At 56.5% G+C, this 138,478-nt stretch overlaps 4 protein-coding genes across 7 annotated transcripts in view; 3 read left to right on the top strand and 1 right to left on the bottom strand.

Moving 5' to 3' along the window:
* Positions 1-9,240: 9,240 nt before the first annotated feature.
* On the top strand, positions 9,241-9,669 carry LOC101531210 (small ribosomal subunit protein uS9-like). The gene has a single exon (XM_036495525.2). The coding sequence runs from the start codon at positions 9,256-9,258 to the stop codon at positions 9,667-9,669; it is 414 nt and encodes a 137-aa protein (XP_036351418.2). The 5' UTR covers positions 9,241-9,255.
* A 27,551-nt stretch (positions 9,670-37,220) lies between these two features.
* LOC101531464 (cholesterol side-chain cleavage enzyme, mitochondrial) lies at positions 37,221-47,204 on the top strand. 2 transcript variants are annotated; one of them, XM_004594704.3, is made up of 9 exons: positions 37,221-37,465; positions 41,122-41,277; positions 42,012-42,211; positions 42,711-42,914; positions 43,422-43,582; positions 45,776-45,942; positions 46,143-46,221; positions 46,426-46,623; positions 46,999-47,204. In XM_004594704.3, exons 1-9 carry the CDS (start codon positions 37,221-37,223, stop codon positions 47,128-47,130), a joined length of 1,542 nt encoding a protein of 513 aa, XP_004594761.2. In that variant the 3' UTR covers positions 47,131-47,204. The 2 variants fall into 2 exon arrangements, 1 of the variants encoding a protein (XP_004594761.2); XR_009245533.1 differs by lacking the exon at positions 46,999-47,204 and adding an exon at positions 46,706-46,835 and having other exon boundaries at positions 45,776-46,623.
* Positions 47,205-48,018: 814 nt separating this feature from the next.
* On the bottom strand, positions 48,019-114,204 carry CCDC33 (coiled-coil domain containing 33). Its single transcript, XM_058665461.1, has 20 exons — positions 113,950-114,204; positions 111,529-111,692; positions 98,144-98,277; positions 93,021-93,130; positions 91,747-91,863; positions 90,363-90,454; positions 89,132-89,252; positions 85,913-86,042; positions 85,440-85,573; positions 85,094-85,165; positions 75,205-75,405; positions 57,181-57,349; positions 56,968-57,056; positions 56,700-56,837; positions 56,503-56,584; positions 55,875-56,041; positions 55,534-55,632; positions 55,027-55,113; positions 48,679-48,792; positions 48,019-48,132 (listed from the first exon to the last, which is right to left on the bottom strand). The coding sequence occupies exons 1-20, from the start codon at positions 113,971-113,973 to the stop codon at positions 48,019-48,021; spliced, it is 2,358 nt and encodes a 785-aa protein (XP_058521444.1). The 5' UTR covers positions 113,974-114,204.
* Positions 114,205-132,116: 17,912 nt separating this feature from the next.
* Positions 132,117-138,478, top strand: part of STRA6 (signaling receptor and transporter of retinol STRA6) — a 12,187-nt gene continuing 5,825 nt past the window's right edge. For 2 of the 3 annotated variants that reach the window (XM_004594635.2, XM_058665305.1), the window contains exons 1-8: positions 132,129-132,217; positions 132,809-132,954; positions 135,432-135,498; positions 135,730-135,815; positions 136,558-136,697; positions 136,943-136,966; positions 137,158-137,324; positions 137,915-138,037. In XM_004594635.2, the coding sequence (XP_004594692.2) occupies positions 132,839-132,954; positions 135,432-135,498; positions 135,730-135,815; positions 136,558-136,697; positions 136,943-136,966; positions 137,158-137,324; positions 137,915-138,037 (723 nt within the window). In that variant the 5' untranslated portion in view covers positions 132,129-132,217; positions 132,809-132,838. Of the gene's footprint in view, positions 132,218-132,753; positions 132,955-135,431; positions 135,499-135,729; positions 135,816-136,557; positions 136,698-136,942; positions 136,967-137,157; positions 137,325-137,914; positions 138,038-138,478 lie in introns of all 3 variants that reach the window. The other variant, XM_058665306.1, reaches the window with a different exon arrangement.

Here is a 138,478-nt window from a genome sequence, read left to right as displayed (position 1 = left end):
CCTTTCTAGGTCAGGCAAAAAGTGAACCCGTGCAATGTGACCCAGCCGGTGCCCATAGCAGACATCACTAATCAATTGTGGCATTTCCATCTCCCAGTTCCGATGTGCAATGTCCTCTAGTACTGCCTTCCCTGCGGGGCTCCTCTGCCCTGGAAATGCAGCCTGTGTGAATGGAGGCGTGCTGGCAGGATAAAAGACACGTTGGATTTCAAAAGCGTAGTGGGATGGGGGTGCTGGCGGGGGAAGAAAGGGCTTTATCTCATGTTGTTATATTGACTGCACATTGAAATAGCATTTGGGATATATATATATATATATATATATATATATATATATATAAAACGCACTCTAAAAACGGATTTCACCTACTTCTTTAAACTTCTGCTCCATGTGACATCTGGAAAATTTAGTTGCATGCGTGACACGTGTTGTAGTTCCCACAGACAGATCTGTGGCAGAACGCACGCTCTAGGAGGCTTGGGGATTTGGGCTTGTTCTTTCTTTCTTCCTTTTTTTTTTTTAAGGTTTATTTGAAAGGCAGAGTGCCAGTAAGACAGACTGGAAGAGACACAGAAGGGGAGAGAGAGAAAGAGAGAGAAGCCACCCTCTCATTCACTCCTCAAATAGCTGCAATGGCCAGAGCTGGGGCAGGTTGAAGCCAGAGGACAGGAGCTCTGTCTGGGTCTCTCATGAGGGTGGCAGGGGCTCGGGCACTTGGGCTGTTTTCTGCTGCTTTCTCAGGCAGCTGGATTGGAAGTGGATTGGGGCAGCCAGGATGTGCATTGAGGTGGGTTACGGATGTCCCAAGCAGTACCATCCCAGCGCTGGCCCAGGATGCTGGCTGTGTGCTTCACAGCTGAGGCTCTGGTCCCTGAACTTGAGGCTCTAGCAGCTGCTCCGGGTGCTGTTTGCTGGCTGGATGAGTGGTTCCCCACCAACACCGCTCTCAGGGACCAGGGTTGACTGTCCGCAGTGGACACGTTCACTCCCCAACCCTGGCAGTCATCCCTGCGTGCTAACAGCCCCTCTACGCCTTTGTATCTGGCTTGGGACTCGCCTGAGATCCAGCAGGGGCAGCTCCCTGTGGATGCGGTCACTGTACCACTTTATTGAGCATCCCCCAAAGAGGGATTCTCACTTCCTCCGGAACGGGAAGCAGATGACATGGGTGTTTGCATATCTGGGTGCCTTCAATCCACTCCCAGCTCAGAGCTCTAGTCCCTAGGGACCAGTGAGGACACTCTGGACACCCACAACTCCGGGGAGCAGGAAGCAGGGGCTGCCTCCATGTTTTTCCCAGACTGACAAGGGCTTATAGCTCTGAGCGTCCTTGCCTCTCGGATCGAACAAGAACTAAAAATAACCTGCACTCCAGTCTCCCCCATGGCCGCCCAGCAGTCCCTGCCAAGCAGGCCTGCGCTCTCCAGCTCAGCGGATGCCTCAGTCTGCCCTGGCTACTGACCTCCTGTCTCCCTGGCCTGGGGACACCCACCCCTGGGTAAAATACACTCCTCTGGGTCCCTTGCTACCCTGCCTTCCACAGCACACTGGGTGTTGAGCCCCTGGACTTCCAACCCAAGCTCTGTCCAGCTGCCAATCTCAAGGGGATGCTGCCAGACACAGTGGTGGGGGAGGATGTGCTGGACAGACAACAAAGCTGCATTACATCGATGAAGCCAAGTGGTGCGAGAGATCATGGCCTGGCCTGGTGGGAAGTGGGAGCCCTGGATGGATACAGGGAGGTGGCATGGTGTGTTAGGGAGACCTGGCAGTACAGTCTAGTGTTGGGGGGCATGTGTCTTGGGCTGCAGTGGGCTCTCCTGGCGGCACAAATGACTGAGCAGGTGACAGGTGCTGGTGATGGCGTCAGCCCGGGACAGTTTCCGCACCCTGAGCTGAGCTGCAGGAAGTGGGGGCAGTGGGAGTCACAGTTGCCTTCCTCCCACCCCCACCACCCCCACCCTCCGGGGAAGTGACTCGGGGATGTCATGGGAAGGAAAGTCTGAATGAACTCACGGGGAGGACTGTTCATGGCAGCTGCCGGGAAACCTCAGTCAAAACCCCGCTTGATCCTTGACAATGCCTCCTCCTCCTTCATGGTGTGGATGCCATGAGAGGGGCTTGGGTGAAGCCACCATTAGACAGGCAGGGGAGGGGGACAGAGGGCCAGGGAGAGCTGCCTGGGTCCTTTGGAATCTGGCCCAGAACCCAGGACCCCACTTCTCCCCACCCACAGCAAAACCTTCCCCCTGGGGAGCAGTTTCAGGCCTGAGGTTTTTCTCACCTCCACCCCTAGACTCAGTTCCCAGCACATGTGGGCTCTCGCTAGTCTACATCAGCCACCTGTGAGACCTCAGTTTACAGGATGCCTACCGTGGTCTCTGGGGTCGGCAGGGCAACCGCTTCACCTCTTTCTCCCCCTCCTTTGCCTCTCTGAGCTGCTGCAAAAGCCCAGAGCCCCCCTGGAGCTCCCTTGTACCCTGTAGGGCCCTTGGGTCCTCCTATTCAGTTTAAAGAAGATTGCCAAGGCCTGGCAAGGTAGCCTAGTGGCTAAAGTCCTCTCCTTGCACCCCTGGGATCCCATATAGATGCCAGTTCTACTCTTGGCCGTCAAGCTTCCCATCTAGCTCCCTGCATGTGGCCTGGGAAAGCAGTCGAGAATGGCCCAAAGCCTTGGAGCCCTGCACCTGTTTGGGAGACCTGGAAGAGGCTCCTGACTCCTGGCTTCGGATCGGCACAGCGTCAGCCGTTGCAGCAGCTTAACAAGTGAATCAGTGGATGGAAGATCTTCCTCTCTGTATATCTGACTTTATGAAACAAATAAAAAATAGGAGAATCAAGATGACGGAATAGGGTAAGGACACGTTTAAACAGAAGGAGAAACATTAAACCAGGATGAACCAGAGAGGACACATTCCAGGAAATAGGAGAGGACAGAACAACAGCAGAGGGGTTCCTGGAGACTGACAGACACACAAAAGCAGCAGACACAACGGTGTGGCGTTGCAATGACTGATATGCCAGCAACATTTAGCTAACGGCGATCTGAACTGCACCAGCAGCCAGAACTCCCAGCAACTAGGTGGGAAGGGAGCTCAGGCGGTAACCCAGACAAAGAACTGTCCGTCTTGCTGGTCCGTTTGATTTGAGCAGGAGCAAAGACAGAGTGGCAGATCCCAGATGGGCAGTGCGAGAACAGGGTGGATTTCACAGCCCAGTCAGCCCCCTAGAGCCTAATAGGATGCCATTTTGCATAAGGAGGCAAAGGCAAGGGAATGGACTGAGCATACACTGAGCTGGGGGTGAATTCATTTCTGACTCAGTGAACTGCATCAATGTGGCATTCTACAGGTTCTACCCAAGACAGGTCTGGGTAGCCCTCAGACCTGATGGCCAGCAGATCAAGAACTCTAGTAGTGGTACATCAGGCACCATTTTGTACACTGTGGCAAAAGCTTTAGGACTACAGGGGACAACAGTGAACTGCGATTGTGCTGAGCTCGTGAGAAATCACTGAGCTCCATGGATTGCACTGGTCCTGCAGAAAAATAATACCAAATGTGGCTTCGTACGGGTCAAAATAGGTCCGTGTATCACCCAGACCTAACGTCCAACAGGTTCCGGCAAGATCAGCACCACCAACAACCTAGCTATATAGGACACCTGGTGTCTCTCTAATCCTGGGACCTGCTCCAACCAGAAGTGGGAGAAAGGTTGCAGAGACAGCGGTGCAGCCTCAGCATGGTATCACAGGCGAGAGAGAGTGGTGAGCCAGGAGTTGGGGCTACAGAGTTGTTTGTGGAAATCTAACCTAAGAACCCAGACCTGGAACTCGCTGGAGGGAGTGGCACAATTGGCTTCAAGCCAAGAGTTGTGTACCAACTGCAATAAGTAAAATCGAACTGTAGACCTGCGGGTGGCACAGCTTAGAAACCTGCCCCAAGGAGAAGACTCTGCTAACCAGAAGTACAATGACCAAGAGCAAACGAAGAGACAAAGGCACAATGAATATTACTGAAGACTCCCCTGCAAAGGAGCAAAACCCTATGCCAACCTCAGAGTTAACTGAGGAAGACATCAAGAAAATGGGGGACACAGAATTCAGAAAACTCATTTTAAGGCTTCTGATCAACAATGAGAAGCACATACAAGAGTTCAAAGAATTTAAGGAATATTTTACACAAGCAATAGCAGTAATAAAGCAAATCAACGCTGATATATCAGAAATTAAGAACACGGTAGAGCAAATTAAAAGTACAGTGGAGAGTCTCCAAAATAGAATGAAGCAAGCAGAAGAAAGAATCTCGGAATTGGAAGGTATTTCCTGTCATCAGGGGGAAGCAAACAAAAAGCTGGAAGCAGAGTTGGATCAGGCCAAAAAAAGTATTCAAGAATTGAAAGACACTATTAAGAGGCCTAATAGAAGAGTTATGGGAGTCCTAGAAGGTGCAGAAAGAGAAACTGGTTTTACAAATATCTTTAATGAAATAATAAAGGAAAATTTCCCTATTCTAGAGAAAGAATTGGGAAACAAGATCCAGGAGGGGCACAGAACTCCCAACACGCCTGATCAAAAGCAATCTTCACCAAGACACATGATTGTCAAGCTCTCTTCAATTGAACATAAGTAAAAGGTTCTTAAATGTGCACGTAAAAAAAAATCAATTGACAGGGCCCGGCGGCGTGGCCTAGTGGCTAAAGTCCTCGCCTAGAAGGCCCCGGGATCCCATATGGGCGCCGGTTCTAATCCCGGCAGCTCCACTTCCCATCCAGCTCCCTGCTTGTGGCCTGGGAAAGCAGTCGAGGACAGCCCAAGGCCTTGGGACCCTGCACCCGCGTGGGAGACCTGGAAGAGGTTCCAGGTTCCCGGCTTCGGATTGGCGCGCATCGGCCCGTTGAGGCTCACTTGGGGAGTGAATCATCGGACAGAAGATCTTCCTCTCTGTCTCTCCTCCTCTATGTATATCTGGCTGTAATAAAATGAATAAATCTTTAAAAAAAATCAATTGACATATAAAGGAATGCCAATTAAACTCACAGGAGATTTCTCACAGGAAACTCTACAGGCAAGAAGAGAATGGAGTGACATATTCCAGATCCTAAAAGAAAAAAATTCTCAGCCTAGGATAACATATCCAGCAAAGCTTTCTTTTGTCTTTGAAAATGAAATAAAATTCTTCCACAGTAAAGAAAACTTAAAAGAATTTGCTCTTCCAAATCTGCCCTACAAATGATACTTCAAGATGTTCTCTTGACAGAGAAGAGGAATAGCACCAAACAAAACCAAAGGCAAACGGGAAGAACATCTCAGTAAAATGACAACAGAGGACTAAATCAATGAACAACCCATTCCTAAAATGACAGGACCAAATTACCACCTGTACATATTAACCTTGAATGTAAATGGCTTAAGCTCAATCAAATGTCATAGATTAGTAGACCGGATTAAAAAACAAAACCCATCTATTTGTTGTCAAGAAGAGACACACTTCACCAACAAAAATCAGCGGAAACTATATCTCATGGGTTTTGATGTTTTCTGTTAGTTTCATCTCTTCAAAACACTTTCTTCTGATTAAATTCTTCAATGACTCATAGATGATACAGTAGCATCATTTTCTGCAAGAAGGTTCTTGATTTTCATTTCTTCAGCTACACATTAGTCATTTAGTAGCATGTTATTTAACTTCATGGTGTTGTTAATTTCTTTTTTCTTCCTGATGTTGATTTTGTTTTGTGGTTTTTCATATAAGGGGATGTATAGTAGCTGTGTAACGGAGACTGTCATAACTAGTAACATGTTATTTAACATTGTAAATTTCTATTTTCTTTCTATTATTGATTTTGTATTATGACTTTTCATTTGGGGGATGTACAGTAGCTTTGAAATGGAGACTAACATATCCAGATCTGAGGATACAATGTAGTATGCATTTCTACTTTCAGACAAAGATGGACTTACAATGAAACTGTTTACTGTATCTTGACAATAGGAGGCTAGACTCTGCACCTGCGTCGGAGACCCAGAAGAAGCGCCTGGCTCTTGGCTTCGGATTGGCTCAGCTCCAGCTGTTGCAGCGCTTGGGGAGTGAACCATCAGACAGATCTTCCTCTCTGTCTCTTCTCCTCTCTGTATATCTGCCTTTCCAATAAAAATAAATAAGTCTTTAAAAATAAATAAATGAAAAATAAATAAATCTTAAAAAAAAAGAAAAGAAACCTGCCAGCTCTGGTGGGATGAGGAGGACCCTGAGGTTGAGGAAGACCTGGGCCTTCAGCATCCCCTCCTGAACCCCACCTCCACTGAGGCTGCTCCCCCATGTATCACAGGGACAGACACAGACAGAGCCAAGGCAGATGGGCCTCAGTCCCCATCTCTCACCTATTGCTGCCTCCTCTCTGTTCTGTCACTCTGTGTCCCTCCTAACTCTCTTTCTGGTTCAAAGTCTTGTGTTCACATGTGTGAAACTATCCTGTGTCTATATCACATGCACTGCCCACGTGTGGACATGCATGTCTCTGGACATGCATGTCTTTGCACACATGTGTGCAACCCTGGATTTTCCTGCCTTGGGCTCTGAGAAGGGGCCATGTTAAAGCTGTGTTCTAAGCCACCTGCATGCCCCCTGGAGTGCCCGGGGTTCAATTCCCAGCTCCGCTCCTGCTAACACATACTCTGGGTGGTTGGGTCCCTACCATACATGTAGGAAAGCCTGGCTTCATGTGGCCCAGCTACCTGGGATGGGCATTTGGGGAGTAAACTCATGGAGGAAAGAGTTCTCTCTGTCTCTCTGCTTTTCAACTATAAAAGGAAAGAAATCAATGAAATATGTAGAAGAAATATATAGGAGAATGCAGTTGGAAGACATGGACCTTATAGCATTTCCATGACCCGAAGACCCCGAGGGATACCGCAGCTGCCTGACTGTGTATATGTGTGTGTCCCCAGGGACAGGTGGGGGCTGGACAGCCTGGTGACCAAGGCCTCTGTCCCTTTGTCCTCCAGACAAAGCACCGGATGAGGCCAGGTACTGGACTTTCCTGGGCGGACTGTGGTGGCTTTCCTGAAATGCTTAGCATTTTCTGTGTCCCAAGGTTGTAGGCTCCCACGGGAAGCAGGGGTGGGGTGGGACAGGAAATTGTTCGAGTCACCAAGGACTTGACTTGTGGCCTGCCCTGGCAGCTAGGCTCAAGTCTCCCCGCCAACTCCCCCATCCGGAACCTGTATCCCCACCGGCCTGAGCACAGGGACCTGCCCCATTCCAAGAATCTACCGTATCAGGCTTTGCTGGCTACAAGCAGGAGGTGGTGTGGAGACGGGGCATCAAAAGCAAAAGCCCCCACAGACATGGTCCAGCGGGGGCCCATGAGCTTTCTGTTGCCATCTTTTGGGTCACAGAGAAGGATGCTGACCCTGCCATGGACAGCATCGGGATTGGGGGGCGGGGGGCTTCAACAACATCACTACAAAACGCATATGGGGGAAGCTCTCACACAGGTCTCAGAACTGTTCCCGCCAATACAAGCTGCATTTTCCGGGAACCTTTAAAAGGACCCCAAGCCGGTGGTGACACACGCACACAGTGTCACTTACAGATCACACCGCTGCTGGGTGGAAATTATTCTGGAAGTCCCACATGAGTCACCTGGGTTTTCCTCTCCAGCCCCCTGAGATTCATTGTGTTCATGTATTTTTCAAAGATGATTTGCCTGGGAATCAGAGGGGCAAGAGGCAGAAAGCGAAATTCCGTTCACCGGCTCACTTCCTTGGCTGGGCCAGGCTGAAGCTGGCAGCTGGGAACTCCTGTCTCCCATGGTGGTGGCAATTACCCAGCTACTTGAGCCCTCCCTGCTGCCTCCCAGCGTTCCTTAGCAGGACACTGGGATTCAAGCAGAGCTGGAGGTCTCATGGGATGTGAGTGTCCCAAGGGGCCTCTGACCTGCCCGCCTGGGGTCTATGGTGCAACTGTGTCACAGTTTCTAACTAAAACCTTATAAGCCAAAAGACAGTTGACCTTTGACTCAGCCATTTTAGGCATCTCTGCTCTCACTTTTGAAGTTATTCACAGGGCTCCTCCACCTGCAGGCTGTGGTTTGCACAGGGGCGGTGGGCGGGGAGAAGGCGCACACCAGAGGGGAGCAGACATGAGGGTCCCTGGGTCAGGCTTTGGTGAGGAGGCAGCCCTGGCCGACCAGAGCTGCTCCTGGGGAGCCCACTAGGACCTGAAGCCCGGACACCCCAGGGAGGTGATTGGGACACCTCTTCCAAGTCCCCCAGCTCAGGGTCATGAGGTTGCCTGCCATCTGCCACCTGCGGAAACAGAGGTGGGCTGGCCAGGGGAGGGGGAGGGAGTGAGCCTTCTGCTTTCACTGGTTTCCCCCCTGCCAGATGCGTCTGGGGTGGAGGAGCGGCTGCTGTGGGGGCTGAAGGGAAGCCACATCCCCCCAAAGGAGGCCTGAAGCTGAGTCAGGCTGAGTCAGGCCCACTCCATGGGTACCTCTGCCCGCTGCTGAGATCCTGTGGTTAGACCAAAGGAAGGACTGCCCGCGCTCTGCACTTTGCCCTCAGAAATGCCTGTGAGACCTCTGCCACAGGGAAAGTGCAGAAGAGAGAGAAGCCTGTGTGAGAGCCACAGCTGCTGCCGACTGGCCTTGCCATGGGGACAGGAGGGAGGGCCCCCACCCACTGCAGGCCCTCCTCCCTCTCCCACAGGCCTAGTTTGTGGTGTGGGGGTGAGGGGGCAGGGCACAGCAAGGGGGCTGCTGGGCAGAGGGAGAAAAACACAACAGCCAGGTTTGCCTTCCCAGCATATCCCCCCCACCCCAGGGTGGAAGACCCGGCTGTTGAACTCTTATTTAGTGGGAAGAAATTCGTATAACATAACACTAGCCATATTCCCCCCTCTGAAAATGCATTTAAAAATCTGTAAACTGAAGCACAGAGGGAGAGAAAGGGAGAGACAAAGCCACATGTTCCCAATCCAATGGTTCACCTACCAAACGGCCACGCCAGTCAGGGCTGGGCTGGGCCAAAGGAACCTGCACCCACGTGGGTGACCCCGGGACCCAATGCCGTGTGATCCTTCCCTTTACTGTTCTCATTCCAGAACATTCTACCACCCATTTGCCTATTAGCAGTCCCTTCTCTCCCTTCCGCCAGTAACCTAGTTTGGCTTTTGTCTCTTTAGAATCTATCCCATACTTTTCCGGTAGTGGCGCCTCATGGTCCGGATCTCCTGCTCACGGTCCGCAGCCATGCCGTCCAAGGGGCTGCTCCAGTTTGAGCAGGTCTTGGGACGCAAGAAGACGGTCACGGCTGTGCCTCACTGCAAACAGGGCAAAGGGCTCATCAAGGTGAACGGGTGGCCACTGGAGATGATTGAGCGGCACATGCTGCCGTACAAGCTGCTGGAGCCCGTCCTGCTTCTGGGCAAGGAGAGGTTTGCCGGCGTGGACATCCATGTCCGCGAGAAGGGTGGTGGTCACGTGGCACAGGTCCATGCCATCCGCCAGTCCATCTCCAAAGCGCCGGTGGCCTATTACCAGAAATATGTGGATGAGGCTTCCAAGAGGGAGATCAAAGACACCCTCATCCAGTATGACTGTACCCTGCTGGTTGCTGATCTCTGCCGCTGCGAGTCCAAGAAGTTTGGAGGTCCTGGCACCTGAAATCCTACCGATAGGCCTGCACCAGGATCGGGGGTTGGGATTTTAAGGTTGAAAAAAAAAAAAACAAAAACAACAAAAAGAACCTATCGCATAAATGGATACACATGACTCGTGCATGACCTGGTCTCAGCGTGCCTCGCTTGTCAGCGGCCACTCATTCTGGCTGTTTCCTGTTTGTCTACTCTGAATCCTGGCTTAGGCATAATCTCACATTCCCACCTCCCATCCTCTGTCCTTTTCCCATTTTACTGGGCACCTGTTTGATGCCAGGTCTGTGCTGGGTATGGTGTTGGGGATGAAGGGCCCAGGGCTGCTCCTTCATAGCAAATGGGAAGGAAAAATTGTGGTGCCCGGTGCCCAGGGAGTGCTAATGAAAAGACTCCCTGGGTCAGCTGCGTGGGAGAAGCTGGGCAGCTTCAGAGAGGTTGTGTGTGTGTGTGCGTGCGTGCATGCAGGGGAAAGAACTTGACTGGCACTGCCCCAGGGGCACTGCCCCTGTTCCCAGCTCCCACGTTCTTTGTGGGGGCGGGAGGGCAGTGGACAAGGTGTCAGTGCCTTGGAACTGGTTTCAAACCTCCCGAAGCCTGTGGCACGAGGCCTTGCCTCCTGACAGCATACCAGCAGCCTTGAGCCAGGATGGGAGGAATTTTCAGGGTAATCACAACACCATGTGACCTCCCCAGCTACCATTTTATTCTAGAACATTCTAGAAAGCTCATATCTCTTCACATTCCTTGCCCCCCATCCCTACCAATCTCTAGCATGGAGATCATTTTTAACTTTGATATTGAGAGAGGCTGGGCAGGGCAGGGCAGGTGGCAGCGCCCAGGAGGACCTGGGGGCAGGGGGTGGTGGAGGTGGGAGGGAAAACAAGCCTTGGGACATGCTCTCAGACTGCAGCAAGAGTCTCTGGTCAAGTGTGGGTTGAGGACAGAGGCCCCAGGCCAGCTGAACCAGTTTTTCCCTGTTTAATTTCAGGTTGGCTCAGTTTGTCCCCTGAGCCTCAGCTCAGAGGTGGGGTGGGTGGGAGTGGGGCCAACTCTCACCCCAGCTCATCTTGGTCCCTATGGAGGAGTCCCAACTCCAGCCACCTCCCTTGGGTTCTCTCCTCCGGCAAGCAAGTGGGAGGTGGAGTCCTACCTGGCCCTCAGTGTGGATAACCTGCCTCACACGGCTTTGGGACTGCTTGCCGGTTGAGGTCATGTTTGTAGGACGGAGTTCAAGCATGCTCACCTTCTTACACGCCCCACTGACTCATGGTCGGTCTCATGGGGAGTGAAGGCTGTAGCAGGTACTGTGGGCGTGTGGGACTGCACACGCTGCAGCCAGCTCCTCCCTGCTCCCACATCTACAACAGAGAGGTCTTCCACTGGCAAGTTAACTCTCCAGATGGTCCCAAAGGAGCCAGGGGCTTCTTTCAGGTTTCCCATGTGAATATCAGCAACCCAAGACCTTGGAACATTTTCCACTCTTTCCTAGGTACATTCGCAGGGAGCTGGATTGAGAGTGGAGAAGCAGGGCCTGGCACTGTAGCCTAGTGGTTAAAGTCCTCTCCTTGCATGTGCCAGGATCCCATATGGATGCCAGTTCTAATACTGGTAGTCCCACTTCTCACCCAGCTCCCTGCTTTTCGCCTGAGAAAGCAGTTAAGGACGGCCCTGCACCCATGTGGGAGACCCAGAAGCAGCTCCTGGCTCCTGGCTTCAGATTGGCTCAGTTCCGGGCATTGTGGCCACTTGGGGAATGAATCAATGAATGAAAGATCTTCTTCTCTGTCTCTCCTCCTCTCTGTATATTTGACTTGCTGATAAAAATAAAATAAATCTTAAAAAAAGAGAATAAGTGGAGCAGCCAAGGCTGCAGCACCCACTGGTGTGTACAAAAGTCAAACAGGATGCAGGACAGATCAGACCAGTCTGCTACACATACCAGCATGCGTTAGAACCATGGCTGGGGGCAGGCCTGGTGGGGGCTACTGGGAGTTTCTCTAACTGGGCCGCAGTTCCCACTAGTGTATGTGAGGGCCAAGTGCGTGGTGGGCAAGACTGGGCTGGGCCGCAAGCATCCATTGGTTTGTGTAGGAGATGGGGCTGGAGACAGAACTGACCAGGCCCTGCAACCACGAGTGTGTGTGTAGTTTGATGCGGGTGGCGGACTGAGCTGGACCCTATTCTGGCTTGTACACACGGGAGACAGGTTTAGGGTCACTTCTGGTGAGGTTTCTGTGGAGACCCCCCGAACTGGTCTCCTGGACTCAAAACTCCAATCATGGGGAAAACCATAGGATGTGTGGTCTTGACCATGGAGTGCATGTGTCAGAATGGGGCCTCCTCCGTTGCTGAAGCTGGTGAGGTACACTGCATGCCCAGCTGCACCCGGGAGATACGATAGTTCATTGGGGCCTGCAGAGGGCATCTAGTAGCATGGCAGAGGATGGAGGCCAGGATAAGCTGGACAACTCTCCCAGCCAAGCTTTGACAGCAAGTGCTTTGTGCAAATGGAACCTCTAACATGGATTGTATCAGCCAAGGGACCTTGCAAGGATTTCCTCATCCTTAGAGCAAAAAAATCAACAGCAGGTCAGAACTATCAAAATCACACGAACGGTACCCTCAGAGCATGTTCCACATCAGGGACTCTGGGATGACACTGGGTGGTCGCCCCCCATCCCAGGGTTAGGATGCTGCGTGCGGCTTCTCCGCTTCTCTCCCCCTTCCCTGAGAAACAAGAAGAAAAAGAAAATTGGAAACAATGGCCCCATCCAGTTTCGGCTACTCCTCAACCTTTCCCACTCTTCTCAATCATGTAAACATCATCAAAAATAAAATAAATAACAGAAAATGGATCAGTCAAGGATGGCTTGAACTTGCATCCATATGGGACAACAGCAGAGGCTTAGCCTACAATGTCACAAGCTAATCCCAAAGGGGGTGATGATGGGATGGGGGAAGGGGACACCCTGGCTTGGGTGCCCCAAGGGTTCCTGGAGGCCCCCCTGCACTGGCTGCACTCCAGGAATCACTGGGGCACAGGCGTGGGGCACAGGCATGGGGCAGAGTATTGGGTGGCCACAGGCTGCCCCCTGCATCCACCAGAGAAAGCTGCATTAGAAGGACACCCCTGAGGTTGGCAGATGCATCTGAGGCTCTGGAGTCAGAGAAGGGGGTAAGGGGAGGTTCCACACCTGTGGTCCCTGGGGTTTCTGGGCACTGATTGGGAGAGCCCAGCTGCCAAAGTGGGGACCCCTTTCCCACCTTCTCAGGATGCCCTGCCAATAGCAGCTCTCAGGTCTTTGGGTACCGCCTGACCCCCTGCCCCCATGGCCGGCTCCTCCTTTCCCGCTCAGGCCCAGGTCACCATCTGAGTTGGCCGATCCCTGCACAGTGGAGCAGTAACACGGGCGGCAGGGGAAGTCCTGAGGGGGTTGCCCTTGCCGCCTGGCCTCTGCCCCCTGGCCCTGGGAAGGCCTCACTTCCCCATCACTCAGCTCTGCCTGAAGCCTGTGAGGGCAATTTGTGGGTCTTTAACAGAGGGCCCCCTAGGGGCCTGGCTTTTCCTAGGGGCTGCCCAAGTTGGTGGGACGGGCTGTACCATGGGGATTCTGATAACTCCAGAACTCGTCATGGCTAAAACCCCCAATTCCCTGATGGCTCAGAGGTCCCAGGTGCCTGGTCTGTGGTTGTGAGCACAGAGTGAGGTCCATGCCTTTGGGAGGAACTCTGTGTGTGTGTACAGGGGGGTGGCCCAGGGCTCTGACAGTGATCTCAGATGGGGACTTTGGAAAACTCCGGAAAGGTTTTTTTTTTTTTCAGATTTATTTATTTTTATTGGAAAGGCAGATAAACAAAAAGAAGAGAGAAAGAGGAAGATCTTCCGCTCACTGGTTCACTCCCCAAGTGGTTACAACGGCTGGAGCTGAGCCAATTTGAAGCAAGGAGCCAGGAGCTTCTTCAGGGTCTCCCACGCGGGTGCAGGGTCCCAAGGCTTTGGGCCGTCCTTGACTGCTTTCCCAGGTCACAAGTAGGGAGCTGGATGGGAAGTGGGACTGCTGGGATTAGAACTGGTGTCCATATGGGATCCCGGCAGTTGCAAGGTTAAGCGCTAGGTTACTGCGCCAGGCCCTAGAAAGGCTTTTTTTCTTTAAGATTTATTTATTTTTATTGGGAAGACAGATATACAGAGAGGAGGAGAGACAGACAGGAAGATCTTCTGTCTGATGATTCACTCCTCAAGCGGCTGCAACTGTTGGAGCTGAGCCAATCCGAAGCCAGGAGCCTCTTCCGCGTCTCCGATGCGGGTGCAGGGTTCCAAAGCTTTGGGTCATCATTGACTGTTTTCCCAGGCCACAGGCAGGGACCTGGATGAGAAGTGGGGCCGTCGGGATTAGAACCGGTGCCCTTATGGGATCCCGGTGTGTTCAAGGTGAGGACTTAACCACTACGCTATTGCGCCGGGCCCTGAAAATAAATTTTAAAAAGGAAGTTTGAAGCCAGTGAGGTGTCATGCTAGTGCCTAGCAAGCCGACCAGGCTGGGCAAGGTGTCTTGTGTGTGTTGTCTCTGAGAAGAATTGGACTGGTTGGGCACAGACAGGGAGCCCAGGAAAATCACAGGATCAAAGGCATGGGGGGGGTCAGGACCAGGGTAGAGGGGGGTCAGGACCTCGCTGGAGTCCAGAAGAGATTGCTGGGGATGGGGTAAGTTCACTCCCAGAACCTGCACCCCAAGCCCTGGCATGCCTCTGCAGAGGTGCCTCGGGCCTTGAGCTCGCCTCTAGGGCTTCCTGTGTCCTGAGGCAGAGGTCTGGCTTGGCTCAGCCCAGCGGGAGGTCCATGATATGGCCTGGGGCTGGCTCTCCCACCAGGTGTCTTTCTCCTTGCCTTCCTGGTGGCCCTGGTGACTTTGTCAGCAGGGGAATGGCCTTAGGATCTGCTCACTGGAGCCTGTGAATGCCCCAGCCCTGTCTTGCTCTGTCTCTGAGGGGCAGCAGTTAGGAGAGAAGGGACTCAGCTGTGGGGAACCCTGGTGGGATGCCACACTCCCTAACCTGTGGAGAGGAGCTGGGCGGCTTTCCCTCCGCTGCCAAGTGCAGGACCTCCCAGCCGGGCTGCCAGTGCCCCACCGAGCCTTGAGTACACTGACTCTGACTGATGCAGAGAGAATAAGCCTCAGAGAGCCTCCCTGAACTTGGCTGTGTTGTCCAATGTGGGCCCCCCGCGGGGTCCAGGGGTCAGGGTGGGGCTGGGGCAGTTCTCGCCACCTGTGGATGTTTGTGCTGGGGATCCAGCACCCACATGACCCGCGTCCACAGGGCTCACAGCCTGTGGAGAGATGAGTGGGTGGGCCAGCTGTAGGGGCCAGGGTCAGACCAAGGTTGGGGTAGCCAGCAAGCCAGCAGACAGAGGCCAGAGGGCACGGGGTCCCACAGGAGGCTGCTGGACCCAGAGTGGCGAGATGTCTGTGGGGTCCAGGGGAACTTCTGAGTTCTGAGCAAAGAGGAAAGAGAAGGGGTGGAGAAGGAGGAGGCGGCTGCAGGAGTCATGGGAGGGGCAGCGTGGTCAGAGGCAGGAGGGAGGGCTGAGTAGGCGTGGGTGTCTCCCCCAGATAACTAACTGTGGCTGCAGGCTGGGCAAGGTCACCGTGTGGAGAAGGCAGCTAACTGGGGTGGGGTGGCCTTGGAAAGGGCAGGAGGCATGTGAGTGGAATGTGGGGGTGAGGGGCTAGTCTGCAGATTGCCTGACCAGAGATGACCCCATAGCACCCTTGGTGGCTTCCTGCTGGGCCCTGGGGTTCCCACTGGGGACACATGCTTTGGGGCTTGTTGGGAATCCAGTGACATCCAGCTTTCACAGCTTGCGTCTGGCCGCCCTTCCCTCCGTTGGAATACCTGAATTGCACCTGCTAGCTGGCCAGTCCGCTGGACCAGCAGAGCTGGACATTTGCCTGGAGTGGGAAGTTGCCTAAGTATTATCTATTTCCTGTTTCTTGAAAAATCGGAACAACATGAGGGACTTCTGAGAAAAGGAAGTGGCCTTTTGCGGGCCACCCCTCCACTCACAGAGGGTCAGGTCGTTCCTCACCTAGGGTGGCCCAGGCGCTTATAGGTCCTCCCTTCCTACCCCAATTTGTCAAAAAGGGAAGCTGAGGCTGTGGGAAGGGTGGGCTCTGGAGGTGGGACTCCACCACTATGGCCACAGAATCCTGACCTGCCTCTGGGGCTGTCTGGGGTCCCCGCTTACCTCAGAGCCAATGAGACACCCCCACCCCCCTGTCCTTCCCTGGGCACGGGCACCTGTACAGAGCCCTGTGACACTTCCCTGTAGCCTACGCAGGGGACCGGGAGCTCCTGAAATGCCAGCCTGTGGCCCAGAGCCGGTGCCTGGAGTTCTTTCCTGCTTCCTGATGCCCAAGGCTGATGCTCGGGTTGTTCCCACAGGCTGAGCAGCCCCAGGAGAGGCAAGGACACCTCTGACACACCTGGCTCACTTATACCTGCTATCCTGGGTGCCAGGAGGCCCTTGTCACACCCTTGTCCTGGAGGACACACAGCTGGGATATGGAGGACATGAGCTCACCTGAGGGCCGGGCACCACCCCAAACCTGGGAACCTGGCACCTGTTGCCAGCCTTTCTTTCTAGAATGTTCTTCCTCCAAATGCCACACTACTCATTCCTTTAGGTCTTCAACCATTCTTGAAATATACATTCATTTATTTTATTTATTTGAAAGACAGAGATAGAGGACAGTAGAGTTTTGCTGATTCACTCCCTAAATATCCAGTCAGGGATGAGTCAGAGCAGGTTCACCGGCCAGGAGCCAGGAACTCCATTCGGGTCCCCCAGGTGGGTGACAGGCCCAGGGGCTTGGGCTATCCCTGTTCTCTCCCAGAATCAGTATCAGCAAGGAGTATAGCCAGGACTCGAACCCAGGCATGCTGACAGGGGATGGGGGCATTCGAAGTCCTAACTGCCAGGACAAATGCCAGCCATGGGTCTAAAAGGCTTTGCCGACGGGCCACATTCTCAGAGACACCCCTGGGAGCAGCTGCCCCTTTAGCCATGGTCCATTGTTCTGGCCACTGTCCATCCTCCCTCCAGCGCCCCTCCAGCCCCTCGCAGGCCTCTGTAGATGCTGGCTCTGGGAGTGGGAGCCAGGGTACAAGTATTACACAGGGTAGGACTTGCGCCTGGGGTTCAGGGTTTCCAGTGGCGCTCGGGGTGTCAGAGGAGGGATCCGTGGGGGCGGGGAGAGGAATGCTTTGTGGGCATGTAATCCCTCCGGCATTCCAGGCGGGAACCTGGTATGTATTTTATCTAATAACACTAACGACTTCCCACGGTAGATTTTATTATTTTCATCTCATAAATGAAGTACAGAAACCTAGAGGCATCTGGGGGAGGGAGGGAGGGATTCCATCTCGTGGCAGTGGGAGGCAGGGGGTAGGGGTGGTCTCTCAGGGCTGAGGCTAGTGGGGGGACCAGTGGGAGGCTTGTACGCCCCCTCTTGAGCTCAGCCTGTGACGGGGGCGGGGGAGGAGCCTCAACTTCCCTTCACAGACAAGGGGGCTGGGCGCAGCCTTGGGCTGTGGCCCAAGGTCCTCCACTGGACAACTGGGGGGTTTCCAGGCAGGCTGGAACCTCCCTCGGAGGAAGGGTGGAAAGGAGGAGGGGGAAGGGGCAGGGCCCTCCTAGGCACAAGGTGGAGAGGGGTGAGGCTTGGCCACAAGATGGAGCCCGAACCAGGGACCCGAACACCCTGCCTGGGATATGGAGGGACTGGCCTGGCAGGGCCACCCAGGCTGTGTGCCCCTGGGCCACAGGCTTAACCTCTCTGTGGTTCCCCAGATCCTGCAGCAGTTGCTCACTTAAGGTGTCCTTGTCCTTACACTTAGGGACACAGTCCCGGGACTGCGCTAACATACCCCTCCTCTTCTGCCCTGCTCAGCCATGCTTCAGCCGTGCCCTCAGTTTATAGCAGGGATCTCCTGGTCCCTCCACCAAGGACCAGTCTAAGGAGTGAGGTGAGGGGAGCAGGGCTTGTCCTCTGGCGGCCCCTTGATGCTTGCTTGGCCCATGTGCAGTAAAAGTGACAGCGCTGGCATCGCATATAGGTGCTGGCTTGAGTCCTCATTGCTCCACTTCTGATCCAGCTCCCTGCTGATGCACCTGGGAAGCAGTGGAGAGAGTGACCCGTGTCTGAGCCCCTGTGCCCACATGGGAGGCCCTGAAGAAGCTCCTGGTTCCCGAGTCCAGCCTGGTCCAACCCTGGCCGTTATGTCCATCTAGGCAGATCTTTCTAACTGAAGGAAGGAAGCAAAGGAAAGCAGGAGGCCCACACGTCATACGCCTGGAAAGTTCAGTCACAAGCAAGCGCTTCCCCCTGGAAGGCAGTGGAGTGTGAATCAGCTGCCCATCACTCGTATGGGAGAGTCAGACTGAGTCCTGGGCTCCCGGCTTCAGCCTGGCCTAGTCTCGGCTACCAGGTCCTGCACCAGCAGAGGGAAGATTTCTGTGTCTAGGTTTCCTCCTCCCCATACCTCAGGTGTGCCTTTCTGCATCCTGGGAGGCTGCGCTGGGCTCCAGGATTGCAGCTGTGTGGTCAGAACTGGGCCTGGCCCCCATCTTGGGCATAACATGTGCCCCCGCCTCAGGTGATTGCCCCCACTGCTCCCCAGCTGCCCCACTGCCAGTCCTGCTCCTCCGGTGCCTGTAGGCATAGCCCCAGATCAGTTCTCTGCTCAGGAAGGTGGAGTGGGGCTTGTGGGACCTGGGGGGAGGGAGCTTAGGCAGTCCTGTATTTAGAGGAAGGGTGGCTGTGAGCCTTGGGTGGGCACAGCTTGCTGCTGGACTCACAGGGTGGCCTTCGGGGAGGGTGAGAACAGAGGCGGACAGGATGGCCTTGTTTGGGGCTGGGCCTGAGGCCGCCCTGAGGACGCCCACAGCACCTGGCTGCAGAATGAGCGTCTACCCCACATCATCCCAAACCCCACTGGCCCATGTGATCAGGTGCCTGGCTGGGTGCTGCTTTCCCTGCCCCTCCCTGGGGAGCACAGGAGAGTGAAGGGGCTGCTGTCACCTGTGCCCCGCCTGCCCACCACGCCCTCCCCCTTCCCGGGCCTCTCTCTGGAACCCAGCTGGGTCTGGTTTGAGGAGCCTCCCCCTACCCGCCCCCCTGCATCCTGCCCACCCGCCTGCCCGCCTCCGTTGGCTTGGGGCCCTGTGGGCAGTGAGCAGCCCTCCGCAGCTTCTGCCCAAAAGTGGAGCACTGCGTCCACTCCTGCCAGGGTTTCTCACTCACTCAGCAGAAAAGCCACACAAGCCTCCCGCAGACAGCCCCTTCCCTGATGCAGGGTGACAGGCCTTTGTCACTGAACAGTCACAGCAGCCACACCTGCCTTGCTGTCCCCTCCCCATGATCGGTGCCCCTATCTTGGGCTCGATGCAGCTCTCTCCATAAGCTCTCTCCGTGCCCTCCCAGCCTGTAGGCATGCAAGGGGCGAGGGTGGGAGAGGCTGCTGTCAGGGTTGAAAGGCGACTCAGGCAGGAGGCGTCCCCTGGGAAGTAATGGGGACTTGGGGGAGAAAATGGTGTGTGTGTGTGCATAGGGCCTTTGCCAACCCCACACTCGGTGGATGTGAGCCCTCAGTCAGGGTCAGGCTGTACATCTGCCTGTCCACGGTGTCCGAGCGAGCCATGCCTGTGAACACAGACCCCTCCTATCTTTGTTCACAGTGGCCTCCTGCTTGCTGTGTCAGCAGCATCACTGCTGTCCCCTGCCAGGCAGGGCTGCAGCCCAGCAGCCAGTGTGGCTGCCCTGGGAGGGCACTGCTGGGGTGCACAGGGGCCAGGGTGGGGACCCAGTGACAGGGCGTCAGGGGAGGCAGCCCTGCCCCTGGGACAGGCCTGGCTGGGGAGGGCTCTCCATCCCACCTCCCACTCTTACCTTTTGTCTCCCTCTTTGCTGGCTCACCTGGGGCCAGGGCTCACACTGTGAGTCCAGCAAGACATGACAAGGACAGGGGACCCAAAAGTAATGGGGACTTGTATTGCAACTACACCTCGTCCCCTCCCCCATTGCTTGTTAGGGTTCAGCACAGGCTTTCCTGGGAGAGGCAAGGGGTTTGTGGTTCCCACACCACCCTGGCCCAGGTTTCTGGTGCCAGTCTGTAAAGCAAAGGTCCAATCATGTCCCTGCAGCACTGAGTAACGGGACAGCCCAGCTGTATGCCAGTTAGGAAGTGACACTCCTTTGGGAAGGGCTCAGGAAGTAATTCAAGGTCTGACCTTGACTCTGACCTCATGTTTGCGTCCATATGGCCTAGACTGGTGCCAGATGTCCCCAGGAGCTTCTGTGAGGGACAGTGGGCAGGGGACAGGCAGGATGAGGGCTGGGGACCTGGCCCCTAAACCCTGCTATGGCAACCCTGGTTCACCCAGCCGGATTTCCTGTTGACCATTCTGGATGTAGGCCTTGGGACTGCCGGACAGGGTCAGGAGAGTGCAGGAACGGAGTTGCAGCCAGGCCTGGAACAGGACACGTTCAGCTCAGTGGGCAGGAGTGGGCAAGCATGGGGGGCCTGGGAGGGCGGAACCAGCACAGGGCAGGCTGAGGACAAAGATGAGAGGCTCAGCTGGCCAGCTGAATGGGGTCACCAGGCTTGGGACTGTCCACTTCCTGTTTGGACTACACCTCACTGATGAGATCAGCACCTGCTCCCACCTGCTCCGCTGCTGTTGCTGCTGCGGGCGGGCGGGTGGATGGCAGGAGCAAACGAGGTGAGGAAGAGATTCTCAAAAGCATAAAGGTGGTATTATTATTAGCAGGAGTCACATTTGACTTGCTAATTAGCTTCCTAAAAATAGTTGCGTCTGTTACAGGAGAACCCTGAGTGGGAGCTGGCGTCCTGGATTCTCCGTGAGACTCTATGCTGGCTCTGCCATGCTGTGTGACCTTGGGCAGCACCCTGGCCCTCTCTGGGCCTCTATTTTTTTTTTTTCCTAGGAAGAGGCAAAATTGGGGAGGGGCCACTTCCCACCCGGGGCTTTCTCTCAGTCAAGGTCAGAGTGGCTGATGTCCCCGGCACCGTTCCAGAATCTGCTGGGGAATTTGTAGGAGTCCTTCACCATGGCAATGATCTTGGGGGTAGAGTGGACCAGCACTAGCTCCTAGGGACACACAACACATCTGCTCTGGTGGGGGTGTTGGGAGAATTGCATGGGGCCAGGAGTACTTGCAGGATGTACGGCAGACAGGGAAGGCTCCCTGGAGGAGGTGGGGTGGGTTGAAGGATGAAGGGATGAGTAGATGCTGATTTGGCCAAGGCGGGAGGGGAGGGAATTTTTCAGGCCTAAGGAAGAGCCGGAAACAGAGGTGGTGTTTGCAGGAGGTGGCAGGCTAGTGTCCCTTCCCACCTCCCATCACTCAAACGGGAAGGCTTTTGTCTTGCCGCTGCTGTCTCCGAGGGGCCAGAGCTGACGGACCAGGCAGGGTGTGTTCTACCTGTATCCAGGCTGTAAAAGTGGCTGGGCTGGAGGCCATGATTCACTGAAGTGCCATTGCCTTCCCTGTCTGGTTTCTTGTCTGTGAGTCACCTCCAGGCAATGCAAGCTCTGAAACCTGTGTCCCCTCACCTGGTGCCCCCAGCTCCATCCTCCAGCCCCTCATCCCCTGGGGTGCCTGCCCACCCTGTGTACTGTCTGTGGGGTCTTCCAGGAAGCAGGGACTGGGGTTGAAGCTGGGACTCCAGCCCAGGCAGATGCCCTCGGGTAGGCCATGTGGGCATCCCAAGCAGTGTTTTAATTGCTTTGTTGAAACGCCTGTCCCATCTGGGAATTGTAAATCTGGAAGAGGCTGGGCTGGGATCTTTTCTGGCCTTGGGGATCCCCAATACCCCCGATGTCCTGCAGCTGTATGGCCGGGTAGCTTCCCTTCAACACCCCATCCAAGCCTTTAGGATCCCCAGGCCTGAATCTGCCCTGAGACCTTCAGATATCCACCGCCCCCCCATGGCTGAGAGTTGGGATTACCACTCTTGGGGCAGCACTGCCCCCTGCTGACCACCACCCTCTCCAACTGTCAGGTTCGGGAACTGGCGATTTCATTGAGTCCTTGTTATAGACCAGCCCAGGGTTGGCTGCCGGGCCTTGAGGGTCTAGTTCTTGGTGGTCCCCAAGGCCAGGGGGGGTGCATGCCAGTTTCCGTTCCTGCCTGGAGCTCAATTTCCTGGTCTGTACAGTGGGCAGTGCAGTTCCACAGGGTCCTCTGGGAGCTCTGGTTTGGCACGCCATCCCCAGGCCAGCCTCAGTATACCCCGGTCTTGCCCCTGTGGGCCCAGTGGCCCCCTCCCTGCCTGCCTCCTGCCCTTGGCAGAGCTGGGGTGAAGCCGAGCTGATGAGGTGTGGCATGGCCGGCGGGGCCACGGGAAGCCCCTAATTCTCCTTTGGCTCAAGTTTTGGCATCCTCTGTGGTTGTTGCTCTGGGCACTAATGGAAATGGCTTGACTCAGTCTACCCCATTGTGCAATGGGTTAATAACACCTGACTCCAGCACTGTTATGAGGATTAAACAAACTAATGAAGCATTTGCAAGAGTGCCTCTGGGTGGCAGGTGTGTGTCAGGGGGACTTTCCCCCTGTCACATGGGTCTTAGAAGCCCCTGGGACTGCTCCCTGCTAGACCTCTGCCCTGGGAGGCCATGCTAGGCCCAGCAGTGCTGAAGCCTGGGGTTGAAATTCAGGGGCGCCTTGAGGGAGCCCAGGGCTGGGCTATCTTGGAAAGAGAGATCTGGGGTTCAGGCATGGAGAGGGGTGAGCTGTGGCCAGTAGGCTGTGGTCCGGAAAATCCATCACAGCTTGGCAGCTCTTGCCTCGTCCAATAAGTCCTCAGGCCTCTGCTGGCCACTGTCAGGGACCTGACTGTGGTGTGCCTGGCAGCCCCTGCATAGGAGTGGAAACCATCAGAACAGTGGCACACAGCAAGGTGGGCAGGTAGCTGGAGGCCACACACAAGGGAGTGGGTACGCAGGGAATGGGGTCTGCTGGGGTGTGTCCTCTGACCTCTGTGCCTCCTGCTGGAAGTGGGGGCAGACTCAAGCAGGGTGTGGGGGCTCAGGTAGGGGCATGAGGCTGCTGGGCTGGAGTTTGCCTTGATGTGGGTGTGGAACCCGGGGGGAATTGCCCTGCTGAGTGGCTTTAGCCTGGGAGTGGCCTAGGCCAGTTGGGGGCAGGGGACATGGGCCGCTGGGGGCTTTCCTGCCAGTACTGAGTTGGAAGGGCCCTGGGAGGGGTGGGAAGCCCCTCAGGCCCTTGGAGAGGCAGAGAGTAGTGGCTGCTGAGGGAGTTGCAAACAGCCTCTCTGGGGGCTGTGACTCAGGCATCCTGTGGATACGAGGAGTGTCCGGGAGAGAACTACTCCCGCTCCCCAGCCTTCAAGCCCTTCTTTTTGGGTGGGTTGAGCCAGGGAGTGAAAAGGGAGGGGGCATGGGTGTGGGGAGTGGGCTGCTGAGGGCAGAGAGGGGCTGTGGAGAGGCTGGCCCTGGCCAGGCAGGGGTGGGGGTGGGCCTCCTGGGACAGTTCCCTGAGAGGTGGAAGTGGGATTGCCGGCTTGGTAATTAGGAGAGTGTTCAGAGTGTTCCAGAAACGACAGTAATTATCGCTCATCTCTGCAGCCAAACTAGAGTTTCAGGGATGGGGGAGGGGAGGAGGCAACGCTTGGGTGACTTCCCCTACCCCAGAGAAGCCTTCACACCAGCAGACCGGAGACCATCTGGGTCCAAGCTCCAATCTGACCAAAGTCTTTGGGACACGGCTTCCTCCGGACAGCCTGTCCTGACACCCTGGGCAGGGTCTACATCTCTCTACCGTGGTGTCCTTTAGGCCTCCACTTCTCACCTTGCCCTCGGGGCCCTAGCTCAGTGCCCCGAGGCCAAGCCGGAGTCCCCTTGTTGGGTAAATGTGATTATTCCACATGGCCATGTGCACCTCCTTAAGGGCATAAACTTACGTGAAACACATTTTGTTCATAAAGAGGATGTCTCTGAGTGTTTTTCTTGGATTCCTGTTCCGTGTGCCTCTTCAGGAGGGGACACAGAGCAGGGGTGAAGTGGGGGGGGGGCAGGGGCTGGCTTTCTACCCCGGTAGGGAACACAAGGCCAGGTCATGGCCACGGGCACACACGGGGTGGGGGTGAGGGGCACTTTCCCAGGAAGTCAGGCAGGTGTGGGCGGCCTTGGCAGGACTCAGAGGGGCCGGGCACCCCTGGGGGGAGATCTTGTCTCTTCTTCTCCCCAACGGTCCATGGCAAGGTGCCACCTTCCGGCACCCTCCCCCACCCACCACCCAGGAAAAAGGCTAATGCTGGGGGGCTCCGCCTGGCAGGAAGCAGGGGAGCACAGCCAGGTGGCTGCTGCGGCCTCAGCTACCAAAGTGACTGGAGACAGGGGGTGATGAGTAGCTCACTCAACCCCTGGCCAAACCCTCTCCCAGGGACCCATGCCATCCACCTGGGGTCCAAAGCTCTGTCATGGTTACCCCAGACAGGGCCCCAACAACCCCTCCATGGTGGTCACTGCTGCTCACCAGGCACTTCTTAGAGCCAGACTGATGGTGGAAACATCTAAGCCGCAGGGGCTGCCAGAGTGGCCCCTGGATGTGTGAAGTCTGGGGTGGGTTGCAGGTGGAGGACAGGTTGGGTGGGGCCCAGCCATGTTCCTGGGTTGCAGAAGGGGAACAGCCCCTGCCCGATGCTGCAGTTCTTAGCGCATCAGAAGCCCTTGTCTGCTGTTGGTTTCCAGATCTGATCGGGTAGAGCCCACTGGGTTATGTCTGGAGATGGACCCTCACCCACCCCCTCTGCCCTCTGTTCCCTCTTCCCTCTGCAGGGTCCGTCCCAGGACTCAGATCCCAAATCTACTCCTCCTTGCAGGCTGTGCATCCTTGGGCAGGTTGCTGCACCTTTCTGCGCTGCAATGCCCTTCCACGTAGCCCTGGGTGGACATAGCAATGTTCCCAGTTGGTGGAGAACTAACGGTGTAATTCCCCAGGAACTGCGGCCCGCTGTGCTCTCATCTGCGTCTCTCTGCTACCCTCTGGTGGACTCTGGGAGGACGCAGCGCAGCAACAAGGAGGTGGATTACTCCTTTCTCTCTCTCTCTCTCTCTCTCTCTCGCTCGCTCTCTCTCGCTCTCTCTCGCTCTCTCTCGCTCTCTCTTGCTCTCTCGCTCTCTCAAAGCCACCTTGGGGCTGCGTCACCTCATTTATCTCTCCCCCACCCAAAGCAGACCACATCTACCTGTAGGATGGCTCTGTTTTCAGCAGCGCTCTGCTCTGAGGGAAAGTTAGCCAGGGCACTTTTTTTTTTCTTGTTGACGTGAAGCATGGCCCATCCATTGGATCGGTCCCTAAAAGTCTGTCTAGGCAGCACCCGGCCGCTGGGAACTCCATTCAGGACTCCCACAACGGTGGCAGGGAACCCATCATCTGGTGCAGAGCTGGACGGGACGCAAGGCAGCGAGGACTGGAACTGGCGGGTCCGTATGGGATGGGGTGTGCCAAGTACCCTGCCGGAATCCACCCGCTTCGCTGACTCTAAAAACGCCCACGGCGTTATAGCTCGGGGGTTGAGACACCATTTGGGACACTCAGATCCCCCATGTTGAAATGTCTGGGTGAGTCCCATCTTTGTTTCTGATTCGACTTCCTGCACACGCACAGGTACAGGCTGCCAGAAGGTGTACATCTGGTGCCTCCAGGGGTAGGTGGAGGTGGAGGGGGTGCTGCCCCCAAGGCCCAATCCCTCCCCAGGAGGCCGGCTCAGCTAGGCAGCCCAGCCTCCTGCATCTCCTAAGCCTTCTCCACGCACTTCCACTCCTGGGTCTGGGCACGTCTCGGCCCCACCCCCTTACCGCTTGCCAATCCGAGAACCCCAGCAACCTTCGGGTTCCAATGAGGAGGGAGTCCCCTCGCCTCCGCCCTCGTGGGCCCGGCTCCTGCACCTGCAGCCGCGCGGGAACGCAGCTCAGCGGGGGCCTGGTGTGCGCGCCAGTGCCTGCGCGTACCTGGCCCAACCTCGGGCCGCCCGGTGGCTAGAGGCTGTACCTTCCCGGCATGCGCGCCTTTCCATCCGCGAGTGGCGCAGGGGAAGGGACCTGGGATCGGGAGCTGGTCTGGAGGGAACCAGCACGGGGCTGTGGCCGGCCGTCCCAGGCAGCGGGCTCTGGCTCCATCTCGTGGCGCCACTGGGAGCACGAGCTTCCTGGGGGCCTCGTGGGGCCCCAGGCAGCCCAGCTGAAGGTGGCTCTGGAGCACCCTGTCCTCTCAGGACGCACCCTTCCGTGTCCTTCTTGCCCTGCACTTTTGTGCACCTGCGCCCAGGATCTGGCCTGCAGGATCCCACACCTCCTCCGGAGCTGGGCTCCGCCAGCTAGCCGGGTCCAACCTGCAGGGACGGCGAAAGTGCCTGTCAGAGGAGAGGACCCCAGGAGAACCTGTTGGCTGGCGGGGGACTCCCCGCAGGGGCGGATGTGAACATTTGACAGCTGGAGGAGGAAAAAAAAATGCTTGGCTCTAAAACATGAACCATGTGGAACGCGAATCGATAAATTCTTAATCACGTCCAGTGGCGACACGATATCAACCTCATTAATTGTGAAATTTCATGTTCATAAAAGTTTCATTCCGTTTGAAAGGATGTATGAGCTCCCTGCTCCTTGCTTTGCAAGAATTATGAAAGCAGCAGGGATGGGGCCGGCGCTGTGGCACAGCGGCTTAAGCCACCACCTGTCACGCCTGTCTCCCCTTTGGGTGCCAGTTTGAGTTCTGGCCATTCCTCATGCAGCTCCCTGGGACTTGGCTTGGGAAAGCGGGGAGGGTGACTCAAGGGCCTGGGTCTCTGAACCCACATGAGAGACCCAGAAGAAGCTCCAGGCTCCTGGCTTTTTCTGACCTAGCCCTGGTCATTTGGGTAGTAAACCAGTGGATGGAAACTCTCTGTAAAACTGCCTTTGAAATAAATAATACATCTCAAAAAGAAAAGTAGATCAAGAAAGGAAGAAAAAAAATTAAGAAAAAGAAAACCCCAAATGCAAGGTAGCAGGAACAGCTGTCCTGGACAGAGCCTCCAGGCTGGAGCTGGACCGGGAGACTGGCAGGCAGGGGGCAGAGTTTCTGTGCCCATGCCAGCACCTGCCTGGATGGGGCGTGCACCTGAGTCACCTTCCCCCTTTGGCTGCCTGTGTCCAGACACAATAGTCCCTGAGTAGCTGAGACGCAGCTGCGTGTCGGGAGGTTGGTTACCGGCCTGTGTGACATTCCTCTCCTATCATACCTCTGTCTCAACGCCCAGGGCACTTTCCCCACCCAACAGCAGCCTTTGCTGTCTGAGTGATGGAGCGCCTGGGCCCCTGGGCCCCTGCATGCTCCCAGCACCCCTGCTGCCTTGGAACAGGCGGCTCCCTGAAACTGCTTCCTGCATGACAGTTCCTCAGCCCTCCAAGAAAGCCCTTGCCTGTGGCATTTCTGACTTTGAGTTGCTTAGTAGCTACCAGGTTCTTTATTCTCTCTTCTTCCACCAGACTTGCCTTTTTTTTTTTTTTTTTAAGGTGCATGTATTTATTTGAAAGGCTGTGCCAGGCCAAAGCCAGGAGCCAGGAGCTTATCATGGATCTTCTATGAGGGTGACAGGAACCCAGGCACTCGGCCGTCCTCTGCTACTTCCTCAGGGCAGAAGTGGAGCAGCGGTGACTCCAACTGATGCCCATGTGGGATGCTGGTGTTACAAGCAGTGGCCTAACCTGCTGTACCACAACATTCCCCACACTCTCACCCAACCTACTTTTGCCCCGAAAGTCCTCTCAGTTCACTCTTTCTGGTCAGGAAGTTTCCAGGATCCATGAAAAAAAATAATAATGATAAATAAAGGCCCAAATGGGAGTTCTCTGTCTTCCGGGACATCTTCAGAAACCCTGACCACACAGTGGCTGATGTATGTGGGAAGAAACTGCTTCACATATTTATTTTTTAATATTTTAAAAGTGTTTATTTTTACTAGTCACATGCTTATTTAATAATAATATGGGCATATTTATATATGCATACAGAGCAATAATATACATAATATACATGTAGCAATAATATACATAGCAATAATAAAGCTACAGGCAATGCTGTGATGCTGTAGGCATAGTAGGCTAAGCGTCAGCCTGTGGCACTGACATCCCATATGGGCCATGTTCGAGTCCCAGCACCTCTATTTCCAATCAAGCTCCCTGCTAACATGCCTGGGAAAGCAGTGGAGAATAATCCAAAACCTTGGGACCCTGCACCCACATGGGAGAGCTGGAGGAAGCTCCTGGCCCCTGGCTTAGGATCAGCTCGGTTCTGTCCATTGTAGCTCTTTGGGAAATAAGCCAGCTGTTGAACAATCTTCCCTCTTCTCTCTTTGTAATGCTGCCTTTCAAATAAATGAATAGGTTTAAAAAAAAAAAAAGAACATAAAAGGAATACCCTCAGAGAAGGGAAGGGTGCAGGTGCCTGTGTGTGTCTGTGGGGTGCTAAGCCACAAGATGGGGTGCCGAGGGCAGTGAAGTTTGGTGGGCATCATTAGAGTGTGCTCTTAATCTTGGCAACAGCTCTGAAGGCGGGCCTGAGATGAAACAACAGCCTAGGGGGTCCTTCACCCTGCCAGGTTGAACTGTGAAGATGGAGTCGGGAAACCCTGGGGTGCAGGGGGCTCCAAGAGGGTGAGGCGATCCGGAAGAAGCATCCAGAGACAAGAGTCCTAGCCCGGACCCGCAGCGTGGCCTAATGGCTAAAGTCCTCGCCTTGAACGCGCCAGGATCCCACATGGGCATCGGTTCTAATCCCGGCAGCTCCACTTCCCATCCAGCTCCCTGCTTGTGGCCTGGGAAAGCAGTTGAGGACGGCCCAATGCATTGGGACCCTGCACCCGCGTGGGAGACCTGGAGGAGGTTCCTGGTTCCTGGCTTCAGATCGGCGCGCACTGGCCATTGCGGCTCACTTGGGGAGTGAATCATCGGACAGAAGATCTTCCTCTCTGTCTCTCCTCCTCTCTGTACATCTGACTTGGTAATAAAATAAATAAAAATCTTTAAAAAAAAAAAGAAAAAAAAGAGTCCCAGCCCAGAGCCTTGAACTTTTCAAAGTTCTATCAGTGGAACCTTTTTTTTTTTTTTTTTAAAGATTTATTTATTTATTTATCTGAAAGGCAGATTTTACAGAGAGGGGAGATAGAGAAAAAAGATCTTCCATCTGCTGGCTCACTCCCCAAATGGCACAAAAGCCAGGCTGGGTCAGGTTGAAGCCAGGAGCTTCTTCCAGGTCTCCCATACGGGTGCAGGGACCCAAGGCCTATGGCTGTTCTCCAGACCACAGAAGGGAGCTGGATGGAAGCAGGACCTCTGGACACGAACCTGCTCCTATGGGACGCCAACATTGCAACCCATGGCTTAACCTGCTGCACCAGCCCCAGATGTTACCTTACGAGTGTATTTATTTTTGTTTAAGCCAATTTGCGTTGGATTTGCATGAAAGATACTTCAGCAGCAGGTTTTTAAAAACGGAGTTACTAAATAAAACAAATGTTTTAAAAATTAAAAAAAAAAAACAGAGTTACTTATTTGAAAGCCAGGGAAATGGGGAGTGGGAGCCAGAGGAGGGGGAGATCATGCATTCATTGGTTCATTTCACCACATGGGGTGACATGGCTGGGGCTGGGCAGGCTGCAGTCAGAAGCCTGGAACTCCATCCGGGTCTCCCTGACGTGGGTACAGGGGCCCAAGCACTTGAGCCTTCGCCTGTTTCTTTCCCAGGCCATCAGCAGGGAGCTGGATCTGAAGTGAAGCAGCCGGGTAGTTTCATGGGGTGCTGCCATGTCACAGGTGGCAGCTTTACCCACTCTGCCACAGCACCAGCCTCTGACAACTGTTTTTCATTCTTTCCAGTCCCTGTCGGAGCTGGAAGTTGAAGTGCAGCAAGCTGCTGGTGGAGCAACCTTCTGGAGCGGAAACATTTGAAATGGAAAGATAGATAGCTGGTTCACTCCACAGCTAGGGTTGGGCCAGGCCAAAGCATGAGAACCAGGAACATGAGCAGGAAACTGGATCAGAAATAGAGTACCTGGGCCTGGCGTGGTAGCCTAGTGGCTAAAGTCCTTGCCTTGCTTGCGCCGGTATCCCATATGGGCACTGATTCTAATCCTGGAAGCTTCCCATCCAGCTCCCTGCTTGTGGCCTGGGAAAGCAGTCGAGGACAGCCCAAAGCCTTGGGACCCTGCACCTGTGTGGGAGACCTGGAGGAGGCTCCTGGCTCCTGGCTTTGGATTGGCTCAACTCCAGCCACTGTGGCCATTTGGGAAGTGAATCAGTGGACAGATCTTTCTCTCTATCTCTCCTCCTCTCTGTATATCCAATTTTCTAATAGAAAAAATAAATAAATCTTAAACAAACAAGCAAAAAGTGGAGTACCTGGGATATGAATTAACACTTGTGACATTGCTGCAGGCCACGGCACAACCCACAAACCTTTTAAGGCATCATCCAAGCTGAATCGCAGAGTCTGGCTTGGGGTGATGAGACAACGGCATCCAGCCGGGCTACTCGTGGGGGTGGGGGTGGGGATAGCGCCTCGCGAGCCCTGACCCTGGGGAGCCAAGGAGTTGCCCACACGGTGGACGGTGGACGCCTGCATCCAGATCAATGCTGTGGGGGCCACATAAATCAGAGAGCTTGCGTAAATGGGGACGCAGAAACGTCTCTCAGGTCCTGCCTACTCCGGGCAGCTCCTCAGGGGACCCAGGCTGTGGCCAGTGCTGCCTTCTGCCCAGCTGACGTCACCCTGGGCTCGAGGTCAGCGCTGAGCTCAGGCAGCTGCTAGCTGGATGCTTGTTTTTCACCAGGGGGCAGTGGTCACGCTCCTGCCCGGGCACGGCAGCCACTCCTGATAAACATGTGATGACTCCTCAGCCTGGACATGTCGCTGCGAGAGGCCCAGCCCTGCTGGATCCTGGTGTCAGGACCTCTGTCTGGGTCACCTGGGGCCTCAGGACAAACCCAGCAGAAGTGTGGGAGGACACAATTGCAGGTGTGCCTACCCGCTTGGCGATAGCTCCAGGAGAGAAAGCTCAAACCACGGAGGGCTCACCCTTTGAAATGGCACCACTCCATACCTTCCAGTGCCTTCTAGAAAGAGCTGGACCACCAGCCCCAAAGGCAGCCACAGAATAATCTTATTTTCACCTCCCTAAGAAGCTGTTTCCTCACATCTCGGCCACCATGCCTTATTTTCTGTCTCTCTTTTTAATTTTTTTTGGTGATATAGTGCTTTATTCGGTAGTAAGAGCTACAGAGAGAGAGAGAGAGAGAGAGAGACAGAAACAGAGAGAGATCTTCCATCTGCTGCCTCACCCCCCAAATGGCCCCCATGGCCGGGGCTGGGTCAGGTTGAAGCCGGGAGCTTCACCTAGTCTCCCATGTGGGTTGCAGGGGGACCAAGCACTTGGGCCGTCTTCCACTGCTCTCCCAGGCACATTAGCAGAGAGAGCTGGGTTGGAAATGGTACAGGATATGGGTGACCCAAATGTTTCTGAATGTGTCCTTTATTTGGCAGGCATCCTGTGGGTTTTTTAGATACAGGAAAAAAGAGGGGAGAAGCCACACACTGCAGTGTGAAGTGGCAGGTGTCCCACCTGAGGCGCACCTGTTTCTAGCTGTGGTTTTGTATGATTCCACAACTCCCTTGGAACTTGGTCCTCACCATCCAGGGAGGTGGGGGATGGAGGAGGATGGGATACAGGGTGTGTGTGTGTGTGTGGGGGGGGTGATGGGGGAGGTGGAGGGGAGGGGTGAGGGACAGGCAGATGAGAGATCCAGGGTTTGGGGGTAGCCAGATGGGCCAAGGTCTCGGTCTGAGGCTGAGTGAGCAGCTGACCGCAGACCTTGGCTCCAACGGCCCAGGGCTGCTGTGGAATCAGTAGGGGAGGGCCCAGGAGGAATGGGACTCCAAGGAGAGATTCATTTGCGTCTTCAGGTTCCCCCAGTGCCTCGGGGAGCAGAGGCTTCCACCACCACCTCCTTCTCTTCTGTCCCTGACCTCACTCAAAAAAATGACCCGGCTCAGCCTCATCTGGGAGCTCTCGTCCCTCCACCCCGAGCTCCCCACTGCCAGGGCTCCTCACGCCCTTCACCCTGCTGACGGCTCTACTTGGCTACCTCTCAGCAGCAGGACAAGAGAGCCAAGAACCCCAGGTACCGCTCTACTGAGTTTGTAAGACAGGCAAAAGTTCAGCTGAGGTTGCTTTGACCCTAGCAGGCAAGACGCCCCTGCACTTTAGTCCCTGGGCTCAATTGCTGTCTCATGCTCCTCCCACCAGGGCAGATGCAGGCTCAGCTGTGACCAGAGATGGGCTAGGTTCTACGAAAGGACAATGTTCTCTGGTGCCCTGCGGGCCGCCAACAGGCAGGACGGAAATGGCTCTGGGAGGAGCTATGCCCTCGACACAGGTCATCAGCTGCTGGGGGTTACAGATACGGCCAAACCTTGCCTATCTCCTATGCTGTCCAGGATGGCTCTTCCCACTGTTGACTTGAAAAGCAGGAAACTGGCAGGATACCAGCAGGTGCTTAATTCGTGCCAGCTCCTCCTAGGACCTCCAACTCTAGGCTCGTCCTCTAGTGTTAGAAACATCTGACGCCTTTCTTGGGGACAGGGTCCTCTCTCAGGAACTTTGTCTTCTCCCCATCCCACCTTTGGGGTTGGCCGAGCCTCAGCCCTTGGCCCTGTGGCTTCCCCAAGAACAGGGCCTTTTGCAACCCACCTGCCCAGGCAGGGCTGGTATGGAGATGCTGAGGGTCCCAGGTGCAGGAGTCATTGCACGCGCTTGTTCCCTGCTCCATAGATTGCTACCCCCTCGCTAGCATCGTCTAGCCCCACCTCACCATCCACACTGACCTCTGAACCTCAGTGTTTGGAATTTCAAACAAGAACCACCTTCTGCAGAGAGTGTTGGATGTGGCTGTTGGAGCAAAGTTGTGGGGGGGAGGGGAATGTGTGGGACGGTTGTGGGGGCGCAAACCTGGTTGCTCGCAAAGGTGTGTGTGTGTGCAGAGCAGTGGGTGTGGAGGGTTCTCTGGTTGATGTTAGCTCCCTTGGCCATGCCCACCATGGGGAGGCATGCAGGGGAAGCCAGAAACTGCTCTTGCTAAGAGCATGTGATGAGACCCTGGGAGCCTGCAGAGGCAGACAGGACCCTGGCTCTGAGTGACAGCTCGATAGGCCCCTCCCATCCATAGGCTCCAAACTTTGGCCCTTTGGGGAGGATGATGGGGTCTTGATTCTTGTTTTTTTTTAAGATTTATTTATTTTTATTACAAAGTCAGATATACAGAGAGGAGGAGAGACAGAGAGGAAGATCCTCCGTCCGATGATTCACTCCCCAAGTGACCGCAATGGCCGGTGCTGTGCCGATCCGAAGCCGGGAACCAGGAACCTCCTCCAGGTCTCCCATGCGGGTCCAGGGTCCCAAAGCTTCGGGCCGTCCTCGACTGCTTTCCCAGGCCACAAGCAGGGAGCTGGATGGGAAGTGGAGCTGCCGGGATTAGAACCAGCATCCATATGGGATCCCAGGGCATTCAAGGCAAGGACTTTTAGCTGCTAGGCCACGCTGCTGGGCCCGGGGTCTTGATTCTTAAACCTGACGTTCAAGTGGCCTCGGCATGCCTTGTTCCCTCCTCGCCCCCCATGGGCAGTGTCAGAGCAAACACAAGCACTTTTTTTTTTTTTAAAGGTTTATTTATTTTTATTGCAAAGCCAGATATACAGAGAGAAGGACAGACAGAGAGGAAGATCTTCCGTCCGATGATTCACTCCCCAAGTGACTGCAATGGCTGGTACTGCTTGGATCCTAAGCCAGGAGCCAGGAGCTCTTCCGGGTCTCCCACGTGGGTGCAGGGTCTGGACTGTCCTCGACTGCTTTCCCAGGCCACAAGCAGGGAGCTGGATGGGAAGTGGGGCCACTGGGATTAGAACTGGTGAACATGTGGGATCCCGGTGCGTTCAAGGCGAGGACTTTTAGCCGCCAGGCCACGGCACCGGACCCAACACAAGCGCTTTTAATTCGTTCCAGTCCCCTTTTACTTTCCTCAGTCAACTCTCACACAGACACACACCCCTGCAATCTATAGACATCTATTATCTGGTCTCACCAGCTCAGCCGGGACGTCCTGCCAAGTTTGAGAAGCTACCAACAGGCTTAGATCTCCTGTCTCTTAGAATCCCTCAGCTGCAGGAGTCTCAGCTTATAATACGGGTGGGTGGAGGCTGGGTTGTCTGCCATGGGTCTCCTCCCAACCTCATTGTGTGCATGTGGGTTGAGGGAGCCCCCTCAGATGTGAACCTGAGAGGCGGGGCCTGGAGCAAACAGAGAAGTTAGAGGAGGAAGATGAGCCTAAGAGGGAAACTGAGACGAAAGAAAAAAGAAAACCAACTGTGCAAACAGCGATTGCTAGCGTGCTCTAGAGGACCTGGAGGAGCAAGTACACCTGCCCAGATGCACAGAGCGAGGTGCCCCAGAAACTCAAGGCTGCACAGTGGCAGTAAAATACAGCCAAGACGTGGGCGTTGTGGGTGAAGCTTCCACTTGGGACGCCTGCAGCCTGTGGGTCCCCGAGTGGCAGATTCAGTCCCGGGTTCTTCGCTTTTGGTCCAGCTTCCTGCTGCTGCCCCTGGGAGGGAGCCAGAGGACAGCTCAGAGCGTTTGGGTCCCCGCCATCCAAGTGGCAGACCCACCCAGGGTCCCAGAGGTCCAGTGGGTGGGAATTAAGCTTGAGTGGAAGGACTTGGAATGGAAAACATTCTGTTTGCCTCTGGGTTGAAGAGTTCTGTGCATGGTGTGCAGGGCTGTTAGTTTGTCATAGGTCGACATGGCTGGCCTGCAAGGTGGTTGCCCGAGGTGTTGTGAGAACAATGTATCAAGGTTATCTGTGTCCAAGTAGGCTCTGGGAAAGTGACGCAAGGCCTGCGAGCTGCCCAGTTCCAGTCCTGCTCTGAGCTCTGAGGGAGGGCGTCCTGGGCTGTCTTTCTCCATAGCTTTGGACCTGTCTTGCCAGCGCAGTAGCTTGTATCGACTGATACTTTGTGAGATCTTGTCTCACAATGCTCATCTTCTACGTGCCTTCTTTAGTTGAACCCTGACTGATAGACATGGCTGACCTGCATTTTTTTTTTTTAAACTACCTGTCTGCCCTTGGTGAAAGTGCCCACACAGATGATAAAGTTCAAGAAAACTGGGTCAGGAAAGTGGTTAGGAGGAGGTGCTGAAAGGAGGGCGGCTTAGGTAGACCAAGGGTTGGGGACAAGAGCTCCCAGATGAGGCCCCAGTCAAGGTCATCATGTTGAACAAGGCCAGGGAAGGAAGAGGCAGAACTGAGATGGCCCCATGGGGGATGGTCCCTGGGGACATCAGAAGCCACTTTGGCAGGAAGCTTTCTCTCTGGTTTCCAGAATATTCCCTCAAGGAGTTAAAGTGCAAAGGGGGAAGGGGAGGAGGGAGTGGTGGTGCCGAGACTGTCACTCAAATCATGTTCCACAGCCATCTTGGTGACCACCTGCTGACCACACAGGGCAAAGGAGGTGGCTGCTATCAGAGTGGGTTCTATTGGGTGCCCATCTTGTGATGTCACCACCTGCTTGACATCTGATGGGGACAACCAAGCCATCTGCCTGCACCCCAGCTACAAAGACGCTGGGCTATTCAGCCGAGAAGTTCCACTGCCATCTGTGAGAGTTACTGCTTGGACAAGTTCCTTGTCCCTGGATTCCCTGGCCTCCCTGGCCTCAGGATGCAGCAGGCCCCACGGCTGCCAGCTGACTTGGTTGGGACCCCCGTGTGTGGTCACCACTTCCTCCACTGCCTGGTGGGGCAGACAGCTCCCAACAGTTGCCTCCTCCCTCTTTCTCTTTGATGTGAACTATGCTCCGTGCCAACCAGCTGCCCTTGAGCCAGAGACGTCCCTCTCCTGCCCACCCCATCCCAGGACAGAGCATCGGCCCCTCAGCTTACAGGATTTCACTCCTAAGTGATCCATGTGGTTCCTGCCCGTTGAAAGGGCTTGTTTGGTAAACAGGGTGGGTGGGTAGGCGGGGAGAGGCAGATTTCTGTGTATGCGTGTGCATTCATGGAGGGACTGTTTCAATCCAATGGAAAACTCCCAGCAGCACATCTTGGCAAATGCCTACGATTGCCAACACCCCAATCCATGACCAGAGTAGCATGCCAGACAGCCCCTCGCTGCCGCCCCCCTCCCACCCTGAGTCATCACTGCTCATATCTCTCCCTGCAGGCCTTCATTCTGCCAAGTATTGAACTTGGTCAGACCGGAGCCTGACCCAGAGCTGGCTCCCTACCCGACTGCCACAGAGCAAAACACAACAACTTAACGTAGAAGCAACACCTGCCATTCTCAGAAAACAGAGTTTTTGACTTTTTCCCAAGTAGAATATATACATATATATATTTGCTTTTATGCATCAGGAACCAGGCAGCTTTAGGAAGCTTGTGGAAAATGCAATGAAAAAGTTGGTTTCTCTGGTTTAAGCCTCACACACAACTTTGACCCCCCTGCCCCAAGCATTTTTCTGAAACTTTCTGAAGGCACCTTCCTTGTACATATGTGTGCCCAGAAACCTATTTTTTCCACCCAGATGAACTTAGTGTTTTCCTTCAACTGCATGGCACGGTGGGGAAGATGCTGCCACGACCCTGGCATGTTTACTTCCTTGGGGTACCCCCATCTCCCCTAATCCTCCCCTGCCCGGGTTGCTACATTTCTTGGTGGGAAGAGGTCCCAGGTCTGGACCCCCTTCCCCCAACCATGGTGGGCTCAGCACAACAGGGACCTCAGGGGCCTGCTCAGGCTGGCACGGGAGCTGGGGACAGAGGGGTCTCCCTGAGGAAGTGGGGGGGTCCTCAAGCTGCAGTAAGACAAGAGTCTTATCTTTGCTGCATCCAACCCGAGTTTCTCTCCAAGAAGTGCAGCCCAGACAACTCTGCTAAGCAGCAAAGTTTATTGAGGAGGCAGGTCAACAGACCCACTGGTTGGGGTTAGCTCCACTTTCCTCCAGAGAATGACCCTGGGATGAGGGTTACAAGGGTTTTTACAGAATGGTTGAGTTGGGAGGCGTGGGAACCAGAGTGTGGCAAAACATGCAATATCAGTTCCTGGAACTGAAGGTGTGTTGGCCCAAAAAACAGGAAGCTAGCAAAGCATTTTGTATAGAAACATAAAGAGCAGGTTAGCAAACATGAGCAGGTCTGAGCCAAAGTAACCCCATTTTGTGACTGGATTACACAGCTTGAGCCTGGAAGGTATGTGGTGTGGGCCGACCCAGCCAGAGGAGGAGGAGGGAGAGAGAGCAAGGGGGAGGGAAGGAGGGAGGGGAAGGGAGGGAGAGAGGGAGGCTTAGGGCTTCACTGCCCTGGGTTAGCCTTGAGCTGTGGGTTATAAATCTGGCCCCTGGGGGTTCAGGGACAGAGAGCTGAGCAGCATGCAGGCCAGGGGGCTCCTCTCACGCTCTGCCCTTCTCAGAGCATGCCAGGGCTTCCTGAGCACTGCCCAGCAGCAGCAGCCTGCAGCAGGAGCTGCCCGCAGCAGCCCTCGTCCCTATCCTGAGATTCCCTCCCCAGGGGACAACGGCTGGTTCAATCTGTATCACTTCTGGAGGGAGAGTGGACCACACAGAATCCACTACCACCACGTACAGAACTTCCAGAAGTATGGCCCCATCTATAGGTAAGCCTGTCTGCTCCCCCAAACCCCCAGCCCCTTCCCTTGCTCCCAATCACTCATGCCCTCACCCTGCCGTTCCTCTGTCAGTGGTCTGTCCCAGCCTCGCCACTTCCATCTGCTGATTTGACTTCACAAACTTGGTGGGAAAGGAGTATCCTCAACATGCTGACTCCAGTTCCACAGCTGTTTTGTGCCTCCCAGCATCCCTCAGAGCCTTACCTTTTCATGCCCTCTTCCACACCCTCTTGAGGAGTCTCTATTTTCCATGCCCTTTGGGGGAATCTCTTGCTGTTCTTTCCAGGCCTAGGGTGGGTACTGGGGGAGAGAAGGTCAGGGTTTCCCAGTTTCTAGATCTGCAGGAGATGAAAATGGAGCACGCCCTGCTGAGTGTCTCCCTCCTACTTCGATGACAACACCTGGGCAGGTGAGAGAAGGCGTCCCAGATTCCTTGCTACCTGCTCTCCCAGCTGGACCCCTGTCCTGCTGGGCGTCAACCTCACCTTTGATCCTGGGGCAGCTGCACAGGCTCCTGACTTCCCCAAACACCTGTAAGCGTTGAGGAGGTGGAAGGGGATGGTTAGACTTTGTCCCCACCCTGGCACTTTAAGGAATGGGTCTGCACATGGAGACTTCTAATGAGAGGATGGGCTTGACTGGGGCAGGGAAGGCTGGCAGTGGCTCTTCCTTCTCCTTTTTTCCCCACACCCCACTCCCCCATCACCCCAGGGTGAGATTTTTGACAAGTGTGTCCTTCTAGGCTCTGCCCTTTTCTCTTTCCCAGCCCGTCCCAAGCACCTTTCTCCTACTGTGGTTATGGTTGCTCCTCCTCCTCCCTGCCTCCTTCTTTCCCGTGGTCTGAGTCATTATCAGCTTTGTCTTGGGTGGGTCAGGACGGGGGCGGGGTGGGAGTTGGTGTGTTTCCTCCCATTTTACGGATTGGCAGGTTGAGGTTTAAAAGGAGAAGGGATTTGCTGAGGTCACTCAGCAGGACACAGAGTGTCCTAAGGGCGTGCCACTGGACAGTCAGGAAATGATGCACTTGTAAGTCATTCACAATACAGCCTCTGGGTATTCCCCAGGAGAGCAGGGCTGTTCCCACTCCCTGGAGAGCTCCTAGGACCCGTGAGTAAACACCACTGCTGCGTTGGTTCCACACCCCAGCGATAACATCGGAGTACACTGGGGGCCTTCCAAAAGATCCTGGAAAGTGGAATTGGGACTGGTACTGTGGCATAGCAAGCTAGGCCTCTGCCCACAGTGCTAGCATTTCAAGTCCTGCTCCATTTCCCATTAAGCTCCCTGTTAATGGCCTAGAAAAGCAGTAGGGGATGGCCCAAGCTGGAAGAGGCTCCTGACCCCTAGTTTTGGATCAGCCCAGCTGCAGCCGTTAGGGACATTTGGGGAGTGAGTCGGGGGCAGATCATCTCTTTCTCTCTGTCTCTTCTTCTTTCTCTGTAACTCCGCCTTTCAAATAAAAATCAGCAAATCACTGGAAAAAAAAGACAAGTTTATTCTAGTGCAAGATATTTTGAAATCACACATAGGAGGGGTCTTCATGGACATTGCATAAGATGAGACAAATATGCATGGATTTTAAAGTGGTTTTTTGGTATTCCATTTTAATTCCATTTTTCCACGAACTTATTTTTTAAAAAAGAATTTGTTCATTTCTTTGCAAAGCAGAATTACAGAGAAAAAGAGAGATCTTCCATCCGCTAATTCACTCCCCAGATGGCCACAATTGCCCAGGCTGGGACAGGGGCCTGGAACTTCATCTGGGTTTCCCATGGGGATGGCAGGGTCCTCAACAGCCAGGGCCACTTCTCCAACAGCAGGGAGCTGGATTGGAAGCAGAGCATTTGCAAGTCAGATAAGTATCCCTAGGGGATCCCAGTGTCACAGGTGGCAGCTTAACTCGTAGTGCCGTGACGCTGGCAGAGCTTTCTAAAGTCCCTCGTGTTAGATCTGCTGTGTGGAAGTACAACCATGGCCCAAGGACTTTCTTCTTCTTTTTTTCCCTAAGATTATTCTGAGTGCACAGCAGGCTTCGTGGTGGGCTCCAGATCCTGGAGTAGGGGGGATAGGACTGGCAGTTCCAGGCCCCAGAGTGGGGGTAAGACTGGCAGGCCATTTCTCACCATCCTGTCTTCTCACAGGAGCTGCCAGCCTGCGTGGCAGCTGTGTTAGGGTATTGCTTTGGGCAGGGTTCCCAGAAGTGGCATTGATAGTGTTAACAGCACATCAAGGACCATGGGAGTCAGGGTGGGGGCAGGGAGCTGGTCGCACAAGGACATCGGGGTTGGAGATGATCCCTAGGGGCTTTCTGCAGGAGGCTGTGGACAAGGGAGTGACTTGGAGAGGTTTCCCAAGCTTCGAGGGGTCATTGGTGAAAGCAGGGCTTGGGGTGGGGGTGGAGAGAGAGAGAAAGAGAGAGAGAGAGAGACAGACAGACAGACATATAAAGAGATATCTTTCATCCACTGGTTCACTTCCCAAATGGCTGCAGCTGGGTCAGCCTGAAGCCTGGAGCCAGGAGCTTCTTCCAGGTCTTCCATGTGCATGCTACTTCCCTAGATAATTAGCAGAGGCCTGGATCAGAAGTGACTCCTAGCAGCTAAAGTCCTTGTCTTGCATGTGCCACTTTCCATCCAGTTCCCTGCTTGTGGCCTGGCAAAGCAGTCGAGGACGGCCCAAAGCCTTGGGACCCTGCACCTGTGTGGGAGACCCTGAAGAGGCTCCTGGCTCCTGGCTTCAGATCGGCGCAGCTCTAGCCGTTACAGCCACTTAAGGGAGTGAATTAGTGGACAGAAGAGCTTCCTCTCTGTCTCTCCTCCTCTCTGTATATCTGATTTTCCAATAAAAATAAATCAATATTAAGAAAAAAAAAGAAGTAGCTCCAACCCACCTTGCGGGTAGCAGTTTCACCCACTGCACCACGACATCTTTGGGCCCCTTAACATATTTCTTAAATGGATTTTCTTCTGCAAGGGTGGCTGTTAGTCAGCAAGTGAGCTCTCCTTTTATAGCAGTTGCAGTTGTTTCCTTATTTTTTTTTTTTTTTCTCCTGGAGAGAGCTGGAGCTGGAGCCTGAGGCCTGGGGAGCGCCTGCAGTGTCGGTGTGCAGTGGGCCATGCTGGCCCCGAGTCTCCCTCTGTGGTCCTCCCGGTGGATGCCTCGGTCTGCAATCCGTCCTTAGTTAGGAAGGACACCCATTGGACGCCGAACGCTTGCGCAGGCCCTGTACCTGCTGCAGCTCCGTATCCTGAAGAGACCTGTGTCTGATTTCTGACAGCAGAGTGGCCACTCCCAGAAGGTCCATCCTGCACAGAAGGGACCAGCTGGCAGAGGATGTGTCCTAGGCCCCAGGGCGGGGGGCGCTGCTAGTTCTGGAAGCTGAGGGAGCGACCTGCCAGGAGGTGGGGTGGGGGCATGCGTGCAACCTCGCATCTGTCCTTCCGTCTGCACATGAAGCAGAGGCTGGAGGGAACAGGTGGGTGGCGGGGGGTGGGGGAAGCCTTGTGGATGTGGACTGCAGGAGAGGCTCCCTGGGTTCAGGATGTGGCTGTGTCCTGGGTTGGCCTCACAAAGGTTGTGTTTATGCATTCTAGAACAACCTGCTGAGCTCAGCGTCTTCTCTCCTCATTCCCCCCACCATCCAGGGAGAAGTTGGGCAATGTGGAGTCTGTGTTCATCATTGACCCTGAAGATGTGGCGCTGCTGTTTAAGTCCGAGGGTTCCAGACCGGAGCGGTATCTCATCCCGCCCTGGGTCGCCTACCATGAGTACTACCAGAGGCCCCTGGGAGTCCTGTTTAAGTGAGTGACAGCACTTGGGCCATAGGCCATCCTCTATTGCTTTCCCAGGCAGGTTAACAGGGAGCTGGATTGGAAGTAGAGCAGCCAGGACTCTTAACTGGTGCTCCCATATGGGATGCCGTCATCACAGGTAGCAGCTTAACTTGCTGTGCCACGATGCCAGCTCCCCAAGGATACATTTTTTTTAAAAACAAGTCTCTTTTACAAATTAGTGAGTACTGGATAAAATGATGTGGGGAAAAGCAGGTGGAACCTGCAAGTGGGCAGTTCCCTGGATGGAGAGGGTGTCTGAGTGATGGTGTATTCCCAGTGTCCACCCCCACCCCCTGCTAGGAGAGGAGGGGTGGGGTTACAATAGCTGTCATCAGAAAGCACAACTCCCAGACAACAGAGTGGAGGGAGCAGTTTCCAGAACCTTCTCAGAATGAAGTTTGCCATGAACTGACTCCAGGTCCTGTACCAAGGATCCCCTCCCATCCCAGTGAACTCTGTGGGGTGCTTTGAGGTGCTGAAGAGGGGAGGGTGAGGGCAACTGCTATCAAGGGGCCCTGCAGTGACCACAGCAAGCAGCAGCAGGAGCAGTGCAGCTCAGCCAGGTCCCAGATGGAGGCTGTAGGAGCCTCCAGGCTCTCTGACCCTGCTGCTTTCCCAGGGGGCCCGGCACCCAGCTCTGGGTGGCGGCTGGAGGGTGGGAGATTTGCTCTGTTACATGGTAGGGGGCTGTGCTTTCTCAGGAAGTCCGAGGCCTGGAAGAAAGACCGAATGGCCCTGAACCAAGAGGTCATGGCCCCAGGGGCCATCAAAAACTTTGTGCCCCTCCTGGAGGCCGTGTCCCAGGACTTCGCCCGGGTCTTGCACAAGCGCATTCAACGGGAGGATTCCGGGGCCTTCTCAGGAGATATCAGCCACGACCTGTTCCGCTTTGCTTTTGAGTGTAAGGGCCCCTCTGCGGGCACCTGCTGCTGGACTTAGGCCTGGGTGGAGGAGGGAGTGGGATTTGATTCTTTTCCTGGAAGTCCCGCCCAGGTGTGCTGTACACCTTGTCTCCACAAGCCGGTTTGGGGTCAAGTCCTTTCTCCTCCGGGTGGGGAGACTATGTTGATCCTGTCATTGAAAGCCAGCTTCCCAGTGACTCCATTCATCATAGATGGGAACTGTCCTGGTGGGAGTGGGCATGATGTAGTCCCAGCTGAGCCGGGGCCCTGTCCAGGCTCTTGTGGGTATGTGGGGGTGGGGGGGAAAGACCTCCTCGGGGTCTTCTATGTGTTCCTCCACGGACCCTAGTGGCTGCCCCAAGAGTGAATTTTCTGAGCCCTGCTTGTTTAGTTCTGTGTCTCCCTGAGGGATGGAAGCCAAGGTGGGGTGCAGGAGCTGTGCTGGGATGGGTTTGCAGGGAGCTCTGGGCTCCCCCATGCCCATGCCCTCTACTGCAGCCATCACCAATGTCATGTTTGGGGAGCGCCTGGGGATGCTGGAAGAGACTGTGGATCCCGAGGCCCAGCGCTTCATCGATGCGGTCTACCAGATGTTCCACACCAGTGTGCCCATGCTCAGCCTGCCCCCCAGTCTCTTCCGTCTCTTCAGGACCAAGACCTGGAGGGAGCATGTGGCCGCATGGGATGTGATTTTCACCAAAGGTGAGCTCTTTTGCCCTCAGCCATAGCCTGAAAGAGCACAGGAAGGCTGGCTGAGTGGCATGGTCTGGTTCACCTTGACTGGGAGTGGGGAACCCACAGTTGGAAGCCCTGGGCACCTTGCTTTGTGTCTTGTGAGGGCTTCTGACCTCTGCTGGGCACCAAGGAGGCATTGGGAGCCTGGTGTGGCAGTAGGGGCTGGCTCTTGGGGGAGGATGGGGGTGATAGAATCTTCTGGAGGAAAAGGTGGGGAAGACAGCTTTTCAGAGGCGTTCTGGGTGAAGGGTTGGTGAGGTTGGTAAACTGAAAAGACTTTGGGGAGTGACTCCTGTCCCTAGTTTGCACAATAGGGTGATAGCATGTACCCCAGCACACAGGGTGGTTAAGAATTAAACAGAGCAGATAGGAAGGGCTCGCCCAGGGCTGGCTTTCCTCCTCCCACCTCTCCACCTGAGCGTGCGGGCCCACTCTCGATTCTTTCTCCTGCTCCTACCTTCTCCCCACCCCCAGCTGACAAATACACCCAGAACTTCTACTGGGACCTGCGGCAGAGGAAGGAGCTCGGGGACAGCTACCGTGGCATCCTCTGCAACCTCGTGGGGAGCAGCAAGCTGTCCTTTGAGGACATCAAGGCCAATGTCACTGAGATGCTGGCTGGAGGTGTGGACACGGTGAGGGGCTGCCTTGCGTGGGACTAGGGAATCCCACCCATGGGAGAGGCCCCAGATTCATCAGCTGGGTTTGCTTTGGGGGAGGAAAGGAGAGACATGCCCCATTCAGCATGGGGGAGGGGACACGGGCTGAGTTGCAGGGGAGCAGGGAGGCTGCTGGGATGTGCTGAGGAGTGGGGGCGCTTCCTGTCTTTTGCCAGTGCACCTGTGTGCTCCCCCTCCTGGACAGTGAGAGTTTGTTAGTCAGCATTTTCGATGATGAATTATGACACCAGCCCACAGATTATGAAAGCGGAAGCCGTGTCCTTGGATGGCCAAGGGAGATCAGAGCTGCTGAGGACAGTGCACACAGCCCTGGGGACTGGAATCCTAGGGTGCCTCATTCCCTTAGCAGCTCTAGATAAGCCAGAATCCATAACAGAGGTGCAGCCAGCAGTGCTGTTTTCTCTTGGGCTCAGGTGAGGGCCATCGTGGGCCATCCCCCCACCCCAGTCTGGGCACCCTATCCTTGGGACTTGACAATAATGGTTTCCTAGAAAGCCATAGTGGGGTAGGATAAGTGCAACCTCCTTTGGCGATGGAACTTGGTTACCGCTTTCAAATGCTGTCTGCAAGCGTAGCACAAGCTTTGAGAGCCGGGACTGGGGTATTCCTTTACTGTAGCCATTTGCTAGGAACCCTGCTAATGGGTAGTTTCTGCACCCCAGAGAATGGGGCTTCCACAATAACAACCAAGGACACAGCCACAGAATCTGGGCTCTTCTTTCCCAGTTCTTGTGCATGCAAGCCTTGGAAGTGGTCATGGGAAATGAATGTGACGGGGGGAAAAGGATCTCTTATAAAAAGAGTCATTGTATGCATGGTCTTTGTGATTTAGAAAAAAAAATAAAAGATTTATTTATACGAAAGGGGGGATTACAGAGAGAGAGAGAGAAGAGAAAAGAGGTGATAAAAGGAGATGAGAGAAAAGGAAATATTTTCCATTCATTGGTTCACTTCCCAAATGGCCACAATGGCCAGAGCTGGACAGGGTTGAAGCCTCGAGCTTGGAACTCCACCTGGGTCTTCCACATGGGTGCAAGGACCCAAGGGCTCAGGCCATCTTCCACTGCTTTCCCAGGCACATTAACAGGGGCTACACCGGCAGGGGAGTAGCTGGGACTCAAACCGTTGCTCTAATGGGATGCTAGTATCACAGGTGGCAACAGCGCCTGGTTCATGTTCTTTTGTTTATCAAAATAAACTGATGGTTTAATTCCATTTCCCCACCAGCATGGCAGCACCCCCTCCCGGGCACATTTACTACCTACATGGGGAAAGGGGCTCTGTGAAGAGAAAGAGGCAGGGACTGATTTACAGCCTTGTGCACCTGCAAGTGGCTTCCTGCAGCTGCAGCAGGAAGTGCATGCAGGGGGTGGGAGCGGAGGGATAGGCTGGAGGGTGGAGGCTGAAGAACCAGCAGTCCATTGTCAGGGAGGGGGAGTAGGGGCAGAGTGTCAGGCCAGGTCATCGCACTTCACCTGGGGTGCCCCGTGAGGATGTAGAACTGAGACGGGAGGCTATGTGAACCTCTTGACCAAAACATAATCCTTGGAGATGTTGTGTCTGAAGCTGAGGACCCAGAAGGTGGCTGGGAGAGACAGACAGACGTGGGCGTTGCTTGTCACTGAGGGACCTGGGACTAGAGGGGTATAGGGTAGAATGTGACTTGCTGGTCTGTGGTCCAGGCTTGAAGAGCCCAAGCTAGAGTTAGACTGTTAGAAAGTGGATTGGGCTGGCCTGGAGCTGGGTCTTGGAGCTGGGCTCCAAGCCAGCACGCTGCCGGGGCACAGCTGGCTGTTGTTGGGAGACCCACCCAGGGCCTGCTGGATGTGACTTGGGTGAGGGTCACGCTCAGTTCCCCTTCCCAGTCCCCCTACCACCCACTCAGAGTATGGGTGGCCACCTGCAGCCTCTGGGGAGTAGACACTGGCGGTCTGCTGAGCCTTCTGTGAGGAGACAAGCGAGTTCCATGCAGAGTGAGGGCCACCCAGGGGAGATAGCCTTCTCAGAGCGTTACCTTTCACCTTGACATTGAGGTTCCTGGAGACTGGGGCTGAGAGCATAGTAGGGAAAGACAGGGTCCCCGCCATGAGAATACCAACTATTTGAGACTGCAACAGTCCCTCCCGGTTTTCTGCATTCCCCCGGCAGACGTCAATGACCCTGCAGTGGCACCTGTATGAGATGGGGCGCTGCCTTAAGGTGCAGGAGATGCTGCGGGCAGAGGTCATGGCTGCCCGGCGCCAGGCCCAGGGAGACACAGCCGCGATGCTGCAGTTGGTGCCACTCCTCAAGGCCAGCATCAAGGAGACGCTGAGGCAAGTGCAGGCCCACCACACCTGCTGCCCTGCACCCTGGATGGGCACAACCCTGGGGCAGAGGCTGGGTTGGGGGGAAGAAATACAGCAATCCTGGGCTCCTGGAGGAGCCTTCAGCAGATGTGCATGGGGGTTGCAGCAGGGGGCGTGGCCTGTGTCCTGGCCTGGGGCCAGTGGCTCCTGAACCCCATCTCCATCAGGCTGCACCCCATCTCTGTGACACTGCAGAGATACCTCGTGAACGACCTGGTCCTTCGAGATTACCTCATACCAGCCAAGGTGGGTACAGTCAGGGGCCCCGGGGCTCTGCCCAGGCACACAAGGCTCTCCGAAGACCCCATGTTGATGGGTGAGGCTTGGGTCCAGGCTGTTGGTATCAGGTGGTCAGTGGCAGGGGTTGGGGGCATCCCTACATCGCTGGGTGCTGCGGGAAGGCCTCCCTCAGGCCTCTGCTCCTCTTTTCCTGCTACCTCCCACCCTTAGACGTTGGTGCAGGTGTCCAACTACGCCATGGGCCGAGAACCCAACTTCTTTGACAACCCAGAGAAGTTTGACCCCTCACGATGGCTAAGCAACGACAAGACCATTACCCACTTCCGGAACCTGGGCTTCGGCTGGGGCCTGCGCCAGTGCCTGGGCCGGCGGATCGCGGAGACGGAAATGAGCCTCTTCCTCATCCACGTGAGTCTGGCATGCTGGCACCAATCGCTCCTTCTACCAAGGCTGGGGTGTGTGGGCTGCATCCCTCTGCCTTCAACTCCAGCCCTGGCCTGATCCTGGTTCCCTGCAGCCAGCTTGTCCAGCAGCCCACAGCTGGCATCTACCCTCTCCCAGCCCCTGCCAGAGGTGGTGATAGGAAGGGGGTGGGGCTTAAGATCAAGTTCCAAGTACTGATGGGGTATCTGTGGGCACCTTGTGCAGGGCTGAAGGAGGGAACTGTGATCCTCACCCAAGCCACATCCAGCAGGCCTGCCTATTGATGCAAGAGCCTGGCCCCAGGGGTGGGACCCTGCTCCTCCTGCCTCAGCCTAAGCCCCCTCCCACCACCTTCCTCAGATGCTGGAGAACTTCAAAATTGAACTCCAACAGCTCAGTGATGTGGGTACCAAGTTCAACCTCATCCTGGTGCCGGAAAAGCCCATCTTCTTAACCTTCCGGCCTCTTAAAGAGGACACCCCTGCGGCGTGATGGGCAGGGAAGGCCCTACCTCCACTCTGCTGCTCTCTCCTTTTGTCGGGGCAATAAAACAGCTGAAAACCACATGGAAGGTCTTCATTCCCCTGGGACTCCTGGGGTGCTGATACCCCAGGGCAGACTCAGGGGACCTCAGGACTGACCATCCAGGCTCCCTGGGGTCTCGCAGAGCATGGGGAAGGGCAGGGGGCCTGGGAGCAGCCAACAAAGAGGCAGGTGGAACCCTGCTGTGGGAATGGGGAGGCTGCGGTGGGACTTTGCATGGAGTGCTGCTTGGCTGCACACCAGAGTGGGTGTCGCTATGGGGTCGTGAGGACATGCTACAGCCTGAGTGTGAGGCCACTGACCATGGACGCCAAGGCCAGCAGGTTTCCTTCTATCCTCCACCCGTCACGCCTGGCCCACCTCAGGGCTTGCCCTCTGCTTCACGTTCTTGTCCGTGGTCCCTTGTTCATGCCCTGGGCAGCTGGCAGTGGCCTGCAGTAGAGGGTGGGAATGTTCCAGTGTCAGCCTCCTTGTCAACTTCCTGGCTGTTAGATGAGCTGAGCACCAGCAGATGCCTGGCCCTTGCTGGCCCTTGGCTGGCCGAATCCAAGGCACAGGAAGGCTGCGAGCTCTTCCATTCCCCGTGGAAGGAGAATGTTCAGGGCAGGTGGAGAACCTCAGCCTGCCTCCTGTCTCCCCCTGGCTGCTGTCTCGCCGCGTCCTGGGTCCTCTGGGCTGTTGTGCGATGCTCCTGCCCTGGGAGGAGGGAGAGTAGGAAGACGAGGCGGTGGCTGACCCAGGGCTCCTTGCTCCAGGAAAGAGTCAAATGTTCTTGCGCTCTAGGGTTTACTAAGTCACAGGGCGGCGGGGGGTACAGCTGGGCTGGGCTGGGGGGGCTCAGGTCTGCTGGACATCCGGGGCTGTGTTGAGTTTCGTGTCTGAGGCCAGGGGACGAACCTCCAGCTGTGAGGGCCTCTGGAGGTCCTTGGAGCGGACGGAGGTATTCCGCGGCTGTTAAGGTGAGAAGAGGGAGTGCCAATGCCCCCCTCCAAACTGGTCAGGCCTGGCAGGTTCCCAAACCCAGGGGGCCCTGACTTCTCAGGAGATATCCACAGTGCCCAGTGGTGTTCCCCTGTCTGTCCCCTTGCCCTTTGGAGGGAAGCCACCACGCACACCTGGGACCATGAGTAAGGTGCAGCTGGCTGAGAAGAGATAGTATCCTGGCCTTTGATTTGGGAGACCTTGGGCTGGGCATAGTGGGCAGTCGTGAGCCCCTTTGGTCTTGGGCAGGGGGCTGTGTGGAGCCATCTAGTGGCTGTGCAATCCAGGGGCTGGGGGCCACAGGCTGCCTGTGGGAGCACCCAAGTTGCCCATGTGGGCTGCCTGTAACCAGAGCCACCTCTTCCCGGCCGCTCAGGGTCACAGGAGGCTTTGGCTCAGCAAGGGTGGTGACAGAGCAAGACCCAGAGTGGCCCCTGCTCAGTTTTTCTCAGTGTCCGGTGGCTTGAGGGGTAAGGTGGGCCAGGAAGGTGCTGTTCCCACAGAGGGCTGACTCACAGGGGGATCTAGGATGACAGAGCCAGAGGGGTGGACGAAGCCGTGGTCTTGCTCCTGCAGCCGTATGGCCAAATCTTGCTTCTCACGTCCCCAGCGCTGAGCTGAGTCTTCCAGCTACAAGTACAGAGGGGGTACAACTGGAACAGTGTGGAGCGAGGGGCGTGTCGTTTGAGGGGCAGGAAAAAGCAAGCCGGTGCCTGTTTTCTGGGTGGACAGCAAAGCTCTGGGAAGTGTGTCTTTGATCTTCCTAAGATGACAAGGGTAAAAGGGAAAAGGAGGGCACACAGAGCTGCTACCTGAGACACAAGTGGAACTTTGTACATTGAGCAAGACACTGAGCCCTAGTCCCTGATACAAAGGACACTGCCTCTGCTCACACCCTGAGCCCTGAGCCTGCTTGCAGGCACCGGTCTCCCAAGGATTAACTCCACAGCTTAGCTTGTTTCTCAGAGCATAACAGGATTGGTAATTTTGGCCTGATACATCTAGCCACTGGCTTAACCGCAAGTTCCTGCTTCCTATTTGTCAAGTTATCTGCCAAGGGATTGGATAAAACTCAAGGGATTTAGGGTGGCCACTAGAGGATTGGATAAACACTGGGAGGAACTGAAGGGATTTAGGGTGGCCACTACTGGGAGGAGCTAAGCAGAGTATAAAAGAAAGTCTGGAGTTGCAATAAAGATCATTCTGTCATCGATCGGCATTCGGTGTACTGCGTGTTGCCTTGTCTTGTCTTTCTGCGTTGTCTGCGTTGCAACCCTAGTCCCTCCGCTCGGCTCGGGGTACGTGGCGATGAGGGTGTTGCCAACATCTGGAGGTCCCACCGAGATTGAGAAAGAGAGGATACGACGAAGGGTCGTCCCAAGAGTCTGGCCAGCTGATTCAGGTAAGTGGGACGTATTGTAAGTCTCTCCTAAACTGGTAGGAGAGGGAGGTTCATTTTGAAATATAGTCAGGTTTTGGATTTATTTTGAAATAGAGTTAGGTTTTAGACTTATTTTGAAATATAACTAGGTTTTGGATTTATTTTTTAAGTTTTCGATTTATTTTGAAGTATAGTCAGGTTTTAGATTTATTTTGAAGTATAGTTAGGTCTTGGTGTTTAATTTATCCGGTGAAAAGGACGATAAAATGGGTTCTGCCTTCTCCCGGGATAAATTGGCCGCCGAGCTTGAAGAACTTCTACGTCAACTGGGGATGCCAGTTAAATTTAAAATGATTAGAAATTTTGTTAAAGCCATTCAATCTAGCAGTCCTTGGTTTATTGTTTCAGGCAACTTCAATATTCCCGATTGGGAACAGGTTAAGGCCAATTTACAATCCTGTTTACAAAAAGACCCAGATAATTTCCCCATTGTTAACTTTTCTTTGTGGCGCTTAGTCCGTGATTCATTATTTACTGATAAAGTGAAAGTTGAGAGACAGTTAAGAGAAGTACAGACTACTTTTGAAGCAATCCAGGGGTGGGAAGTTCTACGGTCCTTGGAAGCCTGGAACGAGGCGGCCTCGAGTGAAACCACCCCGAGTGAGACCTCTTCTTTAGAGGAGAGTGAGGTCTCTTCTTTAGAGGAGAGTGAAGCCTCTTTTTCAGATGAGAACGAGGCCTCTTCCTCGGAAGAGAGTGAGGAAAAACGAGATGAGGAGGTTTTCTTAAAGCGGAAAATTAAGGATAAAGAGAAGGTTTTCTTAAAGCGGGAAATTAGGGACATTAAAAGAAAGTTAAAGAAAGCAGGAATAGGTGCACGTTCCTCTGGCAAATTGTCCAGTTCAAGACCACCACCATATGCCCCTAATTTTGTGACCCCTACCGCTCCTCCTGAGGAGGATGCCGCGGGCCATTCACCCAATAATTACCCCACGCGGCCATGGAGTGACGGTCTCACTGATCAGCCTGTGGGTGGGGTTCGATGCTTCCCTGTAATAGAGGTCCCAGTTCGAGGGGGTCCCCCTCGCCGGGAGCATCAGCCCCTTCAATTTAAAGACCTCAAAAATGTAAAGCAGGCTGTTAAAGATTATGGTGCCCAGGCACCCTTTACTCTTGCACTCATAGAATCCTTTTTGAGTTTGAATCTTACTCCTAGTGATTGGATGCAATTGTGCCGCTCTGCTCTCGATGGTGGTGACTTTCTCCTATGGAAAGGGGATTTTCAAGATAGGTGCAGATTTTTTGCTGAGCAGAACGCGGCTGGGGGACATGCAGATCGAAGCCTTGAAATGCTTACTGGCACTGGACCTTTTGAGGGCATCCAACAACAAGTTAATTATGACCTAGGAGTTTATGCACAGATAGCAAATGCAGCCCTTGGAGCCTGGAAGGCCTTACCTAATGCTAATACAGGAGACCAGCTTTCCAAGGTCTTGCAAGGCCCTACAGAACCTTTTCAAGAATTTGTGGACCGTATTATGCAGGTTGCTACTAAGATCTTTGGTAACGTGGAGCCAGCAATGCCAGTAATTAAGCATATAGCCTTTGAGAATGCTAATAAATATTGCCAGGATGCTCTCAGGTTCCACAGAGATAAGTCCCTGCATGATTATCTCAAAATCTGCAGACATATTGACTCCACCCATGCCCTTGGGCAAGTGATAGCAGCCGCTGTTCAACACCCTCAGCCCCACCCTAGGGCGCCTCCCAAAACCTGTTTCAGATGTGGACAGCCTGGACATTTTAAAAAACAGTGCCCCAAAATTCTGCGACAAGGAAGATCACCCCCACAATCCTTGCAGGCCCCAGATCTTTGTCCAAGATGCCATAAAGGCTATCATTGGAGCAGTGATTGTAGGTCCAGATATGATGCCCAAGGCAATCCCCTATCGGGAAACGGGGTCAGGGGCCCGCTCCGGGCCCCCCAACCTCAGGTGTACGGAGCCCAGCAGACACCTGTAACTTCCGGAACAGCGCAGACTCCTTCCAGAGTCCCTCTCCCAAGGCGAGGAACACCGACATTTCAACCCTCCTCAGAGCAACACCAGGTAGCGCAGGACTGGACCTCTGTGCCACCTCTGGAGAGGTATTGACCCCGCTCCTGGGACCCCAACGGATAAAAACAGGAGTCAGGGGCCCCTTACCTAAGAATACCTTGGGCCTGATCCTAGGAAGAAGTAGTGCTACTATGCATGGAATCAGGGTACTACCAGGAGTGATAGATGAGGATACCCCTGCAGAAATAGAAGTCATGGCAGAATCAGCCAAAGGCACTATAATCATTCCACCAGGAGCTAGATTTGCCCAGCTGATCTTGATCCCCAAGGTTCCAACTGACAACCCCATTCTTAAGAGAGATAGACAAGGAGGATTTGGACATTCTGGCCCCTTGGCATGTTGGGTCTCCGACATGCAAACCCGACCCACCTTACAGTTAGAGATAGAAGGGAGAAAATTCACAGGTTTACTTGATACCGGAGCTGACAGTACAGTTATATCCCAGGCACAGTGGCCAAGTTCCTGGCCATTAGAGGCCATCCCAACCGTTCTCCAAGGGATAGGAACTTCTCAGCCACAGAAAAGTGCCAGGTTGTTAAGGTGGAAGGATCAAGAGGGGCATTCAGGAGTTTTCCAGCCGTATGTCTTACCACATATTCCTATCAACCTGTGGGGACGAGATTTGTTGAGTGCCATGAATGTTGTATTGACCTCTCAGCCTGTGCCAAATATGCTTAATAGACAGGGATACTTTCCTGGAAAAGGTTTGGGCAGACATCTTCAAGGTGACCCCCAACCAGTCTGTGACAGGGTTAAAAATTAGAGGCTGCAATTGAATTGGTAAAGGAACAGCTTGAGAGAAATTAAAAGAAGCCCATTGTTTACAGGCCTTTGCCTATATGGGGGTCCCCAAACAAATTAAGACCGATAATGGACCGGCCTATGTTAGCCAAGGTTTTGAGAAGTTCTGCCAAGATTTTAATATAACTCACAAAACAGGCATTCCTTATAATCCTCAGGGTCAAGCCATTGTTGAACGTGCTAACCGCACCCTTAAAGTTTATCTAGAAAAAATAAAGAAGGGGGATGTGGCTGAGCATTGCAGCTCACCCCATTCCTTACTGGCATCTGCCATCTATGTGTTAAATTTTTTAACTGTCACTAATGATGTAGCTCCTGCAGAGCGCCATTGGCTTCGCCCTTCTAATGAGAATAAAGGCCAAGTAAAATGGAAAGATCTGGCCACAAATAAATGGCGAGGACCAGATCCAGTACTAACGTGGGGGCGAGGCTCTGTTTGTGTTTTTCCCCAGGATGAAGAAACACCTAGATGGGTTCCTGAGAGACTTACACGACAAATCTCCTTGGCTCCAACTCAGCATGATCCCACTCCTAATGATGTTCTTGCAGGATAGGAGACCTTGCAGCAGTGGTGCAACTTCCTGGTATCCTGCCCATGGGAAACGCAGATCTCCAGCTGCTCCCCGATTTACCATCATATATGTGTTACCCCTGTGAAATGGCATTTAACTGGCAGCATGGATGTTTTAGGAACAAAGCGGAATCTTGGCCATGAGGCTGATGGTCATAGCCATGATTGCAGTACTGTTTAGTCTTCTTTGCCGCCTATGCAGGCAACAAGCCTGGGAGCAGGTCATTATTTGACAAACCATGATGGATTTAGCTGTGGAAAATCCTAGCGCTCAAGTTTGGCTGAACATGGTGTGATGGGCAGCCAGAGACGGGTAAGATCTGGCAGCGCTGATGACCAACCTAAGACAGGGATTCCCCAGGTGGGGCTCCCCATGACGGGTAAGGCGTCAACTGACTGCTGGACAACCTAAGACAGGCGTCCATTAAAAAAACAAAAAAAGGGGGACATGCAGGCACCGGTCTCCCAAGGATTAACTCCACAGCTTAGCTTGTTTCTCAGAGCATAACAGGATTGGTAATTTTGGCCTGATACATCTAGCCACTGGCTTAACCGCAAGTTCCTGCTTCCTATTTGTCAAGTTATCTGCCAAGGGATTGGATAAAACTCAAGGGATTTAGGGTGGCCACTAGAGGATTGGATAAACACTGGGAGGAACTGAAGGGATTTAGGGTGGCCACTACTGGGAGGAGCTAAGCAGAGTATAAAAGAAAGTCTGGAGTTGCAATAAAGATCATTCTGTCATCGATCGGCATTCGGTGTACTGCGTGTTGCCTTGTCTTGTCTTTCTGCGTTGTCTGCGTTGCAACCCTAGTCCCTCCGCTCGGCTCGGGGTACGTGGCGATGAGGGTGTTGCCAACACCTGCTCACATCCTGAGCCCTGAGCCGGCTCACACCCTGAGCCTTGAGCCTGCTCACACCCTGAGCCCTGAGCCGGCTCACATCCTGAGCCCTGAGCCGGCTCACACACTGAGCCCTGAGCCTGCTCACACCCTGAGCCCTGGCCTGCTCACACCGAGCCCTGGCCTGCTCACACCTCACACCCTGAGCCCTGAGCCTGCTCACACCGAGCCCTGGCCTGCTCACACCTCACACCCTGAGCCCTGAGCCTGCTCACACCGAGCCCTGGCCTGCTCACACCTCACACCCTGAGCCCTGAGCCTGCTCACACCCTGAGCCCTGAGCCTGCTCACACCCTGAGCCCTGAGCCTGCTCACACCTCATACCCTGAGCCTGAGACTGCTCATACCCTGAGCCCTGAGCCCTGAGCCTGCTCACACCCTGAGCCCTGGCCTGCTCACACCTCACACCCTGAGCCTTGAGCCTGCTCACACACTGAGCCCTGAGACTGCTCACACCCTGAGCCCTGAGCCTGCTCACACACTGAGCCCTGGCCTGCTCACACACTGAGCCCTGAGCCCTGAGCCTGCTCACACCCTGAGCCCTGGCCTGCTCACACTCTAAGCCCTGAACCTGCCCACACACTGAGCCCTGAGACTGCTCACACTGAGCCCTGGCCTGCTCACACCTCACACCCTGAGCCCTGAGCCTGCTCACACACTGAGCCCTGAGCCTGCTCACACCCTGAGCCCTGAGCTTGCTCACACCCTGAGCCCTGGCCTGCTCACACCCTGAGCCCTGAGCCGGCTCACATCCTGAGCCCTGAGCCGGCTCACACACTGAGCCCTGAGCCTGCTCACACCCTGAGCCCTGGCCTGCTCACACCTCACACCCTGAGCCCTGAGCCTGCTCACACACTGAGCCCTGAGACTGCTCACACCCTGAGCCCTGGCCTGCTCACACCTCATACCCTGAGCCCTGAGACTGCTCACACCCTGAGCCCTGGCCTGCTCACACTCTAAGCCCTGAACCTGCCCACACACTGAGCCCTGAGCCTGCTCACACATTGAGCCCTAGTCCCACATTGACCCCTGACACTGTCCCGGGTGAGCCTAGCCCAGCCCAGCCTGGTGAATCTCTGAGCTTCACGCACCTCTTTCTCCAGGGACAGGATCCGGCTCTGAGCGCGCTCTAGCTTGGCCAGCAGGTTAAACTTGTCTGAACTGCTGGACAGGAGGTCCTATGGGCAAAACTGTTGCTTACACAGGGCCAGCCCCCCAAAGGGGTGCAGCCATGTGAGCTGGGGCAGCCCTGGGCCTGTGGACCGGACTCAGTTTCCCACCCCCGGCATTGCAGTTCCATCTATCACTGCGGAATCTGCCCTGGAGTCTGTACAGAGCACAGTGGGCCTGGGGGCCTGGCGGAGTGAGGACCGTGCAACAGACCTCTCCTCTGCACGCTGCACGTGGGCGTCAGATGTGCCCCCAGGTGGGGTTCACCCCCGGGGGGGCGGGGAGTCCGTGCCGAAATCCACAGAGCAGGCATGGGGCCCTGTTCCTTAATCCCAAATGCTCTGCTCCGGTGTGTGCGAAGCTGGGGGCAGGACAAGGCAGGTATCCGGGACAGCCTCAGAAGGGATGTGGGGCTCGGGGACACCCACCTGCACAGGCAGGGTTTCTGTGCCCGTGGGGTAGCCCGCACCAGCCGTCTCTCGCAGCCTCTGTCCCAAATCTCCTGCTCCCAGCTCCCCGGGGTCCACCTGGGATGGGGGAGAAGGGGCTCTCCAAGGCTGCTCTCCCCTCAGCCCCACCAGGAAATGCACCCAGTGGGGAGTTTAGACATGCTTTGTGTGGGTCTAGATAGAGGCCAGTGAGGAGGAGTGGAGGGGTTAGGGATTAGGGGAAAGAGCGAGGGAGGAGCCCAGGCCACAGTGGAAACCTGGTTGTGCATGTGCTGGCCAGCTCAGGTGACCACGGGCATGGTCACGGCCTCAGCTCTTACCGGCAGGGCCTGTTGCTGAAGGATGATGGGGGCCGACTGGTGCCGGTTTTTGTCCAGTTCAGCCCGCAGCCGCAAGTTCTCCGCCAGCAGCACTGAGTACATGTCCATCGGCCAGTTCTCTCCCTTTGAGCCCAGAGGATAGCCTGTGGTGGGGAGCTGGGGGCCGCCTGTGTGGCCACAGGGGTCTGTAAGGCAAGGTCTGCCCTCCCGTGTCTGCTCTGTGGATTTCAGCACCCTCCTCTTTCTCTCACCTAGACACAATCCCCCACCCCAACACAGCATCAGAGCTTTTCCCAGGGACCTTGCAGGGTGGATCTGATTTCTAGCAGGGCACGTGGCTAACATGCCGAGAGAAGGAAGTCATCCAAGTATCTGCTGGCTTTGTTACGGGCAGGCTCTTCAAAGACCCAGAAGTGGGGATTGGGAGGGGGCTGGTGGCATGTTTCCAAAGGGTCCTGATGAGGAAACCCTAGCCTGGCTTTCGCATTGGAGACCCCAGTGCTAATGCTTAGGGGCCCACGGTCCTGGGACTGAAAGACTCAGGAATGTTCCAGAAGGTTCTAGAAGACCAGGATGGATGTGATGGGTGAGGGGTGTGAAAGCTGATAAACCTAGCCCCTTCACTTACTCATGTTGGGCTTTTCTGGAAGTCTGCCCGGGGCTGGGGCCTCACTCCAGTCCCTCAGCTTCTGCTCCATCTTTTCAATAACCTGCCGGGCAGAGCACAGAACCTGTGCTGGCTGCTGGCTGGGCTGCTAGTGGTGGGGCAGGGTTGGAGGTGGACCCAGGCCTCCTACGGGGCAGGCCCATGACGGGACAGCCCACACCTGCCTTCTCCTGGTGCCGCACAATGTCTTCCAGCGCGTGCATCTTCTGCAGCTTGTCCTGGTATCGCTTCAGCAGCATGGCCTGTGGCTGTGGCACCTGCTGCTGGAGGAGCAGCTCCTTTTCCCGGTCGTTCTTCTGTAGGGAATCCCGAAAAGGGCAAAGTGTGGGTGCCTGGGAGCCACAAATGTCCAGGGATTCCTCCCTGGGGGCAGGGTCCACTGTTCCCCTCCATAGCCCTACTCCCGGGAATCTCAGCTCACTCAACTCGAATCAACTCGTTCTGCAGCTGCTGCACCTTGTCCCGCAGCTTCTTCACATCCAGCTCCGTCAGTAGCAGCTTCTCCTTCACGGACACTGTGGGGGTGCGTGGTTGAGCGGGGAAAGGTCAGGGAAGAAGGCCTACTGGCTCCAGTCAGCAAAGTCAGTGCCAACAGGGCAACAGTGCCAACAGGTCTCTCCCAGCAGGCAGCGTCCTCACCCAGACTCTGGGCTGCCTCTGCTGCATGGCCCTGCTCCTCCTCAGCCTCCTGCTGGGCCAGTTGGCTCCGCAGCCTGCGGTTCTCCCCCTCCAGGAGGCTGGCCTGTTTCCGCAGCGACAGGATGTCCTCTGCCATCTTCTGCAAGGCTCGCTGGTAGTTGTTCATCTCCTGGGGAATCCCAGAGCCCAGGGCTGAGCCTGCTGTGCCACAGGGGGTGCCCCTTCCCCCCTACACTCAGAAGTCCCATGGAGCAGCCAGAGGCATGACCTGAGTCTCCCAGTCTGTGTGATTCCCAGACAGGGGTGGCCGTGGTGCAGCCCCTTGACTGCGAAGTCGGCTCCCCTGATTTGTTGTTGCTTCCCTAGTCCCAGCCCAGGGCACCAGGCCTCAGCAGCCAAACAGAGCTTGGAGATGGGCTGGGCCTGCAGAATTTGGCAGAATCACACTTGCCTCCTAAGACCCCCAGCAGCAGCCCCCTCCCAGCCAGTCCAGCAGTGAGGAGGGGGTCATAAAACGCACCTGGGACACCCAGAGCAGGACTCGGGGTCAAGGTCAGGATCTGGCTGCCTGATGAGGATGTGAGGGGCAGGAAGCCAGATCTAGCTGCTAGGTCAGGGGTCACAGCACACTGACCACACATGCTCACTGAGCATTCATTACTCTGTTGTAGGTATTTTTAAATTTTTACTTATTTCACACACACACACACACAGAATTCCTAGCCACTGATTTCATTCTCCTAATGGCCAGAACAACCAGAGCTGAGATGGGGAGCCTGGAGCTCCAGCCGGGTCTCCCACCCGGGTGGCGGGTGCCCCAAGCCCTTGAACCATCACCTGAGTCCTCCAGGGCATCATTAGGGAATGGGGGCAGAGCTGGAACTCAGACCCAAGCCCTGTGATACACCTGTGTGGGGATGTCCCAAGCTGGGTCAGGACAGCCTCCTTTGATCCCTGGAGCGGGGGCAGAGCGCCTGTGACTAGCCCTCTTTTATTGAAGAGGAAAGCAAGGTGGGAAAATTTGTTCAGTGCCAACAACAACGCCTGGTAGAGCCAGCGTCCACGCACAATTTGTGCCAGAAGACCTCACGGTGCATTAAGACATGCCCAAGATCCCAAGCTAGACAAGAACAATTGGTGCCTTCCACTCTGCCCATGTGCAAGCCAGGAGCATCAAGGGCTGGGTCGATACACTTTTGTCTCATTGGAAACAGTGTGGCAGCACTACAGGTTCAATCGCCACTTGTAACGTGGGTTTGAGTCCCGGCTGTTCTACTTCCGATCCAGCTCCTCCTGTTAATGTACCTGGGAAAGCAGTGGAAGATGGCTCAGGTGGTTAAGCCCCTGCCACCCGTGTGGGAGACCTGGATGGAGTTCTTGGCTCCTGGCTTAGACCTGGTCCAGCCCTGGAGACTATGACCTTTTTGAGGGAGTGAACCAATACATGGAACATCCTGTGTCTGTTTTTCAAATAAATAAACCTTAAAAGAAACTCCCTATGGCTATTTACAAAAACAACGAGGGGAGTTCCGTCAAACAGCACAAAAAGTAACCCATAGAGCCAGACAGAAGGAGCTGGAGGGAGGAGGAGGAAGCAGGTGGGTCCAGCTGAAGTGGGAGGTGAGTTAGTGGGGCCTTGGTGGCCTTTTTTTAGGGAGAGAACCTCATGGCTGAGCCCCCTGAAAAAGCCGAGCTGTGCCCCTGCCTCCAGCGGGGCCCTATGCCACCTGGACAGGTGGTCTAGCTTCTCCTGGGGGAATAGCCCTCTCCCTGTTGCACTGGCTTCCAAGAAAGGGGACCCTGGCAAGCAGGACACTACTTGTCACCTGCCATTGTCCCTCTTGGCTGGATCGCCTCTAACCAAAGCCAGTGCCAGCCCCTGGAGCTCCTGTCCTGGCTCCTGCCCGGTGCCCCCACCCAGCTGTTGCTGTGAGACTGGGCTGGGAGACCACCCATATGTGGTGGGGAGTGCTTGGGTTAGAAGTCCACTACACCATGACATGCCGTGTGGACTGCACTGTCCCCCCATCTTCCTGGGGCTCAGATCCCTGCCCATGCCAGACAGGTCCAATTTGGAGGCAGTGTTCTTGTTCTATCTTATTTCCAACGGCTGCTTCAGTCGACATACAGAGCACACCCTTCCCTGCCAGGACCCCTGTGTGTCTGATTCTGCCCATGCCCTGTGGGCTTCTGGGGTTTGGCAGGGGCACAAGGCCTCGTTTTTGCAAAGGAAATCTGTCTCCTTTCTCTCTCTCCTCCACTCTTCTCCCAGCGACACAAATGGGTTTCTTGGCTTCTAGGGTTATCCCCTTGAGAAATCCACATGCGGACAGAGAAATACATACACACAGGCACCCACACACATACACAGGTGTGACACAATGCACACGCACACACGGTGCACAATACAAGTATGCATGTGCACACACATACACACATAAGTCACACATGCATATACATGTGAACATGCCTACACGCACCCATGCAGTCCAAGGATGCTTACTGCCCCGCAGTTGGCAGCTTTCTTGCCTGGTTGGGATCTGCAGTCACAGAGACTGGCCAAGACGAAGTCCTGTCCTGCTGTGGGATGTGACAAGGGCCTGTGGCAAACGAACATGACCCCATCTGTCCCTGGGACATGTACGGGCTTATCCCCTGGGACCCCTCATGCCCCTCTCATCCAGAGGCTTAACTTTTCTCAGCCCCCTCACTGTGGTTCAACCCAGCAGCAGTCCAGGGGTGGGCAGGCTATGGACAGAGAGAAAAAGCTGGACACAGAACAAGGCAGAAAGTCACGGGGTGCGCTGGCCCCTGGGGGAGGAGAGCCCCTGCTTCACCATGCAGAAGGGCAGTGGGCTCTTACAGCTTCTACCCCCTCCCCTCCAATGCCAGCCCTGCTGACTTCCCAACAGCCTGCCTGCTCCCTCAGAGCCGGGGCCTCCCCAGCGGCTGCCAGGGACCTTGGCTGGGTTCCTCTGCTCCCACGCGCTGCCACAGTCCCTAGATCTAAGGCCATAGGAGCCCGCCCTGAACAGGACCTTGGGCCACACAGCTGAGCTGGGAGGCCTGGAGGCAGCAGCCCTGACCTCTTCCCACAGCTGCAGCTGAGCTGCCCCAGGGCCACGCTGTGCGTCACAGCCCAGCCTTGAGCACGCAGGGAACACCATGCCCCAGATTCCCTTGCTGTCCTGGCCACTCTGCCGTGGGCTCCTGGTCTCCTGGAGTCACGAGGCTGGTGGGGGCAGGCTCCAGAGCCACTGTGCCTCGCCCTGAGTGACCCCCACACCTACAGCCCTGGGTACTCTCACCCTCAGAGCCTGCTAACATGAAAAAGATTGGGTGATCCCAGGTCCACATCTTTCCAGGGCCATTCTCTGAGCCTCAGTGTTCCCATCTGTGCAATGGGCATAGCACTGCACTCAGCTCCTGGGGGGGTCTGCCCACAAAACACCATTCTTCCCAGAGCCACCTTTTAGGCATTTTGATAATTTTAAAAGGTGCTGCTGCCATGACATAGCTCACCAAGCCTCCACCCGCAGCACAGGCATCCCATATGGATGTCAGTTCAAGTTCTGGCTGCTCTACTTCCGATCCAGCTCCTTGCAAATGCCCCTGGAAAAGAAGTGGAAGACGGCCCAAGTGCATGAGCCTCTGTACCCGGGTGGGAGTCCTGGGGAAGCTCCTGGCTCCTAACTGGCTCAGCTCTGACTGTTGCAGTCATTTGGGGACTGAACCAGCAGATGGAAGATCTCTGTTTCTCCCTCTTTCTGTAAATCTACCTTTCAAATAAAAAAAAAATCTTTAAAAAGTTTTAATAAGTTCATCATCTAAATTTTGACATTCTTTGTTCTTTTTCATAATTTTAATATCTTCGCTATATTTTACAAGGGTTTTCTTTTTTAAAGATTCATTTATTTTTATTGGAAAGGCAGTTGTACAGAGACAGGGAGACAGAATGATCTTCTGTTTACTGGTTCACTCCCTTAAGTGGTCACAATGGCTGGAGATAAGCCGACCCGAAACCAGGAGCCAGGAGCCAGGAGCCTCTTCCAGGTCTCCCATGCAGATGTAGGGCCCCAAGGCTTTGGGCCGCCCTTTACTGCTTTCCCAGGCCACAAAAAGGGAGCTGGATGGAAAGTGGAACAGTAGGAACACAAACCGATGCCAATATATGGGATCCCTGGCATGTGCAAGACAAAGGTTTAGTTGCTGGGTCATTGCGCCGGGCCCGATTCTACTTCACAATGCTTTAAAATTATGTTTTGTTTATTTAAAAGGGAGAGAGAGTGAAAAAAACAATTCTTCCTTCTACTGGGTTGCTCCCCCAAATACCTGTAATAGTCCAACCTGAAGCCAGGGACCAAGGTCTCCCCAATCTCCCACGTGGGAGGCAGGGGCCCAAACACGAGCTGCCTCCCAAGGCTGCATGAGCAGAGAGCTGGAACTTGAACCTGGGTCTCTGATAATGGGATGGCAGGGTCCTAAGCAGCAGCTCAGAGGCTGGGCCACACTCCGGTCCCCAGGTTCTGGGCTGGCATCTGACCTCCTGTGCTGATTTGGAAGGGAGTCCTACACCTTGTCATACAGGTGGGGAAACCAAGGTAGGAAGCCTTGTCTTTGCAGGAGACCAAGTTGCAAAGTCCATGCAGGAAGCACCACAATGGGCCACTAGGCGTCAGGCCTGTGCAAGGAGCACAGGGGAGCCTGAGGTGGCCTCTCCTGGGCACTCAGGAAGTGGCAGGAAGTGGGGGTGACAGAGCAGGCCAGGCCAGGCAGGGGGTTGGGAGACTTCCCAGAGGTGACTGAGCTGTAGCTTGCAGGACAAGTGGGCCTCCTATGGGATCTCCAGGCAGCAGGGATGCCCCAGGGAGTGGGCAGAAGAAACTGGTCAGGAGGGGATAGGACTGTCAGACGTGACACACCTGCAAGGTGCCTAGTTAGTCCTTGCCACCCCCCACCCTCGCACCATGGAGAAACCTGGATGGAGCTTCAGGCTCCCAGCTTCAGCCTGGCCCAGCTGTTGTAGGGCTTAGGGAGTAACCCAGCAGAAGGGAGATCTGCATCTCAAGCACACTAAAGAGACATGGAAAATCCAGCTTCTTCAAGCACTTGAGAGACGGGGGAGACCATAGGAGCTGGGGAGCTGGGGATGGGGACAGGTGGAGCGTCTCCCGCAAGTGGTGCTGAGGATGGTGAATGCAAAGTCAAGGGCAGGCCTGTGGCGCGGGGAGGCCCGTCCAACTGGGGACTGCGGTGGAGCCAGCCCAAGGGCTCAGGGACAGCAGAGCAGGGGTGTGGCTGGGGGTCTGAGGGACTGCAGGGGCGGGGGAGGGTCTATCACCTGATCCCCCATGAGAGTTTCCTGGGTGTTTGTTTTTGTACACTCAGCTCCACTCTCTCCTTTTGCTCAGTGGCATTGCTGTCCGTCAGCCTGGCCTGCTGACCTTGGCCAGCTCTGAGAGCCAGGCCGCTCTGCAGGAGGGCAGAGGTAGCTGTCGACGCAGGTTCAGGGCAGGGAAGGAGAATGAAGAGGCAGGTGTGCAGGAGCTCACAACATATGGGTGGCATGGGCTGGAGCAGGGGCAGGAGTGGAGGGGGAAGGGGGCTAGGGGCAGATGCAGACCAGGCGCCTGCCTCAGGCATGGGGTAGGGCTGGGCTGGGCCAACCACTCTCTCCTTCTCCCTGCCATTTCCTTTGCTGACCCTCTGTGTCACCCCTTGGGGTCCCCAGGATCTGGCAGGGAGAAGCCAGGCCACCGAGTGTGGTTTGCCTTCGCAGCCGGTAGGGGGCAGCCGTGTCCCACAGACTCTCTGGCCTCAACCAGTATCCCAAGTGGTCCAAGACTGCTGTGCCCCAGGACTGCCCATCTCAGAGATGCTGATGGGGCTGGCCATCAGTTCCGAGCCGTCTAAGGAGGCCCAGCGAGGGGCTGTCATCTACTCGAGACCACACAGGGCATTCGGAATCTTAACTGGGCATCCCGGAGCAGGTGATGGGACTGAGTAGGGGACAGAACACAGCCTGGGCTCTTCTCACCTGAGGCTGAAGTGTGCGAAGCACAGGTGGGAGTGCAGTGTTTGGACACACAAGTGCACACTCCAGCCTAAATCTCCATACCTCTAGCTTAGGAGATCCACAACAGTGTTTGTTCTGCAGCTTTAGGAACCTGGAGCATTCTCCCTGCTACAGGCACTCGGAACACATCCAGCTTCGTGTTTAAGGTCCTCTGTGCCCACCAGGACAGATGGACCCTCTGTGAGAACCGACTTCTGGCCACTCACACACGGCCTTTCTGGGTCCCTCTCCTTTTCTTTTCACTTTCATGTATTTGAAAGGCAGAGAAAGGGGCGGTATTTGTCCTGTGCTACCTGCCACCGCCCAAGGAGTCCTGAGCTGGTCCATCTAGCACCATTCTGGGCTCTCTCTAAGTTTCCCCAACTTCCACCTGCTCCAGCGCTTGCATCCCTGGCCTCAACTTGCTCAGCTGGGCTGTGGAGAAACTTCCAGAAGGAAGGGCAGGGCCTGTCTGGGACACCCTGGGAAGGATGGCAGAGGCGATAGGTTTTGGGAGTGACTGGAGCTGGCACTGGACTGAGTACAGGTGCTGAGGTCAGCACAGGCCTGGGCTGTGTGGTTGGCATGGTTGGTCTGTTGCCAAACAGACCAGAAGAAGGATGCCAGGAATGCCAGGAGTTAGGGTGGGGATGGAAGCCACAGAATATTCTAGAACCAGGGTTCTACTGGCCCCAGAAGCCTGTCCTGGATCCTCCACAAGCTTCCACAGCACAGGCCTGTTGTGGATAGCAGGTGCACCTACTCACTGCGAGATGGAAAGGGGGCAGCAGGGGCTTTGTTCAGACCAAGGTTATGGACGAAGAAACAAAAGCAGTTGCTTTTTCCTCTCTCTGGCTCTTTCTCTCCCTGCTGGAGCCACTCTGGGGACTTAGGAAGCTTTTGTGCTGGGCTCTGCCTAGTGCTGAGGGGCGGTGGGGGCCCCTGGCCGGCTGCTGACCCCAGACAGTATGATCAGCCGCTGCAGGAGTGGGCCGGCTAATTGGGCCAAGCAGGCACAAAGGGGCTGGGCTGGGAGGGGCTGGAGCAGGGCCTCCTGGAAGATGTCGGTTTTTTCTTCTCTTTTCCCTTCCCAGGTCCCCTTCCACTGTGCACTCCAGGCCCTCTTCCTCTGGGAAGCCCTCTTGGCCATCCTAGGTGCAGCCAGCCATGCCTGAGTCCTCCCAGGGTCTGTCAGACCTGCCCCAGTGGACAGCAGCGTGGGGCCACTGCATAGTGCTCCTATGACCGTGGGTATCAGGGAGCCACAGCCCTCCACCCCCACCCTCCCTGCCTGCCTTCCCCACTCTGCGCCTCCTTGAACAGGCTCTTGGGCCTGCCCCAGGTTGCCCTGCAACAAGCTCAACACACCTGCCTGCCAGGTGCTCCACCCAACCTCCCCCACAGCATCCCAACCAGACTCACAGGACGGAAAGGGTGGTCAGTGAGCCCCAAGACAGCTTTGGGGGCTGTTGGGGGCTGGCATTCCGGCTCCCCCATCTTTGCTGCTGGGCAGGTTCTGCTCCGAGGGATGGGTCCCCAGGGACTGTTGCTACAACAGGTGCCTGCCTGGTGACCAAGTCCAGCCCTCCTCCCAGCCCCTGGGGCCACTTCCCCTTTGTCTCAAGCTGGGTGGGGAGAGGGTAGAGAGAAGGGCTGAAACACGGTGGGTTCCCACTTTCCAGGAGACCCAGGGCTGGGCAGGCATTTCAGCATCCCGCCCCAACTTCTGACAGCACCCCTCCTCCTCCCGGCTCATGGTTCCTGCCCCTTGATCCCCCCTTACCTCCACCCACTCCAGTGACCCTTGCTCTGTATTTCCTGGTCTCCCCATGGACTCAGGGCCCCATGCTGGCCTGGCTGGGGCTTCCAGCCCTGCTGTTCTGCTGGCCTGAAAACATTCCTTTCCCTTTAGTTCAGCATGGACAAGGGTGGATGTTTTTAAGAGAAACGCCCTGGGAAAAAGAGGGGAAAAAAAATCTCCCACAAGCCAGCACTCCACCCTGGATGGCCATGAGGACACAGAGCCACCCCCATCCGGGCTACAGGATCCCTCCCAGGGCTGGCTCCTCCCACACCAAATTTGGGTCAGCCCCACTAGGCCCGCATGTGTGCCTCAGAGCTCTCCTGACACACCCCCTCCTGGACCTGGCCAGAGCCCACCTGGGCAGGAGCTTTGTAAGCCCTAGATGACAGAGGGAAGCAATGATGGCAGGGCTCTCTGGGGCCTCCGTGGTAGCACAGCCATGACCTCCCCAGCTGGAGGTTACAGAATCTCCACCCTGGTGGCATAGCTGGTAAAGCTACCACCAGTGATGCTGGCATCCCATATGGGTATCAGTTCATGTCCCAGCTGTTGCATTTCCCATCCAGCTCCCTGCTAATGCCCCTGGGAAAACAGCAGAGAGTGGTCAGGTACTTGGGTCCCTGCCACTCATGTGGGAGACCCAGAGGCAACTCGGCTTCAGCCTGGCCCAACCCTGGCCATTGCAGCCATTTGGGGAGTAAATCAATGAGTGGATTTATTCCTCCTCTCTCTGTAACTCTGCCTTTCAAATAAATATGTTTTTAAAAATGTGTGTGTGTGGGGGGGGTGGCAATCAGGTGTCCCAGGTAGGTGGGGCCTGGCTCCTGCTCTGCTCCATGCATTTGTTTTATCCTAACGGGCATCCTTGCTATGCAGGGCCTCCTCCCCAATGGGCACTTGACTGGCACCACTGGCATGAGCACCTCTTGCTTCTCCCCACAGCCTCCCTGGACGCAGTCCTGCCCCACCCGGCCTGGCCTGCAGAGCTCTGATCGATCGATAGAATCTGCCGCATCCCCAAGCACCATGAATTTTTCATCAAAGATCTGTGGACTCTGGGAAGCGCACAATTAGGCGTGCCATCAATAATGCAGGGTGCAGGGCTCAGCGGGGGCCTGGGCCAGCCGGCCCTGCCAGCAGGATGCAGGAGGGGCGCTCCCATCGTCCCGGGGGTCAGCCAGTCCCTGGAGAACACACGTGTGGGACACTGGGGTCGGGGGCAGCGAGTCATACCCTCTGGGGTGGGGGTGTTGAGCTCGGGCTTCAGAGCAGGCCCTGGAGGGTGGGCCTGGCCTCAGATGTTCCATCTATAAAATGGGCCTTAAAGAGCCTGCAGTCCCTTCCTGGCTCGTTCATTCATGTGCTGCCTTCACTCAGCTTGAAGGTGGAGGTCCCTTGTGCCCCTCTGCCACCTGCCACCTGTCTCCAGGATCCCAGCCATTTCCTTTACAGCCCCAAGAGCTCCCTTCTGCCTCTGGGCCTTTGTGTATGCAGTGCCTCTTCTACACTGTCCCTTGTCCCTGGGTGGGCAGGAGGACGTGAGATTGGAGCAGGAAGGCATGGACTGGAGGAGAGTTGGTTGGTTGATCGGGTGCTGGGAACACAGGAAGCGGCTCTGGGATGCCCAGAGCTGTCCAGGTCCTGACACCACCACTGCCCTTGGCACCCTTGGCTGAGAAAGAAATACCCTAGCAGGTGGCATCTGAGGCCAGAGCCCCAGCCCCACCTGCCCATTCCCCGGGGGTCTGCCAGCCCCCTGGCCATGGCCATGGCTCCATCTGGGCTTAAGGGCTTTCCTTGTAGGCCCAAACGCCCTGCCTGCTGGGGCCAGGCTCAGAGAGGCTTGCCAGAGAGTCAGTCACACTTGGCTTGTCCAGGGCAGGGGGCCAGGGGAGGGGGAGGGGATGGAGAATGGTAACATTTGGCCTGTGGGCCTGAGGTGGTAACCTAGTGGTTAAAGTCCTCATCTTGCATGCACCAGGATCCCATATGGGTACCAGTTCGTGTCCCAGATACTCTGCTTCCCATCCAGCTCCCTTCTTGTGGTCTGGGAAAGCAGTTGAGGATGGTCTAAGGTCTTGGGACCCTGCACCCGCATAGGAGATCTGGAAGAAGCTCCTGGCTTCAGATCAGCTCAGCTCTGGTTGTTGTGGCCACTTGGGAAGTGAACCAGCAGACAGATCTTTCTGTCTCTCCTCTCTATAAATCTTTCCAATACAAATAAATCTTAAAAAAAAAAAAAAAAAGAAGGACTTGGCCTTGCCTTTCAGGAGGCCTAGAAGGAGGGAGGCTTGGCCCTGGCCCTGGGAGCCCCTGTCAGAGAGGGGAGGCTTGGTCCTGGGCACTGGGAGCTCCTGTCAGAGGTGGGAGGCTCAGTCTTGAGTCCTGGGGGCCCCTGTCCGAGGAGGGAGGCTCGACCCTGGCCTGAAAGCCAGCTGGTAGCAGCAGGGCTGTCTCGCCTGCTCAGGATCCCCTCTGGGTAGGAGGCAGGACCCATCCACTCTGCATAAGGACCCCTGAACACAACAGATGGTGCCAACAAGTGCAAATTAATCGAGTGAGGAGCCGGGAGCCACCGCCCTGGAGCCCTGCCGATCGGATTGAGGATCTATTGACGTCTGGCCAGCTCAGCGGCCACGGCGGTAGCTGTTATTGACAAGGCCCGTCCATAAATCTCCCAGCCACGTCTCCAGAAACCTTAATGATGGGGCCTCATTACCCCTCACACCACTCGGCGCAGGGGGACCAGCCAGGCCACGTGGCAGGCTGATGACAGGCAGGCTGAGCCCCTGCAGCAGGGGAGAGGCCCAGGGCTGGGGGAGGGGGTCCCAAGGAGTAGGTGGAGGTTGGGCCTCTGGGCTCTGGGAGGAGAAAAGGACCTCCGTGCCTGTTTCCTGAGTGAGCCTCAGCTTTCCCCTCTGGGCAGTGGGAAGAGAGTGGACAGCTAACTGACGAACAGAGCCCACTCGGCATCCAGCACAAGGCCTGCCCCTTCCGTCTCTCTCTCTCTTCTGTCCCTGCCTGAGCTACTAAGACAGCAGAGCAGGCTCCAAGGGCCCTAGCAAGTTGCCCATTTCTCCTTGTCTATCATTCAGGCTACTGGGTCCCTCCGACTGCCCAAGTGTGCCCAGCACAGGCCCAGAAGGGCAGCCCTGGTCAGAAGTTATGGAGGGGAGAGATGCCCAGGGGTGGCAGGGGGAGGGTAGTCTCAGCTACATCTCTGCCTTAGGGAGGAGAGGAGTTCCTCCAGGGGGAGAAACCCGCCCCAGGAAAAGAGGGTCTAGCACAGCCATGAGGGTCTTGGACAAGGGTCGCCCCACCCAGCCCTTGGCCACCTGGTAGATACGGATTTGGAGGGAATTTGGGAGCCCCTTTTGTCTGTGGGAAGATGAAGATAGCAAAGGAAGGGGATAATGAGTGCTCCCCCCACCCCTTGGGCAGGTGCACGGCTCCTCCTCACAGACTTAGTGCATTCTGCCCCCTCCCCAGACTCTGCCTGGAAGCCCGTGAATGGGCATTTTATCTGATTAAACTGGGAGTGAACCGGCCGCTGTCTATTATCTGTAGGCTTGATTGGGTATTTAGCACCGAGTGTGTGTGCGTGCGCGTGAGCGTGTGGCCTGGGTTTTCGCAGGAGGAAATTGGATTGCCCCGAAAAGCATTTAATCAGCACTGAACTCTAAGAGAGGCCCAGGGCGGGGGAGGGGACAGGGGCCGTTCTTGTCCCTGGCCGGGGAGTGGATGGAAGGGGGCTCCCTCCTGAGGCACAGCATTCCTCTTGGTGAATACTTGTCCGCCATCCCTTGCTACCTTCCCCTCTCGGCCCTTCCCAGAGCCTGGGCCTCCTGCTAGGGCACACCCTGACCTGCATTGGGCCCAACACCCATCAAGAATGAATAAGGGCCCGGCGGCATGGCCTAGCGGCTAAAGTCCTCGCCTTGAAAGCCCCAGGATCCCATATGGGCGCCGGTTCTAGTCCCGGCAGCTCCACTTCCCATCCAGCTCCCTGCTTGTGGCCTGGGAAAGCAGTTGAGGACGGCCCAAAGCTTTGGGACCCTGCACCGGTGTGGGAGACCTGGAGGGGGTTCCTGGTTCCCGGTGTCAGATCGGCGCAGCACGGGCCCGTTGCGGCTCACTTGGGGAGTGAAGCATCAGATCTTCCTCTCTGTCTCTCCTCCTCTCTGTATATCTGGCTTTCCAATAACAATAAATCTTTAAAAAAAAAAAAGAATGAATAAATCAGGGTAGACAGCAAAGCACCGTGCATGCCCAGTGAGCTCCAGACCTGATGACCAAGGTACACCTGGCCCTGTGACTTGGAATGGGGATGGTGGCCTGGCTGTTTGTAGGAGGGACACACCCCTCCCCATTTCCCCAGGGTGTGGACCTCCTGAACCCCCATTCTGTGGCTAGATCCACCTTCACTGATCCCGACTCAAGTCCTCAGGCTGTAACTTACTGAAAGCCACACTCCTGCCTCGCTGTCCCACTTGTGTCATTGAGGACTGGGAGGGACAGTGGCAGTGGGCAGCATGGCTGCTGGGGCCTGGGGTAGGGGAAAGGACTCAGTAGGATCAGGCCTCTGGCTCACAGTGGGGGTGTGGGGGTGTGCAAGGGTGGGAGGGCAGAGATCCTCATGTACGGGCAGCCACTGGCAGAGGCAAAGCACCCCTTCAGGCCCCTGACATCCAGCACTCTGCAGCTCATGCCCTGTGCCCATGGTGATGCCTGGCTCAGGTGACCTTATGGGAGTGCTGTAACCTGCAGACATAGCCCTAGCCATGAGTGAGGCCCAAAGCAACACCACACAGTCCTCGGCAGTGGTCCCAGCAGCCTTGGGGACAGAGTGCAGGTCTGGGCGAGTCAGGTGTGTTGCCACCCCCATTCTGTGGCCCTGGCTCAAAACCACATGCCTGTCGGTAGCCAGTGGCTGTCCCCAGCCTGTGGCTCCAGCGATGGGCAGGGTTTGGGGGGTGGCGATGGAGGTGGGGTAGAGCAGTGGCTGGTGAGGATGGGGGGGGGGGCCTGCTCGCCCGCATTTGCACACCGAGGGGCAATAAATCGACAAACACTTAATCTCTGCAAATGGAATGAAGCTGTGAGCGTGTGCAGCGCGGCTGCTGAGTTACGGGTTCGTTTATTAATCTCTTTAGTTCCAAGTGATGGATGGAGAAGGAGCCGCTGCCCAGGGTGCAGGTGGGGTGGGGTTCCTGGGTCTGGGCCTAGGGGCAGGTCCCCAGGGGTTCGTATTGCCTGTCCTTTTATCTTCATCCTGAACACAGCACCCCTCATCCCCCTCCCCAGGTTCTCAACTCATGCAGGTTGCCCACTCCGCTCCCTGTGGGCCCTGCCCAGGTGGCCCCAGGAGGTGGCTGTGGATGGACCGGACTGGAGGGCACCTCCATGTAACGGGCACATGACTTCACGGAAGGGGAGTGGCACATTTAAGGTCACACGGTGCCTCTGGAGACAGGGAGTGGGCAGGGCTCAAACCTGCCAGAGGTGCCCAGATGAGGAGGTGTGTGCAGGGATAAGGGAGTCTGTGACATGGGGTCCTTTCCACCTTTTGGTGCTCCCACTTGTCCCCTTTGAAAGCCTGCTGAGCCGCATGTGAGTTTGCATGTGTGTGTGAGTATGAGTATGTATGGGAGAATGTGTATGTGTCTTAGTGAGCTTGGGTGAGTGAACGTGTGTCAGAGTGTGTGTTAATATGCGTACATGTGTGAGTTTGTGTGTGTGTGTTTCTGTGTGTACGTATGAGTGTGTGTTAGCCTGTGGGTATGTTAGTATGTATGTGTGTGTTAGTATGTGTTCATGAGTGTGTGTACATGTGCTGGGGACACGTGCGCCTGCGGGACTGGGACTGGGCAAGAGGAAACTCACATGGCATTGGGCTGGGCACGGATCCTGGGGGCCAGGTGGAGGGGACCAGGAGAAAGGCCTGAGCAGAGAATAGGGCCCATGGACAGCAGGTGGCGGGGCTGGGGATGAGGGTGACCACGGCTGAGTAGCAGGTCTGGGTGGCAGGGTGTAGGGCAACGTGCCTGGCGGCCTGTGGGGACAGTGGACTGGGGCACCAGCTGGAGGCTGCCCAGGCAGGCACTTGGTCCCACGTTGCACCTCACACTCCCTCCTGTGCTTTCCCTGCTGGTTCTGGAGACTGGGGGGCTGCAGGGTGCTTGGGCTTGAACTCTGTATGGGGCCAGCCCTGGGTTGCTGGACAATCCCGCTCCTGCTGGCCTCCAGGGGTGTGTGGGGGGGGAAGTCGGGTGCAGAAGCTCCCTGCTAGGCCAGGTCCCTGCCACCAGGTGGTGCTGGAGAAGCCTCTGCCTGCAATGTCAGCTGTGACCTTGTCCTGGGTTTGGTAGACCTGGGGCCTGAGGGGGACAGCCCTGCCCAGAATCCCAGGGGACTTGGGAACATCTGCTCTCTGCCACTTCCTCCCCACAGAGGCAAGAGGGAGGAGAGCAAAGGAAGCAGAGGTCAAGGTTGCCTCAAGTACTACTGGAGAAGGCCAGGAGTGCAGTGGAGGGAGCTGGGCTGGGCTCAGGGTAGGTGGCCCGGCATAGGGTCCAGGAGGTGGCCTGGGACAGAGGACATGAACCTGCCTGTCCATGATTTCCTGGAGTGTCTCAGCAACCACATATCCTGGGACCCCTTGATCCTGAGCCAGTAGCCATGGGCAGTCACAGAGGCCCATGCCAGGGGGGCGTTAAGGGTCCACCCCACCCTTCATCTCCAGCAGCTGTGTGCCCTGGGTGAGCCCCTAGCTATGGCATCCTGTCCTCTGCTCCTGCAGGATTGGGGAGCAGGGTAGGGGGAGGTGGGTGACCTGGCTGTCAGTTCCCACGGTCCTCTGAGGGGCTGGGAGTGGATGGCAAAAAACTGGGGCTCTGGGTAGGGATTCTAGGGTCCTGCAGGCCCAGGGCAAGCGGGGACTGGGAACAGGGCTGTGGGGGGAAGACCAGATGGTGGGGGAAGAGGCTCTCCAAGAATGAGCAAAAACACATGAGTTATTCAGTGTGGCGAGGTTGGGAAAATAGCACTGAATCTTTAAACAGCCCTTGTCAATTATTCATTTGCCAGAGTGGGGCCTCTGGTCTGCCACAAGCCTCTGGGAGGGAGGCAGTGGGGGGAGTGGAGGGAGTTGGGAAAGAGGGGAACAGCGACAGACAGAAATGGGGGCCACCTGGAGAGGGTGAGTCAGAGATTTACAGGAGAAGACCAAGAGGTGAGGGCCGGGAAGCCTTTGCTGAGCCTCAGAGGCCACCCGCTCCAGGAAGCCCTCCTTCCTGCCCCCACGCAGAGGACTCACTGTGTGTGCATCCTGTGCTGGGTATCCACTGTGGGCCTGTCCAGACCCTTCCCCCAGCCCCGCGCCCATGCCCTGACCCAGGCTCACTTTTGCCTGCTGGATCTGCTCGGAGTCCAGATACTTACTCTCTTCCTTTTCCCTGGATCTCCATACACAGCTGCACCCCAGGCCAGCCGGGCTCTCCACAGGGAAGGGGCGGGCAGTTAGCTGGTGGCAGGAGGGGCAGGGAACCTAGGGGCCTGAGATGTGTCTCTGCAGCCATGGTTGGTGGCCCCAGGCCCTCGAGAGCTGCCTCAGCTGTCCACAGCCACACTGGGTGTCCCCTGTCTTGGCACCCTTGCACCCGGATGTATGGCTCTTCCAGACACACTTCGTAGGCTACTCCAAGGAAAGGCAAAGTTCCCTCCAGCTCTGCTCAGGGTGCCTACGCTTGACCCAAGACCACCCCCCCCATGGGGCCTTGACCTCAGGAGGTCTGCCCAGGAGTCCAGGGTGTGGTACGGTGGGTTAAATTGCTGTCTGTGACACTCATATTCCATTGCCCACCCTGCTGATCTGCTTCTGACACAGTTCCTGCTAATGTGGCTGGGAAGGCAGCAGCAGGTGTCCCAAGGGCTTAGGACTCTGCAGCCCCGTAGGAGTATCTTTTTTTTTTTTTTTTCCCAGAAAACATTCCATTTTCTATTAAGTTGGAGTAGGTTCTGGTGTCAAACCAGAGGCAAACTCAACACTTGGACTCTGGGGACCACACCCCAGATCAGCAGACAGATATTAGGGCAGACCATGGCTAGGCCTGCTGCTCCACTGCTGATGTGCCTGGGGCTCGCATACTCTGAGACCCTGCCATGGCTACTGTGTGTGCCCAGAGCTTGACAAACACGTAGCACTGTGCACCTGTCTGGCTCAGTGCTCCTGACACTGTCCCCTGCCCTGGCGCTGAGCAATGCTGGCAGACATTATTCTGCACCTGCAGCCCAGGACAGAAGCCCTTGCCCTGCCGGTCAGTTGGTCAGGGTCACATGCATGTGTCCATTGCCATGTTACTGGGCACCGTTGCCATGGAACAGTGACCCGGAGCTTTGCTGGTACCTGCAGTTGTCAAGGAACCGGGGGACATGGCCATCTACCCTCTGCATGCCATGGCTTGTAGCTGGGCTCCACTGCCAGAGAACACACGTGTGTGTCCAGGGCCCCAACAGGGCTTAAATGTTCCCCATGGATAGCCAGTGAGGCCAGTCTGAGGAAGGACTGGAACTGGGAGTCAGGCACAGAGCAGGGCAGCAGACTGGGAGAGAGTGAGAGGTACAGCCCAGTACCACCCTCCCCCCATACCAGGCCTGGGGTGCTTCCCCTGGGGCTGGCTTGGCAAGCAGCGGTGAGAAGCCAGTCCTGTGGCCTTTCCTAGTGGCCAGCCCGAGGTAGTGGTTTGGGAACCAGGAGCCCATGAGTGGGGGGCACCGTCAGTCCTCAGGCCTGGGTCACTCCTCATGGGGCTCAGCTCCAGGGCCCCACAGAACCCACGCCAGACACAATCATGTAGGCCTGGCACTGCTCTCCTAGGCCTGGCTGTGTGTCCCCTGCCCAGGAGGCTGCTAGGGGCATGCTTGTCCACACCTGGCTGGGACAGAGGCTCTGCAGGTACATGCAGGGAGTCGGGTGGGGAATAGGCCCCTCAACTCGCTCCCTGTGTCCTGCCTGCCTGGGCACCTTCCCTCTTCTCTGACCCGTGGACCCCTGGCTCAGAGGCACGAGTTGGGGGTACCCCAGGGCCAGGCTTTGAGTTGGTTTGTCCCTGTTGCTCCCAAAGACCAGGAGGAACAAATTCAAAGGGAATCTTCCATGCTTATTTCCATTGCAATTTATGAAGGGGTTGGGGGGCAGATATTTTTCCCCCAGGGGAGGCATAAAAGAGCAAGTGAGGGAGCTATGGGCGAGACTAGAATAGAGAGTGAGTGTGGCTGGGCACGCCCCACGTGGGAGTGTCCAGGGCCCACCTTGTCCACATGGTTCTTCCTAGTCAGCAGGTGGCACTTGTTCCAGAAAGGTACAGAAGTGCAAGGGGAAGATGAGGAGGTTTTCGGTGGCCAGAGGCAGAGCCCAGGAGGAGGAGATAGCCCTGGCATCCCTGGCAGCCCTGGCAGCCCTGGCAGCCCTGGCCCAGGGCTTCCCCAGGGGCCTGCAGCCTTGGCAGGGGCCTTCCTCAGGACCCTCTGGAGCAGTGCTCCCCACGGGATCCGCCGTGGAGGGAAAGGAGGCAGAAGCCCTGGGTGAAACCACGCTGGTTGTGGGCTAGTGGCCTCACCTGGAAATGCTAAGGAGGAGCCACCTCTCTGAGGCTGGCACCCAGGTCTGAGATCCCATGGACAAGTCAACCCAAATACCCATCTCTCCCACCTAATTCCCATCACCGGGCAGTGGGCGGAACTCTGGCTGGCCAGCCTGGCAGGGCCTGCTCCCCAAACCTCCTACACGTACTCCATCCAAACGATGACGCAGCTGTCATGTAAAGACCCCACGCCTCCCCCAGCTCACACACACCACATACCCAAAGGGGAGGTCCACTCAGGCTGGCTTTGTGGTGCAATGGGTTAAGCTACCATCTCATAGATGAGTGTTGGTATGAGTCCCAGCTGCTTTGCTTCTGATCCAACTCCCTGCTAAGACACCTGGCAGCCAGCAGGTGCTTGGGCCCTGTCACCCACATGGGAAACCTGGCTAAAGCTTCTGGCTTCAACCTGGCCCAGCCCTGGCTGTTGCAACCATTTGGGGAGTGAACCAGCAGATGGAAGAGCTCTGTCTCTCCCAGCCTCTTCCCCCACAGCTCCCTCTCAGCTCCCGGAAAGAACTCACAGCATCTCTGTAGGTCTCTGGCCCCAGAGGTTCCTCCTCTGCCCCCTGTGAAGAAGCCGGGTTGGAGTTCTCTGTGGACGTGGAGTTGACCATGGTCTTGGACCAAGACTCCCGGATGGTCCCCAGCTTTTCATCTAGGATTTGAGAGTCCAGGATGGGCAGGACCTTGCTGCTGTTGGGGGTCAGGACGTTTTCTGGTCTCTGGGAAGAGAAGGTGCAGAGGAACGCTGGATGGGCCCAGGGCTCAGGGCCTCCCCTGCCAGCCCTGGGTCCCCGGGCCCAAACTCACAGGCCCAACTCATGCCTGTGTCCGCTGGGGCCTTTGCATCTGCTGTGATCTCCTCCTTCTCCTCCTCCTGGAAGGCCTTAGGGATCTGTGTCCACAGGCTATCACTCAGGTCTCAGCCCAGGAACAGACAGCCTTGCCCATCTACTCTCCCTGAGGTAACCCTGCAACCAGTCCCCTACCCCCATGCTTCCTCTCCCCAAGCATTCTGTGCTGGGAGACTTGTTTTGGAAAACGAATTTGCCAGTCACTGCCCCCAACCCACCTTCCACGACACACCCCAGGCTGGAGTGGCAGGCCAGACACAAGTGGCCTGGCTTCTAGATGGTGTCTGGCTCACGACAGGTGCTTAGTGAGGTTCTGCAGAAAGAGAGTGAACCCGGTCGTCTACACCCCGCATCATCTGATGTAGACATCACCATCTCTTGTCCCTACTCACTCTCAGGACTCATTCCTTCCCTGCCTGCCTGGCCAGGCTCCTCTTCTGCCACCTTCTTCTCCCTGCTTGCCTGGTCCTCCCCAGCACAGCCATCTGCCACTATCATCTCTTCTCGTCTAAGCCCCAACATCAACACTGCCTCCCAACCCCAAAAGCCTCCAGGGCTTGACCCACCGTTTGGAGCATTTCCGGGCTGCCCCAGCTCAGCAGCAGAATCTCTGCTTCCCCACTGCTGTCTAGGGGCCAGTCTGGCTATTTCTGCTTAACAGAGCCTTGAGCTTTTGGGCTCATGGAGGGACGTGTGCGTGCCATCCTTGGGAGGGAGCTTGTTTGAAATCCATGGTTGGCCCTGCTACATGTCTACTGTCCAAACTCTCATGAGGTCCTGGGGTTTGTGGGGGCTTCAAAGGCAACCCAGGCTCATACACATCAGCTGTCACTATCTCCTTACGGCCATGGGGTAGACCACTTATGTTGGGAGCAGAGAGAGAGAGAGAGAGAGAGAGAGAGAGAGAGAGAGAGAAAGGAGGTGGAGAGCACAATACCGGCCAGAACAGATGTATTTGGGGTTAAAAGTGGCCAAATGTCTATCCAGAAATGACCACAGGGAGCCAAGTGAGCCTTTGTGAGCAGCAATTCCTTAACTCCTTACTCTATAGAGGATGGGGCAGCCACACGAGGGTACAAGGCACCCAGGCAAGTTGGGGTAGCAATGGGGGACCTTGAGACTGACCCTTGCACCTCTCAACCAGATGAGACCTGCTGTCTCTCCCTCCTGCCCCTCTCAGCAGCTGTGTTCCAGGAAGGATGAGATTCAGCAGAGTGCTGTCCATCCTCCTGAGATACCCATGGGGTAGCAGCTGAGTCAGGTGGCATGGGGTGTTCTGTGTTTTAGGTAGGCAAAGGTATGCCATCTATTTCCTGCTCAGAATGGGCAGACACTAGAATGAATGCAGAATGCATGTTGAATGGGTAAGTGCATGGACGGATGGATGGATGGATGAATAGATAGGTGGGTGGATGGATGGAAAAGTGCATGAATAGATGGACAGGTGAGTAAGTGAATGGATGGATGGATAGATGGGTAAATGTGTGGATGGATGGATACGCGTGTAGATGAGTGGATGGATGGGTAGGTGGGTGGCTGGGTGTGGTGGGTGGATGCATGGATGGATGTGTGGGCGGATAGGTGGATGGATAGGCAGGTGGATGAATGGATCGGTGGGTGGATGGGAGGATAGGTGGGTGGGTGGGTGGGTGGATAGATGGATGGGTGGGTGGGTGGATGGATAGGTGGGTTGATGGATGGATAGGTAGGTGGGTGGGTGGATGGGTGGGTAGATAGGTGGGTGGAAGGCTGTGGGTGGATGGATGGATAGGTGGGTAGATAACTGGATACAGAAGAGAATGAAGGGAAGAATAATTACCCAGGGCAGAGACCACCTCCCCATTGGCCAGGTGACCCACCCCAGCTGCAGTGAGCTGCTGATTCAGGTCCTGTAATGACATTTCTGCTCATTTCCAGGCAGAAAGCCAGTCTGGAAGCCCTGGATTTCATAGACTGCCGTCTAATCCATTTAGGGGAGGAAGTGGAGGTAATGAAATCAAGAGCAAGGCCTCACGGGGTGTCCCCATCAGTCCTGAGAGCAGGGACAACTGCTGCGGGAGTCCCTCCCCCCACAGCCAGTCCCACCCTGCAAGGGCCCCCCTGCTCTGGCTGCCATCACCTAGGTGACCCAGACCTGAGGTGTCAGAGTTGGGGTACAGATTCTGGTATTTGCTATGCATAATTAATTCCATCTCATCACAAAGCTGACACAAACACAAGCAAAACCCCTCAGCCGCTTCCTTCAGCCTCCATGTCTGGTGGGCAGGTGGCTGTTAGGAGCGGGAGGGAAGAAGGGATTGGGTAGGAATGGGTCTTAGTCCTCTCTGCCCTCCGCGTGGTCCCTGCCAGATTCATAGACTATTGTGCTCCCTGGCATGGCCTCCTGGCCACTTTTCTAATCCTCTGTCAGAGCCCACTGGACCTGGGGGTTGATGGCTTCTATATAAAAATCCTCAGACCCCTGACCACCACGGGCCCTGTGGGGGAGGAAGCTGAGGCAGTGGTCTTTGTCTCCTACGCTAACGGACACCAGGAAAAGACAGCTTCCTCTGGACTCCAATCTGCTCTCACCCGCTCCTTCTGGAGGAGAGTGGGGGTGCACAGAGGGGAGCCAGGCTGGGGAGGGGAAGAGCAGGCAGCCCTGGAGATGAGCTACCCCTCCTCCGCTGGCTGCCTTCCAGTGGGGTGGGGGAGGCTTGCCCTGCCTGCCTGGACGTGTTGGGGCTGACAAGTGGCCCTCCGGTGTGAGGCTCCGTGGTTGAGGCACATCCCGCTTCATTAGGGCTGTAATTGCAGGCTGACTGAAAGCTGGGAGCGATGCATGGCCACGCACTCGCCGGGAGCCAGCTGTCCATGCTGCCCAAGTGCAGGCAGCACCCCTTCCATCCCTGCCCAGGAGCCCAGTCTTGTGGAGGCAGAGCAGTCTTGTGGGGTCAAGGGCATTTTCGCCTTGAGGCTCCCGGGCTCCTCCTCCACAAGCATTCTCTGCCTCCCTCCTATCTCGCTCCATCCCCCAGATCCCTGGCCATGCAAAATGCAAGGGTTCCAGCCAGCCAGGGCTGCAGCTGCTGTCCTTGGTGCTGAAGGGGGCCGCCTTCCGGCCAGCCCATCCCTCACCCCCCCGCCCCCCCGGAGTGGAGCCAAAGGAGTGCACCGGCTCTTAATTCAATTAGCTGGCCCTGAACCCTCCCCCGGGAGCCTGGAGCGGAAACTGACAAACTCTGTTTAACAAAGACGTTTGTCCCCCACCACCCCCTCCCACCAGCTCGGGGCTCTGCCCGCCTGTATTCCGCTCATTAGGAATCTAACAAAGTGCGTCCCAAGAAATCTGCTTCCAATCGCTAGTAATTCAGGAGGCCCTGATGCAATTTGCTCTCTGATAAGGGGTGTCTCGCCCGCTGGTGAGTGCTGTAATGAGCCCCGTGCAGCCGTTCCCTGATCAGTCACTGCTTTGTCATTTCCTGTGGCCACCTTGTAGGTTCTTATCTCTTCGGCTCTAGGCAAAGCTCAGCCCGCTCAGACTCAGAGGGCTTGCTGAATACATGTTGCCATTTACAGCATCGACCAGTGGCCTGAACTCGGGGTCTGTCTCCTGGTTACCGAAGGCCTGAGTGGGCTGTGGACTCACCCTACTGGCCAGAACCTGCTCTTCCTTTTCTTCTTTTTAAATTTCTGTGGTGCCCTGCGTGGTAGCCTAGTGGCTAAAGTCATTGCCTTGCATGCACCAGGATCCCATATGGATGTCGGTTCTAATCCCGGTGGGCCCGTTTCCCATCCAGCTCCCTACTTGTGACCTGGGAAAGTAGTTGAGGATGGTCCAAAGCCTTGGGACCCTGCACCAGCATGGGAGACCCGGAAGAAGCTCCTGGCTCCTGGCTTCAGATCAGATCAGCTCTGCCTGTTGCGGCTGCTGGGTGTGAATCAACAGATGGAATATCTTCCTCTCTGTCTCTCATCCTCTTGGTGTATCTGACTTTGCAATAAAAATAAATCTTAAAAAAGAAATTCTGTGACAGGCAAAATGTGGCAGGGTGGGGGTGGGGGGAGGGAAGTTAGGACACAAGCCCACTCTCCAATTTGCTGGTTCTCTCCCCTGAATGTCCAGACTGGCCAGAACTGAGGCCAGGCAGAAGCCAGGAATCTGAAACTCCACCCAGGTCTCCCATGTGGGTGGCAGGGACCCAGGCATTTGAGCCATCACCTGTTGCCTCCCAGGGTGGGCATTAGCAGGAGTCAGGGAGTCAGGGAGTGAAGCTGGGCCTTGAACCCAGGCACCTCGATACAGGAAGTTGCCAAATGCCCGCCCTTGGATCCTGTTCTTTCTTGCACTTGGTCTTCCCCTCCAGAATTCCCCTGTTCACATTGAGTCCTTGGTCGTCACAGCCTGCTGTCGCTCCAGAATCTTCTGAGCATTTGGTCACTTCCTGCAAGATCTGCACCTGACACCCTGGCACCCAGGGCTGGATAATGCAGGCTCCACCTGGCTGGCCCAGTCTCACCGCCCGTGGTAGCTCCCTGCATGTTTCGTCACGCCTCCGTGGTCCTGGGCCCTTTCCAAGCTGCTGTTGGTGTCAGATCTCGCCACCCTGTGGCTCTTCCTGTGATCTGTGTGAGACACAGGTGACACAGCACGGAGTTGCAGGGCTGGCCATGCGCAGGGAGTCAGACACATGGTCGGTGAGTACATGCATGAGGGACCATGGCTGCACCAGGCATACACTGAGCCTGACCAAGAGTTGGTGGAGGCCTGGTGGCCTGGCCTTGGACATGCGGTTTGGTCATGAAGCTTCTGTCTTCTCTGTCTCTTTCATCTGATGCTTCACCCTACCCACAATACACTGGGCCCATAGGACCAGACGAGAGCAAGAGAGGAGGAAGGCCCTCCTGTCCAGTAAGCTGGCCCAACCCCATACTGGCCTCCGGCTGAGAGGGTTTGGGCCTACGTTTGCAGCAGCATACCATCTCATGGCAGGCGAGGCCTCTGGAGTTGCCAGTACTTGGCGGCAGCGTGGCTGTCAGCTCAGCCCAGGCTGCTCTGGGTCTGATTGTTATCTCCCCACAGGTCTCTTCTTCCTGCTCTGCTGAGTCGCTGGAGCCCATGAGGGCAGCTGGCGCCTCCTAATGTCCCAGAGCAGCTGTCACAAGGGGTGGGCGCTGATGGATGGATTAGCAGGAGCCATGGTGCTGGCCGCCTGGAGGAGACGAGCGTGTTTACAGGCGCCCCGGGTGAATGATGGCCAAGTCCCCCATGACGTGTGATGGCAGGACACGGCACTGGGGAGTGGGAGAATGCACTGGCAGATGCTGCTGCTACCCTCACTCCCAACACACACACACACACACACGCGCACACACACACACACACACACACACACACACACACATCCTCCTGTTGACCAGGAGACCTGCGGACTGCCCAGGAGTGGCCAGAGGCGAGAGGGCTGTTGCTTCAAGGCTGGCATGGTGTGCAGCTGGCCTCCCTTGTCTTCAGCAGGGAGGTCCGACTTTTCTCTCCTAGATGGGAAACATGGGAGCCAGGAGGAGGGTGGGGGTACCCAGGTATCCCCCAGGGCAGGGAGCACACCTGGGAGGAGGGATGTGGGGTGCAGGTGAGCTCTGTCCTTGTCCCTGAGCTGTTGGATCCAAGCACCAGACTGGCCCGCCACCTTGGGAAAATCGGGCTCTTATTTATCACCTGAGTGGACGGGGAGGCCCCTCAAACTGGGCTTAGGACCCAAGCAGGTGAGGCACTATGAACTGGGAGTGAGGCAGAGAGGGAACAGGCCTGTCTTGTCGTCTGCCTTGGGCCTGGGCTTACAAGAAGGGTTGCAGGTGCAAGGGGTTTCTTTCAATGGGTCCACAGCCAGTCTCACACTGATGTGTTCAGAATAGACATCAGGTGGTAGGGAAGGAGCCCCATGGGGGACAGAGCTGCTGAGAACTGGAAGGTGTCGTCTTAGCTGCAGGGCTGCCCTTGTTCTCAGGGCAGGAGCACGATGCTGGCTTTTCAGAAACTTCATCAGAATTCACCCGAAGCTTTCTGTTCCCCACTCCCTAGCCCCTGCCCTCCATTAGCTGTACAGCCATGACCTGCCCTGGGCAGCTCTCCAGAGAAGGCGCTGGAAGGGCATGGAGGACAAAACGCCCCCAGGGCAGCCCCCTCTCGGCTTCAAAGCCTGGCCCTGTCCCCTGCCCATGCTACCTCCTCCACTCGCCATGTGCCTATATCCAAGGGTGTATGTGTGTGTGTGTCTGTTGGGACGGCCGTCCTCAGAGGCGCCATACCTGGGCGCTGTGGGTTCACTGTCAGGATGCTAGTTCATTAGAAAGAGCCAGGCTGCTTTGCCCAGAGAAGTGCAGACTCCCATGGGGACTACGTCACACTCTTCAAAGAGGCAAAGTCCAAAGGAGAGGAGGAGGGTGGGAGAGCCAGAGTTTGTGCCTCTGTGTATGTGTGTGTGTGTGTGTTTATGAAGCGGCCATCGTAGGCTCAGGGTCCTCAGGCTCCCTACCCTGAGATGAGGGGGACTGGAAGACTGACCCCTGGGCCTACACTAAAGGGCAGGTGCCCGGGCACATACAGGTACAAGGGCTTGGTTCTCACAGGGGCGTGCACAAACACACACACCTGCACCCCAAATCCAGTCCAGGTGTACACAGCCAAGAGCCAAGATCCACCAGCGGGTGTGTGGTGCCATGGCCTAGTGGCTAAAGTCCTTGCCTTGTGTGTGCCAGGATCCCATATGTGCCCCAGCTGCTATCCACATCCTTTCCAGCTCCCTGCTTGTGGCCTGGGAAAGCAGGTTGGTCCAAAGCCTTGGGACCCTGTGTCCGTGTGTGAGATCTAGAAGCTCCTGGCTTTGGGTCAGCTCAGTTCTGGTCATTGTGGCCACTTGGAGTGTGAATCAGCAGATGGGAAATATTTCTCTCTGTCTCTCCTTATCTCTGCAAACAAAAAATTTTACTTTCCAATAAAAACAAATAAAATTTTAAAAGATTTATCTATTTTCATTGGAAAGCGGGCACAGAGTCTCCTTCCCGCCCCAGGAACCACTATGAGGAGCCGCCTGGGCGGCTGTGCCATCTGCCTGTGCTCATCTCCTGAGCACAGTCCCTCTGTGGCCAATGGCCTTCAGGATGCAGCCAGAAGGCAACCCAAGCGCCACTGAACTTGTAGCATCCGCACCTCTCTGGCTCCCAGGTTCCTGGTGTTGGCTCCTGGTACACCACATGGTGTTCAGTTCAAATGGGTGGTGGCTCCTGCCTCCCCCATGGCCTCTAGGTATCGGCAAGTTTGCTTGTTGGTGGAGGCGGGGAAAGTGGTGGGCTGGGAGCTGGCTGCTGGCCTTGCTGCAGCAGTGGGAGGACTCCTAGCCCTGCGAGCCAATTGTCCAGCCCCAGGCATCCCCTACTATCCCCCTAGGAGGGAGCTCGCTCCTCGTCTACAAGCCAGCCCCTACCCTTGGAGTGCGGGCTTCACAACCAGAGAGTCCCACACTTCATCGTCACTGATGCATGGACCCCTAGCCCCAAGCAGTGTCCACTCTGCAGGGAAGGGGGCAGGGAGGTACACGACAGGAGGTGGCCCCGTGGGCTCTGCTACAATGCCAGCTCTCTAAGGGAGGGAGGCCCAGACCTTCTAAAACAGATGGAGCTCAACTGAAGGCCTGTGGGCTCCATGGCTGCCGGCATCACTTCTGGTCATTTCACTCCTCCAGGGCAGGACTCCCCCCTTCTGCCACCTCCGCAGCCTCGCCTCCATTCTAATTCCTGCCCAACACCACCAGGTTAAGGAGCCCACCACTTCACACTCAGGCTCCTAGCCTGATTGTCCTTCTGGAGCTGCAAGGTTCCGAGGGAGTTGGTCACCAAGCAGCCATGGGGCCATGGGGCATGCTTGGGCCTGTGTGACTGGTTTGCAGCAACGTGTGAACAGGCACACGTGTGTCCTCGGAGCACACATGCCTGAGGCTCTGTGCCTGTGACTTGGACAGCGGCAATTGAATTCTTGGTTGCAGAAAACAGCTTTGACCTATTCTCTTGCTACATGCACAAGGCCCCCCTTCCACCCCTCCATCCTTTTCTTTTCCTTTCTTCTAAGAAATCCATTGCTAAAAGGTTTATTATCTGCCTCTGGGGTGGGGGCGAGAGTGGAGGGGGTGTGGTAGGGGGAGAGGGGGGAGAGCTGGGGGAAGGGAGAAGCTAACACCGCAAGGCCCAGATCAAAACACTTGGCAGCTTAAATGAATTCGGCAGTCATTCCCCGCATGACTAGGAGGGATAATTTAGTGAGGCCGCCAGCTGGAAGGAAAGGGATTAATTCTGCACTTAGCACAGCTCCAGTGAATAATTCATAACGGGAGACCTTTGTGTCCAGCCCCTGGGCAGTTGGGGAAGTGTCCTGCCCGCCTGCCTGTTGCCTACCCAGCCCCACCAGTCCCCCTGACTGAGACACACATAGTGGAGGCAGTAGGAGGCACAGGGCGGTGGGCCGGGAAACCACGGTGACTTCCCCATTGAGCACTTGCTTTCCCCTTTCTTCCGTGTCCCCTGTGGCTTCCCAGTCAGTTTGCGGGGGTGGCTGTCCTGGAGTTCTCTAACACACACTTCCCTACCAGGTATTCAGGGGGGACCTGAAGGGCACTCCCAGCAGAGGGCATGGTTGGATGCTGACCAGGGTCCCCTTGGCTCCATCTAGCATGAAAACCGACAAGGTCAGAGGGCGACAGACCAGCCAGGGGCTCACAGAATCTTGATCTTTCCAGCTTTGGAAGTTGTCAAGGCCCCTGGCACTGGTACATACCTTAGCATGTGCATGAAAGTCAAATGTCCAGGGTCCGAGCTGGACCCTGGGCCCGCCGTGGCTGGCTTAAAGGAATAGAGACCCAGGTATGGGGGAGTTGGTCGGGGCAGAGCCCAGGCAGGAACGTAGCTTCCTCCCAACCTTGGACGGAGCCAGTAGGAGGACAGGAGCTGAAACCATCAGCCCCCAGCCCCAGCCAGTTTCCCCACCCAATCCGCACACCTTCCTCCTGCCACCTGGCGCAGCTGGCCTGCACCTGGGAGGGCTTATCCAGCATCCTCTTGCCAAGCCTGAGGTTCTCTCTGCTGAGAGCCAAAGAACTCTTGGAGGGAAGGAAGAACTGGACAGCTATGCTCCTAGCTTTGAGGGGGAGCAGCCACAGGTGCCAGACCCTCAGGGCAGGTCTCTGTGTTACTTCCAGCCATGTACTGGGGTGGAGGGTAGGAACCTGCTACTGGCAGGACATCAGCCAACCAGGGCTGTGTGCTCAGTAGCCACAACTGCCACACAGCAACACACAGCTGATGTCCCAGGTCCTCCAGGTCACCAAGCAGGTGGCACCATGGCTGGTCCCCAGGCCCCTCTCTGCTCTCTCTTCTCTCTGCCATGCTTCAACTCTCTCTCTTGCTTTCTGAAGCTACACAGAACCCTCAGGTTCCACCATCAAAAGCAGCTGACCCCTCCCCATGGCAGACACAGGAACCCCAGTACCCTCCAAACCGGACCAGAAGCCGTGGCTCACACCTCACCTACCTCAGAGGTGAACAACCGGAAGGAGATATCCACCGTGGGGGCCTCACCGCTGATGGTTTTCAGGTTGGTGTACTGGGTCAGGGAGGAAGATGGAGATGGGTGGTCATGACCCGGACACCACCATCCTGTCCCACCTGTGTGGTTCTGGGGTCATCAGGAAGGGACGGACAGGAGGCAGGACCAGGTCCCTCCCTGGAGGCAGGCCCCATGCTTGGGGTGGAGAGCAGTTCCTGGCTGCCCCAGAGGCAGGGTTGGGATGGGGTGGGGTGAGGTGGGGCATACACCTAGGCTAGCCCGCCCATCCCAAGGATGCCCTGGTGGGAGGTGTCCCCGGGATGGGGCTCACAGTGATGGGAAGCCGCTCTACACGCAGCCCGGTAAAGCCTTTCCCCGCCAGCATCTTGCGGTACAGACGGCTCTTGAGCGGCAACACGGAGACGCCCAGTGGCTGACCCAGGTTCCAAGGCTTGCTGCCTTTTACTGATGAGAGGCAACAGGTTGGCTCTCGGACTCCAGTGCCTGCACCAACCTCCTGCCCCCACAATCACACATCTATTGCACTCTTTGCTGCTACCACCCTCAACCTCCTCCTCTGTAAGTCCAGAGCCCACTCTGAATGCATTCCATGTCTCGGTGTGGCTGTGAACCACGCTATGGTCTCTGCCCTTTAAACTCACACAACTTTGCCCCTCCCAACTCACTGGAAGGTGAGAGATGCCCACCCTGGGGGCAGCTGGGACACCTGGGGATCCCTTGGCCCATCCCTGAAGTGGTGATGGAGGAAAGACGATGCTACTCGCAGGGTGAGGGCCCGTGTACCCGAGGCCGAGGAGTAGTACTCCAGCACCAGGGCGGCGTCTCCAGAGAAGTTCGTAGCTCCATCCCGGCCTTGGAAGAGGAAAGATTGGTTCCACAGTGGCTGCTCCGGTGGCCCCCCAGGCTGGGACAGCTGGAGGGGGAGGAGGTGAAGCAGGTGATAGAGGCCACAGCTTCTGCCATGTCAGTGCACACACATGCCTGCACTTGGTTGTGGGGGTGTCTATACACACTGCAGGTGCTTGACACAGTCATACAGGTAACGCGCACTCAGAGAACACACAGAGAAGCAGAAAGGCGAAGATAAGGCCCCGGGGCTCCCACACCACTGCAGGAAACCCTGCTTCTTCCTCTGGTGTTGGCCAATGTTTGTGTTGTAGGTGACCCTGCTTTTTAAAAAACTGTGTGTTCATTTCAAAGGGAGACAGAAAGACATGGAGAGTGCGAGCAAGCTCCCTTCTGCAAGTTCACTCCCCCGAAAATGACTGCAGTAACAGCTGGAGCTGGACCAGGTCAAGGCCAGGGGCCCAGAACTCCTGCTGGGCCTTCCAGAAGTGGGGGACAGAGACCCCATGTTCTTGAGCCATCCCCGCTCCTCCCAGGATCTGCGTTAGAAGCAGGGCTAGAACTCGAGCTTGCGATGCAGATGTAGGCATCTTTACCACCAGGCTAGAAGCCTGCCTGCTGCCTTTCAGAGCCCCTCACTCAGTCACAAGAACAGCGCGCTGCCTCTGACCTCAGCAGCCACAGGTCCAACAGCTCTGCACTGCCCCTCACCCTATTTCTCCTTAGGATTCCTGTCTGAGCCTCCCCGGGGACCCACCCCGACCTCAGATCACTCCTAGGATGTGGGATCTAAGGCCTCCATGCAGGAACTGGGATGAGGGTGCCAGCTCCCAGGGAATGGAAGCTGCAGGCTCTCAGGGTGCATGGTGAGATGCCGTGGAGCTTGGCACTTGCAGACAATGCCCAGGCCAGCCGGCAGGACGACGGCTTCTGGGGAAAGGTTGGCAGGTTGGAGGTGTGGGCCACCACCAAGCCCTCTGCCCTCAGCCAGGGAGGGCGGTGGGTGTTGTCGGTCTCAGTGGCTGCCCCCATCTCCCACCCTGTCCCCTGAGGGAATCAGCTTTGTAAAAGGTCAACACAAACGTGAGGCAGGCTGTAGGAGCTATTGATGCAGCGGTGGTGGTGGGCGGGCGGCACGTGTAAGTGAGGAGCTGCGATCCCAAGGTGGCAGACCTGAAACACCCCACCGCATCACACGGAAAGACCCACCCCAAGGAGAACTGGACCTGACACACAGCTTGGACCACCTGCCAGACCTTGGTGGCTCATAGGGAAGACCTGAGATCCCAGCTGCTGCTGGCTGCCATATTCCTCCTTCCATCCCGAGGGTCACTTAAGGGGTTGAGCTGTGCTTGCCTGAGAGCAGGGGCACTTTATCTGCCCTGTTCCCCAGGTGGCCCCCACTTCAGCTGCCTGCAAGACAGAGCTACGCCCCCGCCCCCTCAAAGATTGTCTCAGGGCAGGCTTGTGGTTTGATTCTGGCCAGTGAGATGAGGGGGTGGGCTCTGCCAAGGGATCGCTGGGTGGGGCTGTCCTCCAGGGCTGATTAAAAATTACAAGTGCCAGGGAGGGTCCCCTTCTGCCTTGGCCTTCGGTCCTCTTTGGAAGGGATATCCAGAATGCTTTGCCCCTCCAGCAGGCTGCTAACCCTAACTCCAGCAATTCCAGGATTGGGTCAGCTACAGAAAAACCCCAGCGTAAGCCCTGATGTGGCCAGCTTGCCAGATCCTCCCATCCCTGCCCACAGGGCATCCAGCGCCCTTCCCTGGAATGGAACTGATGCTCAAAGGGAGGCAGGCTGGCTGGCTGCCACCCCCTAAAGCCCCCTGGCTGCTGTGTTGCTCTGTGCCTCCACCAGGGCCTTCTGAAGCTGGCCCGGCACCCATGGTGCCCCGTCACCTCCAACAGGTGTCTCAGACTCTCCCACCTCCCCCAACACCAGGACAGGTTAGGCACTGGGAGGGGGTTCCTCCTCCCACTCCCTACCAGGCAGTGGAGGCAACCAGACTGGGTCTGGGAGAAGGGGGGAGGGTGCTTGCTCATTAGAGCGGGTGGGGGCAGCGCCGGGCTCTAGGGAGCACCTGCTGATTGGTTCTTAATTTCCTGGGCAAATGCGGGGCCATGTGTGATCGCCTCTGGGGAAATCAGGAGAGGGATTGGTTTGGATTTGAAGCTTCTGTCCCCCAGGGGCCACCCTTCGTCCCAGCCCCCTCCCTTCGCACCATCACTTTTGCTGTGGCTGTGCCTTTTTCAAAATTTTCCTTGTAAAGCAAGGCTGGGGCTCTCTAGGAGTGGGAGGGACCTCCAGGAGTCCGCACCTGTCCTGGGAGGCCCCCAGGCAGGAAGGAAACCTGCTGAAGACCACAGGAGGAATGCAGGCTGATAGGTCGGTACCCTGGCCCCAGCCTCTCTTGGTAAACATACTGTTCTCCTGTCCACCCAGCACAGGCCTGTATGCCCCCCACCTTACACGGGTGCCCGTGCTGGTATCAACCTCCCCTGCAGCAGCCCCTAGCTGTACATCCCTCTCCCCTGACTGATTTGTAGAAATCCGATGGTGATCAAATACACATTAACAGGGAAGTGGAGCTTTTTAGTCCTTCTCTATGGGGTTTTCCAATTAGGGAGGCAGCTTCTGGAGCGCTCATTTGCCACAAAGCAGCAGCCTTCTTCCCAGCACTGGCAACGCCTTATTCCATTGTCAGTCTGCAGGAGTCTGCCCTCCCAGCCACCCGGGGAAGCGCAGCCAGTCACACAGGATGCCCTTGCGTGCCTCTGTGATGTGTTCATGCTCGCCCAGGATGGGTGCTGGAACTTAGCATTCCTGTGAGGGGCCATGTCCAGCAGCCCAGCACGCCCCGAGCGCAGCTTCTCCTCAGCACAGACAAGTACGGCCGGGGATGTGCAGGAGGCTGGTGGGCAGCTGAGAGACTGTGTGGATGAATGAGGGTGTGTGTGTGTGATTCACGAGGGGTGTGAATCAATGAATGGTGTGGGAGAGTTGCCAGATGTGTGAATGAGTGGATGAGGTGTGTGGGCAGTCACCAGGTGTGTGAGTGAATGAATGAATGTGTACAGTCACCAGGTATGTGTGTGAATGAATGAATGAGGTCACTCGGTGTATGAGCCAGTGAGCGAGCATGGGCAGGGGCTCACCTGAGGACACCCGTTCTGGCTGACGCGGGGCACGTCGAAGTTCATCACTGAGGGGATGGGGAAGGACAGTGGGGTGATGGGCAGCCCCACGGAGGCTGAGTCCTGGTTTGCCTGGCTGACCCTGGGGAGGAAGAGACGGAGGGTGGGGGGTCATCCCTCTGCACTCCACGCCCCAGGCTGGCCCTCATGCTGGGCTGGTGTGACAAGGGGCCTGTCCAGGGCAGGCTCAGGGTAGAGCCCTGTATTGTGGCTGATGCGCCCAGGGCGCCTTTCCTGCTGGCCCCAGGGAGGCATAAGGTGGTCAGCAGTGATGGGCTGCAGCTCTCAGCTCCCACCTCCACGACAGCTGTGTCCTGGCCGGCTTAGAAGGTTTTTACTGCGTCATCTTAAAAGCATGTCAGTTTCCTCCTGGCCTTTGGCAGGGTTTGTTAGCATGGCTCATCCCTGCCAGGATGTGTGTGTGTGAATCACACATGTGTGCTTGCATGGACATACGTGTATCGTGTATATACGCAGACTATACTGCATGTGTCGCTCGTGTCCCTTGCATGACTTGTGCATGAGTGTGTGTATGTGTGTACATGCTGTGTTCTCTTGGCTGAGGCTATCAGTCATCTTTATTGTCAGCAACCAGGTGCCTCCTCACAGGCTTCAGACACTCAGTCCACATGTGTTCTTGGGCCACTTGCAGCTGGTGAGAGTGACAGTCACGTGGAGCCCTGTTGCTCCCTGGTGGCCTTCGGTGATCCAACCAGGCTGAAGCTCCTCAGCCCTGCCCCAAGTACTGTGAGTCCGACAGACTCAAGCAGATGTTCTGGATGGGGAGCGGAGACCTGAGGCATGGCCAAGGCCAAGACCAGAGATGGCCCTGGGTGCCCTCCTTTGGGAGGCTTCCTGGGAAAGCTGCCAGCTGAGGCCTGTGGCCCTGAGTTGGAGCGGGGAGGAAGATGGTGCAAGTGCTATGTTGGTGAAAGGGCAGGGCTAGGCCCTCCTGGCATCTGGCTCCCCCAGCTCTGCAATCCAAGGGTGGCCTTCACCCCCTGCTCCCCAGCTGTACTTCTCCGGACCTTGCATGCTCCTGGGGATACCTAGGCAGAGTCCATAGCAGGAAGCACCCAGGATCTCATTCCACCCCTGGAACCAGCATGGGGTGGCCCTGGCAGCCTCTGCCCACCTCCAGCTCTGCCCTCTGCCCTCCCTACCTCCCTGCCCACACCGAGGTCCCACTCACTTAAACTCCTGGTAGTTGGGAACCACCCGGGCGATTACCACCATGGGGTCCAGGTTGTTGATCAGGTGCTCATTGACTCCCCGGAGAAAGACCTGGAGGAGGAGGTAAGCAGGTGGACCCCATGTGGCCTTGGACCCACAGTGACCAGGTGACACCTTGCCCCACCCCCGCCCTGCTCACTGGGTCCCTCTGTACCTGCACCTGCCCTTGCCCCTTCTTATTCCCTGACCCTCTTGGCATTTCTTTGCCATGGATTTCACTCTGGGCCTTGGCTTCTCAACTTGACCCCAAGGGGTTCTTCCAGCTGTGACCTCCTACAGAAGGGGAGGCCCATGGCATGGTGTGTTTCTTGAGGCGCTCTGCCAGTGGGTCCACTGACAGTGGGTCTCAGTGGGTCCACACAGGAGCTAATGGGCCCATGATGTATGCCAGTTGCCTGCACCTGCTTTGTGGCAGGTGTGGCAGACAGCAACACTGTGGCCAGCAGGAGCAGGGCCATGCACTCCACCTGAGTCTGGGAGGAGGGAGCTGCTCAAGAGACCCTGCCTGTGTAACAGACAGAAAGCTGGGAGTAGGCGAGGATCCGAATGAGGGGTGCAAAGCCCTGGGGGTGGGCAGCAAGGCCCAGTTGTTGTCTTGCTGGTGAGAAAGAATGGAGAAGAGAGGGGGACACATGAGGAGAGAGGGGGCTGCCTCCAGCTGGCTCCTCCACCCCATCCTCTCAGGCCTCAGCATCCCCCGCTGTGAAATGGAGCTGAAGAGGAACTCGCCCTGTTGGCTTACAGTGCCAGGGGCCAGGGATGGGGGGCTAAGATGGGTCCCAGCGCAGAGGGGAAGTAAGGGAAGGGTCTGTGAATCCCCACTCCAGGTCACAGCTGGATTTGCCTTTGTCACCAACTACGGGGGTGCTCAGAGGCTGGAGGAAGGGCCACGGCCAGGGCCAGGTCTCTGGCCCTTTGTTCATCCTAGGCTGGGGAGGTGGCCTGATACAAGCTGGAACCAGCCCTGGGCTGGGGACTCAGTGACCAGCCATTGGCGGCGGGGGTGGGTGGGGAGGAATGAACAAACTCCTGTCTGACTGATCTACACAGTATGAAAACCTCAGGAGCATCATGGAGGCTAGGCCCCCAGAAAGAGAGGAGGAGCTGGGGTGGGCCTGGGGCTGGGCTGGGGCTGGGCTGGACTGGGGCTGGGAGGGGGCCACAGGAAGCTCCTGCAATCCAGGACGACATGCTGTGGGCAGAACCAGGGCTAAGTGCCCTTCCTCTGACTTCCATGAACAGCAAGGTTGGCAGATGCCAGGCTGCTTCCATCTCTCCATCCGGGTGCCTCTGCTCTGCACCCTTCCCTCTGCTGGCAGCCTCCCAAAAGCCGGTCCTGGCACCTCCAGCGCAGTGTGAGTGCAGCCGATGTAGCGGGGGATGCAGCTACCCTTCCGGACGACCGTGACGTACAGGTGGGCCTTGGCTGAGTCTTCACTGTCTTTTTTGGGCTCAGTGGGCTGCAGGCAGGAAGGACAACAGAGAGAGAGAGACCGAGGGTAGGCAGGCCCTGGTCATAAATCCAAGCTCCGGGCAGACAAGTACTGGGAACTGATAATGAAAGCTCATGGTCCCTGTGCGCCCTTCTGGGATGATCAATATCGTAAATCCTCCCCTTTCCACGGGAATGTCTCATTGCCCTCACAAGGGTCCCCTCCTGCCTGCTCTTGTGGTAAAGATGTGATAACAAGGCCGGAGGGAACCCGGGGAAGAGGGAGGGAGGCTGGTCCCAGAGTCCAGCTCAAGCTGTGGGTCTCCCAAGGGGGAGTCACTTGTATCTTCACTTCCCTGCCTGGCCAGGGAACCTCATCTCCAAGTTCCTAGAAAGGAAAATCCCCCTGGGGCTTGGAGGAAGGCCTGGAGGGGGATGGCAGCAGGAGGAGGACTAGCCCAGATGCAGCACTGGCCATCACTGCCCCTGTGCTGGGGGTGTGTGGAGGGGGCGGGGTTAAGAGCTTCCTGGAGCAGGTATCTGCTGGTGAGCATCAGGCCTGCAATAGGAACCCTCAGTCTGGCCCCTACACTGCTGTTTCCCTCAAGCCATGGTGGGAGTCCCACAGTGGACCCTGGAAGAGGTGAATCCCTGGCCAGTGCAAGCCACCCAAAGATGCTTTGGGTAAGTGTCATTACAGAAAGTATATTGCTCTGGGTGCACTGAGATAGCACAGGGGAGCCATGCAGGAAGTCCTTGCCAGGAACTGAAGCTCCAATTCCAGGTGTGTACCCACTAACAGGGAGCCCCTGAGCTTTCCTCTCCTAGTTAGGCAGCATGCAGAGGTGGGATGATTCCTGCCTCTGCAACCTAAGCCCACACACGCAGAACAAGGCCACCGAAGTGTCTCCTCGTATGGGGGACACTGTGGGGGAACGTAGTATGGATACTCTGTCCAGAGGTCCTTCTTGTCTGGATACAGCCTCCATCGATGCAATGTGTTGAACTTAATTGCTGTTCTATGCATACCAGACTACCTCTGGGGGCTTTCAAATGCCTGGGGACACCTGTCCCACCCCCCCACCAGGAGCTGGGCTCCCTGAGTCCCATGTAATTGGTTCTAGGTGGGTATATGCTGGCTCTCCCTGCTGTGTGCCCCATGATCCCCTGGGGTGGGCAACTCACCATCACCAGCTCAAAGTGGTAGGGGTGGAAGACACGCAAGTACTTGATGGGCACCGTGTAGGACAGCAGCTCCTCTTTCTTTCTCTTGTCCGCCACCTTGAGGATCAACTCTGGAGGCAGGCCAGACAAACACAGGGTCAGGACAAGACTAAGTCCACCCCTGTCCTGCCCAGGGTATGCCTACAGTCCCCTAAGCACCATCTGAGCCCCTTACCAAGGGCCAGGCTTCTGTGTCAGGTGCAGGGATGACCTGAAGTGAAATTTCAGGAATTCACAGCCCATGCGGGGTGGGAGGGGATGCCCCCAGACAGCAGTTCCCACCCAGGTCAGCACACGCATGAAGGCAAGCAGGAAGGATGTCTCTCTTTAGGGATTAAAGCTCCTTGCCTTGGTCACCAACACTCCTAGCAGCTCCCCAGGCAGAACGGAGTGGGATCACCTCGCACACATTGTAGGTGGGGAGTATGAGGTTCAGCAAGGAAGACTGAGATACTCAAGCAATCCTCAAGCATTACTGAAATCAGTCATTCGTAAGCCATCACCATGTCATCAACAAAGCCCAGGGAAGCCATTCATGAGCCGTGTTGTACGCAATGGGCCTGCCTTCGGTGAGTGTCCTCCCAAGACAGCACGTTTTCTCATGAAATGGCATTCACTTTATTATTTTTTAAAAGATTTATTTTATTGTTTTGAAAGCCAGAATTAGAGAGAAAGGGAGAAACAAGAGAGATCTTCCATCCATGGGTTCATTTCCCAAATGGCCACAGTAGCCAGAACTGGACTGATCTTTCCAATTTTTCAGTGTATGTGCTACTGAACAGAGCACATGCTAGTCTGATCTAAAGCCAGAAGCCAGGAGCCTGGAGCCCGGAGCTTATCCTATTTCCTCATGTCAGCCTCAAGACCGACTGGTGGTGGGCACCAGGCAGCTGGCTCGTGGGAGAGGCTGGCATGTGCATTACCTGCTCTGTGGGGTCTGCCATCCAGGGAGGAGATGGAAGAAGGCTAGTTACCAAGGCCCTCAGCTGCCTTCCCCTCTGCACCCAGCTGTCTGCTCAGCCACTGGGGCTGGCGCTGACCCTGGTGCTGAAGCTTCCTGCTCTCTCAAGAGATACAGAGAGAGGGCTGGGGCTGGTTCAGGCTCAAGTTCCACTCCTTCCTCACAGTCTTCTCTTTCAAATATTTATCTTTATTTATTTGAAAGGAAGAGTTACGCAGAGAGAGGGAAACACAGAGATCTTTCACCCGTGGGTTCACTCCCCAAAGATCTAGGAAGGTTGGAGCTGGACCAAGCCAAAGCATGGAGCCGTGTGTGCAGGGGCCCAAGGACTTGGGCCACCCTTTGCTGCTTTTCCAGGTGCATTAACAAGGAGTTGATCTCTGCCTCTTTTTCCCTCCTGTACATCTCATTCCTGTTCCACCCCACACTTCTTTTCCTCCCCACCCCCATCTCCTTCGTCCTCTGAATCACAGATTTCTAAAATGGGATACAAGTGCACCTTGTCCCCTCTCCCTAGCTATGTAGAGTTATGCAAGTCACATTGGAGCACTTCAGAAGTTCACAGAAGTGGGTTTAAAAGATAAGTTTAAGGCCAGGGCACCCATTGTGTGAAAACTAGATCTGTAGTGGGTTGGCTGGGCTGGGCCACAGTACCCGTCAGTTTGTATGAGATATGGGGCTAGGGTAGAATTGGTTAGGCAGCTGCATCCAACAGTATGTGTGTTGGCTGGCACAAGTGACAAACCAAACCTGACCCTGCGCTGGCTGGCACATACAAGTGTCAAGTCTGAGGTCACTCCAGGCAAGGTTTTTTGGGAGGACTTCATAACTAGATGCTGGGTTCATGGCCAGGTCACCATGGAAAAATCATAGAATGCATGGCCAAACCTTGGAGTAATGTTTGGAAATGGGTCTCCTCAGTTGCTGATGCCTGTGCAGTAGACGGCATGTCCAGATGTACATGGAGGACATGAGTGCCAGCTCAGCTAGACCAGCAGGGGATGTTGACTGCCTCATCACAGGAGGGAAAGCAGAACAGGTTGAACAATTCTTCTGGCCAAGCTAGGAACACGTTCTGGGTCTGTGGATACACTAAGGTGGACTTTGTCAACCAACAGACCTTGGGAATATTTTCCTCACTGTGGGGCAACGAAGCCGACAATGTCTTAGAACTATCAAAACCACTCCAGTCACACTCTCAGAACATTCTTCCCAACACTGGGGTCTCTAAGGTGTCACCAAAGGACTGTCCTCCATCCTCTGGTGCTGATGTAGTTTGACAGCAAGAAGCAGGCTCCCTTCTCCTCTCCTGTGGCCACAGGAGGAAAAAAAAGAAAAGCAGAAACATTTGTCCCACTCATTTTCCTCCATATCCGACCCTCCGCACCGATTGGAGACCCACATGGACAGGAGTCCCTCTCAATTATATAAACAATATTAAAATGAAAACACATAAATTATAAAATTTATGGGATTGGGTGGTGGCTCAACAGGCTAATTCTCCACTTGCAAGTACCAGCATTCCATATGGGCACCAGTTCTTGTCCTGGCTGCTCCACTTCTGATCCAGCTCTCTGCTATGGCTCTGGAAAGCAGCAGAGGATCACTCAAGTCCTTGGGACTCTGTACCCATGTGGGGGACCAGGAAGATGTTCCTGGTTCCTGGCTTCAGATCGGCTCAGCTCCAGACATTGTGGCCATTTGGGGAGTAAACCAGCGGATGGAAGATCTTTCTGTCTCTCCTCTTTGTAACTCTGCCTTTCTAATAAAAATGGATCTTAAAAAAGATAAGCTTATTTGAGAGTAAAACCCTTCAAAATCCTTACATATGCAGAACCTTCAGAAAATGATGGAAAAAATATGCACAGATTTTGTTCCTTTTGACTCTCAATAAATGTATCTTATTTTCATTTGCCAAGAAAAGTTCTGATGTTCCACGTGTTTATGAGATCACAAACTAAGGAACTTAATAGATATATGAATACACATCCATGTCCTAACGCATATCAAAATTAGCATAAAACTTTCTTAAACATGTGTTATAAGGTAACCTATAGGTTTAGGTTAGGACACCACCTACAATGCTGGCATCCCAGTTGCCCCACTGCTGATCCAACTCTCTAGAGATGGCCTGGGAAAGCAGTGGAAGATGATACAAGTGCTTGGGGCCCTCCACCCATGTGGGAGACCCAGGAGGAGTTCCTGGCTCCTGGCTCCTGGCTGTTGTGGCCTAAATGGGGAGTGACCTAGCAGACGAAAGATCTCTCTGGATTTCCAACTCCCCCATCACTCTGCCTTCCTGATAAACAAATAACACTCAGGGCTGTTGAGGGAGGAGTATATATTTCCAAAGCTACGAATTTAGTGCTGGTGTCCTTGGAGCTGTTGCCAGGGCCCACCTGTGGCTCAGCCAGCCAGCCAGAGTCGCAGCAGTAGCTTTTGAGGCTGTAGCCCCCACACTCAGTCTCCATGGGCCCCTGAGGCCCCAGATCCAGCTGGGCTTGGCAGAGACCATCCCGGTCGCCACCATTGCCTTCCGGAGCTTCGTGTGGGCGGCCAGCAGGCACGCCTTCCAGCTCCATCTCCCTGTAGCAAGCAGGTTTCATAGGCTTCCACTCTGGCCCCGTGCCTGGCCAGGCCCCCTGCCGCGCCCTTTATGCAGCTGACAGGCCCTGACACCCAGACTGAAACCCCCCTTGCTTTTTCATTAACACGTCCTTGAGCTCCCTCCCCCTCTCCCTTCCCCGCCCCCCACATTCCTTCTTCCACCATCACTGCACACACGTCACCACAGCAACCGGTTCCAACAAGCCGACAGCCAGTCCAATCTGCTGAGAGGCGCCTGCCTGGGCGGCCTCCTCGCCTTCCTGTCTCCCCCGTTTGGAGTCGTGACCCCTATCTGCTGCACATGCGCTGACCTCTCTCTCTGCCCAGATCTGCAGGGAGGGCCCAGCCCAAGTCACTCATCGGCTTCCCACCAGTCACATATAATCTATGCGTACTCAGGCACACACACAGACACACGGGTGCCTGTAGGGCTGGCGCTGCAAGGGCTCACACAGCCCGAAGCATCCCAAGACACATGCACAGGCGTGAGTACTGAGTCAACTGCCTTTCTGTTTTGCACCTGCTCAAGCTACCCTGACTGCTCCACCTGTCCCCTCAAGCAGGAAAGATTCTTCTATCGACCTGGAACTTGCTCTTTCCCATTCTTTTTAAGGAGGCTTCTCCTGACTCCCTGCACCTGCTCTCCTGACTCCCTGCACCTGCTGTTTCTGGCAACTTTTTGCTCTTTATGAGGCTAAGGAGGGGGCTCCATCCAAGCCCCAGGCGGGATTTCAAGGGAGACTGGGGAACCTGTGCTGGCCAGGATACCTCACTTGTGGGGAGCAAGCCTAAGATACAGACATCACTGGGCACTGCTGGTCCCTGCTGGCAGTGCCCGAGGCCAGAGCCCCAGAGTAGCCTTGGCATTGGCTGTCTGTACCCCTTGTGCCCAGCCAGAAGGAGCTGGGACCATGTGGACACCACACAGGCATAAGTGTGTGTATGCCCTGGGGACCCTCAGCTCTGTCTGATGCCTGGGGGGGGGGGGATGAGGCAGGGACACAGGAAATTCCCAGATCAAAGCACTGAACATAAAACCATGGGGCTGCACTTTGGGTGCTGGGCTGGGACTCAGTGATCTCTTCCAAGCAATGGGAGGACGTAATCCCTCTCCCCACCGTGCTCCCACCCCTCCCCTAATCCTCTGCCCACCTCAGAGAGGCGGTGGCCCCAGGGGAGCCGAGAGAGGGAGGAGCCGGGGACATGGACTGCGGTGAGCTTTCACTGGGATATACAAGGCAATAACCATCATGGAAATAATAACGGTCGTAAAAAAAGATAAGCTGGTGACATACAGAAGATTCATTTAAGTGGAACAACTCATTTTCCAAGCAGGCTGGGGAGATGAGGCATGACATGTTATGATGTCTGTGCTTGGAGTGTTGGCGCTGAGCTCCATTCAGGTGGCTTCCAGCTGGGCGCTGAGCAAACCAGCAAGCCCACTTCTGCCTGGCCGCAGGGTCCCAGTCCTCACTCCCTCTGCCCCACACCCTTCCCAGTGCCCCAGGCTGCTCACCTTCCTGCCCTGCCTCCTCAGCTTGTATCTCCACCGTTACTGTGTCCCCCCAGATCGGGGCTTGGGTAGGCTCTGTGGTCACACAGGTGACTGCGTTGGAGCTCTGGTCCTTGGCTTCCTCCGATGTGGTTTTCCTGGGAGAGTGGGGGTGGGGAGAGCCAGGGTGAGTCCCCTGCCAGCCCCCTCTGCTTGTACCCTGCTCTCCATGAATGTGACTGGAAGAGGACAGGGCTCTGAGACGCCCCCCACCACCACCACACACAGATGCTCGCACCGGATTGTGAGGCCCAGCAGACACCAGCTCCCTGGGCTGCTCTGCCTGCTGCTGACCGCTGTGGTGGCCTCTCCCAGTCCAGGGCTCTCCTGGGTCATGCCTTGGCCCTCTGCTAACCTGCTCTTCCCTAGGGAGGGTGCGCCTGCAGGAGTCTGTGTGCGGTGCCCCCCTTCGCCTTGACCCCCTTTCTCCCCACGCTTCTGGCCCACCTGCCAGCTCCACCCCCTCAGCCAAGCTCACAGCTGCTGTGCCTTCTGCAGGCGCGCCTGCTGGGTGCAGGCAGCCAAGCTGGGCCCCTGCGGCTCCATCCTTGCAGTGTGGGAGGAGGCATACCAGTGACCCGACTTCATCTTCCAAGGTGCCCCCCAGGATCCAGAACTATGAGAAGTGCTGTTGCTTCAGCTGTGGCTGCCACATTCCACAGGGTAGGGGAGGACTTGAGCCCCGATGAAGACACAACACCCCCTCAGGATAGGGTGGGCAGTCTTTGGGAGCATTGAGCACCTCAGGAAAAGAAACAGGGACACAGCAGCCTTCAGGGGGCTTGGCCTCACCCCAAAGGTCCCAGAGGGAGTAGGGCTGGGGGAGGCAGGCCCCTGGGGGAGAGGGTTCCAGCGACGCCTACCTGTGGCCCTGGCCAGCCCAGCTTGTCCCTGTCCCTCTCCTAGGATTCTCACAGGAGCAACACTGGCTGGCTCCTTACACCCACTCACCGTGGCCACTGTCCTTATTGCAGTGGGGGGCAGGGAGGTCCTGGCCTTCAGCTCCAGGGGGCTCAGTGGAGGACTCCTACTCAGGGAGGGAGCTTGCAGTCAGACCACACGGGCTGCAGACCTTTGCTCTCCCCTGTACCAGCTGTGCAAGCTTGGGTGAGGTGGGGTTGTGAGGTTATCACATTGCTGAGTGCCATCCCCGCCTCGATAGTCACTATCCTATCACTTTAAATTGCCCATCAAGGGCCGGTGCAATGGTTCAGTTGGCTAATTCTCCACCTCCAAATGCTGGGATCCCATATGGACACTGGTTTCTGTCCAGGCTGCTTCACTTTCCATCCAGCTCTCTGCTTATGGCTTCAGAAAGCAGTGCAGGACGGCCCAAGTCCTTAGGACCCTGCACCTATGTGGGAGATCCAAAAAAAACTCCTGGCTCCTGGATTCAGATTGGTTCAGCCCTGGTGTGACGGCCACCTGAGGAGTGAACCAGTGGATGGACGATCTTTCTGTCTATCCTCCCTGTAAATCTTCCTTTCCAATAAAAATGAATCTTCAATAAATAACCCCAGCTGTAGTCAACTGCCTAGGTTGTCTTGTACCTAGGCAAGTGTTACACTGCTGGGAGAAAAGCAACTAATAGCTGGTGGGCATTTTGGGCCTGATTAAAGCCAAATTTGTGTTAACTATACCAGTGTGCCAGCATAGTTGCCTGTTCTATTTTTTTCTTAAAATAGAGACAGACATAGGCACACCAACAGATGGGGTCTGGGGTCCCAGGCAGGTGGGCAGGGCTTCAAGGCAGCATGATACACTACAAGAGGACTGGGCTTGGGGATCTGTGCACTCACAGGCATGGGGAACTGTGGATTGCTCGGGGAAGGGGGTGTGGGGATGTGTGGGAGGGAGGACTGCTAAGGGAGAACATGACAGGTGAGGAGTGACTTCTGGGGAACTTCCACCAGGCTTGCAGGTGAACCAAGGGGCTAAGACCTGGTGGTTTGGTGGAGGGAAACCAGAACCCAACCATGTGGGAGACCTGAGCTGGGCTTGTTGGTATCAACCACCAATTACCAGCACACACAAAAGCCATGGCTAGGGGGCCTGCCGGGCAGAGCTCCTGCACAATTTCCACTAGTGTCAGAGCAGGGGATATACCATGTCAGGCTGGGCCATGACACTAACCAGCACATGGGAGAACCAGGTCTGGGAGCAGACTCTGTGGGGGATTTGTGGGCTCACCCCGGGAGACTGCCATGTATAGCAGCTGGTTTACTTGAGGGATGGGACTGGTGACAGGCCCAACTAGGCATGACCATGGAACTCACCAACACTCATAGGTACTAGGGTTGAGAGCAGGCCAAGCTGGTCCAGGCTGCAGCAGCTGCAGGTACATCCAAGAATTGGATGTGGGGTGGGCTAGGCTGCAACATGCACCAACACGCACAGAGGCTGACACTGGGGTCAGACTGTGCGGGGTAAGCATCTAGCACCCACTGGCATGCATGAGATCTGAGTCTGGGAATGGGCCTGGTGGGAGGAACTTGAGGAACTTCCCTCATTGGCTTAGCTTCTACTGGTGAGCATGTGAGTCAGGGCTGGGTGCTGGTCTGGTCAGTCAGGGCTGCTTCATTGGTTGCCAGGTGTATGGATTGGCTCTGGCAATGCAGAATGGGCAAGGCTAAGCTAAACCATAGCACACTGGCACGTGCAGTAGCTAGACTAGGTTGTCACACCTACTGATTTGCATGAATGCCAGGAGTAGGCTGGGCAGGGCTAGACTGCAGCAGCCACCAATAAAAGTTGGGATTGGGGGCAGGCAGGCTGCAGTATCGATGGCAAAGACCAAGCTGGGTGATGGGTTATGCTGGGCTGCATCAGAGCAATCACCAGCACCCACAAGATCTGGGATTGGGAGTGGGCCTGGTCAGGGAGTTAAGAGGATGCTCCTATTGGGCTATGATTCCCACTAGAGAGCACAAGAGCTGGAATGGGAATGGCAAACTGGGCTGCACATGGCTGCAGCACCCCTTTCACATGGGTGCGGACTGAGTCTGGGGTATCCCAGACTGGGCTAGGCTCCAGTACCCCCTTAGTGCTCACAGGAGCCAGGGTAGGTGTTAGACAGGCTGGGCTATGTCTTGGCATTTGCTGAGCCACGCGAGAGCTGTGTCTCGGGGTAGGTCAAACAAGGCTGGCCTGTAGCACCTAACAGTAAGACGCAGAATGGGTGTGGGCTGGTAAGGCAAGGCTGCTATACCTGCCAAGACAGGAGATGGGCCAAGTCAGGCTGGGCACGGACCCATCAGTGTATGCGAGATCTGCCACTGGGAGGAGACCTGATAGAGGAGCTTGGGGAACTCTTCTGTGAGGATGCAATTTCCTGCAGGTGAGCACAAAACCAAGGCTGGGAGCAGCCCAGACCAAGCCAGGTTAAAATACCCACAGGCATACATGTGGGTCATTGCTGGGGTCCGTGCAGTAGGTGTGGATGACATGAAGGTGTGAAGAGAACAGCTCCCCTGTTTGGCAGGGCCAGGGGAGCTTCCAGCTGTTTGGCAGGGCCCGGCAGATTTCTCTCTGACCACCTTAATGCTGTTTCACCCCTGTTTGCATGGACACTCAAGCACCCCACTAAGAATTCTGTAATCTATTGAGGCATTGTTGTTTGCCCCTGTGAGATGGTTTTTGCAACTGATGTGAGCTTGAGAGTTAATATTTCTGATAATGTCTTGGTGAGTGGGCCTTTGACAATTTACACACAGGAGCACAATTAAGCCCATGCCATTTCTGGACACCTTATTGTGTGCTAACCATTGCCTCAGAATCTGGCCCAGACATGTAGCACTCCTTCTGGGAAGGGGCTTGATAAGTATCCTAAATATTAATGCCAGTGATGGGAGTAAGAGCTGAAACTGCTATGGCAATAAATATAGTTATTGTTATCTCAAAGGCTAGTCTATCTTTGCAGTTTCTTCAGAGCATAGAAAATGTAGCTGTTTTAGCCACTTTCATAATTTTTTAACTAGAGGAAATATAGGGCAATTTTATTAACATCATAGAGATATACTTTTGATTATTATTTGATTGTCTATGAGGTTGTAGAGCCTGCAGTTGTAGGGGGATTTAATGTTTGAAACTTTTTGTCCTAGATCATTAGTTTTTTTTCCCTTTTGATGTATTCCTCCCACTAAGTGACAGATAAGTTGTGAAAATAAAATGTAGTAGGAATGTTTTGCTGATTAGTAGGCAACCATCTGTGCTTTGGCCTTGGAGTTCTGGCTGTCACCTAATGGCTACTTCTGAAGAATGAATAACGGCTTGCTTTAAAGAAACTGATTATAATAACTTACAGAATTATCTTTAAGAGCACCTGGTTGACCATGAAGTAAAAAAAAAACATCAAACATCTGTGCATACCCACTTAGTCATGAAGTAAAAATAGAACAATCAGACAATTGTGCAGAGGCTTGTGTTGTGTCTAAGTAAATAAAAAGGACACCTTCTTGATCTGTAGCAAGAAGGCACCAAGTGACAGTGTCTGTGTGTTTCTTTATCGCCGACTCCATGCACCCTTCTTGAGCTCCGAACTCGGCTAGAGCTGGACTCCGGCAGGTCATGTCTGGGGTCAGGCCAGGCTAGGTCAGTTCATAGCACCCACCAGTAGATGTGAGAACTAGGCTGGTGCAGGACAGGCCGGGTTGGGCTGCAACATAAGCCAGTCCATATTAGGGCCAGGATTGAGGGCCATTGAGGCTAGACTGTAGCACCCACCAGCATGAGCTGGAACTGAGGCTAAACCAGGCAGCAGCACCCACTGGTGAATGCCAACAGGAGGGCAGGCCATGCCACACTGAGTCGCAGCACTTACCAGTATACATAATATTGTATTATGTACAGTATTTTGTACTGTATCATATACAGGAGGTAAACCTGGTAGGGAACAATGGGGCTCCTCTGCTGGGCCACTGCTTCCACTGGTGAGCATGAGACCTGGGACTGGGGCAGACAAGGCTGGGAAGGGCTACAAAGCTTGTTGACCTGCATGTGACCTGGGTTAGGGGGAGAGCCAGGCTGGGCTAAGCATTCGTATCCACTGGGGCATTCATGAGCCACAGAAAGTGCAGGTTGGTCAGGCTTTTCCGCAGCATCAGCTAGCAGGTGCTAGGACTGGGGGCAAGTCCTGTCAAGCCAGACTGTAGAACCACCTGGAAAGTGCAAAATCTGGAGCTGGAAGTGGGCTTAGTAGGGCAACCAAGGGCAACCCTCTGATGGGCTATAGCTCCCATCAGTGAGCATGGGAACCAGAGTTGGGGGAGGCTTGGCTGGGGCAGGCAGTGGCACCTACTGGCGTAAGTGTGACTGGATAGTGGGGTTGGTCAGGCTGGGCTAATCTCCAACATGCACTGATGTGTACAAGAGCTGAATGGGATGTGGAATGGACTGGATCAGTCTGCTGCACATACTGGCCTTCACAGGAAGAGAGGCTGGGGGATGAGCCTGGTGGGAATTTCTTGAGGTTGTTTCAACTAAGCTGTCGTTCCCACTGGTGTGTGTGAGGGATGAGTGTGAGGCGGGCAGGCTTGGGCTGGGTCTCAGCAACCACTGGCTTGTGTATGATGAAATGGGGCTGGGGACAGAACTGTCTGGGCGGCTGTAACCACCAGTGAAATCACCTACAGGCTGATGTGGGTGATGGATTGAGCCACAGCCCGCACTGGCTGACATACACAGGAGTCAGGTCTGGGGTTACCTCTGGTGAGGTTTCTTTGGGGATCCCCCAACTGGACCACGGGCCTCAGAACTCTAACCACAGGGAAAATTGCTGGATCTGTGGTCTGACTGTGGAGTGCATGTGTCAGAACTGTGTCTCCTTAGTTGTTGATACCTGTGCAATTGATGGCATTCCAAAAAGCTCAAAGGTGACATGACAACCAGCTCATTGAGGCTTGCAGAGGACATCTAGTACCATGAGGGGTAGAACAAATTGGACAACTTTCCTGATCAAATTTTGACAGTGAGTATCTGGGCAAGTGGAGACTGTAAGGTGGACGATGTCAGTCAATGGAACTTGGAAGGATTTCCTCAACCTTGGAGCAACGAAATCAACAGCATCTCAGAACCATCAAAACTACTTAAGCTATCGCCTCAGAGCATGCTCCACATTAGGGACCCCAGGATGACATCAGAGGGTTGTCCATCATTCCTGGGTACTGATGGGGTTGGGCTCCTGGGAGCATCCCCACTCCCTTCTCTCCCCACTTTCCCCAGATACTGAAAGAAAAAAGATTGGGAACAGTCGGCTCATTCACTTTCCCCCATTCCTCAACCCTCCCCACCCTAATCGGTAGTCCACATGGGCATGCATTCTTAACTATGTAAACATCATCAAACATAAAATAAATTTATTATATGAATAAATAATAAATAACATAAAAATATATTACCTGCTGGCAAGCACATCTCCTTGCTATCAGCCCATGGTTCCTAAGGTTGGTCTCAGCCCCTGTGACCCCACCATCGCCTGCCTCTTCTTTTGCTCTTGTCAGGTTTCACTCACTTATGACCCCAAGAGACTAGCAGGTCTGCAGTTGTTCTGGCTGAGCTGTGAGAGTCCTTGGACTCGCCCCAAGGCAGTGTGTGTGGGAGGGGTTGCTGTTGGAGCCCAGGTCTGGCCTGGCAGGGGCACAGATCCCCCCCCCCCCCCACCCCGCCGCTTCAGAGACTCTGGGGTAAGCTGCTTCCTGCAGAGGGCGCTGTGCAGACTGAGGGCCCAAGCCCCAGACAGAATTCCTGTGACAACCTGTGACCCACTGCACTTGCCTGCTGTCCACATCTCCATACTACTCCCAATCCCTGTGGCCTCTTGTCCCCTAGGTCCCCTATGGGAGCTCCAGGCAGGAAGGAGTGGGTGAGGCTCACGGGCAAAGTCACCACCTGACTCACTGGACCAGGAAGCAATGCAGTGTGCCATCCCCAGGTTAGAAGGGGTTAAGCCAGCGTCCATCCCCACACTCTTCTGGGGTAGGTGGGGGCAGAGGGGGGAGAGAGGCAGGCACCCGGGAGGGAGGCTTTTAGCAACAGCAGAAGAGGCAGGAGACTGGCAGGTAATGGCTTTTCCTGGCACAGCTGCCTCCCTTGGGCCTTCACGCTATTCTAGTAACCGGAGAGCCAGAGGGGCTTCAATTCCTCCAGGCCACTTCGCTCCCTTTTCCCGTTCTGCAGCAGCTGGGCACTGCGCTGTCCTAAGTCACCTTCCACACGTGCCTCGCCCCTCCCCGCAGTAGGCCTCCCTGTAGTGGGTTCTGGGCAAAACTTGAGGCTCCTGTTACCCTGTCCCCAAAGCCCACAGGCAGCCAGGGCCTGAGAGAGGAGCTCGTAGTAGCACCTGCTGCTGGCCCTTGTTCAGGCTTGCTGCAGCCACTGCCCTACCAGACAGGCACCAAAGCCCTGGGCCTCCCACTGCAGGGCACGGAATCCTCCCCACCAGGTCACTGGAGGGGCAGAGTGTGTCTTGGAAAAGCTCCGGTTCCAGCTCAGCATCCAGTAGGGAGCTGAAGTGAGGCAGGGGAACTTGGCTTTCCTGCCTCAAGGTCATCACTCAGGGGCCTGCCCTGTGGGCAGGAGGGGGCAAGGCAGAAGCACAGAGCAGGATGAAGAGAGGGGTACCTGCTGCCACCCTCGCCCAGCTCCAGAGGGGTCCACGAGCCACTCTGTCCTCTCTCTTACCACTCCACCACCATGAGCCGACCCTGATGCAGCCACCTGAGCCACCTTCCACTTGACCTGCTGCCTCCTTGGTCCTGCTGCCCTCAAAGCACTGAAGCACAAAGAGGCAAGGGCTAGGGTCTGGTTGTTGGGGTCCCAGTGCCCAGGGACCCTGAGCAATGAGAGAAATGGAGAGGCTTGTTCCCCGAAGCCCCTGGATGAGGAAGCAGTCAGGTGACGGGTGAGATTGCCGCCCACCAGGGCCCCCTGTTGCCAGCTCAGCCGGGAGACCCTGGGGGGGAGATCTAGGGTACAGGGACAAGATGTCATGCCTGGGCGTCAGCATGTTCAAAGAAGCAGGGCACTCAGCTTCCTTCAGCTCCCGGAAGTCCAAGAGGTGGACAGGCCCTGAGGCCATGGACCTCTGTCCATCCCTAGAAGGATACCAATGGCCTCTCTTCCATCCAGGAGCCCAGCCTTGTGCCAACCGGGGCTCGAGGTGGGGAGCTGGTACTGGTGGTCAAATTGAGCCTGCCTGCAGGAGGCGGAGCTTACGCAGGTGAGCAGGGATCCGCCCACCGAGAGCTGGAGCAGCCAAGGCAGAGGGGCTGTGGGCCACGCTGGGTCTGAGTTGGGGGCGTGGAGACCAGGCTCCCTGGCTGTGCTGCCTCTTGGTGTCTTTTCTTGAAGCCCATGTCCTATGAGCGAGAGCGAAGGGCCTGGGCCATGCTCCCCGAGGATGGCTGGACATGGAATGGGACTGAGGGCTCCCTGAGGACGTTAGGTGCTGAGACTAAGGCAGGGAGAAACAGCCCCTGTCCGTGGCCTGCGTCACCAGAAAACAGCAGCCCCTCCCCAGGCCCAGCCCGGACTGCCCCCAGTACCCATTCAGAAGGCGGGCAGCTGGGCCTGGCAATTCCCAGGAGGCAGCCACTTAAGGCACGAGGCAAGGCTATTATTCTCCTCAGAATTCCAGGCTCTCAGCCCGGGTTTCCAGTATTAATTGGCCTCTAATGAGCCATCTCTAATTGCTGATGGGGCCACAACACCACAGGTGGACCTCCACTGACTGACACCTGCCTCCCCGGAGGAGTAAGAAAGGAGAGTGGGAAGAGGTCAGGTTACCCAGCCCCCACCTAGGAAAAGACATGCTGCAAGGATTCCCAGGAATGCCCCCTCCCATCCCCTTCCAGGCCAGCTGCCTGGCATTTTTACCCAGTGGGCTAAGCTGTACCTGGTTCCAGTCCTGGCTACTTCACTTCCAATCTAGCTCCTCTGTGCTATGCCTGGGAGGGCAGCCGAGGAAGATGGACACCTGCCAATCATGTGAGTGACCCAGGTAGAGTTCTTGGCTCGGCCTCAACTCTGTTGGTAGGCATTTGGGGAAGTGAGCCAGCGGATGGAAGATTCTCTCTTGCTCTGCCTTTCAAAATGAATCCATCTTAAACAGATAAACAAGAATGCCTCTCATCCCAGCCCGAGCCCTCCCACAGTCATCTGAGTCAGCCCTGCTGTCTCCGGGTGCCTAGCATCCCCACCCACGGCAGACAGCAACTCAGGGCTGCCTTCCCATGCCATGTGGCCCAGGAGCACACCAGGACTTCCTACATCTGCGTTCTGAGGGTAGCACAAGCTCTGGGCAGTAGTGCCCTCTGCCCTCTGCTGGCAGGGTGGTGCCTGGCTCCCCAGGGCACAACCTGCCCTGTCTGCCAGCCCCCCTGGACTCTGCCCTGCTCTGCAGACCCCAAGTTCTGTCCCCAGGGGGAAACCAGGGTCCTAACCTATTTGGGGGACTGAGCTACCCTCAAGGCCCTTGGAAACTCTGGCTACCTGCTTGGTCCAACCTTAATCTTGACCTCTCCAACCCAACCTGGGAGTACCCTAAGAACTCCCCCTCCAGCCACAGACCCCAGTTGGCCTCAGACCAGACAGAGCCTGGTATACATGTGGCACCTCTCTCAGGCCCAGAGCCACCTGGGATTCAGACAGTGAGGGTCAGGGGAGGGAGACCCCTCTACCAGGCCCTCCCTGCACCAGGGCCAGCCCCTCTGTCTTCACCCACAGCCTCCTGGGCCCTCCTAGCTAGCTCACATCTTGCAGGTTGGAGGGCTGGCCCTACTCCCCTGTTATCTGGATGGGACTATGTGGCTCCAGCTCCTTGCCTGGAGGTAACCATCCTCACAGCTCCTCGGGGCGGGCAGGAGAACCCAGAGGAAGAGGACTTGATGGGTCAGGGGAGGAGTGGAGGTGCGTGGAGAGGGCTGATGAGCTGACGAGTGGGTGCTCCCAGCTGAGTCCAAGGATTTGGGGGGGCAGGGGTGGGAGGGAAAACCTGGTATGAGGGGTCCCTCCCTGGGATGGGGGCAACAAAGACATAGATGGTCCAGATGGGCGAACTGCATGAGCACAGGGGTGCCAGCGTGAGCAGGCGCATGCCGGAGGGCGCAGTCCACTCCGTCCTCACCCAGCCACAGAGCTGCCTGCTTATGTAACTGGTTGCACCCTGAAGGCATTAACCTTGGCCAGCCTGCCATGTTTCCTTTGGCCGGAAGCTGCCTGCCTGGTAATGCAGGGGACCAGGGCAGCTGCCTTTCTTCCTAAGAGTTACTGAGCTGAAGGACGCTGAGCTGGAGGCCCACGGGGCTCAGGATGGAGGCTCTGCACAGAGGGATAGAGGGCAGAGGGTTTAGGGCAAGGTGTCCGGGGCAATGGGGACACCTGCACCACCTCAGAGCCCTGTTCTTCAGAGCTCTGGGGTCTGCAAGATGGACAAGCTGCCCTTGGTAGTGACAGTTATGGAGAAACATCTGGAAGAAATCCTCAGGGCTTAAGTCTGGTGGCAGATCTCAGGCACAGGCCTGCTTTAGCCATCCGCACCAGCTGTGTTTACAGGCTCTGGGCTATGGGGACATTCTCACCGACCAAGAATCCCAAGGTTCTGAGCAGGTGTGGCCGGGGGAAACCAGGCCCCTGAGGGAGAGATGGAGACGCAAGCCAGGCTCCCAGGCCCCACCCAGGGCGCACTCTCCGCCCCCGCCCATGTCCTGCTGGGAGAGGGAAGCCAGAGGCCAGATGAGAACATTGTCTCAGTCTCTAAGCCAGCCATGGGACACAGGCCATCCCAGCAATGCCTCCCGGCCCAGTCTCCTGGGCGGCTGTATGGAAAACTCGCAAGCTGCCTCCTGGGCTGCTCCAGGCACGAGAACCCGGCCAATGGGACTGGTGAGTTTCCTGCTGTCTCATGGCCACAGTCACTGTGCTCTTGTCATTTTTGCTGAGCCCACCTGCATCAGGCCAGACCATCACCCAGCTCTCTGCCTGCAGTGGCTGGTACACCTCCCCAGTCCACCCCATTCCCTGCCAGAAGTCTGGGTCCTGCTGCCTACAAGCCCCTTTCCAGGCCAGCAACTGCTGGGTATGTGTGTGTGTGCGTGCGAGCGAGACCCTGGGCATGAAGGGTGGTGCCAGAGCTGTGGGTAAGCCACAGACACGCCCTGAGCCGTGGGCATTCCATCTACAGAATGTCTGCTGTGCCCGGGACCAATGTGAACCAGACTGCCAGGGGCCTCGTCATGGCCACAGGAAGTGGCCCGGAAACACAAGCTTATGTGGGTGCAACATGTTTGCATAATAGGCATTCCCCTTGGCAACTTTTGCCATGCAGCATGTGACCATGGCAGGGACCTCACAGTGGCAGGCCACACCTGTCTCCTACACATGTCAGGGCACTGCCTCCCTGCTCCCAGCTGACGGGACGGGTTTGTCTGTGCCAGGCTGGCTGACAGGTGCTGGGAACTCAGCCCAGGGGCCTGAAGCCAGGCCCCATCCAGTCAGGTCAGACACGCACACACACCCTGCTGAGGGGTCAGGCTCTTGGTGTACCTACAGCGGGCAAAGCCAGGACAGGGCACTGGGACTAATTTCCAGAGCAGGAGCATAAACTGACCAGCCAGGCCTGCCATAGGTGAGAGCAAGCGAAAAGGGGGGCGGGCCACACAGGGGCTTAGGGCAGCGGCCCCTTGGGCTGCCTTCTGAGAGGCCTCCCATGCATGCCAACGTCTGACACAGTGCCATGTGTGCCAGTGTCTACTGCTGTCTGGCTTTGCCATCTCTACCTGTATCCCATGATGCAAGGCAGGGTGGGGGTGAGGGGAGTTCAGGTGAGTCCTTCCGGTATTGGGAAGTGAGGCTGCCTCCCTGAAGTCACACAGCCAGCTTGGCATTGAGGGCTCAGCTCATAGTCAGCTCCTGCCAGTGGCTTGGTGTTGGGGTAAACAGAAGGCACCTAGGGTTTGCCATGGAACTGGTGGGGGGGCGTGAAGGGGAAGGGGTGACACTGATGGAAAACAGAGCCTATTCCCACACACAGAGATGCTAATGTAGCTCACTTCTTTGCATGCTAAGGTCACCTCCCCTTTAACTTTTGGAGGGACCTCCCCACACTACTGATGGCTACACTCATGCACAGAACAGCTGCTGGACAACGGGTCCCTGTCCTGGATCATCTCTGTCCTAATATCTCATTAGCACTTTGTCTGGCATCCCCTAATGATCGGTGAGGTCAACCATCATCTCATCTTTCAGGGCCATTTTTCCCAGGGCTGCCCTTGAAGTGACATTTGAATGTTTCTAAATAAATGCATCTTAAAGTCATTGAAGCAAACATGTTTGAAATGCACCAAAACCACAGAACTCTTTCAAGCCTAGGGGGGCATTTGTAACTGGCACGTAGGGGCACCATGCTCTTGCCAGAGTCCAGGCTGTCGTCTCTGGGAAGGTTCCTGCCTAGGGTTGGGGGCTGGCACCAGTCCTTGGGGTCCTGACAGCTGGGCCTCCAAGCTCCGCAGCCTCTCTTCTCATTTGCATCTCATTAGTGCCACGTGGAGCTGCTGGCAGCTCAGCCGGCATTCTGGGGAAACCCAGCTCTGCCTGCTGTACCCCTTCCTAAATCGACAATCACAGGGCATACCCAGCTCTCCCAGCCCCTGTGGCCTGGGCTCTAATAGCAGCTCGTTTCCATGGCAATGGGTTGGTGTTGTTGGGGTCGTGGTGCCTAGGCGGGATTGGTGACAGGCAGGGTCTCAATCTCCCCAGATGATCAGCGATAATTGGTTTATGGAAATGAAGAGGGGGAGAAGGGGAACTGCCACCCAGACTGGAGCTGGGGGAGGGGAGCTGGGGGAAGGATTTGGGCAACCTGTTGGGCTGTGTGTGTGTGTGTGTGTGTGTTTGGGGATGGGGGATATGCTAGCCTTTTGGTCATTCCTTGCTCCCCATCCCCCTGTTCAATGATGAAATAGACCTGAGTTAACCCTACCCTGGTTCTACAGGATATTTTACAATTATGTGGCCAGGCTAGTGGGACTCCAGAGTAGAGGGTGGGAAGCTAATCCCGGTGACTGCGTGGAGGAGGAAGCACCTTGGGCAAGGCTTTGAAAGTGGAATTTGGGCCAGTGCCACCGGGAGGACTGGGGCAGGCATTCTCACAGTGTCTGCCAGTAGGAACCAAATGACACTGGTGGATGGAGCAGGGTGGGTAAGGAGGAGTCCCACCGGCAGAGGTGGCGCCAACATCCAGTGTGCAGAGGGAAGGTTGGTCTGGTGCTGCCCAGTGGAAGGCACAATCTGCCCTCTCCCCACAGAGGGGTCAGTTCCAGCCCCCTTATGGCTATGCCAGCATCCCTGCCACTTACACTACCACGTAGGGCCATGGCTCCGAGCCGTCCTTGCATGCAGGCAGATTCGTGGCCCCGTGAACTGTAACCATGATGATCTCCTTGTTGATGGGAGCCACATGGCTGACAGCAGGCTCTGTGTTCCTGGCCGCATCCACAGACTCCTTCGGGGCCTCGGCAACCTGCGGGCACAGTCAGTTGAGTGACCACTCCGTCCCCTCTGAATTGCTGTTTCCCTCACTCCCTGCCCACCTGCTCTGGTCCCATCCATTCTCTTCTCCAGTCCACACACCATGCCCAGTAACCTCACAGTCTCTGCCCCCCGTCCCACCACAGTTCTCTCCTGTGCACAACATGTCACAGTTTACAACAGTCAGCTACAGGTACCTGCCTGTGCCTGGGGCCTCCGGCTGCAGGATGAGGGTGGCAGCCCCAGCAGATGTGTGCTGGGCAGACACAGAGCAAGGCCCAGGAGCCATTCTCCCTCCTGCTCAGCCTCGCTCACACCCTCCCTCCACGATGGCCTCTTCAGAAATAGAGCTTGCAGATGGTGTGGGTGCACCTGCTCCCATGGCACAGCTGGGCCAGAGGGCAACAGCCAGCTGGTACCATCTGGAGAAGCCTGAAGGCACCTGCTCAGAAGGCTGGGTAGGGGAATCAGGGATGGGGGCTGCAAATGAGGAGTGGCGGGCCACCACCAGGCTCCATTTCCCCCTCCTTCTCTCTATGTAAGGGGAACCTACAGGTGTCCCTCCCTGGGGACTAGTGTCCTGTGTCTCTCTAGCTTACCCTAGAGAGAAAGAGAGATAGAGAGAGATCCTTTATCTGCTGGTTCATTCACCAAATAGCTGCAATGGTCGTAGCCAACCCAGCTCAATGCCAGGAGTTGCTTCCAGGTCTTCCACGTGGGTGCAGGGGCCCAAGCACTTGGGCCATCCTCTATTGCTTTCCCAGGTGTATTAGCAGGCAACCAGATCAGAAGTGGAACAACCAGGACTCAGACATGTCTATATGGGGTGCCAGTGCCACAGATGGTAGCTTAACCCAATATGCCATAACACCAACCCCTGTGTGGGAGAATTTATTCATGGCTAGAAAAATGTCTGAGCTGCATTAAATGGGAGGACAGTGATCGAGGACCCCTGAGTCTGGGGAACACCCTGATCTGAAGGGGTGAGATGAAGAGGGATTATCTTCCCCTGAGCTCTTGGCACCTGTCATTGCTGTTTGTTCTCTTGGCACTGTCAGGGCACCAGGGCTACAGCTGCTGGCTGGGTAGGGGCAACAACCACCAGCCAGTAAGTGGCACCAGGTTGTAGGCCCTGAAGTCTATTTGACCCCTAAGAACAGTTAACATGGTCTGTCACGGGGCAGGCTGGGAAGCTACTGACTGCTCCAGTTTCAATCCAGCTCCTAGAAACTGCACCGGGGAAGGCAGCAGCAGACGATCCAGGTGCCCTGCAGGAGACACAGGCTTTGGCTTGGCCCAGTCTCAGCTGTTGTAGCTAAAGTCCTCGCCTTGAAAGCCCCGGGATCCCATTTGGGCGCCGGTTCTAATCCCGGCAGCTCCACTTCCCATCCAGCTCCCTGCTTGTGGCCTAGGAAAGCAGTCGAGGACGGCCCAATGCATTGGGACACTGCACCCGTGTGGGAGACCCAGAAGAGGTTCCTGGTTCCCAGCTTCGGATCGGCGCGCATCAGCCCGTTGCGGCTCACTTGGGGAGTGAATCATCGGATGGAAGATCTTCCTCTCTGTCTCTCCTCCTCTGTGTATATCTGGCTGTAATAAAATGAATAAATCTTTAAAAAAAAAAAAAGAAAGAAAGTGAAACTCCTAAATGAGTTTCACCATCTGCCAAGAGTTTCTCTCTTTGAAACTCTGATTTTGAAAAATCCAGTGTAGAAACAATGGGTATATTTTGGGGGTCTGGGTGCCCCAATGTGAGGCAGTAGGGGTATCCCCAGGTGGCAAGAGCCTGCTTTTAGTTCCTCCTGCCCCTTCCCATGGATGAGTGACAGGGTCTCAGGCATTGCTCCACCCTGCCTATCACTTGATGGCAGGGAGTTGTGACACTGAGTGAGAGTGCAGGCGCCTCCTGGCAACGCCCCACTGCTTGGCCACAGCTTTAATTAAGCACCTACTGTGTGCCAGGCACTGGGGATTACAGCAGTGGATACAGCAGACACAGCCCCCCCTTATCTAGGGATGCAGGGCTGGGAGCCTGTGTGACTCCAGCAACAAGTGACACAGGAGGCTGTTGAGCCCAGGGTGCACCTGCTAGCACACCAGCCCACAGTTCTCGGTCTTCCACCCTGGAGGAGCCGCAGAGCCCCACTGGCTGCCCATTTCACAGATGTGAACACCAAGGCTGCCAGCAGAGAACCTTTTGTCCTACTTTAAGGAGTTCACAGTGCAGAGACCCCACACCCAGGCCTCACCTTTTTCTTTTTCAGTCCCATCATCGCTGGGCCGGGAGCATCAAACCTTACTTAAGCAACCATGGAGACAGGCTCCTGGCACTGTGAGTAATCGGACATGAGTCCTACCCACCAGCTAGCCCAGGATTAGAGCGGGGGGGAGGACTTGGCGTCTTTGGGGATGGCAGATGGTACTGGGTGTCACTGGGCAAGCAGGGGTGTCAGGCACCAGCCTTTGACCTGACGAGGGGTAGAGGAGCAAAGGGGAGGGCAGGGACCTGGATCTTTCTTAGGAGTAACAGGGGGTGGGAGTAGGTGTGACTTAGGGGATCCTGGTCATGGCTGGCTGGGAGAGGGCCCGCAGCCAGGCAACTGACTCCTGGTACCCAGGAAGCTGAAGAGAGAGAGGGAGGGGAGGTCCTCTCACTGCCCAGATCTGGCAAAGACCCAGCCAGGTCACCAGGGCAACGTCATGTGATGTCACAGAACGGGGCAACATCTCCTAGGCCCCTCTGCAGGTTCAGGGGGTGGGACCAGAAGTTGGGAGCAGTGGGTGCCTGCACTGTGGCCTGGGGGGTTAAGTCTCTGCTTGCAACACTGGTATCCCATAGGGGAGTGTGAATTTGAGTTCTGGGTATTCTGCTTCTGGTCCAGCTCCTTGCTAATGTGCCTGGGAAAAAGCCGATGACAGTGTAGGTACCTTCCTTGGGGCCCTGACTCCCACATCTGGAGACCCAGATGGAGTGCCCTGACTCCCACATCTGGAGACCCAGATGGAGTGCCAAGCACCTGGCTTCAACCTAGGCCCAGCTCCAGCTGTTGTGGCCATCTGGGGAGAGAACCAGCAAATGGCCTTCCCTTTCAAATACATACATCTTTTACAAAGAAAACAAGCCCAAAGTTGTCCTCTGCTTGCATCCAGTCCTCCCCACACCCACCCCCCGCAGTGTTGTCCCAGCCTCAAGAACGACTTCCCACACCCACAGCTCTGTCTTCCTGGGTGCCCTCCTGAAGGCAAAGCTCTGCCCCCCTGCCCAGGGCCCGGCCGCAAGCTCTGATAACTCAGGCCAATGCAGCCAGTGCAGCGCTGAGCAGAAACTGCTGAACCAGCAGCTCAGGTCAGTCCCCTGCCCCTCACCTCCCCTGGGGGCCAGCCCAGTCCCTGCCCTGCCGCAGTTTTTATTTTAACTGGCTGGCAGCTGAGGCCGTTCCCTTACTGGGCCTCCATGCCCCCCAGCCTCTGTAACGTGCATAGAACAGGTGTTAGCTACCAGACCCTCTCGTCTCACCCAGGGGGCACCCTTGGGGAGGCTGACCCTAGGAAACTCCTACTGTCTGGCGGGAAGGTGAAGCCCAGAAGAGAAAACCCCTCAGTGAAGCCAGCCGGCTCTGAGATGGCCCAGCCCAGGCACTGGGATCCAAGAAGAGCCAGGTACCACAGCCTGGAGGCTCCCCATGGGTGAGGTCAGCCTCAGGGCTGGGACACTGCTGTCCCTAAAGTGACCAATCTCCTCAGACAGATGCAAGCTGACATTCCAGGGCCACCACCGAGGGATCCCAAAACCTCTGGGATCCAGAGAGCTAATGTGGCCTTCCCTAGGTCCTTACTGGGCAGGGATAACTTGTATGTCTGCAATTTGCACTGAGCATGCTCAGTCCTGCCCCCCCTTCATCCTCTGCACCTTGCTCTTGTAGGCCCCGCCCCCGGGACAGCCTGATCCCACCAAGCAGGCCAAAAAAGAGAGAGAGAGAAAAAATCTGATTGTGTGGGATCCAACAGGCCAAGCTCAATGCTGCCTCTGCGGACACACTGGTGGAGTCAGGTGAGGGGTTGGGCAGGACAGGGCACCTGCCACGGCAGTGCCAATAGCCCTCACTGCCCTTCCCAGCTGTTCCTGCCAAACCCCCAGGCCCCGGGCTTGGCAAGGGGAGTCTGAGCAGAGCTGAGGCAGGTGGCTGCTAAGGGCGTGGCCTCTTGCCTGCACCGCGGGGCTGCCCGGCATGCAGCAGGTGCCTTGGTCCAGGCCCTCAATTCTTCTCGGTATCTGACATAAATCACCTGGATAAAGATGCAATGTGTCTGTGGCGTGTTTTGCTTAAAAAAAAGAAAAAGAAAAAGAAAAGAGAAAAATCAATAGCTCATTAGCCAGGCAATGAATAAAGGGGCAAGCAATGAAGCCATCTCCTACTCCCTCCCCGATCCCTCCTGTCATGAGGACCCAGCTACGGTTGGGAGCTCCGTCCACTCACAAGGCCTGCCACCCCATACTTGTTTTTTTTTTTTAAGATTTTTTTTATTATTATTATTGGAAAGCCGGATATATACAGAGAGGAGGAGAGACAGAGAGGAAGATCTTCCATCCGATGTTTCACTCCCCAAGTGAGCCGCAACGGGCCGGTGCTGTGCCAATCCGATGCTGGGAACCAGGAACCTCTTCCAGGTCTCCCACGCGGGTGCAGGGTCCCAAGGCTTTGGGCCGTCCTCGACTGCTTTCCCAGGCCACAAGCAGGGAGCTGGATGGGAAGTGGAGCTGCCGGGATTAGAACCGGCGCCCATATGGGATCCCGGTGCATTCAAGGCGAGGACTTTAGCCGCTAGGCCACGCCGCCGGGCCCACTACCCCATACTTGTACACCTTGGTCCTTCTGGGCTTCAGGACACACTGTTGTCCCCGGGAGAGTCTTGTTCAGTACTGGCCAGCCTGGGCCTCTTGCCACCACCCACCTGATCTCCTTCTTCATGGCACCCCAAGGGGACAGTGGCTTCTGCAGGTGGTGGGAGCTGGGGATGACCCTCCCACCCACAGGATGGGGGTCAGAGGTACTGGCAGGAGTGTCCAATACAAGGAAACTTAGCTTCCCAAGGCCTCGTTGGCCTGGGTCTCACCCTGCTCAGAGCTGGTCTGCAACTCCACCGGGTAGCCGAGCCTCTGGCCCTGGCACCACATTAAGGTCATTAACACTGTGTTCATGCCGAGTGAACCAGTGAATGGCACTGGGACGGCCTTGGATGCATAGGAGCCTCGGAGGGTATTGGGGGGCTGCGGGAGAGGGAGGGGAAAAGTATCGAGGAACTTGTGCAAGATACACACACACCTCCTCCCACCACCACCACCCACAGCTCAGCTCTACTCTGCCAACAAAGAGGGCTTCTGTGGTGGGGGGTGGAGCTTCCTAGCTGAGGAGGGCTCCCTCACCCCCTGCACCAGCCTGGGCTCACTACCTCTGTGCTCTCTTGGCACTCCATCCGTTGCCCCCGGGGCCCAGGCTTCTCTCTGCCCAACGAGCCCACCACCACCCCACAGTGGGGCATGGGGCAGAAGAAGGTGCCAGGAGCCCTGCTCTGTTGTGTGAATGAGCCATCGACTACGGCTTTAGCTCCACAGACCCAGGGCTGGACCTGTCCATCTAAGAAAGGAGGTGACCACGGGGTGTGCCTGGCTCTCAGTGACAGTGGGCGGAGCTTTGGGAAGGTGCAACCAGTAGGCAATGGGAACTCAGGTCACAAACTTCCTGCAGGGGCCAGTGGAGAGGTGGGGTCCCTGGAGCCATGCAGGACCCACTCCTGCATCCTTCCAAGTGGGAATCAGGTCTTCCCAAGCTGGCCTGTGTGTTTCTAGAGGTCACTGGGATGGCCTCTCCTTCCACGAAGACCTCCTGGATTGCTGCTGTGAGACTGACCTACACCTTTATCACACTGCAAAAGCAGGCGTCCCCACGCCCACCTTACAGAGGAGCAGAGGGGTCAGAGAGGGCAGGGAGGTTGGCTCAGACACATGCAAAGTGGGACTAAGACTTTTGCCTCCAGTTTCAAGCCTGGGTTCTGGTCCCTAAGTCAGAAGGACTGAAACTCATGGACAGATAGATGCCAGCCTGGCCTTGCCACCACAGAGGCCCTGGGCAAGTCAGGGCTTGCCTGCCACATGACCACTGGCTCCTCTTCCTCCCCAAGACCCAGGCGATGCTGAGGTGGGTGGCTCTGCAGTCCTTAAGTGCAAACCGAATCTGCCTTTGCAAGCCTAGTACTGAAACACTTCTGGCGAAGGCAGCAGGCAGAGAGCTCAGTGCCCCCGTCCTGCTCCCATGGCAACCCCTGCTACTCCTACCCCCCCCGCTCCCACCCCCACATTCCACCTGCTCCGACCATCCCGTCCCTCCACTCCCAGCTTCCACCCCCAGGACCCACACCTTCCCCCACTTGAAGACCTCATCCTAATGCCAAGCCTGGAGGTCTGGCAGAACTCCCCCCACCTGGGGCGCTTGGGACCTAAGTGACTTGTTGCAAGTCTCCGCTTAGTTGCCTGTGTGCAGCTGGGAAATGAGGCTTCAGGCCCAAGACTTCCGAGCGCCCTCCAGAGCCGTCTCCCTTGGAGCAGGCTGAGTCCTGGGTGACCCCTAGCTAGTGGGGGGCAGGCAGCAGGGAAGAACCTTGCTGCATTGTCTCACTGCTGCTCTGCTGCTTCAGAGGCCAAGCCAAGGATGAATGAATGAACGGACGAACGAACAAACGAACAAATGCCACCTTATGCCACAGGAGGTGGGATCACCACAACCCAGGACATGCTGTCAGGGCCAGAGGGCATCTACGCCATCTTCTGTCTGACCCAGGAAGGGGGTCTGGACACTGCTGGCCTCCACAGCTTCTGACCCCAGCCCTCTGCAGAGGGTAGCCAGGGTAGGCTGGGGTAGCCAGGCTCCCAGGGGGTAGGGCTGGCTGCTGGGGGGCACTGTCAGCCTTCTTGCCCCACTACTGTCCCTGGCCATGTTTGAGGGGGTCTGTGAGGTCCCCAATTGGCTATCTCACTTGGTAGCGGGCTGTGCTTAGGGAGTGATACAGAGGTGAAGCCCAGAGGCTCCAGGAGATAGTGTGTATGTACATGTGCATGCAAGACATGCAAGAAGTCCTGTGTGTGCAGGTCCTCAATGTGACAAGCAGGTCTGTGCACACTTGCATGCATGCGTGTGTATGCATTTGAGCATTCATGGGTGGCCACACTCAGGAGTTAGGGGTACACCCACCTGCCAGGGGTGGAGGGGCCAGAAAAGGTCCCCAGCACTGAGTCCATCTGGACCTCACTTCCCCTCCTTTCCCCAGGTTCCTGTCCTAGAGCCTGCCGGCTGCTTATTGGGCTGGGCCTGGGCTGGCAGGTGGCTGGCAAGCGGGTTCCCATGTGCACACACACACACACATTTGCACAGCCTCCATGAGGTGTGAACTAGTGGGGCGGGGTGGGGGTGGCTGGGAGGAGGAGCCATCTGGCATGTTCCTTTACAGCAATCTGCTAATGGAGCCTCAGCCCAGACTAGCACCCCACCTGCAGCCTGGCCTCGGGGCACAGGCTGAGCAAGCAAGAGCAAGTGACCTGGCAGAGACCCAGGCCCAAAGTGGCAATGCTTGAGTCCAGCTCCAACCCTGCATCACATTGTACCCTACGCACCCTGCTGATGGAAGAGGGTCTGACCACTGCTGTCCCCATTTCACAGATGTGCAAGTGGAGGCTGGGAGAAGCCTAAGTTGTATGATTGCTGAATAAATGCCAGAGCCAGCGAACACCCATTCAGCCAAGAGCTCCTAACTCCGGTTCACCTGCCTTGCTCACAAGTCCTGCCCAGGACTCCAGGGTCTCTTTGGAAGATCCCACTGGGCAAGGGCAGGGAGCTACTGGGAGCTCCTTGAGCCCCTCCCTCCCCAGGCTCCCCCCCCCAAGTTGGGGCTGGAAGTGCCTCCCCCACCACATGCCCCCCTTCCCCAGCCTCAACCCTCAACCACTCCAGGTGACAGCCCACACCCCTCCCCACCTGGGTGACAGCGCTGCCTTTGTTCTGGGAAAGAAAAGAAAATGGAGCTACAAAGGGAAACCTCAGGTAGCTTTTAGCGGGGTTCAGCTGCCTGGGGCAGAGTGTGTTTAAGCTGCAGGCGATTGTCAGCAGCGGGCTGAAGCAAGGGTGGGTGTCGCTGCACGTCTCCAGCCCCTCTCAGGGACCCGCCCCTAAGCTTACTCCCCAGCCGGGCAAGGGAGAGGCCAAGACAATGGGCGGAAAGGTGAGGCAGCTGTGTTTGCCAGGCACCCTGTGCGCAGTTCAGTGTCACTACTCCCTGCGTGCAGTGGGGGTGGGAATACGGGGTGTAGGGGGTGCAATGGTCTGCTCTGTACCTGGGGCCCAGGTTAGGGGGGTGGAAGCCTCTGGGGCGCGTGCTGCGCGGGGGAGGGGCGGCCGCAGAGTCTCTAACTCGAGTTAAGAGAGAGATTAATATATTCAATCTGCTCCGGGGTAATTGAGGGAACAATTGGAGTGTTTTTCTAAAGCACATAAAACTGCCTCATTTGCAATGAGGAGCTGGATGTTTGATGGGCTCTGGCAAGGAGGAGGGACTCGCTTGGGATCCCAGGATGGGGAGAAGGGTGTGTGCACCCCTGTACCAGCCTGGCACAGCCTCTTCTCACTGCCCCCAGCCCTCATTCTCACCCCTGGAGAAGGGCCGAGACGGGAGATGAGGGGAGCTGGTGACTGCCACAGGCTGGTACTCGGGTGAAGGGGTCTGCCTCCCCCCACCCCACCCCCAATCCTCCAAAAAGAGTGAAATTCAGGTCTCCCAGTTCTAGGGCATATGAAATAGCACAGAGCGTAAATTTAAGAGCAGAGAGGGGGAGTTGGGGTTCTGGGACTCCAGAGACAGATTTGGGGTGGTGGGGGAGAGGCAGAGGAAACCCAGACATGTGGGCACAGGGGATATGGGGCGAGCCCCCAGCTGTTAGCCCATTCCCCTCCACTTCTCTTTAACGAAAAACCTCTGGCCAGCTGGTGCTAAACCCAAGTGCACGGTCAGAACCTGCAGGCGCCGTGCCAGATGCTCAACCCTGGTGATTGCTTTAGTAGCTTTTTCTTCTCCCTTTTTAAATTTTTTCCTCCAGGGCATGAAAAAAATGGTGTTTAAATGGAAGGAATTAAAAGAAAAAACCTTGAGAGCACCGTTTAAAAGGCTCCTGGGAAACACCACGTTGGGAACAGAACTGCCATTGTTCGGTGGAAGTAGACGCCGCCGACTGGCGCGGCCCCTCCTCCTGCCACTGCCTGGAATTCAGCCTCAGCCGCGTGGGAGGAAGTGGGGCCGTGGGGAGGGAGCCCCTGGGCCTGGCTACAAATTCTCATTTCCAGAAATTTCACCTCCAGGGAATTTCCAACCCGGAGTTTCCCTCTTAAGTACTTGTGCTTAAGCAGAAAGGGGTGCACTGCTACAAGGCTTGGGGGTCTTGGGGTCCCGTGCCCACACTACTCCCCAGCGGACATTTCAGAGTTCCACAGAATTCATCCCATGAGGACCTGAGTTTCTTTCCCCCAGAATCCCCTCTAACGGCCTGAACCCCCACTTAGACCCCCCCAATGACCTGAGGCCCTCTTCAATGGTCCAAGATGCCCCCCAAAGTTCACCCCCGTGACCCCTCCCTCTCTTCCCTCTTCCTCACTCTCTAAGACCCCCTCTGTCCAGTGCCAGACAGGCCACGCTCCTTCCAGTCTGAAGGAACACAGGAGACAGAGCTCTGGGGTGCTGGGGTAACAGCTTGAGGTGACCAAAGCAGCCTGGAGGTGGGACGTCTGCCCCCCACCCCACACACACACCAGGGCCTTGGGAAGGGCAGTGCTGCCCGTGGCTGGCAGGAGACCTGGAGCAAGGGACCCTGGCGCTGGATGGGAGGTGATGGATCACCTCCTTCGCAGCCCAGCTCAGTCACCTGTGGGCCACTCCTGTGGGGGCACAGGAGGATTTGGGGAGAGAGGGACATGAGAAGCGTGTGTACCAGCTCCTGGCTGCTTCTCCAGTTCTCCCATCACTCTTTCTCTGCCCACCTGGTCTCCCCTCGTCCCAGGAGCATTGCAATTCTGCTCCGGAAATTGTGGCACCCACTACAGATGGGAAGCCACTTGTGTCACTGCATGTATCCTATGTGGAATACACTCAACAGTTGGCACATCTGATGCCGACTGCATTCAGGTTGGCTTAGAACGGATAAGCGCTGGGCAGGCTTCTTGGAAGAAGTGGCCTCTATAGCCTCCATATTTGCATCTGGAGCCCAGGACCCATTCCCGCAGCTACTACAGCTGTCTCCAGCGCCCCTCTTGTAAGCCCTCCCCTGCTGCTTTTTCAGCCCCCACCAGTTTCAGCAAGACCCCTGAATCTGAGCCCCCTCCCCGCTTCCCAAGGGAGCCAGGCAGGTGGGAACCCAGGACCAGTGTGGAGCTCTCTCCTGGATCTGTCCCCCAGGGGGAGTGGTCAGGACTGTGACAGCTGACCCCGGGAGAGGAGCAATTTTCCTCTCCCTTGCAAGCCATTTTCTTGTCTTAGTAGAGGCAGACATCTGACACTTTAAAAGGGAGACTGGGTGGGGGTGGAGTGGGGAAGATAGCTGAAAACAGCCGGCCCAGCCCCCTCCCCGCAGGGTCCTCCGCATGGCCCTGGGCACAGCGGGATGAGGGCAGCCTCTCCCAGAGCTCAGAGCCTGTGTGAAGCAGGGGTGGGGTGGGGGCAGACTGAAGGGGCTGCCTCCCTTGCTCCTCAGCTAGGATACCCTCCCCAAAGCCTAGACTTGCAGCCCCTAAATCTCACCCTTCATCTCCACCCCATGGGCACGTACTGAACAAAGGGCTCCTGGGCAAATATGTAGGGCACCTCCTCCCAGAATCCTTCCTGGGTGCTGACAGCTACCAACTGGACACTCCCAACCACAACCCCCCCATCCCCGCCCCACTGATCTTGCTCCCAGCACAGGGTTCGGCAGGGTGACGTTCCACGTCCCTACTTCAGACCCCTAGTGATCTGGTGCTGGATCCCTGGCACTGAGGGTCCCAGGAAGTACTGATATGAAATCTAACATCCCCAGGCCTCAGTTTGCTAACCTGTGAAATGGGCCATGTTTTTTTCCACCACCTCCTACCTGTGCCAGCTGGTAGAGGGGTCAGGGACGGCTCCTTAGACTGCAGCCGCGGTGGACTAGTTTGGGGTGGAGCCCCTGCTGGTCATGATGGGAGCTGGTTGGGCTGCAAGGTGGGCATGCTGAAGTAACTTCTATCTTGAGGGCACTCAAGACCAGCTTGGAATGGCCTGACATGGCAGATCTCTCACTGAGAAGAAATTCTCCCCCACTGGGCCTGACACTAGAGACCTCCCAGTCCCCAAATGCCTGCAACTGCCAAGCTTGAGCCAGGAGGAAGCCAGGAGCCAGGAACTCCATCTGGGTCTCCCAGGTGGATGGCAGGGACCAATCATCTGTTTCTTCCCAGGATGTACATGAGCAGGAAGCTGGAGCTTGAAGTGGAGCCAGCAGCCTTACCCACTGTCCCTCCCCCTTTCTGTAACCCCTTCAAAGAGGCACTGCCCAAGTCCTCCCCACAACCCAACCAGGCAGCTTTTGGGATGGGGCTCTCTCTGCTGCTTTGTTCAGGGAGGGACTGGGGTCTTGTGCCTGGTGAGCGTGAGACCCCAGGCTGGGACCCAGGGAGTACCCACCTGTGTCAGCCTGGGCAGCAGTGAGGGCTCAGCATGTGGCCACGTGAGTGCTGGCTGGTCGGGCGCCTGAGGGCAGGCCGACTCGCCAGGCCAGGGGTCTCGGTGGACATGGAAGGCCACGCTGTAGGCCAGCCCCCCGCAGTGGCGAGCGGAGGGGTCCGCGCCTGTGCGGAGCAGAGCCAGGCTGCCACGGTATCGGTACAAGTCCTCGTGGGCACGGGCGGCCGGGTTCATGCGGGGTTGGTCAGGCCGTGGGTAGATGGGGAAGATGGCCTTGCCCACCCGCCGGGCGGCCCCTCCAGGGGCTCCTCCATCCAGCCTCAGCGCCTCCACTCGCAGCTGCGCATCGTTCTGCCCGTCGTTCCTGCAAAAGCCTGGCGGAGGGGCAGAGGGGGAGGGCTTAGAGACAGCCTGGAGGGCTCCCTGCCTCTGCCGGGGGGCGAGCAGGGTGGGCAGGTTGCCCCTCCCTCCCTTGGGAAGGACTTGGGCTGCTCATCTCTGGGTGACTGCAAGCGGACTTGGGCAAGATTTCCCCTAAAGGTGAGCCCTTGGGGGCCCCCCTCCCCATGCCTGGCCATGGCAGAGCCAGGTTCACAGGGGTGAGGCAGGGAGGGTTCTTAGCCTGTGAGATGGCCCTAGGTTCAGTCCCGAGATTTCTGGCCACCCACAGCCCCAGGAGACTAGGTGTCTGCATTCCTCTTCCTCCAGGAAGCTGGCCAGGGCATCCTCACAGTCCAGTCGTGTATCTTCTGCTTTGTTACCTGCAGGGCTCTGTCTGCCTTCTGTCCCCACTGTCCCAGGGTGCTCAGGAGCTGGGCATTGGGGGCTGGGTCTGAGGCCCCCCTCGGCTGTCCAGGATGGGCCCCAAGCCTACACTCAACTCCTCTCATTCACACTCCTGCCTCATGTCACATGGGCAGAACTCCATGACCCAAGGTCCCCCTCCTCCCAGTTCCCCTGAAGCTCCCTGGGGTCCCCTGTCTGTCTCCCACCCCCCCACATACCTTTGGGTAAGGTGAAGACAAACTTGTTCCCGGTGAGGGTGCAACTCTGGCCTGGATCCTGCTGCTCAATGACATTGGTGAGGGCTGAACACGCAGGAAGGGGATCCCCACCGTTCACCCGCAGCTGCACCCCAGACCCGGAGCCTGCCTGTAGGGGGTTCTCAGCTGACAGCCTCAGGGCGTATCTGCCTGCCTCGTGGAACCCCACACTCAGGAGCTCAAACTCCAGGTCCAAGGTTTGGTCCTCTAGCCTCCTCGGCTGCAGCACGGAGGCAGGGGCCCAGGGCCCGGGGCCTCTGGAGACCATGGCCACAGGCAGCGGCTGAGTCCACTGCAGATGACAGGCTGCAGCCTGTCCCACCCCCACCCCCTTGTCCCACTGGGCGCCTAGGGCCACACCCAACCCTCTCTGTTTGTTTGGAGAGAAACCAAGTAACAAGCCAGGAAGCTGGGACTGCTTGGGGCAACAAAAGCAGCCAGGTTCCCTCCGCTTCATCATTCCTTTGCTCCCCGCCTCCGTCCCCCAAGGTGGACACAAAGACAGAAAGCTGATGTTTTCCAACTCACATAGTGGGTTAAGCTGACGATTTTAACGCCTGCATCCTATATGTGTACCAGTTCAAGCCCCAGCTGCTCCACTTCTGATCCACCTCCTTGCTAATGCACCTTGGAAATAACAGAGGATGACCCAAATCCTTGGGCCCCTGCCATCCCCGTGGGAGACCTGGATGAAGTTCCTGGTTCCTGGCTTTAGCTTGGCCCAGCCCCGGCTGCTGCAACCATTTGGGGAAGTGAACCACCAGATGGAAGATTCTCTTTTCCCTCTCTGTAACTTTGCCTTATAAATGAACAAGTGAACAGATAACTAAATACAGAGGATTGCTGAGATGCAACGTAGGCATTCTAAGTCGGTGTCTACTCCCTGCTGAACAGGTGCCAGGAAATCCAGACTGCAGTGTGTTCTGAGACGTAGCCATAAGGCTGGTGACTGTAAAACTCCAGTGACAGTCGAGAGCAGCACTGATCTCACTTGGAAAGGCTTCCCTGCAGTCACGTGCAGCAGAAGGCCCTGTGAGACCAGCCCATACAAGTCCAGGCTCAGCTGCTGGGCGTGTGTGTGTGTGTGTGTATGTGTGGTCCCTGCCAACATTTGCTCTGTCCCTGGGATTGCGGCTCCAACTCTGAGACTTGGGTGTGCCCCAGTTGCCTTGGGCTGGTGGTGGGGGATAAGGGAGGCAGAGGCACTTAGGGATGGGGTTAGGCAACCCCAAGGAGTCACCCCAAGAAGTCACCACAGGTACACCTGGCCAGGTCCCTACTGTCCCCTCCCAGGATTCCTTCCACTCTTCGCAGGGTGCCTCCCACAGGAGGAGCAGGGTTGGGAGGGGCATGGAAAGATGAAGGGCAGGAGGGATAGCTTCAATCTGTCTTCCAAAGCCACCTGCTGGGCCCAGCAAGATAACGTAATGGTTAAGGTCCTGGCCTTGAAAGCCCCGGGATCCCATGTGGGTAGCGGTTCTAATCCCGGCAGCTCCACTTCCCATCCAGCTCCCTGCTTGTGGCCTGGGAAAGCAGTCGAGGACAGCCTAGAGTCTTGGGACCCTGCACCCGCTTGGAAGACCTGGAAAGAAGTTTCTGGCTCCTGGCTGACCGGCCGTTGCAGCCACTTGGGGAATGAATCATTGGACAGAAGATCTTCCTCTCTGTCTCTCCTCCTCTCTGTACATCTGCCTTTCCAATAAAATAAATAAATCTTAAAAAAAAACAAACTCAAAAAACCAAAGCCACCTGCCACTGGGCAGTCCTACACTGAAGCCCTTAATGGGGCTCTGGAGTCAGCTCTCCTCCCCCTCTTGGAGTGGCCACCGGCTTTGTCTGGGCTGTAATTAGCCCGTCCCCAGGGGCCGGCTTCCGCCTGCCCACAAAGGCTCCATTCAGCCTCCCCCTCCTCCTGAGGGCTCTGAGACCCCCTACCCCAGGACCCACCTCCAGCTCCCCCTCCCCAGCCCCGCCCCTGCTGGGAGCAGAGTCAAGCACGTTCTTTACAGCTGCCACGAATCCTAGATCCTCACTTCCCCATCCACGGAGGAGGAGCCAGACTGCAAGCATCAGGTGGGTGGTGAGGGGTGGGTGGGCGTGCAACCCGTGGATCTCTTCTTTTTCTCCTTGATGGCACCCTCGGCCTTCTGCCCCAGCCAGTCCCCCCCCCTGCTCTGCCTGCCCTTGCTCCGCCCCAACCCTGTCTGCAGGGCCCAGGGCCCAGGCCCACAGCCCACATCCTTCAAGTCACACACAGTGAAGCGGTTGGGGGAGGGGATGGAATTGAGCTTGCCCATTACAGAGCTGGGGAGCTCAAGGCCTGGAGCAGGGAACAATGTGCTAAAAATGAAGTCAAAAGCTTGGTTCCTTCCCCAAGGGACCTGGCAACCGTCCCCAGGCCTGCAGTGACACTTCCCTTGCTAGCCTTCTGCTGCAGGTCCCACACTGGGCACCGGGTCCCAGGACCTTGGGTCAGTGCCACAGCCTCCTGCTGGAGCCGGGGCTGGAGGAAGGGCAGTTGGGCTGTGCCGGCCAGGCAGGATGGAGAGGTTAAAGTTTCCGGCGTGGCAGAGGCCGAGGGCAGTCTGACCAGCAGCGCCAAAAGAGTGACCTTTGCCAGTGGAGTGTCCAGTTGCTATGGGACTTGGAGCCTGACACAGCACCCTGCCGACTTGGTGTTCCCCATCCCACCCTGGGGACAGCAGGGGGGCGGGTGTCTGGGGTCAGGGCCAGCAGCAGCTAGCAGGTACTGGGGAGGAAGAGGGCAGGGGCAGCACTGGACATGGCCAAGTTCAGAGGTGCAGGGAGGCCAGGGGCTGGTGTGTGTCATAGTCAGGGGAAAAGAGAGTCTCTGGCAAAGTTTGTCCTAGTTCAAATACTGACCCAAGCCATGGGCCGTATCTAGGCTCAGGCATCCTTTGACAGTGAGAGAACCTTGACTCAGTGTGTCAAGGTCTCTTTCTGCCTTGCTACCTGGCCTTTACTGCGGCTCTGTCATTGCAGCGAACCTCCTGCCCTATCCCAGCTAATGCATGACCTCCTCATGGCCCAAGAAGGCTGCTTGAGATCCAGTAATCCGGACTGCATCCCAGCCAGCTGCTGGGAACAAGCATTATAGAAGACATTGTTCTGTTTGAATAATCCTTCCTGGGCATTCTGCTTGATAGTTCTTTGTCCACCTCACTGGCTGAGACTTAGAGAGTCAGGGCTAGGAAATGAACAATCTCAGACTCTTCCAGTGCCCCACTCCCAGCTGGATTCCCATGAGGCCTTATGAAAAACCAAAGGCATATGTGAGGCAGACTTCTAAGGACACGTTACAAGCAAGTGACAAGGTATTCGTCCGTTTGCCACTCCCCCAGTGTGAGCACGGTGGTGCCTGCTGTGCCTGCCAGATCTGCTTCTTATGAATAGCCACCCCTCCCCGCCGCCACACGTGCTGGCTAGAATGGCACAGCACTTTGGTGCTTGCTGTCCGGGTCTTTAGTATCCAGCATGTACAGGCACCGTTATTCTTTCAACAGACAGCGCTACAGGCGGGTGTCAGGCTGGATGTCAGGCCCCCTGATGTGGCCGACAGCTCTGGGGTCTTGGGAAGAATCACAAAGAATGGAATTCAGACCTGGGCTTGTGGGGTGCCCAACAGTCTGAACTGCATACGCGCTTTTCCTTTCCGCGAGGACACCTGTTTCCCAAGCACTCTGCAAGGTGTGAAAAGCCAGAGCCCCGTGGAGCAGGTCCATCCCAGCAAATGCTGCGTGTGGCCCCCCTCTCTACGCCCTGGGGAAAGTGGAGGTTGGGACTGAGGCAGAGCTGGCTCAGATCCCCCAGGGGGACTCCATCCTCCTGGGGTCTCTGCCATGAGGGAGCCTTCCCCAGTCCCAAGTTTGTGCTCTCTGTGCTACCCAGGGATCAGGGTCAGGGACAGAGATGCATTCCAGGGTCTTTGGGGTGGCAGGAATGTGCCTTGGACACTGCTTAGGGACACAGACCCCACCTCTCTGGCACCAGGAGGGATCACATTTGGAATTCTCACCCCCAAGCTCCTGAACGTTTGGTCAGTGTCCCTGCCTGGGCAGCAACAGTGGGAGGGTGATGGGTTACAAATGGCTGACTGGTGGTGGGTGGTGGGCGGGTTCGGAGAAGTGAGTGACGTTGAAGAATGGCAGCAGGTAGGGGATCTGGAGCCTTTTCCAGATGGGGCAGGCTTCCCCCAGAAGGTAACTCTTGGGCCAGGGATATCAAGTTTCGTCCAAATGGTTTTGGGGGGTGGGGAAGGAGGAGACTCCAGGTCAGGTGGAGGCGGGGTGGGAGCCTGGCAGCCTGTGTGGGGCCCTATCCTACAGCCAGAGCTGCAAGGTGGGGGAGGGGTGGGTTTCCCAGAGGGTGGTCTTGGGGGTGGCAAGAGGAGGGGCAGGACCCGAGCTGGGGTGGGAGTGGCTGCTTTTCTGGAAGTGGAAGTCACACTGGCTCTGCAGCAGGTGCCCTGGGACACTGCTGATCAGCCCTTGAGTCGCTAGCTTGTCCCTTGGTCCTGCCGGCCCCGAAGAGGACGCCCCAGCCCGCCTGGAGAGGGAGGAAATAGAGACAAGAGAGGGCCTGAGCCACAAAGGCCTGGTAGGATTGGGCCAGGTTGGGAGTGGAGAACAGCCGGGGCAACCGCAGGAGTATGGGAGGTAGGGGGGAGTCCTGTGGTCCACGTGGGAGATAGGGAGAGAGCCCGACTCAGTGAGGGGTCAGGGCCCTGGGAATTCCTGGAGCCCCCAACCCGGCAGTGGGGGATGGGGAGAAGGGGTGGTATGTAGTGTGGAGTGAGCTTGGCAGCCTGCCCTCTCACCCTTTGATGCTTGGGCCCGGGCTAGGGGGTAGCTTGGGGTGTAAGCATGAATGAGGCCAGGATGGGGGTTGCAGTGTGCAGACCCCCAGCGCACTGCCTGCCCTGGGAGGGTAGGAAGGTTCGGCCTTGGGCTTTCACCCTAAGGTTCTGGGGGCTGCAGGGCGGCCACCCAGGCAGGCACGGTGCTCCCCCCATACCTGCTCCCTGGGGCCTCTCTGGCTGCGGACTACATTGGGGGATCTATGTTGGGGGATGGGGCACTCCTGGGATTCCCAGCCTCTGCCTGGAATCTGGGATGGGAGGTGGGGAGCAGAGGAGTCTCTGGGAGGGGGAGCTCAGGGATGTAACTTGCACCCCATTCGCCAGTGCAGGAGGAGGGTGCTGGGCGCAGCCCTGAGGTTGCAAGGGCTGTGAGGTGGCACCGCAGTGGTGCGCTGCAGCCAAGCAGGGGTTTGGGGAGCCTTTGGGGGTGCTGCTGCTGGGTTTCCTGGTGCTACCGCAGGCCTCCTTCCCTCCTGCTCAGTACTTTGCCCTCTGAGGATTTTGATAACCCAGGGCTGCAGGAGACTTGCACGTGGGCCTCTGATCCTGGATGCGAGAATTCCTGGGGTTTAATCAACTTGAACGCTAACAGGAGGCAAGCCACCTGCTCCATGACCTTTTCCTGGGCCAGCCCGGAGGGCCAGGGCGACTTGGGGCTCCAGGCCTGAAGGCTGGCTAGCCTCCATCGAACACTGGAGCATTTTAGGACCCTGTGTGCAGCTGAGAGCTTAGCTGGCCTGGGCTCCATCAAAGGGTCCCCCGACCCCCACCCTGACCCCTGACCTGCTATCCCCTCACCTCCTGGGCTTCTCTTTTCTACATTTCCAAGACTCTTTTTTTTTCTTTTAATTTATTTGAAAAACAGTTACAGAGAATGGAGAGCTTGCATCTGCTTGTTTGCTCATTTGCAATGGCCCCAGTTTGAATCCAGGAGATTCATCTCGGTCTGGGTCTCCCACAGGGGTGCAGGGGCCCATCTTCCACTGCATTCCCAGTCCTTTATCAGGGAGCCGAATCGGCAGTGGAGCAGCCAGGACTCCATCCAGCACCATATGGCTGGTGCTGCAGACAGTTACTTAACCCATTATGCTGCAACACCAGGCCCGAAATGATTGATTGATTGATTGATTTTATTTATTTTTGTTGGAGAGTCAGATATACAGAGAGAAGGAGAGACAGAAAGATCTTCTACCCAATGACTCACTCCCCAAGCGGTCACAATGGCCAGAGCTGAGCTGACCCGAAGCCAGGAGCCAGGAGCTTCTTCCAGGTCTCCCATGCAGGTGCAGGGTCCCAAGGCTTTGGGCTGTCCTCCACTGCTTTCTCTGCAAGCAGGGAGTTGGATGGGAAGCAGGGGCACCCGGGTTAGAACTGGCATCCATATGAGATCTTAGCGCGTGCAAGGTGAGGACGTTAGCTGTGAGGCTACCGCGCTGGGCCTATGATTTATTTTTTTAAGTATTGTACAAAGCAAAAAAGTAGGGTGCACCCTGCTATCCCCAGATGTTTGACCTAGCCTGCCACCCTCTCTGACTGCCCACCTTGGATCTGTGGGTGGTAGGAGGCAGCAGGACACCCGGGCAGTCCCCACGGCTCGCTCCACTCCATGGCTCTGCATTCCTGGGCTGTGAAGTCACCACGGGCAGGCAAACCCACAGTGGGAGAAGGTCCAGGCCAGGTGCAGCGGGGGCGGCAGGGCCACCCCAGACCCAGACAGAGAAGAGACTCACCCAAGTCCTCACAACCAGCCCCGGCTCAAGTTCCAGGCCAGGGAACCCCTGTGCTTCTTCCCCACAGGCTGCCTTCTGCTCCTGCCCCAGCACACGACCCATCTCTGCTAGTGGGACCCAGGCTTCCTGAAGAAAAGGGGAGGTGGCCTAGTGGGTAACGGGCTATTTCTGGAAGGGAGGGGACCGTGGAGAAGGGACAGAGGTGGGGCTTGGCTGGGGGCCTCCTTCTTTGGGTTCAGTGAGGTGCCGAGCCTCCGACACCTCTTTCATGCAGCCCTCCCTCGATACCCCTCCCCGCCCCCCCAAGAAAGCTGTCCGCCTGGCTTCCTTGCCACTGTGTTGGCCACGTGCAGACTACTGCCTGGCCCAGAGTCACCAAGCAATGAACTGGCTCTAGGGCTGGGTGAGTGGGGGTGTGGCCCAAGACAATAGCTGTAGCCACAGGGAGGGCTGGACCCCAAAATCCCGTGAGACATCTGAGGGGGAGCTGGCAGCAGAGGGAGGCTGTCTCCCCACCCACACACAGGGCAGCCTGTACAGAATGAATGCCCCTTTGCCCATGGCAGGCGGCTGGGGAAGTTGGGGTGCAGGGGCCGAGCTCTGCCCTTGGGGCACTCACGGCTGGGCCAGCAGTGTTCTTCCCACTGTGGGCCCTGGGGCCTTGTGTCAGATGAAGTTCAGGTTCAGCTCTGAGTCAGCACGTGCTGACTTCTTCACTGAAACTGGGATGGGGTGGGGGTGGGGGTTGCAGGAATTCAGGCTGGACCCTGAACCTCAACTCCTCCTCACCTTCACCTCAAACACTGGAGGAACCCTGGGGCAGGCAGGGAGGCGTGGCTGCCGTCTGCCCGGCCACTGGCGGTCTGGTTTGGAGTTTGGAGGGGCGGTTTCCGCCTGTGGGTGTGAGCTGTATCTCCTTGTGAAATCGCAGGAACAGAGAAAGGTCCTACCGGGGAGCAGGCACAGCTGGTCCTTCGTGGAAGGAGCTTGGCGGGGAAAGGAAGAGCTGGGACCCCCTAACTCCCCTCCCTACCCCTCCAGCTCCCCGCCCCAGCCCCAGCTCCTTGGGTTGCCGGCTGGTGGGACCTTGCAGAGGCGGCCAGCAGGCACAGGGGAAGGAGCTCTGGGGCAGGTATGTCCACGTGCGCGTGGTGTACACAGCAGGTGTGGGTGGGGGACGTGCCTAGCCACACCCCCAGGCTCCTGGTGGAGTTGTGGCCTCCTTACTAGCGGGCTATGTGGTCCGAAGGGGATGGTATCCTGGGAGCCTGGGGTACAGCAGGGGCTGGGGGTGGGGCTGGAGGGCCCCTCCAGCCCCTCTACCCCTTCTTCCCTGGGCCTCCCCCCAGAGGTATGTCTGTGGGTCCCTCTACTGGGTGAGCTGGGAGAGGGGAGGGGTGGGCAGATGCTTCTGTGAGGGTCCAGGGTCCCGGGGGGCATGCGGCCTCCCTCAGGGGTGGCCAGCTGAGGGCAGGCAGGCGAGACCAGGCAGGTAGGGACTGGAGAGGACGTGAAACCCTCTCCTCACCTCTCCCTCCCTTGCCTGCCCGGACTGCTGGGGCTGGCTGCCCCCGGGGCTCCCAGCTTTCTTCCCAGACAGCCAAAGGCAAGAAAGTAACCTTTAGGATTAAAAAGAAAATGTTTCTTTGTTTGGAATTTTTTTCCCAGCCTTTTAAACCTCTTTTGATATTCGCAGTGGCATTTCTGGCCTTTCCTGTCCCAGGGGGCAGTCAGAGGATAGGAGGCCCTGACCATGGCTTCCCAGGCAGCCAGTAACCAAACCAGGCAGCCGGTTGATGATGATGATGATGGCTTCGGCAGCTGGTACATTGACGAACCCCAGGGGCCGGAGGCGTCCCAGCCTGCTGAGTGAGTGCACCCAGGGGGCTGGGGGTGGTGGGTGAGACCCTGGCCTGGGCTGTGTGACTTCGGGCTTTGGTCGCTGCCTCTGTGCCTCTGTTACTCCGTGCTGCTCTTCTTGCCTGGCTGTTTGAGAGGCTCTGGAGTTGGGGTCCTGGGCCAGGCTGCTCACCTTCAGAAAGCAGGGAAATACAGATTCCTGGGTCCCACCCTTGTGGAATTCTTACCCTAGCAGGTGTGCGTGTGCCTGGGTGACCCCGAGGGGGATGGGTGGGGGCGGGGGCTGAGTGTGTGTGACCATTCTAGGGGCGGGTTTGCCAGTGGCAGGATCCGGAGGGAGGAGTGGGGGGGGAGATCCAATGGAGGCTGGGATGGGAGGGAGGGGACGGTGGTTCCCATTGTCTTTAGAAAGAATGTCCAGGTCAGCCAGCCACTAGCTACCCCCAAAACCACCAACTTTGCCCAGATTCCCATTACCTTTGTTAGGTCTGGGGGAGGGGCTGGGGTCCTCCCCAACCCCCAGCCAGTTGCCCAGGATGTCTCTGTAGGGGGCCGAGAGCCAGCCCCTCCTGTGTTGTTCCTGGCCCCTTTATTCTGTCCCGCTGCTGCCTGGGGAGTGGCAGAGGTGAGGCTGGGGGGTGGGGAGGACCGGGGCTGCGCCAGATGTGTGCACATCTGTTTCCCATCAACTCTGCAATTGGAGAAGCCCAGCAGCTTACGTGTGTCCCCTCTCCCCACTCCAGGGGGCGGGGCTGCCGCCTGGGGGTGGGGGGCCGGAGGTTGTGGGAGGAAGGAGGGCTCAGGTGCGGCAGGAGCTGACCACCCTGGACCTGGGGGGTGCCCCTCCCCTGCTTATTTCCAGGACAGTCCTAGGCTCCCTGTCTCTACAGGTGGTGGCAGTCCACTGTCCCTGCTCTGAGCCCTGGGCATAGCAACCCTGAGTGAATGGGGCTGTTTGATCAAAGCCAGTCTGCTGCTGCCGTCTGCGGGCCCCAGGGCCCAGAGCAGGGAGCTGGAAGCCCAGGGGAATCCCAGAGAGCTGACCTGGAGCTCACCCCTGTCTGTCTGAGTCAGCCGCCCTGGGCCCAAGGTGTCACAGCTCTCAGCATGCCCTGCTGTCCCTGTGGTGGACACAGGGGGCCAGCAGCCAGGAGCGACCCAGACCTGGTCCAAGCCACACAGATCTAAAACCCAGACCCCTCTGAATATCCATCCTGTGTCCCCTGCGCTGCTTCTCCCACTTGTGCCAGCCCCGCCCGTTTCCATTATCTAAGATATACCTCCAGCCCTGCCTCTTCTGGTAGGGGGCGATCTCTGTGCTGGGTGCCACTGGGTGGTCACGGGGCTCCCTGGGACCTTGGGGGCAGACAGAGGACTCTGCAGGGTAAGGGTACCCAGCACTCCCTGCCCGGTACGTGTTCTGGCTACATCCACAACAAGGGCCAAGAAAAGCAGGAACAGCCATGGGCTGGGAGGAGGCACATGCAGGCTGGGCAAGAGCCCAGACCCTGGGTGAGAACAGGGAGCACCAGGCACGCTCTCTCTCTCTCTTTCTCTCTCTCTTTCTCTCTCTCTCTCTCTCTCTCTCACACACACACACACACACACACTCACAGGGAACCCACCTGACCCATGTGGCACGCTGCCCCTTTGCTCCCAGGACAAGCCCAGCGGCCTTTCAGTCCCCCCCTGGGATTTCCCCAGGGGGCGCCAGGGCCATCTGGGAAGAGAAGGCCCCGTGGTTTTTCTTTCCCCCTGCAGGAGGTGCTCACAAGGGCGGGCCTGGCCTCCCCCACACCGCCCCGGCAGGTGAACTCCAACTACAGTGCGCAGCCACTCAGCTCTGTCTGTAACAGTGTCCAGAGGCCTACCCCTCCTCCAGGGCCCAGTCCTGCCTGCCTGTCCACCTGCCTGTCCAGCTCCAGCCCCGACCCCCTTCTGTGCCTCTTGACACCTGAAGTGTCCTCTTTGATCTCTCCGACTCTGTGTGAGAATCTTGAGTTAAGTAAGAATGGACTTTGGTGAACACTGAGACCTGGGTTTCAAGACCACGGCTATTTCCTTTTCCGGGCATCCATGTGCAGTGTGCAACCTGCCCAGTTGTACATAGTGGTTCTTGCTATGTCTGGGAATGGAAGGCAGATTAGAAGACCAAGCGCTCACCTGCTTGACTCAGGTAATTAAGTCTAACCCTGGTTTTGAGACAGAGATGTGTGAGGCTAGGAACAGTCAGGAAGTCTTCCTGGAGGAGACATGCACTGAGTTCCTAAGGATAGGAAGCAGCTTTGCTTGCCCTGGCAGTGTCCCAGACCCTTCAGAGCTTGCCGGGGGGTGGGCCCACTACAGGAACAGGGACAGTGTGGACACGGGCTGGACCTGGCTGTGTGGGGCCTCAGTGGAGACAGGTGTGAGCCCTGGACCCCAGACAGTGCCCACAGCAGGGAAGGCCCTGGCCAGGCTTGAGCCAACCTGCGCTTGCTCTGCAGGGCAGTGTCCGCCTGCCACCCCAGTGTGCCGCTTGGCCTGCCGCATGCCTGCCTGGCTGCCCTGTCGGTAAGTCCCCCACCTGAAGCCAGCTGGGTTTGCACCTGCCGCCAACTTGGAGGGGTGGGGTGAGTAGGGTGGGGCAGGATGGAGGTGGGAGGGGACAAGCTGGAGCGCGCTGGGTGAGGTAGAAGGGTGCTGCTGAGGTTGATGCAGGCCCACTGGCAAAGTTCGGCCCCTACAACTCCCCTCCACCCCCACACGCACGGCATGCACTAATTCCCCTGCGCTAACCTCCAGCTCCTGGCCCTGCTGCTATTGGCTATGACCCTGAGGCGCCGCCGGCTCTGGCCCTGCTGTGGGCTTGGCCGGCCAGCACTGCCCAGGTTGGTTTTCCAGGGAAGGGGTTTGGTGCCGCCACTCAAGAGCAGGAGGGTGGGGGTTGGGTCCCGAGAGGGCAGCTCTCCCCTCCAGAACCTCACCTTCCCTCAGCCTGGGGCTCCTCTCTAGGATTCCCCAGAGCTTCAGTGGGAGGCCCCAGGCAGGGCAGCCCTGGGTACATGCCTCTCAGGGACCTTGGGGTGGGATAGGTGGGAGGGAGAGCCGAGGAAGGTCCCTGACACGCCAGACCCTGCCCCACGCAGTGCCTTGGTGGAAAAAGCAGTGGGAGAGAGCACCCCAGGCACCAGGGCCAGCTGGGATGCAGGTGCCCAGGTCCTAGAGACATGCCTGGGGAGGGGGGCCGCTGTGTCCCGTCTGCCCCCCTGCCCAGGCTATGCCTCACCTGACAGCAGCAGAGTTATGCAAGGACATAGTAACTGGCCAAACTCTCCAAACTTGTGCCAGCCCAGACACGTGGACTGGGCCTGTGGGGGTGGCCACTTCCTGGGGCTTCCGCCGTGGGGGTGGAGAGAGCCTTGCTGGGACCTGTGCCTGTCTGTGTGTCCCAGCCTGCGAAAGGTAGGAGGCACTGCCCTGAAGATCTGTGGGATGAATGTTTGGGTGAAGAATGAATGAATGACAGCAGGACTGGCTCTGCCTTTCCGGGCTTGGAACACAGCCTGGAAGTGGCAGGGGGCAGTGCCAGGAGCTAAGCCATGTGCTCCCATCTCTACTGCCTCTACCCAGCCCTGTGGACTTCCTGACCAGGGACAGCCCCTTGCTGGTGCCCGCTGCTCTCCTCGTGGTCCTCTTCAGCTCACTGTGCCTTCTGCTCTCTGGCGAGGACCCATTGCCCTTCCTGTCCCTTGCCTCGCCTCCCAGCCCAGGTACCTGGAGCAATGCCCAGGGTGGCAGGAAGTTCCAGCCTGGTTCCGGGAGGTGGAGGGAGCTGTTATCACAGGAGGCACCATGGCCCCCTTGAAGCCCCCCACCTGCCACGGGTGGCACATGATCCTCATTTCCACCAGATGGACACTGAGGGGCAGGAGGCGGGGAAGAGGAGGGTGGCAGAGCAGGAGCCTCCTTTTGCTTCATTCTTGCTAATCTGCCAACTGCTGTTCCCATTTCACAGATGGGGAAACTGAGACCTCAAGAGGTAACCTGCCCTGGATCGCAGCCCTTTCCTCATCTGAGCCCACCTGGACTTGAACCCAGGACTCTTTCCCCACTCCCAGCACCCCCATAGATGCAAGCCAGCTGAGGGGTTTGGAGGGTGGACAGCCCAGGCCCTGCTCCCACAGCTCATCTCATGTCTCTCTCTCTCTCTCTGCCTCTGTTGCCTTCCAGGGCCGTGGAGGATGCTGGCCTTACTCTATTACCCTGCCCTCCTGTACCCTCTGGCCGCTTGCGCCACAGCTGGACACCGAGTCGCGCACGTGCTGGGCAGTGTGCTATCTTTGGCTCATCTTGGGGTGCAGATATGGCAGAAAGTGGAGTGTCCCCAAACACCCAAGGTAGTCACTGGGTCACAATGGCAGCTACTTTTATCTCTGGGTGCACGTGGCCAGCGAGGGAGCGGGTCAAGGAGGGATGAGGGGAAAGGAGTGGGCAGAAGAAGGAGCCCTTTCCTGCTGCTTTCCCAGGCACATTAGCTGAATCAGAAGTGGAGTAACCAGGACTCAAACCGGTGCCCATATGTGATATCGGCACAGCAGGCAATGGCTTTACCCACTATGCCATGGCGCTGGCCTATTTGAAATTTAGTTTCCCTCCTGGAACTGGAGTTGATAAACCTGGGGGTGAAAGCAGAAATTAGAGTATTTGAGGGGAGGAGGGAAGAGGGATGAGTCTCCCACCATCCAGAAGCTGTACTTGCCGGTTTTCAATAAATTGCACATCACTTAACAGGTAGCCAGGAGACTTCACAACCCAGGGAGGTAGGGCAGCCTGCCTGGGGCTGCCTCTGGGTTTCCAGGGACCAGAGCCTAGCCTTCCTGGGAAGCCTGGGATTGGGGAATGCCTTTGCAGGCCCCAGGTGGAGGTGGGAAGGGGCTGGCCGGCAGCTGGGCAGATGGTGAGTCTGGGCGTGTGTTCCTCTGTGCAGATCCACAGGCACTACGCGCTGCTGGCTTCCCTGCCCCTCCTGCTGGGCCTCGGGCTTCTGAGCCTTTGGTATCTGGTGCAGCTGCTGCAAAGCTTCAGCCACAAGACAGGAGCAGGCGCCAAGGTACAAATAGGCCCGGAGTAGGCTGGGGTGGGCTCCTGCTCATGGCTAGAGAAGAGAGAGCCCAGGGGTCATCTGAGCCCTGCAGGTGTTAGAGCCAACCGTGGGGGCAGCTAGAGCTGTGGCCAGGCAGCTGTAGGTTGGCTGAAGGGAGGCCTGGGAGGGTTCTCTGGAGGAGAAGGGGATGGAAGAAGAGTAAGCCAGGAGTGGGCGTTGCAGGCAGAAGGAAGGGCAGATCTCTGAGAGTCAGCCAAGATGCCTGGCTCTCAGGGAGGTAACGGGCAGATGGGGGTGAAGGCACTGACTAGAGAAAGGCTAACGGTGCGGGTGGCAGAGGCAGGGAGTCCCTTGGAGGACAGTGAGCAGCGCTGCCATGACAGCTGTTGCCCCTCACCCCCCACAACTGAGCAGGTGAGGAACAGGTGTACTTATATTGTGTCGGCT

This window comes from Ochotona princeps, chromosome 6, assembly GCF_030435755.1.
Source record: "Ochotona princeps isolate mOchPri1 chromosome 6, mOchPri1.hap1, whole genome shotgun sequence".
In the NCBI taxonomy this organism is placed as follows: Eukaryota; Metazoa; Chordata; class Mammalia; order Lagomorpha; family Ochotonidae; genus Ochotona; species Ochotona princeps.
The sequence above is the reverse complement of the archived record's forward strand: the minus strand, read 5'-3'. Positions and strand labels throughout refer to the sequence as shown.

What these genes read in the sequence shown, in the direction of transcription:
- LOC101531210 (XM_036495525.2), top strand. Translation starts at nt 9,256, where the DNA reads ATGCCGTCCAAGGGGCTGCTCCAGTTTGAGCAGGTCTTGGGACGCAAG.
- CCDC33 (XM_058665461.1), bottom strand. Translation starts at nt 113,973, where the DNA reads ATGATGGGACTGAAAAAGAAAAAG. An exon ending in GCACTCACACTGCGCTGGAG is followed by an intron (nt 90,455 to 91,746) that starts GTGCCAGGACCG and finishes CTCCTCCTCCAG; the next exon opens with GTCTTTCTCCGGGGAGTCAA. An exon ending in CAGAGACCTACAGAGATGCT is followed by an intron (nt 57,350 to 75,204) that starts GTGAGTTCTTTC and finishes GGGATTCCCCAG; the next exon opens with GAGATGAACAACTACCAGCG.
- LOC101531464 (XM_004594704.3), top strand. Translation starts at nt 37,221, where the DNA reads ATGCAGGCCAGGGGGCTCCTCTCACGCTCTGCCCTTCTCAGAGCATGC. An exon ending in AAGTATGGCCCCATCTATAG is followed by an intron (nt 37,466 to 41,121) that starts GTAAGCCTGTCT and finishes CCCACCATCCAG; the next exon opens with GGAGAAGTTGGGCAATGTGG. An exon ending in GGATGTGATTTTCACCAAAG is followed by an intron (nt 42,915 to 43,421) that starts GTGAGCTCTTTT and finishes CCCCACCCCCAG; the next exon opens with CTGACAAATACACCCAGAAC.